The 144,179-nt window shown below is 41.6% G+C and overlaps 1 protein-coding gene and 1 pseudogene across 11 annotated transcripts; both read left to right on the forward strand.

Moving 5' to 3' along the window:
- The first annotated feature begins 8,915 nt into the window (after positions 1 to 8,915).
- Positions 8,916 to 11,111, forward strand: LOC309635782 (oxysterol-binding protein-related protein 9 pseudogene; annotated as a pseudogene). Its single transcript has one exon. The product of its transcript is annotated as an oxysterol-binding protein-related protein 9 pseudogene (transcript).
- Positions 11,112 to 39,352: 28,241 nt separating this feature from the next.
- On the forward strand, positions 39,353 to 109,245 carry RHOBTB1 (Rho related BTB domain containing 1). Of its 10 annotated transcripts, XR_014249008.1 has the most exons (12): positions 39,868 to 40,221; positions 42,299 to 42,349; positions 71,050 to 71,251; positions 71,766 to 71,869; positions 87,933 to 88,118; positions 90,696 to 91,675; positions 93,376 to 93,494; positions 100,358 to 100,508; positions 103,656 to 103,744; positions 106,414 to 106,519; positions 107,060 to 108,417; positions 108,663 to 109,245. XR_014249008.1 is itself a non-coding variant. In XM_082407437.1 (11 exons), the coding sequence occupies exons 3-11, from the start codon at positions 71,060 to 71,062 to the stop codon at positions 107,227 to 107,229; spliced, it is 2,097 nt and encodes a 698-aa protein (XP_082263563.1). In that variant the 5' UTR covers positions 39,353 to 39,493; positions 42,299 to 42,349; positions 71,050 to 71,059; the 3' UTR covers positions 107,230 to 109,245. The 10 variants fall into 10 exon arrangements, 8 of the variants coding, with proteins under 8 accessions (XP_082263563.1, XP_082263567.1, XP_082263568.1 ...); XM_082407437.1 differs by lacking the exon at positions 39,868 to 40,221 and adding an exon at positions 39,353 to 39,493 and having other exon boundaries at positions 107,060 to 109,245; XM_082407441.1 differs by having other exon boundaries at positions 39,859 to 40,221; positions 106,364 to 106,519; positions 107,060 to 109,245.
- Positions 109,246 to 144,179: the final 34,934 nt, after the last annotated feature.

Consider the following 144,179-nt stretch of genomic DNA (forward strand, 5'->3'; position numbering starts at 1 on the left):
AAAATGAATAAAAAGCAAACATCACTGGGGAGCTTCTTTGTAAAGGGGGAAAGACCCAATGATGAGACAGCAGAAGACTCTAAGACTGCCAACAAAAAGACAGCCGCATTTAAAAGAAAATACCAGGAGTCCTACTTAAATTACGGGTTCACTGCAACAGGTGATTCACATTCTCCAAGCCTGCTTTATATAATATGTGATGACCGGCTACCCAAGGAAGCCATGAAACCTTCAAAACTGCTTCTCCATATGGAGACCAAGCACCCTGTGTTAAACGACAAGCCTTTGGAGTTTTTCAAAAGAAAAAAATGGGAACACAAAGAACAGGAGCAATTATTGAAGGCCAACACTTCATCAAATGTGTCTGCACTGAGAGCATCATTCTTAGTGGCTAACCGCATTGCTAAAGCTGAGAAGCCCTTTACTATTTGTGAATAGTTGATCCTGCCTGCTGCTAAGGACATTTGTCATGAACTTTCAGGAGAGGCTGCAGTTCAAAAGGTGGCATGTGTTCATCTTTCGGCTAGCACCGTAACTAGACAAATTGATGCAACAGCAGCAGAGGATATTGAGACACAATTGTTACAGAGGATTAATGAGTCACCGTGGTACGCAATCCAGGTTGATGAGTCTACCGATACTGACAACAAGGCAACAATGCTTCATTTTGTGTGATGTATTTTTCAGAAGGATGTGCACAAGGATATGTTAATGTGCATTTTTGTTGCCAACCAACACCACAGCTGTAGAACTATTCAAGTCTTTGAATGATTACATATCAGGAAAAACGAACTGGTCATTTTGTGTAGGTATATGCACCGAGAGAGCGGCTGCCGTGACTGGAGGGCTTTCTGGTTTCATTACTTGAGTCAAAGAGGTCGCTTCTGAATGTGAGTCTACGCACTGTGTCATCCATAGAGAAATGCTGGCTAGCCGAAAAATGTCGCCTGAACTTAACGTTTTGGAGGATGTGATTAAAATTATCAACCACGTTATAAAGTACACGCCCTTAACTCATGTCTGTTCGTGCAGCTCTGTGAGGAGACGGACGCAGAGCACACACGTCTTCTCTTATACACAAGAGTGAGACGGCTTTCTAAAGGTAGATCACTGGCCAGGGTTTTTGAGTTACGAGAGCCGCTCCAGAGATTTCTTTTAGAAAAACAGTCACCACTGGCAGCACATTTCAGTGACACAGAATGGGTCACAAAACTTGCTTATACTTGTGTGACATATTCAACCTGCTCAGTGAACTCAATCTGTCACTTCAGGGGAGAACGACAACTGTGTTCAAGTCCGCAGATAAAGTCGCTGAATTCAAAGCCGAACTGGAACTATGAGGGTGATGAGTGAATGTTGGGATTTTTGACACGTTTGAAACATTAGCAGAGATTTTGAAAGAGACTGAGCCAGGGCCTTCTTTCTCCCAGCTGGTGCATGATCACCTATCTCAACTTTCAAAAGAGTCTGAGCATTACTTCCCAACCACAAAAGACCCCTGAACTGGGAAGGAATGGATCCGCGACCCATTTGTGAATAAGCCAGGTGAATCGACTTTGTCCGTGCTAGACGAAGATCAACTGCTTGAGATCGCAAATGACGGTGGCCTTAAAAGTTTGTCTGAGACAATTTCAGATCTCTACACGTTCTAGATTAAAGTCAAGGCAGGATTTCCTGAGATGGCCACAAAAGCACTGAAAAGCCTGCTTCCACTTCCAACATCCTATCTCCATGAAGCAGGGTTTTCTGCAGTGACAGCGACCAAAACGAGATTACAGAGTAGACTGGACATAATAAGCAACACACATCGGGTGTCACTGTCTCCTGTCACCGCCAGGCGAGACCATCTAGTTGCAGGAGAACAAGCTCAGGGCTCCCACTGATTCTGCATTAGGGTGAGTTGTATAATTATTTCATTATATATTACAATGTAATAATAACAAAGTGTACAATAAATGCAATTCACTTGAATCATCCAGAAACCATCCCCCCACCCCAGTCCATGGAAAAATTGTCTTCCACACAACCGGTCCCTGGCGCCAAAAAGGTTGGGGACCACTGCTGTAAGTGGTACTCTTATCTCCGTGGACGTTTGGAGAAACCCTGTCTGATCATTCACCTGTATGTATATTTTGGAATCTGATTTTTTTTTTAATTAATTTATTTATTTATTTTTGGCTGCGTTGGGTCTTCATTGGTGTGCGCAGGCTTTCTCTAGTTGCGGCGAGCGGGGGGGCTACTCTTCTTTGCGGTGAGCGGGCTTCTCGTTGCAGTGGCTTCTCTTGTTGCAGAGCACAGGCTCTAGGTGCGCGGGCTTCAGTAGTTGTGACACATGGGCTCAGTAGTTGTGGTGCACGGGCTTAGTTGCTCCGTGGCATGTGGGAAAATCCCAGACCAGGGATCGAACCTGTGTCCCCTGCATTGGCAGGCAGATTCTTAACCACTGTGCCACCAGAGAAGTCCCTGGAATCTGATTTTAAACTGAACACTATGAACACAACGACATGTGTTCGTAGTGAACTTAAGAATTTATTGTACACTCCTTATCAGGGAATTGGAAAAGCAAAGAGAAACAATAGTTATTATACCAAGCAGTTTCATAGCTGTCTTTCACTGTTTATTCATATCTCATTATTTGGTCTGGCTATAGAATTAGTTATGAGTCCAATTCCAGTGATCACATTTTGTTAATTGATCACATTTGTTTGCTTCCAAGTATACATTTATATTATTTACCTAAAACTAATCCAAAAAAAGGTCTTAAATCTGTTTAATTGGAGCTGGTAGGAGTGAGGGTACTACTAACTAATTATAAGCTTAGTGATGCACAGATAAAATATTCTGGATTTTGACCATGCATGTTAGGTATTAGGAGTCTTATAGTCAGCCCTCTGTATCCGCAGGTTCCGAATCCACAGACCCTGCATCCCCAGATGATTCAACCAACCGCATATCAAAAATATTCAGGAAAAAAGAATTCCAGAAAGTTCCAAAAAACAAAACTGGTATTTGCCATGCCAGCAACTATTTTCATAACATCTACATTGTGCTTACAACTATTTACACAGCATTTACACTGTATTACGTATTATAAGTAATCTAGAGATGATTTAAAGTACACAGGAGGATGGGCAGAGGTTATATGCAAGTACTATACCATTTTATATAAAGGACTTGAGCATTCTTGGATTTTGGTATCTGTGGGGTCCTGGAATCAATCCCCTTGCTAATACTGAGGGGCGACTGTATTTCATGTTATGGAGATAGACGTAAAATTTTGGAGATTATTTTTTCATCTTAGAAAATAATAGGTATCAAATGCCATTTATTAAATCATTCTGATTTAATTTAATGAGGTCATCTTTCCATCTTCCAATAATTTTGCCTAAACTAGTTCAAATATTAGAAACTTTTCTTTAAAAAAAAGATCATCACCAAAGACTGAAATTGTATAACCTAAACAGGAACTCATTTCAGTGTTTACCATACCTCCCCACTTTGAATAAATTCTTCCTAATATGTAACTCACTTCTCTCCCAAAATGTCCTCTGCAAGCAATGTAATACTAAATCATCTTCCTTCATCTGGATTTTTCATCCTTTTAATGCTTGGCTTGAATCTGTATTCTTTTCGCATTCTCCCAGGCCTCGGGTTTCCTCCAGGCCAGTATTTCTATTAAGAAATTAGTTTCCTCTGTGTTACTGACAGCATCAATTCAGTTGCCAGGGTTGTTTCTTTTGAATAGAAGACCCAAAGGGTGCTGCCCTCCTCACTGTATTTATAGTTCCAGTGTTTCTATGAAACAACCCCCAAATAATTTTTTCAGTATTCCTTCAGAAATGAGGCACTCATTAAAAACAAAAACAAACAAAGAGGGCTATCTTCAAAAACAGGTCTAAGCTTCAAGAAGAGGGTGAACACTTTTCTTTCCTGGATGCTATTTTGAATGGAGACAGGAAGATGAACCAAATGACCTCTTGATGATCCCCCAGCCCTATGATTTCATGCTAATCTTACCTTCCAGCACCTCATTTTCTCCAAACACTAAAATCTAATCTGCCCTAAAATATGAGAGTGTTTAACTGATGAAAACCTTTTAATGGAGGAAAGATTCTGCCTGTTTTCTTGGAAGTAATTTCCTTAACAATTGCTTACATTTATATTCAAGGCAGCCCATCTCTAATCATTAAATCCAAAGAAAGTCATAAAAGAAAAATTAGCAGACATACTATGTAATGATATGCAATGTATTTCTTGACTTTTCCCTTTGTTGCTCTTCATTAGAAACATTTACTCCTATAGGCGTGGTTAAAGGATTCATGGACTCTACTTTGTTAAACCTAAAAATCGTCCTTGCTTTCTACACCACGGTGATTGTTAAACAGGAGAGCTTTGTGAACACCAGTGGACATTTTACTTCCAAGGCTGCCTTCTGAGCAGGGGTTGCCATAGAGCAGATTACATCTGACAAGGCTGTTTGGGGAAGATGAGCAGCGGTTAGATTAAGCAATCCTTGAGCGTGCCGTTCAATCCACTGGTTTTGCGCACTAAGCCAGTGATGCTACTTGGAAGCACAATTAGGTTACTAGTTCTCATTACTTTGTAATCAGCTATTTGTGAACCAGCAGAAAACTTTAAAAATAATTCCTATAGGGGCTTCCCTGGTGGCGCAGTGGTTGAGAATCTGCCTGCCAATGCAGGGGACACGGGTTCGAGCCCTGGTCTGGGAGGATCCCACATGCCGCGGAGCAGCTGGGCCCGTGAGCCACAACTACTGAGCCTGCGCGTCTGGAGCTTGTGCTCTGCAACAAGAGAGGCCGCGACAGTGAGAGGCCCGCGCACCGCGATGAAGAGTGGCCCCCGCTTGCCGCAACTAGAGAAAGCCCTTGCACAGAAATGAAGACCCAACACAGCCAAAAATTAATTAATTAATTAATCAATTTAAAAAATATAGTAATTCCTACAAATGAAAAGTGAAAAACAGATCTCTTACATATCAGATGGATGACCTGCTTGACTCTAGATTCAGGTGCTACTGGTATTATTTATTACATTATTACTACTAATAATGAGGACGGTAGGACTGCTCCCTAAAAACTCTCTACGCTGAGCTCATCTCTGGCGGGGCTTTACAGATTTTTATTGACTTGTGACAACAGTTCTTTGAAGTTTTGCCAAAATAAAAGTGGTGAGTTACTCATATATTCTGGGATCTTTTTTCAGATATTGACTTTGTGTGTCCATGAATATTTTTACAATGAGTTGTTCAGCATTCGGCTCATTATTTTTTGTTGTTGTTTGGTCCAACTGCAGTTTGGATGATATAGAATGAACAGAGAAAACCGTAGCATTAATCTTGAACTGTAAAAGCCCTATTGGTATTGTGACACAAATATAAATGTAAGGCAAGCAGAAAAAAACACTAAGTAAGCTCTTTTCTGAGCTTAGTATTGTTAGAAAATATTTAACTCTTATGTTGTTTGGCGTGTCCTGTCAGTGCAAAAAAGAATTATGCTAGGGTCAAAAATGATTATGAACTTTTACGGTAAACTATTTTTATGAAAATTTTACCAGTTTCTCAGGTAAATGTGCAGCACTGAATTTAACTACCAAGATCCATGAAATATAAAATTAATATTCAATACAGGTCTGAATTGTATTGATCAGCATATATTTTATATAAGGCAGTAAAAGAAAAAAATATATGTTACCATTAATATTCCTGTCCCTTGAATAAACACACGTCTTGTGGATGGAACAGGGAGTTTATACACCTAAAGAAGGTAGCACTTAGTTGTGTCTACCACTCACATTACCTAAGCCCCACTGTATCTGAAACTGGGAAGCATTTTCTATGCAATAAGCCTGACAGGACCAACAAAACCTATTTTTTTTAATTACAGCACTGAGAGAAAGGTTGATATTAATTATAATAGGCAAAGGATCACTGATCACAATGACATTCTGCTAAATGACAGACCACCATCCATAGCCTTGAATGAGCCCTCTGCCAGACAACACCTGAGACCACACTGAAATGCAGTTTCCAGGTGATGGTTTTACCCAGTTGGCCTTATACGTATCAATCAAGCAGTTGCCTCAGTTTGCCAGTTCTCTCCTTGCTGACATCAGAACTGAGATGGTTAAAAATGTTTGAAGGCCTGTAGCCTGCTCTCTAGGCTTTCACTTTGGGATGGCAGGAGGGATTATAAGGTCTCTATTATTCCATTTCCACAACTCCTAACACTGAAGCTTAAAAGTGACCCAAAAAGCTACATCCGTGTCACTGTGTAATAAATGGTTAGTTGTTTACTAACTAAAGAACTAACGACTCTCAAGGTTGAGGGGGACCTTAAAGGTCATGAATGACTATCCTATACTCTTCTGATGACTGAAGTGACGTTCAAACACCACTGACTATAGGAATCTCTTGGCCTCCCAACTTCAGACTGTTCTAGTTGATAGAAAGTCCTTCAATCAAACTATGATGTGTCTCTCTGTAAATTTCCCTTACTGGTCCTAGATGTAACCTTTAGCACTAATGAAATGTTTACTTCCCCTTTGATATCCTGACAAGCTCCTTTCCAATACTTCCTCATTCTCTTGGGTTTCCTTCCTTCAAAGTCCTCGTCACTTTCCTCTGCACGTGCTCCAATTTTTTGAAACATTTTGCAGACATGGAGTATAATCTGACCTGCACAGGATGAAACACACTTAGCAATAGCTTTATTCTAAGCACTGTCTTTCTGTAAACACGGAACTGCTTTTGTGGCAACTATATCCAAGTGACACTTTAAATTCCTAAGTGCTACTCAAATATCTAAGCCAAGTCACCCCATCCTGTATCTGCGTACTTGGCTTTTTGTCTTTCTGTTCTGGTCCCCTGTAACGGACTTCACATTTATTTCCATTAATGTCACCTCATCAAATTTGTTCCATCCTACCAACTTCAATTTTTTTTTTTCCACTTGGAATGGGGAGTATATTCTAATTCTGTCATCTCACTAAGTGAAATCTTAACATGTGTCATTGGCAAATCTGACTAGCATACTTTCTATTTACTATAATACCTGGTTTTTTAAAGTGTTGACAATACTGAGACCAGGGGCCTCACCATCTGACTGTCCTTCTAGACAGACACTGATCATTTCACTGTTATCCTCTGTGTGGGGCTATTCAACAAGTTACCAACACCCTTGACTTCTCGCTCCTACCTCCTCCTCTTAGCCACAAGGATGCTGTGTGCCGCCTTGGCACACATCCTGTAGAAATCCAGGGGCACTGAATTACCCCCACTGGTTAGTCCAGTCACCCCTTCAGAGAAGGAAAGGATGCTTATCTACATGATCTCTTCCTTGGTGAAGCTTTGGGAGCGCAGCTGGGGGCCTCACCACACTGATTTCAGGCTCAATGACACGTAGGTTTTGAGAAAACTGCCGCTCTCCCCCTTTTGAAAATCAGGTCCCCATGTGCCAGTCCTTCGCTGTGTCTACCTCTCCTGCTTCCCACAGTTCCTCAAGGATGGTCAGCAGTGGTTCAGCAGGTTTCACCTGCAGCAGGGACCTCAGCTCACACAGTCCCTAGAACCTACCACCGTGTCTAGAACTTCAGAGGCGTCCTGCTCTTTTTAAGAATCTAAGCACTCAAGATTCGGTATTTTGACCTAAATGGGAAGGAAATCCAAAAAAGAGGGGATATATGTATATGCATAGCTGATTTATTTTGCTGTACAGCAGAAACTAACACAACATTGTAAAGCGAAAATTAATTTTAAAAAATTCTGGAATTTTGGTTGTTAGATTCATGCTTTAAAACTCTGCAATAACCGTATATATAACTGTCTGAAGATAAAATTCATTTTACACTACATTAGAATTTTGAATTGGACAAAGCAACACTCCCACACCTGACCACGTGCCACACCTACTGAATGCCCTTCTGAGTTCTCTTCTTGTGCTTGTAAATGGCATTTCCCGGGTTTCCAGAAACATTTGGGGCACTAGTTTTCCTGCTGGGGCTAAGATGGAGCCAAATTTGAATTGTTTGCTGGGAGGGAGAGCAAAGGGCGGGGGCATTAAAGGACACAAGAGGAAGGTGAAGTCGGGGTCTGGAGGAGGAGAAAGGGATGGAGGTTTCCAGTTCGGTCCCTTGAAGCCTCACCCTTCTGTGCCCCACACAGCTGGAGTCCCTCTGTTCTCTCTTTTTTTTCCTCTAGGGACAAATTCTCTTAGGACCTGGCCCCTCTTCTACTAGTATAATCTAACCTGCACCTCTCCCTTCATCAACCCCTTAAGGGAAATTTAAGCCAGAAGGAAGAGAGAATTTCAGGAGAAACAGCTTCTAAAAACAAGTAGATGATGATCACCAAACCTCAGATTTCAGTAAAGCCCTGGCCATTGAGATTATGCAAAAGAATTATAGGAATGCTAACATCATCTCTTTGCCCCAAGATTGCAATCATTTCTAAGGGATGGAAAAAAAAAAAATGGGACAAAGTTCCCACCAAGCAGAATCCTTGAAAGCATCTAGAAATAGGCATCCTCTTACATTCTCTTTCTTCATCTTCTCTTCCCTCTTAGCAACAGTAGTCTATCATTTCCATTCCAAAGACACAAAGAAAAGAGAAATCTTACAAAATCTGTTCTCTTTCTCATCTACCCATGTTACCATCCCCTCTAAGCTGCAGGTCCATCTTTTATGGGAACAATGTGTTCCTTGAACTTAACGAGCAGACAAAGAAAAACATGTGTATCCTGAGGGTTTTTTGTGTTTTTTTTTTAAACTGGTCTCAGATCATTTGGGGGTTTTCCTTTATATCTGCTATTCCCTTGTCTGCACAACTCTTCACGTGGCTTTTCCCAAGGCCGATTCATACCATTCAAGCCTCCCATCAAGAGTCGCTCCAGGGGGCGAGGGGCTGGCCCGGGGACCGGCTGAAGCTGACCGGACCGACTGCGCATCAGCCCGGTGATCCGGCGGAGGGAGGAGAAGAGGGGGTGCCCGGAAACAGCCCTCGGCTCCCTCCCCTGGAGGCACAGAGGGCGGGGGCCTTGGCGAATGGCTTTCTTGACGGCTGCTTGCGGAGGTTTAGATTCAGGATGTGTTCCTAGTGTCCAAAGCTTTGATACGAAACTTACAGAGGCTGATGCTTACCTACAAATCTTGATAGAACAGTTAAAGCTTTTTGATGACAAACTTCAAAACTGCAAAGACGATGAACAGAGAAAGAAAACTGCAACTCTCAAAGAGACAACAAATAGCATGGTAGAATCAATTAAACACTGCATTGTGTTGCTGCAGATCGCTAAAAGTACTATTAATCCTGTAGATGCAATATATCAACCTAGTCCCTTGGAACCTGTGATCAACACAATGCCTTCCCAGACTGTCTTACCTCCAGAACCTGCTCAGTTGTGTAAGTCAGAGCAGCGTCCATCTTCTCTACCAGTTGGACCTGTATTAGCTACTACCTTGGGACATCATCAGACTCCAACACCAAATAGTACAGGCAGTGGGCACTCACCACCTAGAAGCAGTCTAACTTCTCCAAGCCATGTCAACTTGTCTCCAAACACAGTCCCAGAATTCTCTTATTCTAGCAGTGAAGATGAATTCTATGATGCGGATGAATTCCATCAGAGTGGCTCATCCCCACAGCCCTTAATAGATTCCTCTGGATCTGCCTCAGTCTTGACACACAGCAGCTCAGGAAATAGTCTAAAGCGCCCAGATACCACGGAATCACTTAATTCTTCCATGTCCAATGGAACAAGTGATGCTGACCTTTTCGATTCACATGATGAGAGAGATGATGAAGGGGAGGCAGGGTCGGTGGAAGAGCACAAGAGTGTTATCATGCATCTGTTGTCACAGGTTAGGCTTGGAATGGATCTCACTAAGGTAGTTCTTCCAACATTTGTTCTTGAAAGAAGATCTCTTTTAGAAATGTATGCAGACTTTTTTGCACATCCGGACCTGTTTGTGAGTATTAGTGACCAGAAGGATGCCAGGGACCAAATGGTTCAGGTTGTAAAATGGTACCTCTCAGCCTTTCATGCAGGAAGGAAAGGATCGGTTGCCAAAAAGCCATACAACCCCATTCTGGGCGAGATCTTTCAGTGTCACTGGACATTACCAATGATACTGAAGAGAATGTGGAGCTAGTTTCAGAAGGACCAGTTCCCTGGGTTTCCAAGAATAGCGTAACATTCGTGGCTGAGCAGGTTTCCCATCATCCACCAGTTTCAGCCTTTTATGCTGAGTGTTTTAACAAGAAGATACAATTCAATGCTCATATCTGGACCAAATCAAAATTCCTTGGGATGTCAATTGGGGTGCACAACATAGGACAGGGCTGTGTCTCGTGTCTAGACCATGATGAACATTACATTCTCACATTCCCCAGTGGTTATGGAAGGTCTATCCTCACAGTGCCCTGGGTGGAACTAGGCGGAGAATGCAATATTAATTGTTCCAAGACTGGCTATAGTGCCAATATCATCTTCCACACTAAACCTTTCTATGGGGGCAAGAAGCACAGAGTTACTGCTGAGATTTTTTCTCCAAATGACAAGAAGTCTTTCTGCTCAATTGAAGGGGAATGGAATGGTGTAATGTATGCAAAATACTCAACAGGGGAAAATGTAGTTTTTATAGATACCAAGAAGTTGCCTATAATCAAGAAGAAGGTGAGGAAGTTGGAAGATCAGAATGAGTACGAATCCCGCTGCCTTTGGAAGGATGTCACTTTCAACTTAAAAATCAGAGACATTGATGCAGCAACTGAAGCCAAGCATAGACTTGAAGAAAGACAAAGAGCAGAAGCCCGAGAAAGGAAGGAAAAGGAAATTCAGTGGGAGACAAGGTTATTTCATGAAGATGGAGAATGCTGGGTTTATGAGGAACCATTACTGAAACGTCTCGGTGCTGCCAAGCATTAGGTTGGGAAATTCAAGGTTTGCTCCTGGTGACCCAGGCAGGAGGCACAATGAAGTAACAGTCTTCCTTTGGGAGAACCTATTCACTCCCTTCTTATTGCAGTGGTTCCTATCTCAGGGATACTGGACTTTCTGATGCAGATGAACAATTAAAGCGAGAAAAGCTTCCCTTTTTCCTGTTCTGTGGCAGTTACAGTGTTGACTTCGGTCTTGAGAAAAACTTCAGGTTTTGAAAACAAGATGTCTGCTCCTTTTCCAAATCCCACGTTATAAATCCCAGTCTCAAGCTCTGCACTCTAGTATTGCTGTTGAGATATACAACATCTGTTTCCTAGTTCATATAATCTTGGGTAATATATATATATATACACACACACACACACACACACACACACACACACACATACATATATACATATATATAATATAGGTGATGCCAGATTTTTCATAAATACGCCATCTACTGTAAATATTGGTTCCTCTTGAGTTGTTTTAGAAAATTTAGCACAACGTATTAAAATCACGTGTTAGGAAATTTCATGGTCTCACCTACAATAACTTTTATTTTGGAATTGAACTATTATTAAATTGTATCCAACTCTGGACTACAGTTTAATTATACTCAGTGCTTCTTAAGGCTTCATAAAGTAATTTTTCCAACAACAACAACAACAAAAAAGAGTCGCTCCCTAAGGAGTTCCCTGGTGGTCTAGCGGCTAAGACTCCACGCTCCTACTGCAGGGGACCCGGGTTCGATCCTGGTCAGGGAACTAAATCCCGCATGCCGCAACTAAGATCCCACATGCCACCACTAAGACCCAGCGCGTTCAAATAAAAAAATAAATATTAAAAAAAAAAAAGAGTCACTCCCTTCTCAGAGGACTGGCTTCCTTAACCAGCACGTCTGAAACTACGACACCACGTTGCTCCCTCTCCTCTTACCTTGCTTCCTTTTTCTTAAAAGCACGATTGCTGCCTAGAATTAAAGACATGCTCTATTGGTTTGCTGTCTTTCTCCCCTACTAGAATGTCAGCCCTCTAAGAACAAGGATGTGACCTTGTTCGTACCAGAGTCCCAGTGCCTGGAACACCACTGCTACATGGAAGTTTCTCAGTAAACATGTGCTTAATGAATGAAGCAATAAATGGATTATTTAAAGCAGAGATGCAGAGACATTGGAAAGAAGGTCATATAAAAACCACCACAGCAGAATGGCAGAAACTGTTTGTTTTAAAGTAACTTTTATTTTTTTAGATGATAATATAATCAGAATTGCTCTGACCATCTGAAAACCACTTCATAGACAAGTTAAAAATGTGAAGAGGTAAAATTTTAAAGAAATTACTCATAATCCTAATACCGAAAAAAATGACGTTAAGAGCTTTAGGGTATGTTTAGAGTTTTTGCAAGCTCCTCAATCTTTTCAAGGCATTTTTCCTTTTGAAATTTATATGCTATAGAATTCTTCTAAGCTGTTCCCTGAACTTTTAAAAATCTGTTCTCATAAATTTACCATACTTCTCTGATATTTTTCAGAACTTCTATCCCCATCACAGTTTTTAAAACTCTATTTTTATCGTTCTTTAAGATTCCTGTTACTTCCACCTGCTCAACCAGCTCTCCCTTATGAGTCAGAATTTGATTTTTTTGAACTATCAGTTCCTCCATTCATTTCCTCTAATTTTTGGACAATGAAATTGCCAAGAAGGTAGGTCAATGACCTATCTGATGTCCTGAGTTTAGCTGAAAATGAATTCCAGGATAGCTGGTTAGAGACCACCATCGATACCATATGTCATAAAATACTTGTCACATTTAGTCTTCAGACTTTATTCTACCATTAAGGATATACCATAAGAATGAAGGCAATGGAAAAATGCTCAAAAGAGACTTCCTAAGAAATCTATATTCATTCATTCAACACTTAATTATTGGGGACCTGTATGAAGCCCTTGAGATACCAAAATGAAAGCAAAGAATATACTACTTGGGAAAAGCACACGAATAATTCTTCTACAAATATTTATTGAACACCTACTATGTGCCAGGCACTATGCTAGGCATATAAGCAGGTAGGAATCATAATATCAATGATCAGACACACCTGGATTTAAATCTCAATTACATTCTAGCTTATAACTTGCTGAATAATTTACTTTATCTAGAAACTAAGAATAACAACACATACTTAAAGGACTACTGTTAGGCTTGAGAAGTCAAATCATCCAAGGTACTGGTGATATAAAGATGAGCAAAATAAATTCCCTTTTCTCAAGATGCTTGAAGTCTAGTAGATAATATACATAAAAACTAAGCATTTCGATAATACTTATTGAATAAAATCAAATCTAATACAGGACAAAATGTGATACTATAATACTAATTATCTTTTCTACTGAATGGTAAGTTTCTTTGCACACCTAAAACCCCTAATATAGTATCTTTTGAGTAATGGAATACTAAACAAATGTTAAACGGATGAACAAGTAGATATTTTATAAGTGACTCTTCCACAATATCACCCTAAAGTCATGAAATTTTCTCTTAAGGCAGAATACTTACTTTCAAAAACCTCACTTTAGTATTAATTATTTAAATTCTCCTTTAAGATTTAGAAATGAAAGCAGATTAATTTCTGCCTCTACAGTAGGATTACGGTAGATACTGTCCCTAATTTTTCAAGTTTTATGTAAAGAAGGGTGAAGGCCCCGAGGGTATTTTAAGTTGTATCTCCCATGTAAAAATCACAAGTTGATTTCTGCTCTTCACTTCAAATTCTTTTGTCTAGAAATAAGTAACAATTTGGCAACTGCGGAAATGTTTGCATATTTTCCTCGGTACAAAATGACTTTATAACGAAAGACTGAAGGAGCCAGGGTTTCTGGTTTTTGGAGCACTGAAAGCTAAAAGTATAAACAGTGACTAACACGTTAGTCATAACAAGCAGCTGTTCCTTAACAGGACAAGAAATAACATGTTTAAAATTCTGCAGGAAAGTCAGGGTAGAATGAAGAACTTTTTATCAGCTGAGAGTGACTCTAAACTAGGCGACCCTAGAAAAGCATGTGATGTAAAGATTTCTTAGGATGATACAGCTATCCTTGAAGTAATTTTAATTAGCTTTTCATTACGCTTTCCTTAATAAAAGTTAGGGAGACAAGATGACTTCCCAAGGTCTTAAATTTCTAGCAGAAGCATGAGAGACTTTGCTTATTTTCCATGTGCCCCCTAGAGGGCAGCGGTGGCCCAAAACACAGGAAAGGATTTTCTGTCAGTCTCATCCTCTGGTGACAACCTCCACTCCAGTCCCTTTAGCATCTCTCACTGGTCTGCCTTCTGCAAGCAAGCTGGCAGTGCTATGTTTATTTCTGAGTACCTAACTAGTAAAATCATTAAATACTAGAAAAGAACGTTGCATGGAGTATATTTTTACAGAGACTGGAAGGAAAGAACATTATATGAAGATCGTTATTTTACGTTTGTGTATATCACTTCACACACACACATACCCTAGTTGGTCCTTTTTATGCATGTTCATGCATTCTGGAGTAGAGAATGGTGTTAAACATTTGGGGGGAAAAATAAGATGGGTCAAGACAAAGAAATCAAAGTTTTTTTCCTTTAGTTGGCTTGAAACAATCCATAGTTATTACTGAATGCCTATTCATTCATTCATTCACTCAGGAGTTACCTACGTGTAAGAACCATCATATTAGATGCTACACTTGGTAACTGTGAAATAAAGCAACTACAGCAGAGAGCTTATAAATAAGAAAGCGATGCTAAATCACATGATACAGAGAAAGATGACACAGGAGTGTACCCGACTAGCAGCAATGTGCCATAAAAATCTCTGCTCCTCTAACACATGGTGCGGATTTCTTTTGGAGGCCCAGGGGTCTGAAATCCTTGCCCAGTCCAACAGAGCACAAAACTTTCTATTTAAAAGGTGATGACGAAACACAGGAAGCTTCCTAAATGGGAAGGGAGAGCCTGAGTGTGCGCTTTTCTAATGCTGAGGTTTTCTTTAGTTAATATTGCTTGTTTAAATATTTTATTCTGCTCATAGATATTTTTATGCAAAGGGTGCAACTTTCAAAAGAGACTTTTTGCAAGGTTGCCCTAAAAGCCTCTTATCATGCTTGTGGAATTTATCTTCCGGGATCTTTTTTATTGTATTCGGATTATTTGCTGATTAAACTTCTTTATTCACTTTCATTTTATGAAACTGGGAGCAAGATGCAAACCTCAAGTCTGTGAAGAAAAAGAAGATTAACGATGTCAGAATTATAATTCAGTCAATATTTGCTGAGCCATTTGGGTTTTCTGTATGAGCAGAGGGTAATGAAAGCGGTCTACCTGTACGCCAATGAGTGGCTCTGAGGACATTCCTGCCATAACTTTGGGTCAAACCAAATGACATGGTTTGTGTGATTGCTTGTTTATGCAGACTGCTTTGGCTGGAAGTTACACATATTTGCAATACTTCCTGGGGGACTTCTGCCATCACATCTGAATCCATGGTGTGCACTACAATCGAAGACTTTGAGACATTAGAAAATGGACTTCCAGTCCTAACGATACGGCAGATGGTCTAACTAACCATTTATGATGGTCCAACTCTAGATTAGGAATGACATATTTGTTTAAGTACATTGAAACCTGTGGATAGCTTAAGTGATATTGCTTTGAAGAGGGCAAGTAGCAGAATCATAGCGTTGTCAGTTATGTACAGGTTATGTTTAGGAATCCAGGACCAAGGACCAACCCAGCAAGGGGACAAAACTGTTACAACTGGACAAGAAACCATAGCATTTTTTAAATTATTTCTATTTGGCCAAAACTGACTAAGCCAAATTTTATTTCCAGGGCTGCAGTAAATAACCTTAAATCTTTATCAAAGGACGGGTGAGTGTCTAAGTACTTGTCAAGTGTAAAACTTCTTTAGAAGAAAACAGAAAATGAGGACTGTGTGAGAAAGACTTAAACATTTACTTTAGACATTTTATGAGGGGGAAAAAAAAACACTATATAATTTGCTTCTTCCTGAAGATGTGGAAATTTCCCCTAAAAGGTAAAAAAAAAATTGTTTGTAGGAAGAGTAGGTATAAGAGCTAACTTGCCCTCCTGACTTTATTTTGCATTTGTAGTTTGAGATGAGCCTATAAAACGGCTACTCTTAGACATTAATCATTTCTCTCTCCACTACCATCTCTGAGTGCTATATTTAAAAGGAAAATAGAACCATTGTGTGTATTTTGATGTATTATCTGTTGTAGAAAAGTGTCTCTTTTCCTGTTCAGAAGGGTTATATTGGAGGTCAGAGATAGCCAGATGATTTTAATGTCGCTTTCAACAAAAACTACAGATCACTAACTGCAAATAATTCATCGGCAGACATTTTCTACCATGTGGCTCATTTTGAAAGTTTCTGCTCATGACAGTCCTACCACTGGATCTCAGGTGCAGAAAAATGACCAGTTCCTTTAAAAATATTATAAACAATCACTACATTTAATAGCACTGCAATAACATATTAATAGAATAACCTATCTTACTTTTATAGCTTTTTTTTTTAAAGCTTAAATTTATAGCTTTATTAAAAGCACTTCCACATATGGCAACTCATGTAAACTTCACGCTGATCCTAGGTGGGTGTAGTTAAATCCATCACAGAAATTTCTAAGAAGTAGAGAACTTAGGGGACTTTCCCAAGGTCGCACAGCTAGGAAATGGCTGAGCTCATTCTCGGGCAAGGTCTCCCCACTTTGAGTCTAGATCTAAGTGACATTCTAGTGAGTCTGTATTTACAATCATTGCATTCATTTTATCATACAAGGCAGCCTACTTATAGCTGACGTAACGTAGTGCTATTATCACGTGGCGGGCAGCAGACTCAAAGCACAGGTCTCCTTTTTAGAGAGGAGGAAGCAGAGCCCCAGCTAGTCTAAACGCATCCAGAATCACACAGCTAGTGAGCCGCGGAGCCAGGGACACCCAGGTAAGTCCAACTCCAAAGCCACACTGTCTGCCAGAAAAGCACTTTCTTTCCAGGGCGGCTATCATTCTAGACCGGGCTTTCACACTCCCCTAGTTGTTCTATTCTAAAACTGTCGGCGGTTCTGTGCTGACTTCTGCCTCGATGTTGTACATTTTCATTGAATCCGAGGTTTTCAACATGTTCCAAATGATGTTGGTGTGGGCCCTCTGTTTAAAGTGTAACTTGCAAGGCATGGCACCTCCCAAACATCAACAGAGGACCAACTGAAGTAATCCCGGAAGCCTAGCCCTCTAAAAGTGACAGCCACCCCTCCCGTTCCTGTGGTTAGCTGACGGGTTAGAAGAAAAGGAGGGTCTGAGTAAAGCACACTTGACTCTGTTCTGAGTACAGAACAGAGTTAGTGACTCTCTCCTACCCACAAACCCAACCCCAAGTCACGAAAGATAAGGAAGAGCTGTAGAAAGAAGTTTGAAAAAGACTCCACAAGCCTGCTCTCACCACTGTGGCCGTGATGGGGACAGCATCTTCCTGAAGCAGTAATAACAAGTTCAAGGGTATTAGAGGTGGTAAGCAAGGCAGCAGGCCAGTGGGGGGACGGGGGGTAGCTAAGCTTCCAGCACTGCCCGGAAGGCCACAGAAAAGGCAGTCCCACTGTAGTCATTACAAGTGCTTCAGGACTTGGGCTGTGATTGCCCGTAAGTGAGAACGTGTCGGATGGATGGTGGGGACATGGTCCAAGAGGAATATCATTTAAAACTCTCTCATGAATATTTCCAGTTTAAATATTTGGTCCAACTGAATAGTTCAAACTCTCAGATACTATGAACATGACTTTCGGAAAAAGCAGTCATTTATTTGATACAACGTGCTATGTTGCCAACACAGATCATTAAATTTCCCGTTCTCTAAGGGGGTACTCTGTTCCTGTGGGCAGCTTATTTACAACTGGCAAAACCACATGCCTGACTGTGGACGTCAGACTCTTGTTGGATTACTTAGATAAACATACTATTTGATTAAATTCACCAGCGTAATCGATAGGGGTTCCGGCTGTCTCATTAATTACATTCTATGGAAATTCTATGGATGTATCATTTAATTAGATTTTTCACTTAGTACTTATCAGAGTATAGGAAATGTCATCATAGTTTCTTTGCACATAGTAATGAAATCACTGGTACATTACCAAGATTAAATCATGAAAGAATATCTACCCTTCTGTTTTCCTTCCTGCTAAAATTATTCAAGCTTCTTACAGCAGCACCACCTGTGATAGGCGGGACATGCAGAATTTCAAAGCTTTCCACAACACTTACCAATCTCCATGTCAGAAAAAATTAGTATTTCCAGTCTACTATTTATCATTATGGCATTTTAGACCCTAACAGCTAATTCTTAAGAACATTAATAACATCTACCTTTATTTAGTGTCCAATATGTGCAGTGAATGTGTTACATGCTCCACTTACATGATCTTACTTAATCTTCAGAGGAACACATTGAGGTTTCTGTCCATTATACAGATGTAGAAACTGAGGCACCAGTCACATAGATGGTAAAGGACAGAGCCAGGACTGAAATCCAGATGTGATTCATACCAAGGCCCATCTAATCCAACCCACTTATTTCACAGATCCAGCAACAAGCCCGTCTTGTAACCTGTCTTTCCAAAGGGCACACAGCTGGAGAGTGGCATACAAAACTAGGATTCAGGCTTCCATCTGTTACCTTTATTGCCATGAGCCATCACTAAAGACCTGAGCTACTCAACTTTTAATTTTGTTTCATTTCTATTTCAGCATAGAGCAGCCAGGCTCAGAGACATGTAAGCAATATCCATTAGCACTGCTGCCTGTGATGTGTAGAGCAATCACATTTTTAATGGACTCTGTCTGAGTCCTTCCTTGCCTGCATAGCTCTTAAAGAGGTCTGGAGTTAATTTACTGCTCACTTGGAGTCAGCACTTGGCATACTTCCTCCAATGGTAGAGTTGGATTTCTGTGGATTTTGCTTTCTCCCATACCCCTGGAAACTTTTCCCAGAGAACGTCACACTGTAGCTCCCTGTTCAAGGACCAAGAACTGTGACTGCTTCATAAAGAGCCTTCTACTCTGAACAGCACAGATGTGGCCATGGCTTTTCCTTGCATTAAATAACTCGGATGGAAATTTTTATCATGAATGAGTGTTGAATTTTATCAATTGTTTTATCTGCATCTATCAAGATCATGTGGTTTTCTATTCTACTAATGTGGTGATTTACATTATTGATTTCCTTAATAGTAAACCAACCTTGCATTCTTGATCACTTGGTCTTGACGTATCATCCTTTGTTCAGTTGCTGGATTTTCTAATATTTTGTTCAGGACATATGGCTCTATGCTCCTGACATCCTTGTCAGGGTTTCTCATATTACGCTGGTCTCACCTTGGTCCGAGTGGTGGTCACATAGGTATTTGCATACATTAAAAGTCACTGAACTTAAGATGTTAGACATTTTACTGTGTGTAAATTGCACTTCATTTAAGTACAATTTAAAAAAATCGTTCACATGGCTTTACCTTGTCCTCAAGCCAAACTGATGGGAATGGCCTTCAAGGCTTCTGTCTGCTTGGACAGCTGGGTAACCACTGTTCCTGTATCTTACACTGTGGCCGCAGAAGACTTTGCTTAGTTACTCTAACCATCACATTATTTCACGCTCTCAGAACTTTGCTACTGCTCTTCTTTTGGCACAGAATGACTCCCCATACCACTCTTTCTCCACCTGGGAGAATTCCTTTCATCTTTCAAGGCTTAACACAAATGCCGTTCCTTCTAGGACATTTCCTGGAAGATGCTGACACCACCCCCCACCCCCCAGCCCAGCCACTGGCAGATGAGTCGATCCCTTCTCCGTGCTGCCATTACACTAGGCACACAGCGTTCTAGCACACAAAACAGATGCCGTGTGTGAATGTTTCTGTCTCCTCTGTTAGGCTAAATGATTTTCTGGGTCTCCTTCTCCTCTTTGGGTATCTGGGGCCCAACAGCACGCAACAGGAGGACTTGGAAACACTGAAAGAATGAATGCTTCCTCCAATACAAAGCTGGGGGAAGGGAAAGAGTATAATATGGTAAAGTTGTTACTACTTTATAAAACCAATAAACAAACAGATGAATGTCTCCTCCAAAACAATTTTGGGAGGAGGGGAAAAGATCTGGTATAATTATGTCTATGTACTGTTGCATTAAAAATTAACTCAAGGGACTTCCCTGGCGGTCCAGTGGTTAAGACTCTGTGCTTTTACTGCAGGGGGCCCGGGCTGAATCCCTGATCAGGGAGCTAAGGTCCCACATGCCGTGCAGCACAGCCAAAAAAAAAAAAAAAAAATTAACTCAAAACTTGGAGGCTTAACACAACAACAATTTCACTTATTTGCTCCCCATTCTGCAGCTTAGGCGGGGCTCTGCAGGGGTACCTGCTCCACATGGCATCGTTTTGGGGTGCCTCAGCTGGGGCTGGAGGAGCCACTTCCAACACAGCTTCATTCAGCTGGCTGGCAAGGTGGTGCTGGTTGTCAGCTGGGAGCTCAGCTGAGGTTGTCTTCTAGGGCCTGCCTATTTATGGATACATGGGGCCTCTCCACGTGGCTAGGCTAGGCTTTTTAAGAACAGCAGTCCCAGCGCGGTCCAACTTCTTACATTGTAAGTAGTTTCCTACGAAGTCTGCAAGCAGAAGCTTCCAGGCCTTCTTAAGGCTTAGGACCAGAAGTTCAACCACACTCTACTGGCTAACGCAGATCCCAGGGCCAGCCTTCCACGAGGGACATCCCCCAGGCAGAAATATTGAGAGGCGGGGTCCACTGGGGACCACCAAAGTAACATGCTACCACAATGAGGACATCACCATACAAACTGTAAAAATGAAGTCATTTTTACTTCAAACTCTTACTCTTTCCTCTCCGTTGATGGTTGATATTCTGTGATATGTTTTTGAAAAACAATTTAGAAGTTCGTATCTACACAATCGTTTAATTCCAAGTTTTGCCTTATAGATCCAGTTATGCTTACTCATCAGGTAAAAAGAAAAAATTTAGCTCCTCCGACCTGTGCAATATCAAGGTCCCAAACCCTTTAAACACTAAAACCTGTTGGGTTTCTTTTGCAAGAGAACAGCTCAGAAATGTTGATTTCTAAAGGAAATGAGAGCTTAGCAATTTTATACTGGACAAATCTTCAGAAAATTTACAATCACATTAGTGTTCTTTACAACACACTGTGCTCAAAATTCAGTGTTTTCAGGCTTCGACTGTATGCTTATAAAAATGGTATCAAGTTCCCTGTGATTTCCTCATTTAGAGGTGCTTGACTTTCCCACCTCCCTAAATTTGGCATTAGCCTTCTTGTGCCCTGTACTCAGTCTTTTAACCACATGTTCTGAGGACCCAATTACTGACTTTGTAATCCAATTAACGGTGGGGTCTGTGTCTGTCCTGGCAGAGAAAATACACTCACAAGTGATGTCTGCTCCCAGTAAGTCCTTCCACTTTGCAGAGGTATTGTATAGTGGTTATGAATTTAGGTTTGATCTAGACTTAGAATTTTAATCCTTGAACTGCCCTTTCTAGGGATATGATCTTGCACAAATGACTTAGCTCTCTATACTTCAGCTTTCCCATCTGTACAGTGGAGAGACTAGTACCTCAGAGGGCTGCCATGAGGATTACATGATTTGATAAAGCTTGCCAAGCACTGAATAGAGTGTGTCAGGCACGGAGAAAACATTCAGTACGTGTTGTTGTTATTATTATTACCAGTGGCCAAACTGTTGAGAATACTCTTTCAGTTTTTCAGAAATAGATTACTAAGTTTGTGGTTATCCTAAAACCTTGGGTTCCACCCCCTTACTTATTCTGTGGCCTTGCTCTTTAGCATTCTCATTATCAACTAGCATTTGATTCAGGTTGGTTTTGAGGATGGGAGAAGGAGGGAAGGTGAACTGACTTCTAAGGCTTAGTGGCGGTTACGCCACGGCACCAAATTGTTTGGGAACAGTTGTAGTCACTCCGAAGAGGATTACCAGCCTATTAACAGATGAGGTCCACATGACAGTATTTCAGTGTGTTCACTGATAAAAATTAATGGCTAAAAATGGTTATGAATTTAATAACATGTTTAAACAAAAAATACCTCATCTACCATGATAGTACATACTAATTTTCAAAGTAGTGACATTCTTTTTTAAAACAACAAACAGGCTTGGTGTACACATGGGTTTTTGTTTCCTTTGCAATCAAACGCTGGACCCTTTTGAGTATCTATCATTAACAGGTTATAGATGACAAATTTAGACTGAGAACGCTTTCCAGTACTGGGTCTGCTGCTACCATGCTACCTTAACTACTTACAGTATTTTATAATCAGCATTGCTGATTATATACTGAACTGGCATTTTAAATGAATATATTTGTGCTGTGTAATGATGGCTGGCAGTTATCTGTGGTTTGGAGTAACCCAGGACAGTTACTCCTTGAATAACTGACCACAATGACCCACACGTCCGCCCAATCAGGGAGGACCCTCCGTGCTGTTTGGAATGACTGATCCGTGCGGTACCCTGCTGTGGTATTATTAACGTTGATGTTCACAAAGTGTGCTTGAGGAACACTGTGGATTGTTGATAGGTATTCTAAGACCACAAAGAAGGGATCCTGGTCAAATAAGCACGGGCAGCTCAACACAGACTATTTCCCACTGAGAAATGCACAATTAACTTTCACCTATAAATGCCCTGAGAAGTCTTGTAGTAAGAAAAATAACTTTGCTTAAGAAGAGGATAAAGTGTAAAGTATTTCTCCAACTGACTTTACCGTTTATAAAGAAGGACTTTTCCCCTTCATTAACAGAGTTTCACCCAGCGCTGGTCCAACAGAATTAACTTTGGGAAATGCTACTTGACTATTTTATCTCCTTCTGTTGTTTATTAGTAAATTCACTACTAGATAATTCCAAAAATTCTTCGGTCTACTTTCCTTCAATTCAGTTTTGCTCCCCTCTCCTCACCCTTTCTGACCCACTAAATTGCCAGATTTAGCAAATGAAAATACAGGATCCCCAGTTAGATCTGAATTTCAGAAAAACAATGAATAACTTTTTTAATGTATGTCCCAAACACTGCATGGGACAGCTGAATGTAATTGGGGGGTCCTGTATTTTATCTAGCAACCCTGACCCCAAGCCGAATGAGAGCCATCAGTAATTAATGAAACTGTCAGCTTAATTTAGTAACAAGTACATGGAAAGAATTCATTCAATGTTTGTTGAATATGTTTTTTGAATCTTTCATAATAACAGAAGTGTGAAGCGCTTTTTGAGATCACTAAGTCTTTGGTCTCTATCATAATTTCAACATGAAAAGTGTATTCACTCTGGACTGCCACGAACTCTGGTACTCCAGTCTGAGCACTTTCATTTTAGAGATGAGGAAACTGGGCCCTGAGAGAAGTGACTTAACTTGCCCAAGGAAATGCTCCCACAAGGAGTTGATAACGGCCAGGCTTGAGTTCTCGTTACCTAACTCTCCAGCCAATGGTCTGAACCCCCAACCGGGCTGTCTTCATTGTTGTACACTGTATTTGGTAGAGCCAGAAAATACCAATTAAAAAAAAAAAGGTGACGAACGGGTAAATAAATGTTCTGAATAATACAGTTAGCTAAGTTTACCATTTTAATTGATAAAATCACAATAAAATTGAATACATTAAAATACATTTAAAGCTTAAATTATACTGAACTTAAATTTTTATCATTCATAAGGCACATGAGTATGTCCCAGTATCCCAGTCCCCCATTTTTGTATAGTATGCAAGAGTACAAATTTAAAGAGAATTCCAGGTATCTTTCGGGTGCCTATGTGTTTCTATTCGTAAACTATTGTTCAGGATATGTACACTTTTTTCCCATCCATTCGCCACCTCAAACGTGTTACTGGGAAGAAACATCAAGGCCAGCAATAATCAAACAGTACAAAAGTCATGCTTATAAGAACAACAGTTGTGATGGGTTCCTTTCCATAGAAAGCGGAAGAACTATTTACACGCACAGATGGTATATCATCTTTACTATTAAAAAGAGGTATTATTTGGACTGAGGTATCGAAAACATGCTGCACCATGCCCAACACATAGTGGGTGCTACCTAAATATTAACTAGTATAATTGCAGATTAAAAAGTCAGGTGGGGGCTTCCCTGGTGGCGCAGTGGTTAAGAATCCTCCTGCCAATGCAGGGGACACGAGTTCGAGCCCTGGTCCAGGAAGATCCCACATGCCGCGGAGCAACTAAGCCCATGCGCCACGACTACTGAGCCTGTGCTCTACAGCCCACAAGCCACAGCTACTGAGCCCACGTGCCACAACTACTGAAGCCTGTGCGCCTAGAGCCCGTGCTCTGCAACAAGAGAAACTACTGCAATGAGAAGCCTGTGCACCGCAACAAAGAGTAGCTCCCGCCCGCTGCAGCTAGAGAAAGCCCGCGTGCAGCAACAAAGATCCAACACAGCCATAAATTAATTAATTAAATTTTTTTAAAAAGTCAGGTGGTCATGGATTCAACTAGAGTTTATCATACTAAGTGAAGTAAGTCAGAAAGAGAAAGACAAATACCATATGATATCACTCATATGTGAAATCTAAAATATGACACAAATGAACCTATCTATGAAACAGAAGTAGAATCAGGGACATAGAGAACAGACATAGACTGGGGGTTGCCAAGGGGGAGAGGGGTGGGGGAGGGATGGATTGGGAGTTTGGGGTTAGCAGATGCTAACTATTATATATAGGATGGATAAACAACAAGGTCCAACTGTATAGCACACGGAACTATATTCATTATCCTGTGATAAACCATAACGGAAAAGAATATGAAAAAGAATATATATATATGTATAACTGATTTACTTTGCTGTACAGCAATAATTAATACAACACTGTAATTTAACTATACTTCAATAAAAATAAATTAAAATAATTATCAATATCTCAAAAAGAAAGTCAGGTAGTGATCATGGTATTTATTACTATTATTCATGCACACTAGTACCTTACCTGTTTATTATACTTTACTCTTTGCAGAATATTTTCATGATCTCAAAGTGCCCTTTCATGGATGATCAATGTAATGTTGGCAGTGGTTACAGTGGAACAAATAAAGCCATAAAGGATAATTTTCCATTAAAACTGCAGCTCTGTCTTAAGTCACATAGGTGGCCTTGTATATATGAGTAACTAGAAGAAATTATAACTAAGGAAACTTGTGAAGGTCTTATCATTCACCTTTATTATAAACCATTTACTTTGGGCTTTCTCGCCCACAGAGACATGACACTTTCACCAAAACTCCAGGCTCCTCTAAAGTTGATCTGTGATGGGAAGTGAGATTTTGTCCCTGGCCCCAGGTGTTATCGGCTTATGTTTACAAGCTAAAGGACTAGACTCCTGCAATGTTGATCACGACGTGTTTAACTGCTTATATCACTCACATGTGATTCAGTTAACTACTTGTTCATAAAGCGGGAAGTTTACCAAGTAGTAAATCAGAGGTCCTGTGAAATATTAAGATAAATATAATATTTACAGAGCTAAGGAGCGATTGCAGTTGTGTGCACGAGACATGGTCTTGAGTCCAGAGCAAGGAGTCAGGTCCTCAGCGCTTTTAGACAAGGAACCATGATGAAAGCAGAAGTGATGACAATTTAGAAAAAGCCTCACAATTCAGCTTTTTTCTGGGGACTGACTGGTAGGTCTCCTTCCAGGTCATTGGTGTTTCTAAAACAATCTGTATTCCTTTTAAGGTGGTATCTATACATAAATTAGTGTACTATGCACTCAATTACTTCAGAATATTTACTTTCATGTGGCCAGAAGATCAGGGTTAGAATTCTGGGTTAGACAGAATTCAGGTTCCTCGTCTGCTAACACACAGCAAGTCACTTACCCTCTAGTAAACTTCATTTCCCCATCTCTCGAATTTTGAGATAATAATGCTCAAGGTTGTCATGAAGATTAAGTGACATGTATATTAGAGATGCTTGGTAAGCAGAAAAATGTGATATGAATATAGGTGGAATTAGTTTTCCGAAATAAGCTGTGTGTGTGTGTGTGTGTGTGTGTGTGTAGTCCATTTATTTTTCTAGTTTCTGCATGTAGTTTAGCTCACTTCTAGGGAAATGCAGCAATTACAAGTCACTGGCAGAGAAAAACCTCAAATCTCAAAAACTAAACCTTCTACCTTATGGATAGAATTTGGCGTAGGCTATTCTGTATAACACTTACAGTCAGCATTTGGGGCTGAGTTGTGGAAATGATATAGTTCCTATAAGACTGATCTTTGCTACTCCCAAATCCAAGGATACCTTGTGCTGTACAAGAGTTTTAAATGGCTTCAGGATGAGTCATTTTACACTTACCAGTGTGTATAAAGCTTCACATTTTACAAGACATTTTCCACAAACATTATTTCATTTAGTCTTAACAACTTTTTAGAAAGTTATTATTCTCATCTTCATCTTACATATGGAAATTTGAAATGCAATGGATGAAGGAACCAGCACAGAATTACATGACTAGTTAGTGGGATGGCCAAAACACAATTCCATTTTCCTACTCTTTCCACTACGCTTTGCTCCCTTTAATGTGTTTCCGTTTGGGGTTTTTCATTTTTTTTGTTGTTTTTTGTTTTTTAACTTACGTCATGAAGAGAAATACAGTTTTATATTTTTTGTATGAAACAGCTGGTCGGGCAAGATAGCCTTAAACATGCTATGACACATAAATCTTGTCATTTATTTGTAATTAGGTAAAGTTGAAGCCTAATATAACACCTTTTGTAATATTAGGAACATAGCTTATTTTGAACAAATGTCCCTTTCAAATGCAGATTTTTTTCCCAGCACAGAACTCCATTTTTACTTTTTTTTAAAAAGCAAAGATAATGTGCATTAGACTACTGTGTTTTTCTTCTTTCTAGAGGTGTGACATACCGAGGTTACGATTAGCAACGCCATACTAAACAAAGCCAGACAGAGGTCCATAAAAGCTGTTTGCTACCTCCTCTTACACATGCTGAACTAGACCAGTGGAACACCAACTTGGTGAGATTCTGACAGGGAGATGAATGTAGTTAGAATTGCCCAGCCCGCAAAACCACATTTTTACCAAACTTGCCCCACCGTAACAGAAAACCTAATGAAGGGATCCATACAGAAAGGACTTTAGGCAAACCTGCACAAATACATTTAACATGCTATAATCAAAGGATACCTTTTTGTCTATTTCCAACACATGGCCTATATCCACTGGTGCCCAGTAATACAGGAACTCGAATGTAAAAAGCATTTTCACCTTCATAGAACTGACAACTAAAAAGCACACTATATTTAACGCTTCTATCTTTAAATGGGTAACCAAGGAAATGCCAAGACTGGATCCACCAGATTACCCTGAGTGTTCTCCTATAAAAATACATATATTTTTTCAATCATACTTTCAAAAAAAAATACCTTCTCCTAGAAGCCGCATCAAGGACTAGTTAATTTACACTTGTAGCTTTTAGGTAAAGGATAATCTCCTTCAGTTGATTCCCACAGCCAAGACTAGCTAGGATTTCCCCAGAAAATAGGAACTTCAGAGACCACAAGGGCTGGTTTGGGTAACACCTGAGATAAATTTCTCAAGTAGTCAAAACCCCACACAGCTGGGCTCCTGGGGCTAAAGGGTCTTCACTCTACCCAAGTGAAAGCGATTTGGGCAAAGCCTGCCTGTGGTATTTGGGACAGAAAGGGTTCCTGATGGTACGTAATTCCATGTGGCTATAATGACACGAGAGCTGGCGAGGGGGCCCCAGACGCAATGCTCGACTGGCCCCAGAGCAGTCCGACATCTGAGCGAAGCACCTACTCCGGCAGAAGTACTAAAGGTCCTGAATACAAGAAAGAGTTTCAGGAGACACAGAGGGCCCCGGCGGATCAGGTCATTTTCTTTTAGATCCCGCAATACTCTGCATTAATCTAGAGCCCCGAACAGGGGCTGTCTTACCTTCCTGCCACCGTTCGCTGGAGCCGCAGACAGCCCCTCCTGCCAGCCAGGTCCAGACAGACGCCACTGCCTGCAGGTGGGAGCCAGAGCCCCGGTCCTCCCGGGCAGCCAGCGTGCAAGACGATTTGTACGCGACGAGGAGGTCGCCCCTCAGGCAATGCTTAAGTCCGGTGCCCACGGGCCTCACTCTGTTCTCTGGTCCAGAAGCATTTCTTCAAAAGCCAGAAAACCCGAAAACATGAGACAGCATGCCACTCACTAGGTCTCCAGCCACCATCTCTTTAGAGTACCGCAAAGTTGTTGGCTGTTCCACATTAACACCAGGAATCTGCTCCAATAGCTGTTTTTCAACATCGTTCTACCAAACACGTCTCTCCTTAAAACAGGGGCATGTCTTCAAACGCCGGTACTGCTTGTCCGTGAAATTTCTCCGTAACACCTGGAACTCGCCACCCAGGATAACATCCTCTCAACAGCCAAGTACAGCATCCTACCGGGCATGCAAGGAGAAGGAGACAGACGAAGCACGGCCGGCCGCACTCAGGCTTCTGCTGCGGGCGTAGCTGCGTCGAGCACGCCCACACGTCGCCGGAAGAGGCGTCTGCGGCTGCGCGGGGACCAGACTTCCGCTACCTGCGCTGCGGCCACGTGCGGGCCGGGCTCTGCGTGTTGGTTACCGACAGCTGAAAACCAAGTTCATTAAATAATCCTGAAAGACCCTCTCTATAGGAGTTTTATGTAAATACTTGAGAATACTTAATGTAAATACCTGAGAATATTCTCTATAAAACGGATGGCAACAGAAGTGTTGAACGATAGTGACTGAACTGAAAACGGAATTATCTTAAGGTAGCATTTAATTTGCAATTTGCAAATTCTGTGATCCCAGAATATTTTTTATGTTTATTTTTTATTTTTTTTCCTATTAGTCATCCATTTTATACACATCAGTGTAGACGTGTCAATCCCAATCTTCCAATTCATCACACCATCACCGCCACCCCCTGCCGCTTTCCCCCATATGTTTTTTCTCTACTTCTGTGTCTCAATTGCTTCTAGGCAAACCAGTTCATCTGTACCATTTTCTAGGTTCCACATATATGTGTTAATCTACAATATTTGTTTTTCTCTTTCTGACTTACTTCACTCTGTATGACAGTCTCTAGATCCAACCACGTCTCTACGAATGACCTAATTTCTTTCCTTTTTATGGCTGAGTAATATTCCATGTATATATGTACCACCTCTTCTTTATCCACGCATCTGTCGATGAGCATTTAGGCTGCTTCCATGACCTGGCTATTGTAAATAGTGCTGCAATGAACATTGGGGTGCATGTGTCTTTTTGAATTATGGTTTTCTCTGGGTATATGCCCAGTAGTGGGATTGCTGGGTCATATGGTAATTCTATTTTTAGTTCTTTAAGGAGCCTCCATACTGTTCTCCATAGTGGCTGTATCAATTTACATCACCACCAACAGTGCAAGAGGGTTCCCTTTTCTCCACACCCTCTCCAGCATTTGTTGTTTGTAGATTTTCTCATGATGCCCATTCTAACTGGTGTGAGGTGATACATCACTGTAGTTCTGATTTGCATTTCTCTAATAATTAGTGATGTTGAGCAGCTTTTCATGTGCTTCTTGGCCATCTGTATGTCTCCTTTGGAGGAATGTCGATTTCGGTCTTCTGCCCATTTTTGGATTGGGTTGTTTGTTTTTTTGATATTGAGCTGCATGAGCTGTTTATATATTTTGGAGATTAATCCTTTGATGATTCATTTGCAAATATTTTCTCCCATTCTGAGGGTTGTCTTTGCGTCTTCTTTATGGTTTCCTTTGCTGTTCAAAAGCTTTGAAGTTTCATTAGGTCCCATTTGTTTATTTTTGTTTTTATTTCCATTACTCTAGAAGGTGGATCAAAAAATATCTTGCCGTGGTTTATGTCAAAGAGAGTTCTTCCTATGTTTTCCTCTAAGAGTTTTATAGTGCCTGGTCTTACATTTAGGTCTCGAATCCATTTTGAGTTTATTTTTGTGTATGGTGTTAGGGAGTGTTCTAATTTCATTCTTTTACATGTAGCTGTCCAGTTTTCCCAGCACCACTTATTGAAGACACTGTCTTTTCTCCATTGTATATCCTTGCATCCTTTGTCATGGATTAGTTGACCATAGGGGCATGGGTTTATCTCTGGGCTTTCTATCCTGTTCCATTGATCTATATTTCTGTTTTGGTGCCAGTACCATATTGTCTTGATTACTGTAGCTTTGTAGTGTAGTCTGAAGTCAGGGAGTCTGATTCCTCCAGCTCCGTTTTTTTCCCTCAAGACTGCTTTGGCTATTCGGGGTCTTTTGTGTCTCCATACAAATTTTAAGACTTTTTGTTCTAGTTCTGTAAAACATGCCATTGGTAATTTGATAGGGATTGAATTGAATCTGTAGATTGCTTTAGGTAGTATCATTTTCACAATATTGATTCTTCCAATCCAAGAACATGGTATATCTCTCCATCTGTTGGTATCATCTTTACCTTCTTTCATCAGTGTCTTATAGTTTTCTGCATACAGGTCTTCTGTCTCCCCAGGTAGGTTTATTCCTACGTATTTTATTCTTTTTGTTGCAATGGTAAATGGGAGTGTTTCCATAATTTCTCTTTCAGATTTTTCATCACTAGTGTAGAGGAATGCAAGGGATTTCAGTACATTAATTTTGTATCCTGCAACATTACCAGATTCATTGGTTAGCTCTAGTAGTTTTCTGGTGGCATCTTTAGGATTCTTTATGTATAGTATCATGTCATCTGCAAACAGTGACAGTTTTACTTCTTCTTTTCCAATTTGTATTCCTTTTATTTCTTTTTCTTCTCTGATTGCCGTGGCTAGGACTTCCAAAACTATACTGAATAATAGTGGTGAGAGTGGACATCCTTGTCTTGTTCCTGATCTTAGAGGAAATGCTTTCAGTTTTTCACCATTGAGAATGATGTTTGCTGTGGGTTTGTTGTATATGGCCTTTATTACGTTGAAGTACGTTCCCTCTATTCCCACTTTCTGGAGAGGTTTAATCATAAATGGGTGTTGGATTTTGTCAAAAGCTTTCTCTGCATCTATTGGGATGATCATATGGTTTTTCTCCTTCAATTTGTTAATATGGTATATCACATTGATTGATTTGTGTATATTGAAGAATCCTGCATCTCTGGGATAAATCCCATTTGATCATGGTGTATGATCCTTTTAATGTGTTGTTGGATTCTCTTTGCTAGTATTTTTTTTTTTAATTTATTTATGGCTGTGTTGGGTCTTCGTTTCTGTGTGAGGGCTTTCTCTAGTTGCGGCAAGTGGGGGCCACTCTTCATCGCGGTGCACAGGCCTTTCACTGTCGCGGCCTCTCTTGTTGCGGAGCACAGGCTCCAGACGCGCAGGCTCAGTAGTTGTGGCTCACGGGCGTAGTTGCTCTGTGGCATGTGGGATCTTCCCAGACCAGGGCTCGAACCCGTGTCCCCTGCATTGGCAGGCAGATTCTCAACCACTGCGCCACCAGGGAAGCCCTCTTTGCTAGTATTTTGTTGAGGATTTTTGCATCTATCTTCATCAGTGATATTGGTCTGTAATTTTCTTTTTTTGTAGTATCTTTGTCTGGTTTTGGTATCAGGGTGATGGTGACCTCATAGAATGAGTTTGGGAGTGTTCCTTCCTCTGCAATTTTTTGGAAGAGTTTGAGAAGGATGGGTGTTAGCTCTTCTCTAAATGTTTGATAGAATTCACCTGTGAAGCTATCTGGTCCTGGACTTTTGTTTGTTGGAAGATTTTTAATCACAGTTTCAATTTCAATCCTTGTGATTGGTCTGTTCATATTTTCTATTTCTTCCTGGTTCAGTCTTGGAAGGTTATACCTTTCTAAGAATTTGTCCATTTCTTCCAGGTTGTCCATTTTATTGGCATAGAGTTGCTTGTAGTAGCCTCTTAGGATGCTTTGTATTTCTGTGGTGTCTGTTGTAACTTCCCCTTTTTCATTTCTAATTTTATTGATTTGAGTCCTCTCCCTCTTTTTCTTGATGAGTCTGGCTAATGGTTTATCAATTTTGTTTATCTTCTCAAAGAACCAGCTTTTAGTTTTATTGATCTTTGCTGTTGTTTTCTTTGTTTCTATTTCATTTAGTTCTGCTCTGATCTTTATGATTTCTTTCCATCTGCTAACTTCGGGTTTTGTTTGTTCTTCTTTCTCTAGTTGTTTTAGGTGTAACGTTAGATTGTTTACTTGAGATTTTTCTTGTTTCTTGAGGTAGGCTTGTATAGCTATAAACCTCCCTCTTAGAACTGCTTTTGCTGCATCCCATAGGTTTTGGATCATCGTGTTTTCATTGTCATTTGTCTCTAGGTGTTTTTTGATTTCCTCTTTGATTTCTTTAGTGATCTCTTAGTTATTTAGTAACATATTGTTTAGCCTCCATGTGTTTGTGTATTTTACGTCTTGTTCCCTGTAATTGATTTCTAATCTCATAGAGTTGTGGTCAGAAAAGATGCTTGATATGATTTCAATTTTCTTAAATTTACTGAGGCTTGATTTGTGACCCAAGATGTGATCTATCCTGGAGAATGTTCCGTGCACACTTGAGAAGAAAGTGTAATCTGCTGTTTTTGGATGGAATGTCCTATAAATATCAATTAAATCTATCTGGTCTATTGTGTCATTTAAAGCTTGTGTTTCCTTATTAATTTTCTGTTTGGATGATCTGTTCATTGGTGTAAGTGAGGTGTTCAAGTCCCCACTATTATTGTGTTACTGTCGATTTCCTCTTTTAGAGCTGTTAGCCGTTGCCTTATGTATTGAGGTGCTCCTATGTTGGGTGCATATATATTTATAATTGTTATAGCTTCTTCTTGGATTGATCCTTTGATCATTACGTAGTGTCCTTCCTTGTCTCTTGTAACATTCTTTATTTTAAAGTCTATTTTATCTGATATGAGTATTGCTACTCCAGCTTTCTTTGGATTTCCATTTGCATGGAATATCTTTTTCCATCCCCTCACTTTCAGTCTGTATGTGTCCCTAGGTCTGAAGTGGGTCTCTTGTAGACAGCATATAGATGGGTCTTGCTTTTGTATCCATTCAGCAAGCCTCTGTCTTTTGGTTGGAGCATTTAATCCATTCATGTTTAAGGTAATTATCGATATGTATGTTCCTATTACCATTTTCTTAATTGTTTTGGGTTTGTTTTTGTAGGTCCTTTTCTTGTGTTTTCCCACTTAGAGAAGTTCCTTTAGCATTTGTTGTAGAGCTGGTTTGGTGGTATTGAATTCTCTTAGCTTTTGCTTGTCTGTATGTAAAACTTTTGATTTCTCCATCAAATCTGAATGAGATCCTTGCTGGGTAGAGTAATCTTCATTGTAGGTTCTTCCCTTTCATCACTTTAAGTATATCATGCCACTCCCTTCTGGCTTGTAGAGTTTCTGCTGAGAAATCAGCTCTTAACCTTATGGGAGTTCCCTTGTATGTTATTTGTCGTTTTTCCCTTGCTGCTTTCCATAATTTTTCTTTGTCTGTAATTTTTGCCAGTTTGATTACTATGTGTCTCAGCATGTTTCTCCTTGGGTTTATCCTGTATGGGACTCTCTGCACGTCCTGGACTTGGGTGGCTATTTCCTTTCCCATGTTAGGGAAGTTTTCGATTATAATCTCTTCAAATATTTTCTTGGGTTCTTTCGCTCTCTCTTCTCCTTCTGGGACCCCTATAATGCGAATGTTGTTGCGTTTAATGTTGTCCCAGAGGTCTCTTAGGCTGTCTTCATTTCTTTTCATTCTTTTTTCTTTATTCTGTTCCTCAGCAGTGAATTCCACCATTCTGTCTTCCAGGTCACTTATCCGTTCTTCTGCCTCAGTTATTCTGCTATTGATTCCTTCTAGCATATTTTCATTTCACTTACTGTATTGTTCATCTCTGTTTGTTTGTTCTTTAATTCTTCTAGATCTTTGTTAAACATTTCTTGCATCTTCTCCATCTTTGCCTCCATTCTTTTTCTGAGGTCCTAGATCATCTTCACTATCATTATTCTGAATTCTTTTTCTGGAAGGTTGCCTATCTCCACTTCATTTAGTTGTTTTTCTGGAGTTTTATCTTGTTCCTTCATCAGGTACATAGCCCTCCACCTTTTCATCTTGTCTGTCTTTCTGTAAATGTGTTTTTTGTTCCACAGGCTGCAGGACTGTAGTTCTTCTTGCTGCTGTCCAGGATATATATTTGAAGGAAAAAAAAAAAATCTCAACACTCAGTAGTTAAAAAAATCCAATTACAAAGTAGGCCAAAGAGATGAACAGATATTTCAGCAAAAAGAGGAGACATGGGAAATGAGATGTTCAACATCATTAGTCATTAGGGAAATCCAGATTAAAACCACAATGACTTGTCCCTACAAAGCTACTGAACAATTGAAAACAAATTTTTTTTTAATACTGATAATACCAAATGCTGGTGAGAACTTGGAGAAACTAGATTTCTCATACATTACTGGTGGGAATGTAAAATGGTACAGCCACTCTGGAACATAGTTTGACAGTTTCTTAGCATATGACCCAGCAATGGCATTCTTGGGCATTCATCCCAAAGAAAGAAAAAACTTAAGTTCACACAAATAACTACAATACAATGTTTACAGAAGTATTATTCTTTTTTTTTCATTTTATTACTGCAATAAATTTATTTAAATATGAAACGTGACATCTCTACTCAGAATAGAAAACCAGAATCACTATAACACATAGACAGTAACTCTTATATTTTATATGTATGTACTTACATGTACATTTTTTTTTCACACACACACACTGTATTTTATTTTTACAAGAGATAAATAGACTGACATCAAGCATTGTAAATGGATGACCACAACAAAAGCAACAATGATTGCATTTACCAAACATGAAACACACTCATACTATGTCATAATATTGACATTCAGTCCAGTAATCCTCCACTGTAACAGCTCCTTTACTTTGCAATGAAAATTGATTTGTATATTCTTTGCCTCTGAGTCCTTGTGGGATTTTTTTTTTAATTCAAACAGAAAGTCACAAAAATTATAATCAACCTCATCAGTTCACTCAGTCCCATGTAATTAATATTTTTTTCATCTTGATCTTTTGTTAGCACTTTTATGAGTTCATCAGTTTTTCATTAGAGTTCTGAAAATGCTTATTCATTCAGTTCAGCAGTACAGTTACCAGAAACCTGTACTTGTCAGTCTTTTCCATGAATTCCTTGAAGATGAAACCCTTTTATAGGAACATATTTGCAAAAGCATCAGAGTACACCCAGAACTGTCTGTAAATGATAAAAGACTTAAAAATGACCACGGTTAAAGATTTGATGAAAGTTCATAATAATGCATTTGACAAGGAAATTTAGTTATTTCTGAGATATACATTTTAAAGTAATAACTAGAATTATGACTTATAACATTATACCAGAACATATAAGATTTTTAGAAATTTCATGTAATGTCTGAAACATTTATATTAACATATTTCCATACAAATAACCCAATGAAAGTTTAGTATTAGTTGTTTTGTTTGTTTTTTTATACTGCAGGTTCTTATTAGTCATCAATTTTATACACATCAGTGTATACATGTCAATCCCAATCGCCCAATTCAGCACACCACCATCCCCACCCCACCGCAGTTTTCCCCCCTTGGTGTCCATATGTCTGTTCTCTACATCTGTGGCTCAACTTCTCCCCTGCAAACCGGCTCATCTGTACCATTTTTCTAGGTTCCACATACATGCATTAATATACGATATTTATTTTTCTCTTTCTGACTTACTTCACTCTATATGACAGTCTCTAGGTCCGTCCACGTCTCAACAAATGACTCAATTTCGTTCCTTTTTATGGCTGAGTAATATTCCATTGTATATATGTACCACAAAAAAGTATTATTCTTAATGGCAAAATACTGGAAGCCACTCAAAAGTCCCTCAATGGGAAAACGGATGAACAAATTCTGGTATATCCATCCAATAGAAATTTACTTATCAATAAAAAGAAATGAACTACTGATATATGCAACACCCTGGATAAACCTCAAGAGCATTCTGACTAGTAAAAAAAATTTTTCATTCAATCTCAAAACGTTACATACTATATGCTCTTATTAACATAAGCCTCAAAATGTCAAAATTCTAGAGATGGAGAAAAGATTAATGGTTGGTGGGGGGATGCAAATACCAAGATTTAGCATGAAGGAGTTCTTTTATGATGATGAAACTGTTCTATATCTTGATTGTGAGAATTTTTTTTTAATCCTGTGACTTCGGTAAATAATTACCATAAAAGGTAGTCAAAAGTTTTCACCCCACTTTTGTGCAGTACAATCCTGAGTGTTTAAATACACAGTGTTGGTTTAATTAAGCTTAAGTACCAAATTTTTCTTTTATTTTTGGCTGCGTTGGGTCTTTGTTGCTGCGCTTGGGCTTTCTCTAGCTGCGGCGAGCGGGGCTACTCTTCATTGCAGTGCGCAGGCTTCTCATTGCGGTGGCTTCTCTTGTTGTGGAGCACGGGCTCTAGACGCATGGCTTCAGTAGTTGCAGCACACGGGCTCAGTAGTTGTGGTGCACGGGCTTCAGTAGTTGCAGCACGTAGGCTCAGTAGTTGTGGCTCTTGGGCTCTAGAGCGCAGGCTCTGTAGTTGTGGCGCACGGGCTTAGTTGCTCCGTGGCATGGGGGATCTTCCTGGACCAGGGATCGAACCCGTGTCCCCTGCAGTGGCAGGCAGATCATTAACGGCTGCACCACCAGGGAAGTCCCACCAATTTTTATATTTATTAAAAGTGAATGGTATTGATTTTATTAGCAAGCCACAATTTTAGTATACACATGTGGATTATTTTGTGGTAATAACAAGAACAGGGCAATAACAAGATTCATGACGGTGCTTCAGAGGATTATTTGCTATTGTTCTTTTCCTTTCCTGTTTGCAAAGTATAGTCTGTACTCATTTTGTCCAACTTTTCTAGAATCCTGAGTTTCATGTGTAAAATTTGGGGGCTACATAGCACCATTGTGGCAACCTCTTTCTCAGATCACTGCCCTGGTTGGGAAGGACTTCCTAAAACCATGACCTTTCCTCTGCCACACCTGAATTATTGTTTACACCAATTTATTTTCCTGGACATTCTTCCGGTCATTTTCCCTCAGATGTAGGCCATCCAACTGGGTGATTCCATAATGATTGTTAATTCTTTGCCCCCTGGAGAAGAAGCATCCTTTGGAAGGCCTATCTGAGCCTTGGTGCCCCCTAGGAGTGGAGGGCAACGTCTGAACAGTTGCCTACCAACTGGGGTCTTTGTATAGGTGTCCTTCTGGTCCTACGACCTACCTGCTGCTTAAACAAGGCATTTAATTCCTTTTAATTTAAAACTGAGGAAATGAAAGAAATTGAGAAGAGGCAGGATGTCAGAAAGCCAATTAGCGATAAAATAAGGCCTTAGCACAGGCTGACCCAGGTGCAAATGCAACTGTCAAACTCTCAGGAAACTGCCTCTGTGTGCCTCAGTTTTCTCATCTATAAAATGGTTATGTGAACAATGGCATCTACCTCATCCGCTGTTGTGAGGCTTAATTGAGACAATGTGTTTGAAATCTCCTAGCCTAACCCATTGCCTGCCACATGTGAAGGCCATAATACACGTTGATTCCTATTTCTTTTGAAGTTTTACACTATTTCTTAGCCCCTCAGGGCAGTTTGAAGAGAAATGGCTTGCAAGAAAGAGAACTGATTGCTAGGAGTGAACAGGGTTAATTAACTTTTCCCAAGAAAGAAATGTGTTCCTGAAAAAAAATGTATAATATATTGATTAAACCTTTCAAAATGGAGTCACTTTTAAATAGACTAAGCAAAGTCTGTTTTGTGCCAAGCAAATGATCACCCCCTCATGTATCTGTGTTGAAGTTCTCAGAGTAGACGCCCGTACTTGACTTTTCATTATCCTCTCCTCTGGGTTTCAAAGATTAGGGACTAATCATTCCATTCCCAACAGACAGTTCAGTGAGGATGGCTTAAACAAAGCAGGTTGCCCTTAATAACTTTCCTTGTAAAAACACTGAATTTCACTATATTCTTGGGTCTCTGGGAAATTCAGAGAGCACCAGGCAAGACTTGGTCTCCAAAGGGAATATAAACTAGTGAGGAAGAGTAGGAATATCCAATGTAGTAAAACTCATCTGGGGAGCCTAGGAAGGGAGAGCATCTGGGAATCTGAAGATGGTTTCTTGGAAGAAACTGAGGGACAGAAGGGTATGTTTCCATGTATAATTTTTTCTAATGTTCTGTTTCTTGAGGGGTAACACAAAGAGACAGCCTTTGCAATAGAATGTGGGTCCCTCTTTCCCAGCCCTGCAAACCTTCAGGAACCCATTAGCTGAGAACTCCTTGAGGACTAAGGACACATTGTTGCCATCTTTGTATCCCCAGCCCTTAGTACACAGCCTCCTCGGTGAAGGTTTATTAAATGAACGAGCCCCTTAAGGTAGCTGAACACGTCAATACCTTTATCTCCTAATTGCCTCTTTATAATAAGCTGGGAATAAGGAGGTTTAAAACAGTAATTTTAATAGGCTGACTGAAAGCACGTTGAGGGCCGGCACCAGGTTGGTTGTGTTCGCTGTCACCTCCTTAGAGCTTGACAGGGTACCTGACACACTGTTTGTAGACACTAAATAAGTACCTTTTACGTGCGTGCATGAAAACTGCCCCTGGTCCTGTCCTCAAAGCTCAAAGTCGGGGCTTCGCTGGTGGCCCAGTGGTTGAGAATCTGCCTGCCAATGCAGGGGACACGGGTTCGAGCCCTGGTCTGGGAAGATCCCACATGCCGCGGAGCAACTAGGCCCGTGAGCCACAACTACTGAGCCTGCGCTCCGCAACGAGAGGCCATGATAGTGAGAGGCCCGCGAACCGCGATGAAGAGTGGCCCCCGCTTGCCGCAACTGGAGAAAGCCCTCGCACAGAAACGAAGACCCAACACAGCCAAAAATAAATAAATAAATAAATAAATAATTAAAAAAAAAAAAAAAAAAAGCTCAAAGTCGGCCTGGAAGAGTAAGAAAGAGTTCACGAGGAAGGGTGGACTGTCGTGGGCGTCCAAGAATTCTGACAACCCACGAGCGGCCAGAAGTCAATTTCACTTCCTCACTCAGCCATTTGTAGGCGGTTGTAAATCGCCTACTTACTCGGGTCGGGGGGATGCGGGGGCAGCCCGTGTGACCTTACCGCCCCCTGCGGGGACCCCCACGAGCCAAGTCACAGAGGAAGGTAACCCAGAGCGGGGAGCCGGCCAACACGTGCAGCGCCCAGGGGAGGAGGAGGCTGGGCTAACGCAGCCCTTAGTCAGCAGCTGGGCTCGGTTTTGAAACAAAAGCCCATGTCCTCCCTCGGAGTCCGCGGCCGGTCAGCTCCTGGGGGGAAGAAAACCATGCTGCCCAGCCGGTTAGTGGCCCAACTTACTTTTCCGGAGCCTGGGACAAAGGGCCAGCAGTTGTAAGGGAATGGGTGGAGTGCTGGGGACAGAGGACGGGGTGGGGTGGAGTGGGGGGGGGGGCCTGGTCGTCCTGCCCCTCCCCGCCCGGCCGCTAGCGAGCGGGGCTGGGGTCCGCCAGGCACTGCGCACGCCAGCCCCCGGGCAGTCTGCCTCCGAGCCCGGGCCCCCCGGGTCCGCGTCAAGCGGAGGCACCTTTGCAACCCGCGCCCCAGCGCACAGACACACCAGGCCCAGGTTTCATGAATGAAATCCAACCGTGTGGCTATAAATAGCCGCGAAGGCTGCTAACGTCACGGAGCGAGCGGCGGCCGCCAAGGCGGCGGAGCTGGGTGCCGAGCGCTCTATTCCGCCCGGCCGGCCAGCCAGCCTGAGAGCCGGGTGGGGGCGGGAGGAAAAGGGGAGGGCTGGGGGGCGGGGGCGGAAAGGGGCGAGCCCCTCCGGCCCGGCACCGGGAAGAGCGGCCGCGGCGCCGGGCGAGCCCGGGAGGCGAGGCAGTGCCATGCTGCCTTTGTGCAAAGTTGGGCGGCGGGCGGCGCGCCGCGCGCAGGGGCCCCGCACACCCGCGACCGCGCGCAGCCGTGGCTGCTGCTGAGTGGCGGGGGCCAGCGCCCCCCTCGCCCCCCCGCTCCCCCAGCCCTTGAAGGCGGAGAGAGCTGGCGTCTCGCTCGGCTTCAGGGTAGGTTCTGTGTCGTGAGTGCGCTATGCTGTGAAACTTCTTCTCCGAGCGGCCGCCGCGGAGCCCCGCTCCACCCGCCCCGGCCCCGGCGGGTGGCCTGTGGGAGCCCCGGGCCGCGCGCCACGCGGCGGGCAGCGTCCCGAGCGAGAGTCGTGGCACCGAGCTGCTCTGGGAGCCGCCCTCGCCTCTCTCGCGAGGCCGGGAGCCCCGCCATCAGAGGCAAGCAGAAGAGATTCCTAGGATCGCCCGTCCAGCCGCACCCCTAACTTGGGGCTGAGAAAATGCACAACAGGCACCCTTAGCAGGCGGGCTGCGCCGGGACGGCGCGGGGGCGGGGGGCCGCGCAGACCAGAGGCTCTTTTCCTTGGAAGGACGGTGGTGGGGAGGGGGATACCCGAGCCCCTTGGGCGCTTGCACGCCCCCCGACCGGTCAGCCCAGAGTTCGGCGCTCCCCACCACCAGCCGGTGTCCACGGAGTCTGTTGTGAGTTGCTGTGACAACAGTAGGAGCTGCCATGAGGGGCTGGCAAAACACCTTACCTTGTCCCTGCGCGCTCAGCTTTCGGGGAGAAAAACGGGGGGTGGGGATGTGCAGACAGGGAATCCAACCCCTACGACAGAAGACGAAGTGGAAGGAAGGCCCAACTGTGTAAAAATGGACCACCCGATCCTACTGTTCGCTCTGCCGTTTCTACCCTCAGCAGTATCAAACATCTCAACTGAGGTGCACTGTCAATATTTAGACTTGGACAAGCCAGAAAGTTAGAGGGGAGCGCCAGGCGCAGGGTTCTGACTTGGTTTTGCACGTCAGCACACGAGCTGTGCCTTTCGAGCTGGCTGCACACGTTTGCTGGGGTTGGGGGCGGGGAAAGGCACGAAGATCGGTATATACACAAAGGCACCCAGACCTAGGAAGACCTAGGAAGTTAAGACCAGAGGAGTCGCCTTAACTTTGAACTTCCCCCAACCCGTGCTGTTCACGCAGCTCTGTTGAACCCCAGCCAGACGCTCAGCTTGAGGTTTCACTAGTTTGGGGCTCCCCACCACCAACCGGGGCAGTGCTGCATGTTCTACACCGTACTGTGGATCCTCTCTAAGCTGCAGAAGTATGTTATCAGTAGTTTTCATCTCTGTATAACTGTGCTCTCACTATCAGCAGATATAAATAGCCAGTAGGCTGTGTGTGTTTGATTTCAGCAAACGCTAGGCTTTTCTAAACATACAGATAAGTTTGTTTAAAAACACTCTTCAGAAATTTGGAATTATATTTCATTTCCGGTAACTTTGTAGATGCCCAAGAGGGTCACTGATTGCTAGAAAAGAAACACAAGCTCTTTTCAATGTAAATAATGTCTACACACCGCTCCGCAGGTGAAGTGGGCAGCAAATTATTATTCAACTGAGTTTCCTCTGAGATGCCTGGATTGTATTTGGACGTATTCGTGGGAAGTGGATTTAACTTGTTCATCCCAGCGTGGAAGACTTGGAAAACTCAGTCGGAAGCAATGAAATCATAGTACCCTTAGCTTGCCCCGTTGATTGTTGTTTTGAGAGGAGCGTAAATTTAAGTACATAGGGGCTATGTGTGATCAAAGAGGTGGAAATAGAAACATAGGTAGCTCGAGGTCACTGGCACAACAGCATAACTTATTAACTATACAAATGTAATCAAATAGTAAAAACCAGAATCATTTGGACTTTCACTTATGATAATAGGGTCAAAAAAATGCTATTTTGGAGGAATAGCATGTCCACTTCGTTGACTTCCGTATTGTTAAATGCCTGTAAGGTTTTCCTTGTTCCTATTCCTGAGTTTGTGGTTAAGTGCTTTTCTCTGTATCATCCCCAAAGGCTCAGAAACAGACTTTCAGAAATGCTGCAAAAAGTTAACCTAGCTATTTCAGGATGTATATGACCCCAAGAAATGCCATTTTAACACTGACACTTGGCAAAAGTAAAGCAGATTCTGCCCTTTGGGGGGGGAAAAAGGAAAACAATGTATGTTAAAAATGTCAGTGGCTCCCCATGTGCTCCTAGCAAGCAGCAGGATTTATAAAGTATTTCTCTCTTTTGTGTAGGTAAGTCCAGCTGTGAGCGGGGTGTTCTGTTCTTCACTTCCAGCAAGCCAGGTCAGTGTTCTTTCTGCAAACCCATGACCATAAATTGCTGACATCCTGTGTCTAATTCTGAGCATGCATTTCAGAACAACTTTCTTAGTCATTTGTCTTAAAACAGTTTGTCTTTGTCATGTTTTTATTGACTCAATTATGAATATCACAATTTCAGTGATTATTAAAATTATTCTAGTTACCCTGTGAGCAAAATGGTACTAAAATGGGCCTTGAATCAGTTTATTCTTTATAAGACTTTTCATTTTCACTTTGGGGGGAATCCAAGTGGTGCCAAAATAGCTGAAGATACTGGGGATTTGGGTGCTTGATAACTAAGATTTTACATCTATGCTAATCTTAGCGCTCTAAAGCTGAAAGAAAATTGATACAATAATACCTGACATTTTTGAGCATGAACCAAAGTTCAGGTAACGTGCCGCATTCTTTATACTATGTTCTCAATCTGCATCAAAAAAATCCCTGTTAGGTGTAACTGCTCCCTTGGTCACCAAAGGACAGGTGAGGAAAGTTCAGAGAGGTTAGGTAATAGGTTCAATTCCTGCTTCGCTAGTAAATGGAAGAAATAATATTTTTTTTCAAGTGCTGTCTTACTCCAAAACCTAAATTCTCTAATTGGAAAAATCTTATCTCCAGTAGAGAAACTGGGACCACGAAAGGTTTAGCGACTTGCCTAAGATAACTTGGTAATTACAGCTTATGTAGTAACATTCAGTGGCACAGCTGTTACAAAAGAATAAATTCCATTCTCTTAAGTATTGTAAAACAGCAAAATATTAAGTATTCATGTGTACTTTCTGGCATGGCCCTGTCAAAAATTTAAGAAAGTTTTTTACCATGGGGTCTCTGGTTTTAAGGATCTCACAAACAGATTTAAAAGACAAGATATTAAACATTCATGTAGTAAAAGTGAGAAAATAAATCAAGATCATACATGCCAGAAGTTTGAACTGAGGGTCAATGGTACATTTACGAGAAGTTCAGCATTTTCCACCCTGTGGGACTACTTTGCAATTCCATGTATGCATGGAAAAAAATTTCCAAGCACATTTTTGTCAGGATAGATAATAAAAGGGTGAGAGATTGAAGAAAGACAGAATGTAGAATTTCAAACCAAGAGGGAGACATGCATTCATTTAGAACTGCTAAATTACAGTATCTCAAACTCAAGGTGTTATTGCTTCAAAAGCATTGAAACAAAATTGTGAGCTGTCTGAATCTTCACAGCATCAACGAGAAAGCATTACAATTTGGCATACTGGATTCCTTCTGAAACCTCAGTTTGTCTGATATGTGCCACGTAGATAGATTTGGATACCTAATAGTTAAATACCAACTAAAGTCCTGAAAATGGCCAGTATTTAAAGATTAAGCAGGACATTTTCAGTTTTTGCCGGGGTTGACAACCGTCTCCTTCCCCCCTTTCATACTCCCCTCCTACTTTCTGTAGAATAATTTGTAACAGTTGTTAATCCTTCTCAGAGAGTATTATATAAAGGGATAATAAAAAATAAAATGGGGAATAAATTACTAGAGAAAGCTTTACTATATCATCTTTTTTAATGTACTGAAAAACCCCAACTCAAGCTAATAACCCTAAAAGCTTAGTTAAGGGATACTTTTAAGCATGTAAGGGGTTGTTATAAGCTGTCCTATTACACCTTTGTCCTGTAAAAGTTGTTATATAGTGTATCATTACAAAATAGATCATAAGAGCACTGTTAGACTGGGAAGATCCCATTACAGGTTAAGGCCTCATTATCAACTGATATTTGCTTAGCTATGACAATGGTATGTCGTAAATTATCCATATAACAACTATAAACCTATAATTACTTAAAGAGTAAAATTATACTCTGAATCATATAATGTTAGCACCAAAAGAAGCTTCAGAATGAGCATGGTATCTCTAGTAGTAAGTTAATTAGCAATCATTTGTTTGCTTTTTTGAACTTCAGAGGCTTTGGTTAATACGCTTGACTTATCTTAAAACATGCCTGGAAATATTTGACACTTTACTATGTTTTTTTGCTCAGGAAATTTACCTGTAGAAAACAGGAATTTTTTCTTTAACCTTTCTATTGGTCTTCCTTTTAGAAAACAGGCAGTTCAACCTCATTATGTGAAGGCTAGGGTTCAAAGAGTACAGGCGATTTGAATCTGGTTCTTGTGTTCATCTTCTTTTGTTCACCCAGTCTTCCCACCAACTTGGCAACACCAAAACAAAATTTGGACAGGGAAGGAAAAATAATTCACAAAAAGTGTGGTGCATGTAGAGAGGGGGAGGGGGTGGGAGAGTGTTTGAGTGCTGGGGGAGGGGATGGGGAAAGGGAGAGCTCTGGCAGGAAGGGCAAGATGCAGTCACTCAAACGGATGGGATGTGTATGGATTGATTATTGATATGTCAGCATCAAAATTGTTTGTTTTTTTTGGTGGGGCTTATAAACAAAGTAAGGTCACCTTCTCCTAGAATCTTTTGTTCTTTGTGCGCATTGGGCAGAAACTGGGAAATAGGCAAAAAAAAAAAAAAGCCACTAAAATGAAATGTGGGTCTGACAGGCACTCTTTCCAGATGTCCCAGGACACTCCTGTCTTCAGACACTCCCTCCAGCTGTCCTGTCAAATACATCAACATTTCTCTTATAAGGTTTTATCCACTAAGGGTGAATTAGAAGGTTTTACGAAGAAAGAAAGAGATAGATGCCAGTAGGTCCAGAAGAAGCATGATTACATTTCTCCACTCTGCACCTGAGTTTGTTATTGCATAGACACAGATTAATGGCAAGTTCCCAGTGCTAATGAGGTACAGTCTCAGGCTCCATCCCTCCGTGGAGAAATTTCCTTTGAATTGTTACCCAGTGGTAGTCCAGACCCCTAATGACCACTGGAATAACAATAACCAGTACTTAGTATGCTCCTACTAGATGCCAGACACTTGACTGCATTACAGCTAATATTCATTATTAATTCCAATTTTACAGAAGCCTAAGGGAAACTCAGATATGTTAAGTCAGAGAACTAATTGGAGGTAGAGCTTGGATTTGTACCCAGATCTGTCTAAGAACTTGAATATATATTTGTTTTAAATATATCCTGGGGGGAAAAAAACACTTTAAAAACATTAAATTCCAGGTTATTCTTGCAGATGGTAGAGTACAGGAGTTAAGTAATTATTCTTGTAGGGTTTTTTGAATTTTGGTTTTTTTGTTGTTTTTTTTTTTTGTTTTATATTTGGTAACTTGAACCACACAGCAGTCTTGTCTGGACAGACTTGTTAACTCTTCAGGTCATTTCTAATATATTTTGATGGAAGTCACAGTTGTTAAGCAGTTGAGTCATGGAGGGTTGAATCATGGACCCGGAAAGGTTCTTAAGGATACTTAATCCAACCTCATGTAGGTGAAAGAAATCTGCCACCCAGAGAAGCAATGTAACTCACCACTCTTACAGTTTATAAGTGGCACAGCTGGAACTGAACCCAGGTTTCCAAGGCCCAGCCCAGGGCTCAATACTATTACATAACACTGCCTGAAACGTGCCAAGTCTTCTGAAGCCTCCAACTTAGCCCAAATTACAGCTATCAAGTTTGAAACACATCTGAAACCTAATATACATCCAGAAATGGGTGATAAGAGGATTCCAGCAATGTAAAGATAAGGTGGGTACTAGGAGAAGCCTCACTTATCTTCACTGACACCAATATAGACCAGTCTTGCCTCGTATTCAAAACATAACAGCTCCATACTCTTGATCCCTTCCAAGCTGTCTTTGTTGAGATACCTGTTTTCACCAAGTATGGAGCTTTTTAATTTTGTCTGTGGAGTTCTGGCTTTTTATTAACTATGTGATGTGGGTGACATACTTCTTTGAACCTTATTTTGCTCGTCTGTAAAATGCTAACAGTATCACCTCTGTCAGAGCATTATGCGGATGCTGTGAAATCACACATGTAAAACAGATAGTAGGTGCTCATTAAGGGTGAGTTCTCGTCCTAGCCTTGCTAAAGTATCTTAAGGGAAGATGTTATAACACATAAGGGCATTCATGTCATTTTGCTGCTAAATGTTCTTCAGTCATTTGAAGTCTGATATTGCAAGGAATGATTATAGTGACCTGTTTTTCTTGGGTGAAAATGGGCCCAGTTGTGTCTCAGTACCAGTGGCGTGGGCACACCTGGGTACAATTACATTTGTCTTCTTCATGCTCTAGGGTTACCAGGGTTTACTTGAATTATTTTATTGCTTCGGTTTCTGCCTCAGACTAATACCAAGCTCCTCTTGAAGATTTGTGGCTCTCATTTCCTTCCAGACACTGTTTAAGTATCTAACGTGTTTTCCACATAGACCTTTGCATCTCAAAGCATCCGCTATGTTTTCAGCCAAATAACTAAGAAATATTTCCAGAGAATAGTCTTGCCAGTAAAATATTTTTGCTTTCAATTTCAAAATATGTGAGAGTTTCCTCCCATCATTTCAATTAACTCTAGTATTGAATCTTTCCTGTGCATTGGCCCTGTCTTTTCTCTTTGCCCTGGGTTGCTGACTGCTTTATTGATTGGGAAAAACATAAGCACTACAATTTCCCCCTTTCACCCGCAGCACTTGATAGCTACCCTGGCCTAAATTACATCTCTGGGAAGTGTTTCATCACACTCCTCTATCCAGCTGCCACGCTTTGTCATGTGGCACTTGCTGCCCTGCTTTGGGTTTTAGGAACCAAGCCTTTGGCAATGTGTCCTATTCATCCTATACATGCAGGAAAGCTACTGATACGATTATTTTCTTACTTGTACTTTTCCCCCCTTTTTGACTTTAATAATCCAAGTGGCCTAGAATAGCCTTTATTTTCCTAGTGGCTCAGTTTTCCTTTTCAGTATTTGACCAATGTGACAAATGGCAAGATGTATGTCCTTTTCTTCAGGCTTAGGTGTAGCAATTAGTTGTTTTCCCCAGTGCTATGGCTCAGCTGGTGCGAGATGCTTACAGATCACCACCTGCTAGACTGTTACTAGTCTCAAATCGGTTATATAAGTTTCAGTTCATACTAAGAAGTTTATTTTTAAAGCAGTGCTTCTCAAACTTTAATGTACATACACATCACCTGGGCATCTCGATAAAAAGCAGATTCTGATTCAGAAGTTCTAGGATGAGACCTGAGATGATGTGTTTCCCAGGGGCTCCTCACTGATGCCGGTGCCACTGGTCTGAGGACCACATTTTGAGTAGTGAAATATACTATACTCTCTAAAGTATAGTCATTACTCTATCTTATGCTGAAACTCATGCCTTGGAGGCTGTAAGGCTCCCATCTTATTTTGTTTGCTTCTTTCTTAAATTATAATAGAGAGTCATGGAATCTTATGAAAGTCATGAAAGGGATAGGCTGGTAAATCAACCAGCACTCTGGGGAATAAAGGAATGCATTTATGTGCATACATAAGTTGATTATAAATTTTACTGACAAAGGATGTGTGTAGCATACAATTTATAAATAAAAATAAAATAAATAATAAATAAAGCATACAATTTATAAATAAAAAAATAAAATAAAGAATACTCTTTGTTGTGAATTCCGTCTAGCTAGCTAATTGGGTCTCACAAAACACTTGTTGGTTTTTGAGAACTGACCTGTGGTACAACTGATGAGTGTAATTCCCATATAAACGTTGGCTGATATTTTCCCTTATGTTAATGAGTAAGATAAAAGTGAAATAACAAAGACATATGTCAGAACTGTATGCATTCATCAAAGATATGAATGACTTCTTTGCTGAACCAGATAATAGCTTTTAAATACTATAAAGATATTTCCTGAAATGTACTATTCATAATGTAACAGCTAAACATATTACCCACTTTTAAGCTTAATCTGCATTATTAACATTTTAAAATCATTTTCTTAAGTCAAGACAATCAACAGAACAATAAAGCAAGCCCTGATGTGAAGCGGTTGCCAATTTCACTGGTATAAATACTCCCATCATGGCCAATTTGAAGCCACCATTGTGACTGAGCTGGAGTTGGAAAGAGAGGGTACAGTAGCACACCGTTATCTAGCATTTCCACCATAGCGATAAAATTTGCATAAATAACCTCAAAATATAGATAACAATAAAATAAATACAAAGGGTGAGTTCTGAGTATTTAGTACCTTTGTTTTTAGTATACTTTATTTAATTGAAACTTTATCTACTTTAATTTTCAATACTGACCCTATTTTTTTTTTTTAATGATTATTCTATGTTTATTTTTATTTATTTTATTTATGGCTGTGTTGGGTCTTCGTTTCTGTGCGAGGGCTTTCTCTAGTTGCGGCAAGCGGGGGCCACTCTTCATCGCGGTGCGCGGGCCTCTCACTGCCGCGGCCTCTCTTGTTGTGGAGCACAGGCTCCAGACGCGCAGGCTCAGTAGTTGTGGCTCACGGGCCCAGTTGCTCCGCGGCATGTGGGATCTTCCCAGACCAGGGCTCGAACCCGTGTCCCCTGCATTGGCAGGCAGACTCCCAACCACTGCGCCACCAGGGAAGCCCAATACTGACCCTATTTTAACAGGCTTGCAAAAGTCCTGAAAACTTAACAGTTGGTTCGTGGGCTAGTAGAGGCTGGCTCTAGCACACCACTGGATATGGACCATCTGGTCCCAGTGATTCTCAACCTTTGCTATACACTGGAATACCCCCAGGAATTTATAACCTACGGTTTTAGTAAATTCATGTTAGGGCCCAGGAATCTGAATTTTTAAAACATTTTTATTGAACTGTATCTTATTTAAAGAAAAATACACAAATCATAAGTATATAACTTAAAGAATTATCACAAACTGACCACACACCTTCACCTAATCTAACCAACACCTAAATATAGAAACAGAACATCACCAGCACCCAGAATCCCTTCTTAAGCCCCTATTCAGTCACTACCCAATCGAGGCAACCACTGCCTTGACTTCTAATACCAGGAATTAGTTTTGCCTGGTTGTGAACTTTTATATAAATGCAATCTCTTTTGTGTCTGGCCTCTTCCCCTCAATATTATGTTTGGAAGATTCATTATAATGTATGCAGCAGTAGTTCATCCATTGTTTTTTAAAGAAACTCTTCAATTTTATCTTTTTTTTAATTTTTATTTTATTTATTTATTTGGCTGAACCAGGTCTTAGTTGCGGCACGTGGGATCTTTGTTGCGGCATGCGGGCTCTTAGTTGCGGCATGCATGTGGGATCTAGTTCCCCGTCCAGGGATCGAGCCCGGGCCCCTGCATTGGAAACGTGGAGTCTTACCCACTGGACCAGCAGGGAAGTCCCAGGTCATCCATTTTTAGTGCTGTATAATATTCCATTGTGTGACCAGGCCTCAATTCATTATTTCTTTATCCATCATACTGTCGATGGTTTGTTTCCAGTTGCTGGCTATTACGAATAGTGCTACCAAGGACATTCTTGTGCAGGCAGCAGTATTTGAAACAAAACAAAGTCCCCCAGTGATTCGAATGAGCAGCTGATTTCTTGACTGCCTTCTCTATAATTTCCCCTCCTCTCTTTTATTTCTCATACGATGTGACCAAAGCTATTGCTTCTTTCGTGTGAATGTACTTTTAACACTTTAAGCCATGAAGCTGTGTGCTTCCATTCATTACAGCATGTTCTCCTGGCTCTTTTCAATTTAGGTTCACCAACACCCCCTTTCATCAGGACATCTGCTCTTGTGCACTCTAAATAGGGATGAGATTTGGCCTCACATCAATAGCATGGAGGAATATTAGACATGGTGGAGATGGAGCCAAGGCTAAATTTGGCAGCCGATCGTTAAGGCTCCTGGAAAGAGGATTCAAGGAAGGGAAATTGTTTCCCTTTGTGTGTATCAAACAAAAATCAACAGCAAACCTTTGGAATATTTCCGATTCTAAATTTTTAAAAAATTGATTTGTTTGAAGTAGACCAGGGACTCTCTTCTGACACGAGAACTGACATCTCTCAAAGTCTCATGACTTGATCTGGAAAGAGTACAGAAGGCGGTGTTCCCGTGGGCTTGTTCTACACCTAGTGTGCAGCCGGTGTAGCCTTGCTGCATTGTTCTAGGCTGAGTGGCTGTGTAATTTGTGTCTTTGGGCCTATTGAGATATTAGTTTCTTTGATAGAAGTCAAGGGAGCTGAATGACCAGGAGCTCCAAGATGATGCTGTTGATGGAGTAGGATGGGTGCTCAGAATGGAAAGAAAGGCGCCAACAGCAGCAAGGCTGTTTCCTGCCATATGAAAGGCACGTCACTTACAGCTTTCATGATATGCAGAGAAAAAGTAAAGAATAGACACTAATTCCACATAATGAAAGAAGAATATATTCCCACACACATAAATATCAGAGTCCCTGGTTTTCCTACCTCCCCACCCTCACTTTTTTGTAAAATGTCTTTGTTATAAAATAACACATGTTCATTATAGAAAAGATGGAACATGTATGTAGATAAGAAAAAAAGAAAAATTAAATCAGTTATCCCAGTTGGTATTAATATTTTAATGTATCTCTATCCCAAATATTTTTGTGTATATTTAGGAACATAATTTTTTTTAGGTACATGATTTTTAAGGAATGGTGTTACTCATGAACCTCTAACGAAAACAATAAATGTACTCCTATAACATATTTTTAACTGCTGTATACTCTCCCATTATATGGACACTTTTTAAAAATCCCTCCCCTGTGGTTGGATTTCTAAAATTGTTTCCAATATTTTGTTTCGACAGTAATATGATGAACACTCCTTTAATGGAATCTTTTTGTAATCCTCAATATTTTTTTAGGAGTAAAGTCTTATAACTGGATGAAAGTTATGGACATTTTAAAGTCTTTTGAGTGCCAGTGGCACTCCAAAATAATGATACCATCTTCCACTCCCACAAACAGTGCCTCATCCTGCTTTTAAATAATGTACAATCTTTCATGTAATAATTCCTACCTAGAGTTGGAGGGTATAAGAACATGGCCTGAAAATACTAGCTAGAATCCACACATTGCTGGCAGCCAATAACCTCGAATAAAATAAGAGATTTTTAAGGTGTTTGTCCACCAGCATTTTTGGGTTTATGGTCTAACATTGCTAAGAAATCCTGGGGGGCAGGTGGTGGTGGGGGAAAAGTTTTCTTCATTTGCCTGAATGAGAGCATAAGCTAATCCTAACCGACATGTTATAGTCTCATAAATGATTAAATGCAATTGTTTGATTGTCATCATATCTGAAGGTTTCGCAGCAGGGGGTCTTTCTGGTGCTACAGACGCTAACCCAAGTGACATCTTTAGAGAATACTTGGAATGAACAATTTATGACAGAGGACTATAGAGACTTCTCTATACAAGGACGGATTTTTAAGGGCATCTAGTCTGCAGACTTGATATGAGCTTTCTCAAACGAGCGCTTTGACATCTCTTTAAAGACTTGGCCAATACTTTAATTATCAGTTCTTGACAAAGCTTCCTGATCCAGCCCTTAGCTAAGGCTCACCCACATGAGGACTACAGGCCCTCCGAAAACAATGTATAGTGTCCTTTGTTGCTTTATATATATTTTTGACTTTAAAAAAGGATGTTGAAGTATAACGTGCATAGAGAAATGTGTCTAGATCACAAGTGTACAGTTTGATGAATTTTTGCAAACGGAACATACGTCTGTAACCAACACCTAGATCAAGAACCCCACTTCTGGTCACCACCCCACTGCATCCTCAGTATGTCTGAACCGCTTCAAATTTTATGTCCTGGGTAAGTCACTCATTTACAGAATTTGATTTTTGACTGAACCCTTCCGTAATATGAGCTAGCGGCAGTCAGCTTTGATCGAACTATCTCCCTTATAACTGAGAATATGTAGAATCTGCCTTTCCAAGTAAAGATTATAACATTAAATTCATGCACTGAGTGTGCAACAATATTTATGTGTTTGTGATTTGCAGGTATACAAATACACAACAGGCATACAAACGAATTTGGAACTTTTTTTCTTACTGAATATAAAGCTGATTGTACTACATTTATCCAACTTAAAAAAATCTTAACTACAGTTGATTGCCACAGAATAGTTCATGGGCTAAGTTCCGAACAATTTCTTAAAATTGCTCATTTTCGTTACCATAAGTATTCCCTTTAAACACTCAAAATTTAAAAGCCAAGAATTTTTCATCTCTTTGAGATAGAATCGTATATTAAGTATCCTGGTTGTCCACAGCTGTCTCTTTTGGCTCAATTGCTATGTCTGATATTCAGCAAGATATCATTTAGGTTCCTATGTTCTTTTTAGTTGAGAGGTTGAGTCAGAAAAAAACAGGTGTAATAGGCTCACTATGCTTTTTAAATACATGGTTTTGAAAAACAATTTATGTATCATCAAAAATCATTTTTTATTATTACTGGAGTGTACCAGTGTACTCTTAGTAGAATTAACAATCAAGGGTTATGCTTATGTACTCATTACTTTTTTTAAAATAGTTTTCCCATTATAGAAGTAATACATCTAAGAATATTATTCAGCCAATAAAAAGGAATGAAGTACTAATACATGCTACAACATGGATGAACTTGAAAACATTATGCTGAGTAGAAGAAGACAGACACAAAAGGCCATTTCTTGTATGGTTCCATGTATAAGAAATGTCCAGAGTAGGAAAATCCATAGCAACAGAAAGTAAATTAATGGTTTCCAGAGCTGGAGGGAGGAGGGAATGAGAATGTCTGCTAATGGGCACAAGGTTTCTTTTAGGGATGATGAAAATGTTCTAGAATTAGATAGTGGGAATAGGTGCACAACTTTGTGAATATAATAAAAAACAAACAAACCCTGAATTGCACACTTTAAAAGGGTGAGTTTTATGGCATGTGAATTTTATCTCAGTTTACCAAAAAGAGGTAATGTATTTTCACTGTAGAAAATTTGGAAACTACAGGAAAGTAGAAAACTGGCAACAAGTTACAGCCCCATGATCCAGCCACAATCACTGGCATCTGTTTAGTGTACTTCCTTCCAATTTATTTGCCATGTATTGTTGCAGGAGGGGGAGACTGGTATTGTTGCCCTTTAGATGGCAAGGGCACAATTTATTAAATTTTATGTATTCACTTATCAAAACCCACCCATCTCTTCTGCTCCAAACAAAGGGCGGGTCCCCAAGGAAGATCCATTCGTTGGCTGAGGGGAATGCACGTGAGAGAGGCAGAGAGCAATGGCCAGCCCTGTGAGAGGGGATGAAGCAACACCTGAAGGGAAAAGCTCTAGGGTCCCGAGAGGCAAAAAGACAGGTTTGAGCAGTTGCCATGGAGGCAGAACTCTTCAGGGAAACATCCCAAAGAGACTTTTTAGAAGTTTTGCTGCAAGATGCCTGATACATTATGTGAACCACATCTCTCTATTCTTCAATACCTGTATTGTTTTCAAGGCTTTCTAAAAGTCACATTTTTGTCCCTTTTAGATGTGTCACAGTGGTAAGGTGGTACTTAGAGGGAGAGAACAAGGAGGCTTGATTTTATTCGAGTTACACGTATTCATTTTATGTAGTTTTTGTCAACTATATTTCAGATGACTCTCCTGCACTTTCCCCTCCGTAGTGATACATTAGCACTTCTCTCAGTTACTGCAAACTCAATGTAAACATAATTTTAAATAATGATAATCTTAACAGATCAGAGTTACTGAATGTTCTCTTGATGGCTGGCATAGTGATTAAAATATTTTACAAGCATTATCTAATTTCATCTTCACAACAACCATTGAGGGAAGTCATTATGCCCAGTTTACAGATAAGCAAATAGAGGCTTAGAAAGATTAAGTAATTTGCCCAAGATCACATACCAAGTACCTTAAATAATTATCCCCCGACTTATCATAGACAGGTGGTTTGCAATTTTTCCTTATTCTTAATAAAGATGTGATAAATATATTTGCTTTTAAAACATTTTCCATTTATAAAGTTATTTCCTTAGATGGGTATTTTTCAAATTTCCAAGTGGTGGAGTTTCTTGGTTGCTGTCATAAAACCTTTCCTCTTAACTTTTTCATTTATTTCTTTGTGGCTAGAGAATTTGGTTGCTATAACTTATGTTCTGAAGGATATTTGTCTTTATGATCAGCCCATATATAGGCAACTTTTAAAATGTGCCAAGAACACTTGAAAAGAAAGCACTCTCTTATAGATTTTTTTTAAAATGTGGGTTATCTATTAACTTAATCCCACTTTTTATGCTATTCAAGTCATCCGTGTGTTGTATTTCATTTTTGCTTTCTTCATCTGATGGCGATTCTGATTATTCATCTCGTGTCAGTTATTTGCATTAACTTCTCTTTTATAAAATTTGTCTTCCTTTTTATTACATGCCTTTTAATCTATGAAGGGTCATTATTACTGCTATGCTTCTACTATGAATTGCCCTTTTTTACCTTCTAATTATCTTTTACAGATAATTTTTCTATATAAATTTGAAACCAAAGGCTAAGTAACTGTAGGCTGGTCTTATATTCTCAACTGGTTTTGGTTTCCACAGTTCTTTGAAACTGAAATGCCCATTTTTCTCATTTTTAATTATCTCTGGGTGTTTTGGCAAGTATCTTTGAGCAGTTTAATTCCTTAAAGACATTTGAGTTTTTGCCCCCGAGTCTTTTTTTTTTTTTTTTTTAAGTAATGCAGATGACTTTTTTTTTTTTGGTCTGCGTTGGGTCTTAGTTGCGGTACGCGGGCTCTTTCGTTGCAGCGTGCAGTCTTCTCTCTAGTTGTGGCGTGTGGGTTTTCTCTCTCTAGTTGAGGCACGCGGGCTCAGTAGTTGTGGCGCGTGGGCTTAGTTGTCCCGCGGCATGTGGCATGTGGGATCTTAGTTCCCCAACCAGGGATCGAACCCACGTCCCCTGCATCAGAAGGCGGATTCTTTACCACTAGACCACCAGGGAAGTCCCACCCCCTGAGTCTTTAATATCCAAAAATAACTTTATGTTGCCTGACAATATTGCCTGACAATATTGGTTGTCACACCAATATTAATTTGACCTGATTCACAAATTTATTATATCCTTTTTCTTTGAAAGCTCTGTGGTTTCTATTGCATTAAAATAATGTATTGGTGAAGTATATGGTCATCTGTATTACTATTTCTTGATAGAAATGTTTTCGCCATTAGTTTTAGAAGATGTTTTGCTAAGATACTTACAGGATTATTATACAACTATTTTTTGCTGAAAAATGTATAGCTTTGGAGTCTTCTTATCTTCTTCTCCTTCTTTTTCTCCCCACTACATCCTCCTTTTAGTACTGGGAAAAATTTGTTCTATTAAATCACATTTTGCAACCTTATTTCTTCAAGAGCCCTACTATCTATGGGATTGCTTTTCAACAGTTAGCCTCTTACCTGATATCTTCCATTACATCATTTTCAGATGGCCTGCCTTCTATATTTAGAGTTTCTCATGTTTGGCCTCTACCTCACGAATTCATTTTACTAAATTTTCAAGGCTGCTATTGACTGTTGCCAGTATGGTTTTGAATTTGGCTGACTCATATTCCATTTATACATGGCCTTTACTTACCATGTTCTGTTGCCTACTTACAGCCTCATCTGCTGTTAGTATACCTGCATTATCTTCTTTTGCGTGATCAAGTACATGGATAGGATTTTTTTTCTTATGTTTCTTAGAGCATATCTACTTCAGTAGAAGAATTTTCTCTATGTCTTTAGCTAATTGCTTGTAGTTTTCTTTTTTTAATTAATTTTAATTGGAGTATAGTTGATTTACAATGTTGTGTTAGTTTCTGCTGAATAGAAAAGTGAATCAGTTATCCACATACATATATCCACTCTTTTTTTTTTTTTTTTGGCTGCATTGGGTCTTCTTTGCTGTGCACAGCCTTTCTCTATTTGCAGTGCCCGGGCTTCTCATTGCAGTGGCTTCTCTTGTTGCGGAGCACAGGTTCTAGGCGCACGGGCTTCAGTAGTTGCAGCATGTGGGCTCAGTAGCTGTGGCTCGCGGGCTCTAGAGAGCAGGCTCAGAAGTTGTGGCACACGGGCTTAGTTGCTCCGCGGCATGTGGGATCTTCCCGGACCAGGGATCGAACCCGTGTCCCCTGCACTGGCAGGCAGATTCTTAACCACTGCGCCACCAGGGAAGTCCATCCACTTTTTTAGATTCTTTTCCCATATAGGTCCTTACAGAGTACTGAGTAGAGTTCCCTGTGCTATACACTAGGTTCTTATTAGTTATCTATTTTGTATATAGTAGTGTGTATATGTCAATCCCAATCCCCCAATTTATCCTTCCCCCCACTTTCCCCTTTGGTAACCATAAGTTTATTTTCTACATCTGTGACTCTATTTCTGTTTTGTAAATAGGTTCATTTGTACCATTTTTTTTAGATTCCACATATAAGCAATATCATATGATATTTGTCTTTCTCTGTTTGACTTACTTCACTCAGCATGAGAATCTCTAGGTCCATCCATGTCACTGGAAATGTCATTATTTCATTCTTTTCTATGGCTGAGTAGTATTCCATTGTGTATATGTACCACATCTTCTTTATCCATTCCTCCATTGATGGACATTTAGATTGCTTCCATGTCCTGGCTATTGTAAATAGTGCTGCAGTGAACATTGGGGTGCATGTATTTTTTTGTGTCTGGGCTTTTAATAGACCATATGTTGAATGGTCACTGTTTAGTCCATCCATATAAAAAAGGATTTATGCTGGCCAAGGATTGAAGTATATTTACATTCCAAATGCTTGGAATCACCTTAGGCTTTCAGGGACCAAGGCAGGGCTCTGTAGAGATCCAGGAACCCACCCGGTCCCCAGCGGACAAGCAAAGCTACTCAGTCTGGTTTGGGTTGAGAGAACTTAGGAGGGTGAGATAAGGACTAACGTGAGGCGTGTCACCACGGAGGATATACCGACGTCCAGCCTCGTACCCCCTCAGCCCACTCCCTCTGGCGTCAACATCACAAGCTCAGTCACTTCTGTTTGCAGTGTCAAAGCTGAAACAGCCTGGTGGCGCCGGCCGAAGGAAGCAAAAACCAGTCTCCCCCACGCGCGGTGCTGTCTGCCCTGCCCAGCCTCAGGAAGGGGCAATGACGGCAGCCTGCCGGTTTCATAATGGCTCTGCAGAGGCTCCACAATCTCCTCTTTCCACCCTGTCCCGGTGGGTCCAGCTCGCATCACTCCAGATCACAGGCATCTGTGGCAAAGAGCCTCCTGCTTCCCTCCAGGCCAACTCTTTTCCCCGTGGAAAAGAGTGACCTTCTCATTTGGCTCCACGGAAGTGAATCGGGCGGAGATCTTTTCAGTTTCTGGTGAATGGATACTCCTTATCCTTAGTTTCTGGTACTGTTTTGGAGTCTGCTATCTGTACAGAATAAGGTTAATTTTAGTGAGACATGGGTAGAGGGGGATCCAAGGCATCTGTGCCTTCATGGCTAACTTGCCTTAAGTCCAGCGAATTGCCTTTTGTGATGTGGCTCTTTTAGGCATAGACTGAACTCTGTCTTCCAGACTCATGTTCATATCAGTTATGAATCTTTCTCCCTATGTAGTGGATACACACGCCTCCCTTTTCCTCTTCTTTTTCAGCCAAGCAGTGAATAGAGTTGGGAATCCCTTGCATTAGGATGTCAAAGTCTAAAAGTGGATGAGAACTTTATACGTCCCTTATACATAAATATTACCAAGATTCATAAATTGGCTATAGGCACTAGAGCACAGTGAAAGACCACAATCCTTTATTTTTCTAAATCAGATCCAGCCCGAAGCCACTCTTATCTGCCTATATCGGGGCTCCTCCCTGCCCCCTGCCTTCCCGTTTGGTGGAGGGGCCTGGACCTTGGTCCGTGGTGGTTCCCATGGTTACTGATGCTCTTCCTGCTGGGGGAGCCAGGGCTGGTGCACTGCCGTCTGTCAGAGACAGCTCTCACGATGGGCCACACAGATGTCCCCCAACGTGTTCCTTGGCAACATGCCGCAGCCTTCGAGGCCATGGGCTTAATGATCAGTCACCAGAGACAGCCAAGTGCCAGGTCTCTGCCAGCCCCAGGTGGAAGGTTTCCTAAGGAAGGTGGAGTGACTGTGCTTGTGTATGCAACTGAACAGATATTTACGGCAAGCCACATCCGGCCAAGGCACCATGAAAAGATCTGAGGATTTAAAGGTGAATAACAGTCTCTGTTGTCAAAAGTGCATAATCTTGATGAGGTGGAAATGAGATACATATAAGCCTAACTGTGAATATTACAAAACAAGAATTTGATAAATACCCTAGGAGACAGGATAAAGGGAGAATGTGCTAAGTGCATCTCGTTCCAAAATGAACTTGAATCTGTCTGCTTTGCTCCATCTCTGCTGATTCCACCCTGGTCCCAGCCGCCACCCTTTCCCTCCTGGAGAACTCAGGAGCTTCCCAGCTGGGCCTCGGCCACCGCTCAGAATCCCCCCCACGTGCTCTCCACACGGCAGTCTCGGTGAAACCAATGATCCTTTAAAAGAAGCAGATCAGAACCTGTTACTTCTCTGCTGAAAATGCCTCAGTGGCTTCTCACTTCATTGAGAATAACATCCAAACTCCTGACCGTGGCCTAAAAGGCCGTGTATGACCCGGCCCCTGCCTGGCTTGCAGCCCTCTCTTGCCCCAGTTCCCTACACTTGAGCTTTTTCCCACCTGCTTCGTTCCCATCTCGTGACGGGGCCCTTCTCGTTCTTCAGAGAGCAGGGAAATGGAACCTCCTCGTGGAGACCTCCCACCCATCATTTCCTCTCATAACCCCTTTCGTTCTTCCTCAGGGAGCTTAGCAAATGTACAGTTATGTCCCCGGGTTTAGTGGTGTCTCCGCACCTGACTGTGAGGGTCCCTGCGGGCCAGCACCACCCCTGGCCTGTCTGCTGCTGTCTACCCGTAGGCCTGGCACTCACTAAGTGCAGCCTCTGTTTCTGTTGACTATGACAGCCCGAGAGTCCTAAGAACTATTTCAGCGGATGGACCAGGGGCACGAGAAAGGGCATTTGAGTAGAAATAATGGCGTAACCAACATCAAAGGCGAGGTTACGTGGCATGTTCGTAGGCATGTAGCACACACTTTACTTATGGTGGTTTTGAAACCTACCCTGGAATTTGTATGCACCTTTTAAGCTGTCTGCGATTTGTTGTTTATTTTTTCACTGAGACAGCATTTATTAAGGGCAGTGGATAGATAGAAGAAGAAGTCTATTTCTAATCCTGGCCCACCTTCCCCACTGACACTGAGTTTTAAAAAATGAAGGAACGTGATGTGGTGTAGGTCTTTACAGGGCTCTGCTGAGAATGAGTGACTGTTTCTAAATGTGTCTCTGTATTATCTATATTCCTGGACTTCTCTGCAGTGCTCTTTCTGTTACTTAATCTCTTTTTTGTTTTGATCACAACTTTCAGTTGAAAAAATATTGTTGCTTTGAATGATGAAAGGCAGTTTTATCCTGGAGATATATTTCGGTGAAGTTTTGATTTAGGAAAGCCCAGCCCAGCCCAGCCCAGCCCAGCCCAGCCCAGCCCAGCCCTGACTGTCTCTTTTCCCAGGTCTGGACCCATTCTCCATTCCAGCTGAGATGTTTATATAATGCATAAGGCAGCTCCTGCCTGACTAGGACTGGTGATTAAGAGCTCAGGATAATGAAATCTGCACAGTTGAAACTTGGCTGTTGGCTATAGTTATTATGCAATTCTTAACATTTCCCTTTTGTTCCTGCCAATAATATAAAATTCTCAGTTTTTCTTTCGAAGTTAACTCTTCAGAGACGCTGAAATTTGTTCCACTAGTACTTTTAATGACCAAGTTAAATTATTTCTTAAAGTTCAGAGTATATGCTTTTCTAAAGGACAAGAAAGTTTAGTGGCTGTGCAATAGCCCTGTTCAAACTGTTAATAACAGCTGAATGGAGCTTAAAGTACAAAGGCCCCTCTATGGACCTTAGATTTCTGTCTTTAAGCAGACTGCTCACCCGGTCTTGACTGCAGTAGCAAATATAACAAAAGATACGGAAAAAGTGACAGTAAGAGGTGGCATATTCCGAGAGTGGTGTGATGCGGAGGAACTAGGAGATGCTTAGTGAGGCATCTTAGACAAGTGATAAATCTTCCCTTGCTCACCCTCTCTAATATCTGAATTTCTAGTGTTAGAAGAGATTTGCACCCTTACCTGAATTCAAATAGTGGCCCTATCCTAATGTGCACCTGCCTGGAACAAGCAGGAACATCTAGAGTTTTATAAACCACGGTGCCTCTGAATTATTCAGTTATGGAGACAAGACTCTGATGGTCACCTAGCTGTCGTGTGATTGAGGAAGCGAACGTGCCTGAGACGTCCTGAGAACCTGTTTCTTAAGAGAAGAACAGGACAGCACAAAGGCCATCATCTCAAGGACGGAAGGTGGGTGTGGGGAACCACCACAGGAAGGAAAATGCTTTGAAAAGGAGCCTAGGGCAGCTGGGGTCATGTTAGGCTCCATCACTGTTTTGCCCATGGTTTGCCCACGAGTATATTAGGGACCCATGACAGAGCTTTATAGAAGAGGGGCATTGTATGCTCATATATTCCAAGCACTTCCGTATATAGTAATACCCCAGAAACAGCTAATGATTCATTCAGTGCGCAAGACGGGCACTTTGAAGTTACAGCCACAGGGAAAAAAATTAAAAGGTCACAGACCACCATTCAGTGATTTGCTAATATAAGAAAAAATGAGTGTGAGAGAGAGGAAGAGAAAGAGAGTATTTATGTTTTCGATTGCTTCTCCTAAAACCGTTTATTGGTACAGAGGAGCAAGTAATTTAGTCTGTGGGGAGGTGGGGCAATTAAGAAAGCTTTTTAGACGAGGTATTATCTGAATAACATTTTAGGGAATGAATAGAATTCACCAGGCGGATGAAGAATTGTGGAGGTACACACAGCGTTTAGAATTTTTTTTTTTTGGGATCTTAGCTCCCCGACCAGGGATGGAACGCACGCCCCCTGCATGGGGACTGCGGAGTCTTAATCCCGGGACCGCCAGGGAAGTCCCCAATGTTTAGAATTTTGAAAGCCATTTTGTGTGGCTAAAGCAAGCTGTGTTAGTTTCCTGCTGCTGCTGTAACAAGTTACCCAAAGTTAAATGTCTTAAACCAACAGATTTATTATCTTATAGTTCTGGAGGTCAGAAGTCTGAAACGGGTCTCACCGGGGTGAAAATCAAGGTGTTGGCAGGCTGTGTTCCTGCTGGAGGCCCCAGGGGAGAATCTGCTTTCCTACCTGTCCCAGCTCCCAGAGGTTACCTGCATTTCTTGGTTTAGGGCCCTTCCCTCTATCTTCAAAGTCGTCCTTTATTTCTCTCCGACTCTGACCTTCTGCCTCCTTCTTCCACATGTAAAGGACTCTTGTGATTACACTGGGCCTACTCAGATAATCCGGGATAATCTCTTTATAGTAAAGTCAGCTGGCTAGCAACCTCAATCCCATTTGCTACCTAATTCCCGCATGCCATGTAACAGAACATATGCACAGGTCCCAGAGATTAGAACATGGACATCTTTGAGGGACCATTATTTTGCCTACTGCACGATGCAGTACAAGAAGTTGAGGGTGACAGTGTAGATAAGAGTTGGCATGATTCATCAACCCTAGGTAGAAAAGATCATCCAAGAGGGGCCTATAATCTGATATGGAAATGTACATATTTTTTAATGGAGGAGTCGAGGTTCTGGAGATTTTCCTAAAGAATAATGTGTATGTTTCAGTTAGCTATCGCTGTGTAACAAACCACCCCGAAACTTGGTGGCTTAAAGCAACAGTTTATTATTTCTTACGATTCTGTAGGTTGGCTAGGTGATTCCTCAGCTGGTTTCAGCTGGTTCACTCATAAAACAACTTTCAGCTGGAGGGTTGACCGGCCTAGAAGATTCAAGATGGCCTCACATTATGTGGCATTTGGTGATGGCCATTGGCCGGACTGCCTCGGTTTTCCTCACTGAATCCTCATCTTCTGCTGGGTGGGCCTCAGATGACAGCCTTGACGTTGCTCCAGTAGCATGAAGGTGGAGCTGCAGGGCCTGTGGAGGCCTTCATTCCGGAACTCACATAGCGTCACATTCACCACATTCTTCTGGGTTGGGCCAGGAAGTCACTCACATTCAAGAGGAAGGGAAATAGATTCCATCTCCTGATGGGAGTTGCTGCCGTGGCCATATTTCACCCAGCACAGGCTGTAAAGATAGGATTTTTTGCTCTTAGAGTAGGATTTTGAAATTGGAGATTTCAGAGGTAAAATGTTTCTGAAGGACAGCAATATCCAGCACACGGCCAAAAGGTACGAATGGCTCCAGGACAGTGTGGTGAATGTCACTGGCACTGAAGAGGCGAAAAATCTCTGAGGCTTGGGTGTGGGGTGCATCATCCTGTGGACGCAGCAAGAAGACTGAGTTGGTGGTGGATGTGGAAGAGTGACGTGAAGTCCAGTAGATGGCAGTAACAATGGCGGGGGCAGATATGGGATAACCAAGCCGATGGGGTAACCTGAGAGCTAGAAGATCAGGACCACGCTGTTCTAAGCCAGCCTTGTGGAGGGCACTGGTACGCACAGTGGTGGCCTCCCTGCACCACCTCACCAAGTCCTTCACTTCCCAACCTCCACAATATCTTGTTCACTTACCAGTTTTTTTTTCTTTAATTGAAGTATAGCTGATTTACACTGCTGTGTTAGTTTCAGGTATACAGCACAGTGATTCAGTTATGCATACATATATGTTCTTTTTCAGATTCTCTTCCATTATAGGTTATTACAAGATACTGAATATAGTCCCCTGTGCTATACACTAGGACCTTGTTGTTTCTTTTATATACAGTAGTGTGTATCTGTTAATCCCAAACTCCTAATTTATCCCTCCCCCTCCCTTTCTCCTTTGGTAACCATAAGTTTGTTTTCTATGTCTGTGAGTCTGTTTCTGTTTCATAAATAAGTTCATTTGTAACATTTTTTTAGATTCTGCATATAAATGATATCATATGAAATTTGTCTTTCTCTGACTTCACTTAGTAAGATAATCTCTAGGTCCATCCATGTTGCTGCAAATGGCATTATTTCATTCATTTTTTATGGCTTAGTAATATTCCATTGTATATATATACCTCATCTTCTTTATCCATTCCTCTGTTAGTAGACACTTAGGTTGCTCCCATGTCTTGGCTACTGTAAATAGTGCTGCTATGAACACTGGGATGCATGTATCTTTTCAAATTACAGTTTTCATCTTTTCGAGATGGTAACTCTCTTTTTAATTTTTTAAGGAACCTCCATACTGCTCTCCCTAGTGGCTGCACCAATTTACATTCCCACCAACAGTGTAGGAGGGTTCCCTTTTCTTCACACCTTCTCCAGCATTTATTGTTTGTAGACTTTTTGATGATGGCCACTCTGACCAGTGTGAGGTGATACCTCATTATAGTTTTGATTTGCATTTTTCTAATAATTAGTGATGTTGAGCATCTTTTCATGTGCCTGTTGGCCATCTGTATGTCTTCTTTAGAGAAATGTCTGTTTAGGTCTTCTGCCCATTTTTTGATTGGGTTGTTTGTTTTTTTTGATATTGAGTTGTATGAGCTGTTTGTATATTTTGGAAATTAGTCCCTTGTCAGTTGCATCGTTTGCAAATATTTTCTCCCATTCCGTAGGTTGTCTTTCTGTTTTGTTTATGGTTTCCATTGCTGTGCAAAAGCTTTTAAGTTAGTTTAGGTCCCTTTTGTTTATTTTTGCTTTTATTTCTTTTGCCTTGGGAAACTGACCTAAGAAAACATTGCTACGATTTATGTCAGAGAATGTTTTGCCTATGTTCTCTTCTAGGAGTTTTATGGTGTCATGTCTTATATTTAAGTCTTTAAGCCGTTTTGAGTTTATTTTTGTGTACCATGTGAGGGAGTGTTCTAACTTCATTGATTTACATGCGGCTCTCCAGCTTTCCCAACACCACTTGTCAAAGAGACTGTCTTTTCTCCATTGTATATTCTTGCCTGCGTTGTCATAGATTAACTGAGCATAAGTGTGTGGGTTTATTTTTGGGCTCTCTATTCTGTTCCATTGATCCATATGTCTGGTTTTGTGCCAATACCATGCTGCTTTGATTCTGAAGTCTGAGAAGGTTATGCCTCCAGCTTCGTTCTTTTTCCTCAGGATTGTTTTGCCAATTCTGGGTCTTTTGTGACTCCATATAAATTTTGGGATTATTTGTTCTATTTCTGTGAAAAATTTGATATGGATTGCATTATATTTGTAGATTGCTTTGGGTAGTATGGCCATTTTAACAATATTAATTCTGCCAACTACCATATGACCCAGCAATCCCACTACTGGGCATATACTCTGAGAAAACCATAATTCAAAAGGACACATGTACCCCAGTGTTCACTGCAGCACTATTTACAAGAGCCAGGACATGGAAACTACCTAAATGTCCAACAACAGTTGAATGGCTAAAGAAGATGTGATACATATACACAATGGAATATTACTCATCTGTAAAAGGGAACGAAATTGGGTCATTTGTAGAGATGTGGATGGACCCAGAGTCTGTCATACAGAATGAAGTAAGCCAGAAAGAGAAAAACAAATATCGTATATTAACACATACATGTGAAATCTAGAAAAATGGTACAGGTGAACCTATTTGCAGGGTAGGAATAGAGACGTAGATGTACAGAACGGACATGTGGACACAAGGAGGGAAGGCGAGGGTGGGATGAGTTGGGAGATTAGGATTGACGTATATACACTACCATGCGTAAAATAGCTAGCGGGAACATGCTATAAAGCACAGGAAGCTCAGCTTGGTGCTCCGTGATGAACTAGATGGGTGGGATGGGAGGTGGGGAAGGAGGTGCAAGAGGGAGGGGATATAGCTATGTATATAGCTGATTCATTTCATTGTACAGAAGAAACTAACATCACATTGTAAAGCAATTATACTCCAATAAAAAAATGAAGCTAAAAAAATATATATATATTAATTCTTCCAATCCAAGAGCATGGAATATCTTTCCATTTCTTTCGGTCATCTTCAATTTCTTTTATCAATGTTTTATAGTTCTCAGTATATAAGTCTTTCACCTCCTCGGTCAGGTTTATTCCTAGGTATCTTTTTTTTGGGCATGATTTTAAAAGGGATTTTTTTTTTTTTTTTTTTTTTACTTTCTCTTTCTGATATTTCATTGTTAGTGTAAAGAAATGCAACAGATTTCTGTATGTTAATCTTGTATCCTGCTGCCTTGCTGAATTCGTTTAGCAGTTCTAATAGTTTTTGGGTGGAGTCTTTAGGGTTTTCATATAGAATACCATGTTATCTGCATGTAAAGACAATTTTACATCTTCCCTTCCAATTTGGACACATTTCTTTTTTTTTTTCTCTGATTGCTGTGGCTTGGACTTCCAATACTATGTTGAATAGAAGACGTGAGAGTGGGCATCCTTGTCTTGTTGCAGAGTTTAGTGGGAAGGCTTTCAGCTTTTCACTGTTGAGTATTATGTGGACTGTGGGTTTGTCATAAATAGCTTTTATTATGTTGAGATATGTTCCCTCTATACACACTTTGCTGAGAGTTTTTATCATGAATGGATGTAGAATTTTATCAGATGCTTTTTCTGCATCTGTTGAGATGGTCATGTGGTTTTTGTCTTTTCTGTTGTTGATATGCCGTATCACGCGGATTTTACGTATGTTGAACCAGCCTTGTGACCCTAGGATGAATCCAACTTGATCATGGTGTATGATCCTTTATATGTGTGGTTGGGTTCAATTTGCTAATATTTTGTTGAAGATTTTTGCATCTATATTCATCAAGGATATTGGCCTATAATTTTTTTGGTAGTGTCTTTGGTTTTGGTATCAGGGCGATGGTGGCTTCATAGAATGACTTTGGGAGTGTTCCCTCCTCTTCAGTTTTTTGGAAGAGTTTGAGAAGGATTGGTATAAATTCTCCTTTATATGTTTGGTAGAATTCTTCAGTGAAGCCATCCCATCCTGGACTTTTGTTTGCAAGGAATTTTTTCTTTTATTACAGACTCTATTTCATTTTTAGTGGTTGGTCTGTTCAGATTATTTATATCTTCTTGATTCAGTTTTGGTGAGCTGTATGTTTCTATAAACTTGTCAGTTTCTTCTAGGTTCTCCAATTTGTTGGCATAGTATTCTCTTATGGTTTTTTTTTAAATTTCTGCAGTATCAGATATTATTTCCCTTCTTTCATTTCTTATTTTTATCACTTACTTGTTTTTAAATAAACTTCTGACTTCCAGAGAGTGTACAAGTAGATTTTTCAGGTAGCATTTTAACTATCAGCATCCGTGTCCTGAAGATTCAGTGAAAGTATGAAATAAAGTTCAAGTCGGTTTTGAGTGAGACGATTACAGAGCTGCCACAGTATCAGGTTACCAGTATCAGTTCTGCCTAGCTATTCTTTCCCTTTTATACCTTCCTTGTCTCCTCAGATATGGATCTAAAGGCAAAAGGGTATCTTCATAGATCAGCAGGATTTATGGTGGTGAAATTTATTAACAGTGTTAAAGGAATATTTATTACTCTCTTTCCGGGTAAATAAAAATCAGAAACCAGAGTCATTATCCAGATGGTCGTAAGCGCTCATTCAACCATAAGAGTGCTAGATATGGATAAATTTGAGCCCATAACAAGCAAAGGAGGATACAATTGCATATCTTTATAATTAGACTATAATATAATGTTTATTTGTTTATGTGTAACAGATGAATAATTGGTTTACAGTACAAGATAGCATGAGTTTACATCCTTGGCTGTGACTTCATACTCTTAAAGTACTTTTTAGTCTACCACTAAGTAAATTTCTACCCAAAAGGAAAGATTTGGAGCCTCGCATTTTGGTAACCCAGCAAACTCTTCCTGGAAGTGCCCCATGAAGAGTGCATGATCCGGGCTATGAGAATTTAATTCTGCCTGCCTTTCACTTCCCTTATATGCTGTCCCCTTTGCACAAAGTTCAGCACCTTTGGCAGTCACTTCCGTTTTGCGCAGATTGCTAGAGATTAGAGGACCAACGGATGTTATTCTCACCTTTGATACAGAAATTCTTTTCAAGACTGTGTATGAGATGTGTCTATAAATAAGTAAAGTGATGATATTTTTGTAATCATGGCCTTAATATAAAACCAGAAGGGCTTTTATCCCCCTCAAAGTCATCTTCTGTAAAAGCTACACAGCTATTCCACCTGAGCTGCCACTATTCAAATTATTTGGGGGACTCCTCTTTGGGGGGATGCTATCAGAGTAAGTTTGCAAGCCAACAAGAAAACCAATGTTACGGTTTTTGTGTCATGTCTGAATTTTTACTAAATCTAAACATTCTCCCAAATTTTATGGATTGGTTCTCTTTGACTTTTATCTATCTAAAAAATAAAATAAAATTCACTCAAAAGTATAAAGTTTGAATGTCACTTAGGACATTCAAAATAATAGACCTCAGGTTCCAGAGTTGTGAGACTCCAAACGGAACCTGTTTTTTCCTGATATAGGCTACCCCGTGGTAATATCACCAGAATCTTGTCAAAGACTGTTGTGAAGTGCTACCACTTTTGTTCTAGAATCTAGACGTGCCCCATAAAAATATTTTTAACCTACCTTTCCAACTCTATTATCCTTCAGTTAACTGTGAGCTCCTCTCTCCCCCTCTCCACCCAGAACTTTCTCTGCCTTCTTTGCATCAGGTCAGCTGTGCTCCATCTTGTATTTATGTGCTTCAATTTTCAATGAATTACCCTTTAATTGCTCTACTAAAATGTATCCTTTTTATAGATCTTTATGATTATTAAGTTTATGATTTTTGCATCTAATCCTGGTCTTCCACCTGACTCAGTTTTGTTGTCTTCTAAAAGTATTCATTTCAGCATGATGATTATAATTTTGAAGCCATCGGTGTGTCAGGTACGGCACTGGGGACTGAAAACATCAGTTCACCTAATCCTGACCACATTAGGAGATGGGTACGAATATTGCCACTTAACAGATGAGGAAGCTAGGGCTCAGACAGTGCAGCTGGCTTGCCTAAAGCCAAATAAATGACTAGAAAGCAGGGAGACCAGGATTCAAACTCTCATCCATCCAAGGCAGGGTTTCCCAACCTCGCGCTATGGTATTTGGGGCCAGATAATTCTTTGTTGTGGGAGCTGCCCTGTACATTGTAGTATGTTTAGCAGCATGTCTGGACTCTGCCTACCTGAAGCCAGTAGCCCTTCCCCACACCCCCTGTGACAACCGAAAATGCCTCCAGACGTTGCCAAATGCCTCCAGACATTGCCAAATGTTCTAGAATTGAAGAACCACCGATCTAATGCCAAAGTAATGCTTTTGCCACACTATACTATTAAATCGAGAACTAATACAATCATAGAATTTTAAGGCTGGATTTTAAAGAGGTTGATTTTTGGAATCACCACACCTGGCTAATCACCAGAATTGGAGATATTTAAAGACTCTTTTCCCACCCAAGACCTTCAAAATCAGCATTTACCAGGTGGGGGACAGGTATCTATTTTAAGCCTCGTCACGGGTGTAGGATCAGATCTTAACCTCACCACACATCTGTTCCTTGAATCACTCCACTCCATTCCTGCCAGATAGTTCTCCAGCCTCGGGTTTAACACCTCCTGTGATGGTGTTATCCATGTTCAGATGGTCCTAACTGTGCAAAAGCATTCATCTTTAACATTCTTCTTCTGTCTCTCCCTCTATACCCTTAATCTCATATTATCTAAATTATCATTTTTCTTAAGTCAATTGAATTAAACATGTATTGAGGGACTTCCCTGGTGGCACAGTGGTTAACAATCCGCCTGCCAATGCAGGGGACACGGGTTCGAGCCCTGGTCCGGGAAGATCCCACATGCCGCGGAGCAACTAAGCCCGTGCGCCACAACTACTGAGCCTGCGCTCTAGAACCCGCGAGCCACAACTACTGAGCCCGCATGCCACAGCTACTGAAGCCCGCGTGCCTAGAGCCCGTGCTCCGCAACAAGAGAAGCCACCGCAATGAGAAGCCTGCGCACCGCAAGAAAGAGTAGCCCCCATTCGCTGCAGCTAGAGAAAGCCTGCGTGCAGCAACAAAGACCCAACGCAGCCAAAAATAAATAAACAAATTTATTAAAAAAAAATTTTTTTTAAACATGTTTTGATTCCCAATTATGTATTAGGCCCTATTCTTAGCTTTTTTTTTTTTTTTTTACCATGTCTGTTAAGACCATTATGGACTCTTTTTAAGAAAATGACCATCCAGCAGTTTTCTCAGTATAACAATAGACTTCCTCAGAAGAGCAATCATAATACATTAAAATCTTAGAATCTTGCATGGTTGGCCACCCATCCAGCTGCTACCGCCCATCCAGCTGCTACCGGGAAGCAGTCCGCTCTGCAACTTGTGGGGTTCCTGTTTTGGGGAAGCAGAGCTGCCAGCAGCTTTCCTCTGCCTCTTCACCCCTCACCCAGTAACCCTCTTTTAACCTTTTTTGATGGTTTCAGGAAGATTCCAAAGTAGCTCCTCATTCTGGTAAAATCATTCTCTACCACATGCTCCAGATTTCTTCTCTGCAAACACAGAGAGGAAGGGAATTTTTTTCAAAATCTTTCTTTATAGTGCTCCTCTTAAGAATATCTTTTAATGAATTTGATTAATAAAAATTAATGAATAAATATAAGTATAAATTAATTTTAATAATATATCAAGGGACTTCCCTGGTGGTGCAGTGGTTAAGAATCCGCCTGCCAATGCAGGGGACACAGGTTCAGTCCCTGGTCCGGGAAGATCCCACATGCCGCGGAGCAGCTAAGCCTGTCCGCCACAACTACTGAGCCTGCGCTCTAGAGCCTGTGAGCCACAACTACTGAGCCTCTGCTCTAGAGCCCGTGCACCACAACTACTGAGCCCACACGCCTAGAGCCTGTGCTCCGCAACAAGAGAAGCCACTGCAATGAGAAGCCTGCGCACCGCAACGAAAAGCAACCCCACTCGCCACAACTAGAGAAAGCCAGCGCACACCAATGAAGACCCAACTCAGCCAAAATAAATAATTAAAATAATAATAATAATAATAATGTATCCAATTTCACACTTACAGTTCACTCTTCTTTAAAGTCAACTAGTCCCTTTCTGCTCACACTTTGGATTTTCCCCTAAGTCACCAGGATGGTTTAGAACCTATAGGAAATTGCTTTTTAGTGAGATCTTGGATCACTGGAAGATTGTAACGGACACTCATATTGCAAAGGCTGCTTATGCCCGAATGTGTAAGGTTAAACCTGCAGGTGCCCAGTCTCTTTAGCGGGTCAACATGAGTAGCTAGTGAGCTAGAAGTGTGTGCCAGCAGCCCCGACTTGCCTGGACGGAGCTCCAGTAGGCAGGTTGTGTTTAGAGAAAACCAAGGAGAAAATAACATGTTAACCGGAATCAACCGTTTGGGGTCAAAATAACAATCCGATGTTTTTGTACTTGTGTGAGATATAAAAAGAAAAGTTGAGTTTCAGTTTGGCTTAGTAGGAACTTCCACACTTCTGGCTTCTGCCTGGGTACCTCCAGAGAAGTGCCTGGACCAAGGGAAAACCGCCTGGCCCCCTCCCATCTGTGACTGCTCTGGAAAGCACCAGTGTCTTGAATGGGGTGTCCGCTCTCTTCTTCTAGAGTGTTATAAATGGACACTGACATGGACTACGAAAGACCCAACGTGGAAACCATCAAGTGCGTGGTCGTGGGAGACAACGCCGTGGGGAAGACGCGCTTGATCTGCGCCAGGGCGTGTAATACGACGCTGACGCAGTACCAGCTGCTGGCCACTCACGTACCCACGGTGTGGGCCATTGACCAGTACCGGGTCTGCCAGGAGGTAAGACAGACGGCGTTTCTTTAGAATCCTAAGGGTACGTCATTGCTGTTGCCAGTCTGATTTTTATTTGTTTATTTTTTTAGATTTCTATTTACTTGATTTCTTTTTTTTATTGAAGTCTAGTTGCTTTACAAGGTTGTTAGTTTCTGCTGTACAGCAGAGTGATTCAGGTATACCTATGTATACATTCTTTTGTATTCTTTTCCATTACGGTTTACCCCAGGCTATTGAATACAGCCAGTCTGATTTTTAAAAAGCGGGGGAAGGGGTTAACTTGGATGTTCGAGACAAAACTCACCTGTTTAGTGTCACAAGAGAAAACAAAAGCAGAAGGCCGACTTGGAGTATGGCTACGGTATCCTGAGGGAGGGCTTTTGAGGCACGTGGTTCCAGGAACAGAATTAGGACTTAGCTAAGTCCTGTTAGATAGAAGGAGAAGACTCAATGCACGTGCGTCTCGGGGGCTCTGAGGGGGACCCTCTGACTGACAGCCTGGGTTCTCTCTCTCCTGCAGGTCTTGGAGCGTTCCCGGGATGTCGTTGATGAAGTGAGCGTTTCTCTCAGGCTTTGGGATACTTTTGGCGATCATCACAAAGACAGGCGTTTTGCCTATGGCAGGTAAACCAAGACTAGTGCAGTTCAGTTCAACTTCAGTACAATTTCCTTTCCTAAACCCATCTCCGCTTCGTAAATCAACAAAAACCACATAATATGGCCTTGAGATGTGTTGGGTTCTGCACTGTGTCTAAGAAAAGACAAGACAAAAAAAACCCAAAAAGAACAAGCCAAAACAGCACTGTTTCCTGATGTCAAGAAAAGCGCTCTGCGTGGCCACTTGGTTCCTCCCAGGAAGTACTTTATTTAAAACAACCAGTGCTAGTTAAACTGGACGTTTGCTGGACGCGGATTCTGTTGTGCTCTCCAACCTTGGGCTGCTTTCATTGTTGTCTTCCTGAATGATACTTAATTTACCTTCTCTTAGAATGTTTTAAGTTTTTTTTAGCACTCGGCCACCCCACTTCTGAAGGTCTCTTTGATCTTTTTGTGACCATACTGCAGTCTGAAGTTACTTGCTTTGGGCTTTGTTGTCTGAAAAGTCTATTATTTTTATTTGAAGGTCATTTTTAAAAAAGAAAGAAAAATATCTCTGAAGTCCTTCACAAAGGCACATTTCCAAAATGAACTGAAGCATTAATGTCTGCTTTTCATTTAAAAAAAAAAAAAGGAGGAGGAGGAAAAATCCAGTAAAGGGAAGATAAATCTAGGACATTAATATGAGTGGGAACAATGTCAAAGTATCGTAAAATATTTAGCAACTTCTCTTTGTCACCATAACTCCAAAGGAGTCTCTGGGACTCCAGCTGTCTTAAAGTCCCTCTCAGTGAATCTGTTATAACTATCAAAATCCAGATAAGGAGGAGATTTCCTTACTCCTTAATAGTAAATGAAGACATTTCCTTTTAAGTTTAGAATTTAGGTCTCTGTTAACATCAAACATCATGCTACCTCACAGGATTGGATTAGATACTCCAAACGAGTTACTCCTTTGTATTGAGATAAGCTTTTCTGAAAGGACCTCTCTTTTCTTCAAGCCAGTAGCCCTCTTAAGCCTCTGAACCTCTATTGGCATTTATCCAAGTGGTCTAAAATACTGAATAAACTGCTGAAAGGGTTTGCCCTAGTCCTGAGAAGTCGTTCACACACTGAAAGAATCTGCAATTTAGGCCAGTTTGTTCAAGGGGGTCTCAGAAAGAGGCATGTAGAAGTAAAACTGTGATTTTAATGTCCCCTTGAACAACGAGAACTGTTGAACTTAATATCCAGCATTACAGATATGTTTCTTCTTGAGTTTCCTGGTTTTTTGGGGGTTTTTTTTCCCCTTTCCATGATGTTCTTGATTCTTATCTTAGCTGCCATTTGGGTTTTTTTCTGTTGTCTCATTACACACGCACAAAAATAATAATCAGTGAACCTGCTTGTAAGTACTATGCAGTCAGATTTTGTAATACCTGTGGTTTTAAGGAAGCATAATAAAATGATGACTGAAAGCAAAGTAAGCACAACACAATAGAATTCAAAGGACTGTTTGTACCCCAACTTCTAAAAAGGTGTGGTGAATAAAGATGAGCTTACTGAGATATTGGGTTTAGCTTCTACATGCTGTCTCAACAGCTCAGTGGTTTATTGCCACTTGAAATTTATGTATTTGGGATGATGAATTTTAACTTGGCTCCACCATGTGAAAATTGTTTTGTGGTAGTAGAAAGGCTACTTCATTGTCATGTGAGGTTCCTGCTTAGGGTTGATTTAATGGCACAATGACCTTCATAGATCTGATACTGACAGGCATCTACACTGGGCCTCATCCAGCTTCTTGATGTATGTCATGCCTGTGCTTGGTCCCTCCCAACAGAAATAAGCTTGTCTCTCATGTGACTCTATCAGTTCAAAGTGCAGTGTTCTGTTCCCTTGTCTGTAGTGTTTGGCTCTGTCAACTGTAGCCATCCCCCACCCCTTCGGTGGAAACAGGACGCGCTTTCCAAGCCAAGTCTGACTCCCTGAGCAACAAAGAGGGGCTCAGGAAGCCCTCCTGTGTTTCTGACCGAGCTCTCTGTGGGCCTCACTTTATGTGCATGTCTGGCCTTGCATTTCCTCTGTCTTTTCTGATTCTCCGCAGCCTCCAGGCTTCCTGCCACAGACCCCACCACTGGTAAAGAACAAAAACCAGGGCTGTTCTGTCTCGGATTCCAGCCTCTGTCTATAAACGCTAAATATGTCAGACCGCATTGCTATAGCACCAGAAAGTTACATTGTATGGAAAAGTCTGGTAGTAGTAGAATTTTCTTTTACTCAGTATAGGGCTCCAACCACTGGATCTCATTGCTATGTGAGAGCTGTTTAATTTCTGTGTAACTTCCATTTTTAGCTCCCTATCATTCGTTACGGAGAAAAATCATAATTACAGTTTCTGACATTCAGTTTGGTTTGCAAACCTGTTTTTTCACTGATGTTTTTACTATACTTGGTATGAATTACAAGTCAGTGAGATGTGATATATTCCTGAGACTTGGAAATGTATTTGGAACCTTTTTAAAATAATTCATTTGATTCTTATGGTGACAGTGAGAGAAACCAGATTCATACCAAGATGCCTTAGACCTCACCTTCAGTTTCCTCGGCTTCTTAGCACCAAGCTAGTTAACAAGTTACCCCCTCAAACCTTCTTTGGCATAGGCACGTTCTAGTTTGCAGAATGGGCCACGGTGGTGTCAGTCTGCTGACTTGAATTTGCAATTTTCCTCATGTGGTATAACTACAACCAGAATGTCAAAGCTCTTGTTATAATTTAAAGGTAATTATTCAACCCATTTTTTTAGCCAACTAGATGAATAGCTCCAATTCATCAAAGCCCTACAGTGTGTCAATCAAAAATATTAGGTGCTTTGCCAACACTAGTTTAGTTAATCCTTCCAGGAACCCTAGGAGGCAGAGATTATCTCCATGCCGCAGTTGAGTAGAGAGTTGAGTTCTTTTACTACCATAACCTGCCCGATAGTGAGTTTCAAAAATAGATTCAAACCCAGCTCTGCCTGACTCCTGGCTCCCACTCCTTCCATTGTGACAAGCTACCTTGACCTCCTATTAAACAGAATGCAACTGAAACCACCACCCCACATTGATGAGCTGGGTATCCATTTGCTCTTCCATATTTGTGTGGTGGCTTAGAATGAGACGAGATCTCAAAGAGTCATCTGGTCAACCCCTTTTCTCCAGGAAGGGAGATCATCCATCCGAGAAAAAGTAGTGATAGGAGTCCTTCTGTTCGATGGACATGAAAGGTAGCAGAGTAGCATTAGCATCCTAACACTTACCTAACACATTTGAAATACTTCAAACCCTCTTTTGTCTGGAGCGAATGACTCCAACTTTTAGTAGCCTTTCTTCTTCCTACCACCTACTTTCTATCCATTTTCGCATGAACTTTTGAAGCTCTTTCCTGGATCTTTTAAAATGTCAAGAACAAAACTGTACATAGTAGCCGTGACTGAGATCAGCTGCTCTTTTCTGGCAAGAAAAACAAAATAGCTTCTTTTTAAAGGGATATCACTCAAGAGTTTTCCCCTAGAACTATTAAAAGAAGGAAGTGTATACACTTAGGTACCTGGCTCTGAACATGTAGGCAAGTAGGATGGGCTCTGCCTTCAACAGAATACCTGGGCCCCTCTGCCGCCATCCTACAGTCACACCACACATAAATAATTACCCATTTTATTGTTCACTTTCCTTGAAAAGCTTCACCATTGCTGTGTCTCGGGGTCACATAACCTTCAAACACATAAAACCTATGGGGCTGGAGGTGGTGATAACAGCAGCTACAATTTAATCAGGGCTCCCCATGAGCCAGGCCTGTGCTCACGGCTCTACGTATCTTGTCGCCACGTCATTCTTGTGGTGACCCTGTAAACTAGGCTCATTTCACAGTTGAGCAAGCATGCACAGAAAGGGGCCAAGGTCAGATGGCTAGGAGAGAGTGGTACTGAACTTTTCCTGGTAGTTCTTTCTGGCTCCAAAGCCTGCTTCTTCCCTTCCCCCCAGGCTTTTGTGGCTGATGATGATGATTGATGGCCAACTTACTTTACATTTATTCTCAGTCCAGTCTAATTCTTACACTATTCTGTGTGGACATGGAAGACCAGCGTTCACCATCTATCACCAGCTCTAACTAATATTCCATTGTTCCTCTTAAGTTCTTTAATACGTAGCAAATGACTTAATTCTCTATATGCATCCGTGAGTGACTAAACATGAGTCCTTTCATTTCCAGTAAAAATGTTACAATCAAGCGAACATCCATGAGTGAGTAAACATGAGTCCTTTCATTTCCAGTAAAAATGTTACAACCAAGCGAACTTTCTGAGAGTGAGTGGGATGCTTGGGTACTCTCTATGGCATGTTTTCTCCCCCCAGTTTTACGTAAGCATGCAGAATCACTGTATTTCCCCTTACACCAAAGAGTTTCTAGGCATATTTTCAGTACAGTTGGAACTCTTATTATATAGATTACTCTTACACACTGATTTTTCTCAAGTGTTTTTACGTCCAATGAGAAGTACACTACATGTTTTAAATGATAACATCAATCAGAGCCATGGTTTCTGTGTATCTGTTTAGATAAGACAGCTCTAGTTTCAGGTTGAAGGCACATGTAATCAGATACAGCATGAATACATCTCATCTTGAATGCTCGGTTGAGGCCCTTTAAAAAATTCAGGACTGTGGGTGACCAGTGTTTATGTCTTTGTCTGGGATTGGCTGAACTTGTGGTTAATGGCATGGGAAAAAAAGCAAGAAACAACTAATGTGCCTCGATAAAGTATTTTGAAGTAGTTCTCGTCCGTGGCACTTTCTAAACGCTTGGCCAGAACTAACATTCTGATGATGATTTCGGGATGGCAAACAGCCTGTCAGACAGAGAAACATATCAGGTGGAAGTGGACCAGGGCCAGGATGAGGGTGAGGCAAGTAAGGCACTCACCTTGGGTGTAAAATGTAAATAATAATAATTTTTAAAAGATAGGATCACTGTTAACTGATCTTTTCTTTCTGTCTCAGGCTCAGCATGGCAAAAGTTACTGGCCCTGACCTTATTTAAAATTTTGGTATTTTGCTCATCATGGATTTTTTTTTTTTTTAACCTTAATTTTGATTTTTGAAAAACTAGTGTTCATCTGGATTACTGAGGTTTTGGGCACCTCTTTAAATTTTGCACCTGAGGCCAGTGCTTCACGCAAGTCCTGGCCCTGAAGGTGGACTTTATAAATGGATAACAAAGCAGCAAAGGGAGGAAAGTTCCCAATGCGGGTACTTTATGGAAAAGTCATCCAAACCACACTTCTAAATGTGTGGTCCAGAGGGATCTAGGAAAATTACTGCAGCTTGTTTCCTAAAGATATTTAGTCCTGCTGTGGCATAAAGGACTAAGACTTGCCCAAGTTATAGAAAACAGTAGAAAGACATTAGAAGAGCAGCTGGTTGGACCAAGGGGCACGAATAGTTGTTCCCTAAGAGGTTCGACTAAAACTGCTAGTTCTCATACTTGATTATGCCGAAGCTGCTGGTTATCTGATGTCAGAGATCTGGGGAGAGGTGAATCAGCATGTTTTAGCCAGTACCTAGATGATCAGAAAGCAGCTAGTCCTCAGGCCACGCTTTGGTAAACACTGTCACGGAAACATCACAATACTCTTTACTGAACCTCAGCCAAACGGGAAGAATCTCATGAAGACTGGAGAGAGCTTCTGAGTAAGGGAAACCAGGGAACAAAGAGCACATATTGTGTGTGAATCCCTTGCTGTAAAATTCTAGAAAATGCAGTGTAATCTATACTGACAGAAAGGAGAACACTCGCTGCCTGGGAAAGAGGATGGGAGGGAAGGAGGAATTACCAAGGGACACAAGGACACTTTCAGGATGATGGAAATATTTGTTTTATCGATTGGGATGACAGTATGGAGAGTGTATACCTATGTCAAAGCTAATCACATTGAGCACTTTAAGTATACAAAGTTTAGTGTATTTCAATTGTAGCTCAATAATTTTTTAAATAAAATATTTTTATGGGCAGTCTAAGTAGTCTATGATATGTGAGGAAATTTTCATGGCTGACAATATATGTTTTGATTATTTATAGAACTTAAACTTAGTTCTCATTGAAAATATCAATAAAAATCATTTGTATGAACTTAGGGGCGAAAAAAATAAGACGAGATCCTTAATAGCTGAACATGGGAAATGAAATGGTTCTGGCATCTCAAAGCTAATGATGGGACACTATCAAATTGTCCCCAAATCATGCTGGATCCCTTTTCCCAGAGACAGAGAGCCCTCAGCTGTGTGGATCATAATTCACCCAAGTGACCTGTGTCTTTGGCTGTGGTTCTGTTTGTATCTTTTTCTGAGAAGATACATCTGAGCAGGTACTTTGGCTGTGGTTCTGTTTGTATCTTTTTCTGAGAAGATACATCTGAGCAGGTACCCGGTGATAACTGAATAAAGGACACCACATTCCTGAAAGTTTTCCATTTCTCCATCAAATAGTAACAATTTTGTCTTTCGTAGTTGGTTCTTTCTGGAACTAGAGAATGGTGCGAGGCCAAGAGAAAAAGGAGGGAGGCATAGTAAGCCACACCACCCCAAACCTCCCCCTTTTTTGCCAAATTTTTGAATTTATAAATTGGGGCGGGGTTGGGGGGGAAATGCCTTGTTTGAATGAGTATTCTTAAACAGAATTACATGTATTAACACTAATATTTTTCCAACTATAGTTTGTTTCTCCTCTGGGTATCATTTCCAAGATCTTTACAAGAATCATTTAAAAAAATAATTATATACTTATGGTAATCCATTTACCCATAGATGAGGGCATTAAGTAAAACAGTTGAAAGTGGATTATTACTGCTTTGTGCTAATCCAAAACAGAAATATGTTAGACTAAATGCATACAAGTAATTAAAAATTTTTAATGTACTGGAAATTTATGGATTCTGTACTAAAGTACTCAAGCATAGGATTGCAGCGATGCCAGATCATCTGGCACAGAGGAAATATGTCTGTGCCATGCTCTGTGTCACCCTCAGACTACTGTCCTCCACTGTCCTTCCTGCTCTGAACTGGTACGTCTTGTATTGTAACCAGAAGACACAATATCAGGAGAGCTGGGAATCCTGTGCCCAGCCCAGCCCTGTTCCCAGGATGAAATTGTCCTTGGGAAGCAGCAGTGCCCAATGAGACGGGAACAGGGCTTGGTTGATGACTGGGGTCAGTCATGTTCCGGGACCCGGAAGGATGCTGGCTGCTGCCCAAACACTGGTCACATGACTGGGAAAGACGGTCCGTTATGGTTGAGCCCAGAAAAGCATTTGTGGACCCAAAAGATGCTGCAGACATATGAATAATGAGGCCACTGAGATGGGTAAGGAGAATAAGGAACATATATACTGTTCAATACATTAACATCGTGTGTTCTGCCTTCTTTTTACCTTTTTGCTGTTCCTACTTAATAACTGCAAGCTTGACAAGTTGGGACAAATACAGCTAAGTTTGTTGACTTTTCATCCTTGGACAAAGAGAAAACATCAGTTTGTGATGTTTCTATACTGGAATCATCTGATGAAGAAATATATATTTCAGCCCGTACAGTTTTCCCTTATAAATTAGGTGGTAAGAAGAAAGAGACGGCTGGGTAATTCTGCAGTGTCCTCAGAGGATAATTCTATTACCATCTTTCAGCAATTGCATATCAATGAGCTAGTCAGCCAAAAGGGAAAGATCTCTTGATGAGAATGTCCTGCCATTCTTATTAGCTGCAATATACAAGATATGTCTTTGGTGACTTTTGAACCCATAATCGTATTTGTCTGACAATAATTGGTACCATATGGTTTACAGACCACTTTCACAGATATTTTCTTAGTGAATCTTAACAATAATCGTATCAATAACTTTTAATTTTGACCATTTATTAGATTTCCAAAATTATTCCACTACTTTGTTCTCTCCCCAGAACTCCTCTGCCTCCCAGCCTAGAAAATATAGTTAGGACAAAGTACTGAATTACCAAAAGATAAAACAAATAAGCAAAAATCTCTTTTAAACTTATCACCTTGGTTATCTTTCTATTTTAGTACTTTTTGGGTGGGGCGGGAGAGTTGGCATGTTTTTTAAAAAACAAGATGGTCTGTGAAATAGAGGGTGTTATCTTAAGCCTTAATTCTGTGAAACTAACCCAGAATTAATCCTGAAAGTAACCTGCCCATTTCTTTATATTTCCTTTGCTTCTGGATACAATCTAATTCCTAGAAGAGATCATTAATCCATTTTTATTCTGGCATTATGAAAGTATCCAATTAGATGGGTAAATAGATTTTTAAGATAAATTCAAATAATTTAAAGATATATATTTAGTGGATAATCTCTGCTATATACCAGAGATATTATATAGCTATCTTTCAGCCATAATTGTCTGAAGAAATGTAATAGCTCACATATCATTTTTTCATTAAAACTTTAAGCATATCCCCTAACTGACTTATTTTAGGCCTAAATTTATTTCTTTTCGATTTTGAGTCTGCAGACATATTTGCATCTACATCCTGCAATATCTATAAGGCCATTTTATTTGATAAACAGTCATTGAGGGGCCTCTTTTGTTACAAACACTGTGTTGTGCACAATGGGAGAGAAACTAGTAGGAACAGAACAAAATCCCTAAAAATGAAACTCAAGAGTAGTGGGGAAAGACAGCAACATAAAGAGTTACAATTCAGTGTTAAAATGCTGAGCTAAAGATGTCAGTGCCAGGAACAGGGAAGAAAGAATTGCTCTGAGCAAAAATTCCAGCATCATTCTTGACTCCTTTTGGTCATATCTGACACCTGCTCCATCAGCAAACCCTGGTGGCTCTAGCTTCCACGTGTATAAAGAATGCAGCCACTTCTCACCAGTCCCAGGCCGAAGTCACCACCATCTCCCTCTGGATTATTGTTTTTTAACTGGCCTCTCCTTCTGTCTTATCCCTCCTGACAACCCACGCGCCACCACCATTTAGTCAGTTCTCATGATGGCAGTGGGGTGATCCTGTTAACACATAAATTAAATCATTCTGCTCATAAACCCCTAATCGTCTACCAGTTGCCTCCTAGTAAGAGCCAGACACCCATTAGGCCCTCCGTACCTCAGCCCAGCATTGCCTCTCCGAGCTCAGCTCCTGCTGTTTTCCCCCTCGCCCTCAGGAAAACACCCCAGGAATGCTCCTGCCTCAGGACCTTTGCACTAGCCGTTCCCTCTTCCACAGTGTTCTCCCTGCCGATATCAACATGTCAGCTCCTTCACCTCCTTCGGGTCTCTCCTGAAATGTCACCTTCTCAGTACAGCCCTCCACGGCCACCTCATTTCAACAGCAGCTTCTGCTCCCCAACATTTCTGTCCCCCTTCCCCACTATATTTCCTCCTTAGCGCTTGTCACCACCTAGCATACTAAATATTTTACCTATTTTTCTTGCTTATTGTCTCTGTTCTCCAGTAGAATATAAGCATGACGAGGGTAAGCACAATGAGGAGGGTGATTTATGTTTTTAACTTGTTAAAGTCACAAATGTCTGGAAGAGCGCCTGGCACATAGTAGGTTATCAGTTAATATTTCTGGGAGAAATGATTGAATGATTGCTTATTGATACCGTATAAGTGACTTGGCAAGTCCTTGGACCTTTATTGATTCACAGAGGATTGGGGAGAGGCCTGGGTAAAAGTGGTGGGATGATCTTGCTGGTTCACACCGTTTCATTTCAGAAGAGTCAGGGAGGTTAATCCCGGAGCCCTCCCAGCTGGCCGTCTAGCTGACACGTAGGCATTGTTACACGTGCAGCTAGTCTTGCTCTTAGGAGAAAACAGTGCAGGAAGGCAGTTCCTCCGTCATGTAGCTTCAGGGCAAGCCGAAGAGAAGTGAGGATGAGGTGGAGTTTAGGCAGAGAATTTATTACCACAGTTTCACTTTCTCCTGTTAAGGAAGCCTTCTCTGTATCAGTGTTTCCTGCTTTCATTGATCAGGAGTTAAATGAGATTGCTTAAGCTATTTCTTCTAATTAATTACTTGTGCTTCATCCAATTTCACATGCACTCAGCTTTTTCTGATGATCGTGTGAGGTTTAAGAATACAGTCTCTGACTTATAATAGTCCTATTTACAATTTTTCTACTTTACGATGGTGCAAAAGTGATACACATTCGGTAGCAAACATACTTTGAGTTTTGATCTTTTCCCGGGCTAGCGATACGTGGTACTATACGCGCTCATGCTGCTGCGCGTTGGCAGGAAGCCATGCTCCCGGTCAGCCACGCAGTCACCAGGGTAAACAACTGATACGTTTACAACCACTCTGTACCCAGACAGCCATTCTGCACATTCAGTACAGTATTCGATACGTTACATGAGATATGTAATACTTTATTACAAAATAGGCTTGTTGTTAGATGTTGCCCAGCTGTATGCTAATGTAAGTGTCCTGAGCACATTTAGGGTAGGCGAGACTAAGCTATGATGTTTGGCAAGTTAAGTATATTAAATGCATTTTTGATTTACGATATTTTCAATGTAGATGGGTTTTTCAGGACATAACCCCACTATAAGTCAGAGAAGATTTGTACACTAAAGGGAGCATAGATAGAAAAATGGGATATCAAGTTAAAAAAACAGCTGGTTTCTATCACGTGATAACCCACAGCCTTCTATATGGTCAGGGCATCGCCTTCTGTGATATTTGCACTATGATGGCAGAACCAACCGTTTTTAAGACTTGAGTATTATCTATTTTAGGATTTGGTGGCATTGGTGGGATGTTGAGATGGCTTCCCTGTACTTGAGAGTGTGCATCGCTTGGTCCCATTTTTGGAGGGTGGGGGAAGACTGGTTTAAAATGTTGCTTCCTACTAAACATGCAGTTATGGGCTTGGAAGAAATAGTTACGCATGCTAATCACTCCCAAATCTGGATATATTTCAGGGTGTTTTCACAGTTTTCCCCACATAACATCTGTACTTAAGAAGCCTCACTGCTATTGGTAAAGTATTGACTTGATTTCTCTGCTCACATCCAGGGCACTGCATGGTACTGCCCTGCTCTCCCTAGACCCCCTGCCAGGCACTCCCCTACAGGCGTCTCCATCTTCCATGAGTATGAGCTTACACAGCCATTCATCTCGAGGTGGTTATGTTCACCATCACTGACAACTCCCTCCGCATCTCATACACACCGGGCTGCTCCCCTACTAAAATTTCCCAAAGCCACGTGTTACACATTCCTTTTCTCTGCCATGCTCCCAGCTGTTTTGTGCTGTTTTGATCTGTCTGTTTGCACAGCGCTGTCAGATTATATGCATGAAAGGTGTATTGCTGACATGAATGGTTTTGAAAACGTTTCTGTAGAGGCTACCTCGGTTATCAGTGGGGAGAAGGAGGTCAGGGACTCCTATTTGAATCTTTGCCAGAAGAGGACTTGTGTACATTGACAAAGAAACCCATTGAAATCTGATTATGATCTCTACCAATATATAAAGGATATGGTAGTCTCTACTAAAGAAATAATAATAGGCAGTAGTGACATAGAAAGGCTTAAAAGTATATGTTAAAAAGGAGATACTTCCAAGCAAGACTCAGGTAAATAGAATTGGTAGCTTACTCTGGGTTACCAAGTATTCATCAGCAAGAGACCCAACCAAAGTTGGCACATTGGAGAAGGGCCCTTGGATGTCCTGCTCACAGCTATCTGGAGGACTGGATGGGATCCACTATCCTTCATATTGCCCACGTTGGCCTGGTCTTACTTAGATAAAGGATAACTTAGCAATTATTTTTTTCACCTAAGCAGATAAGAAAACCCAAGGCCCATGGCTCCTTAGCTGGACAATGATGGCAAAGTAGAAAAGGGAAGACAAACTAAAAAAGATGGAAAGCATTTTTGTGATAGGAAAGAACATAGAAAATTTATTCCTAACAGCAAATTTTTGATATTGATTATCTACCCTTTTCAATCACTTCTTCAAAGGATAAACTTAGCTTCTGTTTGCTTCCCTGATCTTTTCCCACCAAGTTTGCTAATTTGACTGTAGATATTATAAAGACAGGCCATGAAAACATGTGGCATTTAATGTTTAAAGTCTAGCTTGAAAAAGAAAAAAAAAATGTATATATACACATATTATTACCTTAAAAGGAAAATCCGCCATGTATTTAATTTCAATCTATTTTTTAAAGACTTCACATAAAAAAATTTCACTCTATGCCCATGGCCGTATATAATAAAGAGTGTAATGAATAAAGTACACTTTTTAAAAAGTCTATCCCAGGCCAAGATATGTGGGTATGATGCACTATTTTCAGATTTTGTTTTCTTTAATCCTCCAACAAAGATTGGTCCCAACTTTGCATGCACGCCTTATGTTATCCAAATATCTCTGCCAATCTTTCACATGCTATCTTTGGCCAGTGTTCTCCTTGAAAGATAGCTGAAAAAAATATGCTTTTCTGTTTGTTTAATATCTGAAGAAGAACTGCTACAACTGAGGTTGGCTTTATCAGCTCAAGCATTTTGGGGATGACCAGGTCTCTCTCTGGTCCCACCCTCCTCCATGAAACTAGAGATCTGCAGTTGTTTCAACACATAGATTTACTTTGGATTGTTTTTCACTTGTCTAATCAAAACATTATTTCATGGGCATTATTTGATGTGTCAGTACCCTAGTGAAACTTTTATATTGATATTTTCCCCTTAGAAACAATAAATCACATTTTTCTCCAAAAAATAAACATTCATAGGCAAGCAACATTCTAAAATCCTTTGTAATCCTGGCTTTCTTTAATAAAGCCACTTAGCCCAGTCCAAAAAAAAAAAAAAATCCAAACCTTTCCTACCCTTCTCAATATTCAAGTTCTGGTGTTTCGAGTTTTGTCTCCTATGTGCTTTGCCTCTGCATTCTCGAATTCTCGTCCTTTCTACTCCAAATAGCTGTAGGACTCCATTTAAATCCCATCAGATTCTTTTTACAGCTGAAATAGGAGCCCTGAGGTCATTTCTAGGCCAACCCCCCTGCCTAATCTGTGAGAATGTCCTCATCACACCTCCCCCTCCCAATTATTTTTAAACTCAACTCTTCAAAGTAAAAAAGTGTAACAGAGCCCATAGAAGCAGAAATGCTAGAACTTGCCTTTTTCTTTTTATCTTTCACAGGAATGGCATTTTTAAACACCAGCTTGTGTCAGACATTGAGCAGTCTCTCCCCAGGAATGAATGTTTTGATTAAAAGTTATTTAGTATCTCTAGCTCCTTGGAATTCTGCCTAAAGCTGGAGATATTCTTAGCTGCAGGTCTTGTGCCTTCTTTGACCAGATAGAAAAATGGCTCAAAATCTGGAGGGAATAAATAGCATTCTCAAAATAGCTACTTGCTTATATAGGTGTTTATATCGTAGAGGATCCTGAGGTGTTGAGAATTAGGAATTAGAAAAGAACGCTGGGATGAGAAGGAATATGTCAAAGCAGCGTCTTTCTATATAGCTCTATCCCTACAGCCATTGATTCTCAGGCTTTTGCTTAAAACCAGGTTTAGAACACTACACTCGTATGGCAGGCCTCTGTACATAATGTTTCTTAACTTGAATTTGTATTTAAATCAACAAGGGTTAAAGACATTTAAGCAGGTTGGTAGATAAAATATGATCTAATTTTTAAACTACTTTTAATGTAAAATCATGGGGACAGATTCTCATAGCATCTAAACGTGCATTTCAAAAAAGGAAAAAGAATCACTTTATTCCAAGGATGCAAATAGAATTTTGACTCAAGTTATTTTCGCTTCAGAGGTAACGTTGCTCTCAGTACAGCCTCTTCTCTTTTTAACTATCATCCTTTTGAGGCAAAATATTTACAGAGCATTGAATTATTTTTCTAGCTTTCCAACAGCATTTCATGCACTGAGATATTGATGTGACATAGTTAGAAGTTGGGCCCTCGGGACCTGTATTGTGCAATGGCATTGTGCTGCTATCATCAGGAGATGCCATTTTTTCCAGCCCCCAAGGTCCTGTCTGTACTTGTTTACAGGTCATCTGGATAGAAACTAGTATAGGTTCAGTGGCATGAGTGTTATCACGGTAACCTTGGCAACAGAGCTAGCTCTGATTTCAAAACCTCACATGCTGTATCATAAAATTAGATAACAGAATTGACATTTTGCTACATGTCTGTCATATAAATTAAACTCTGAGAATGATTTTCTTTATAGCCATGTGCCTTAATATGGAAATAGAAGGCACCAATTAGAAAAAATTTTATACATATATCAATATGTACTCTTCCACATTTAGGTGGTGGATACATTTTCTCAATTCTTTCCCTATGATTTTGAACCTGAGATACTGCCATATTATTCTCACTGTGCAGAATTCTTGGCAGCTTTATTTTATGATCAGGCTGAAGCTTACAGCAGAGCTGCATCAGACATCCTATATAAATAGGATTATGAATAATAGAAAACTCAGCTCCTAAAAAATGTAAAATTCAAAGCGTTCTTGACTTTACTGGATACCATTATTTATGCTGATTAGAAGTAAGACCGTGCACAGAATATTCTGCTAACAAAATCAGAATCCCAAAGACAAGACATGCTTCCCTTTCATTTATACAGTTATGCATATTTTTACACACATTATATTTTCCAGTACCCAAGAATCTTTTATAAGATCTTTATTTCAAGGGCATTTTAAACATGCAGATTAATACACTCATCTGCTTTGAGTCCTAGGGTCCTCTTTTATAATTTGTAAATATTTTAATGTCAGGATTTTCCCCTCTACTTGTTGTGGTCTGGTGCAGTTTTTCTTGGATATAAATTTAAAGACTCAACTTGTGAATTACATTTAATGTAAGCACCCTGCAGTTTGCTGCGTTGCAAATGATTATTTTTAGAAATTTTATGGTTGCCTGGATATATTTGTTTGTCTTCATTGATATGTAGGGAGAGAAGCTCATTAATGATTTAAAAAGATGGTGTTTTGATTCATCGATTTGATTCTTCTCATTATATAAACAATAAAGGCAATAAATTAACATCTAATAAAGTTGTAAGTTTATTTCTAAATGTAGCTGCAAAACAGTCTTGAATCCTTGGTTATAACTTTTTCTATTCTTTATATTCTTCTGCCTCCATGTTTTCAAAGTCATCATTCTGCATATTTGAACCTAGAAAGATGGTTTATAATTCTTATTAAAGATACCTTTTAGCAGCTATCTGTCAAACACCATAATTGACAACTGTTTTGTAAAACAGTTCTTTGGCTCCTAGAATGATAAGTTATTATATAAAACATGGAAGATCCTTATGTCACAATTGACTATAAAACAATTTTCCTTTTTTCCATATACCTGCTCTGTGTCATATATCACATTTGAGAAATCTGCTTCCAACATTTTCTCATCCATCTTGTTAGCCGTCTGACTAACTCTGGCTCGTTTTATATTAAATACTACCTTCTTGCCTTATACCTAGCAAAAAGTCGAAATTCCTGCAAATTCAGGACTTTTTCTTTTCAGAAAAAGATAAGTGGTTGTGCTCTCTCCATGTGTGCTTAAGGGAGAAGAAGGGCAGAAATCCTTCTGTGTATTTGCCGACCCTGTACAGCAAATACCTGTTACATTTTTTTGTAATGTTTAAACTGTTTGTTTTATCTCATTGAGTCATCGTCACCTTTCTGTTTACAGTGGTAAATGGTATTATTTTCTTTTATCTTGAAACTATTTCTTGTGATGAACGGAAATAGTTCAGCATGTGGTGGTTCCAGACCTGAGTCTAGTTTGGGTAACCATCTGTACTGTAAAATAACATCATTGGAAACCTTTCAATGCATAGGCCTGCAGTGCAACATGGAAATGCACTCAGGCTGTGTGGGTGCTGGAATGTGGAGGCTTACGGGGCTGTTTGCATGACACCAAGATGTATTTTAATATCTGGTTTTTTTTTTTTTAACTGTGACATGATATGGCATTAGATGGATGGGGGAGGGGAGGAACCATAATGATAAACGAGAAAATGAAAGTTAAAAGGCAATACAGCTTCTTTTGTGATTTCCTTTTAGGTCCGATGTTGTGGTCCTCTGTTTTTCGATCGCTAATCCCAATTCCCTAAATCATGTGAAAACCATGTGGTATCAAGAAATCAAGCACTTTTGCCCTCGCACACCTGTTGTTCTAGTTGGCTGCCAGCTAGATCTCCGCTATGCTGATCTTGAGGCTGTTAATAGAGCCAGACGCCCTTTAGCAAGGTAAGCCGAGGGACGCAAGTGTTTCACTGTGCCGGCCAAATTAAAATTTAGAGGTAGCAGATGTCTCTGTAGCCTTGGGTTCTGTTCTTCAGTGGCTCTGGGGCCCCATCAATCAGCCATAGGCTTTAGGTTTGCTTGTTAATCATGAGGAGGGGATGTGTACCCCTGACCCCTCTCATGTTCACCATCACCTCTTAGGCAGGAACCTGTTTTTGTAAAATGGTTGACCAGCGATTGAAGTGAATTCTCTAATTATGCTATGGAGTGTATAAAAGTGCTTTGAACTTTGTAAAGTATTAAACAAAATGTTAGCTACTCATAATGATGTCTTTCTGGAAATTATATTATAGTAAAGTTAACTGACATTCAGAGCCATCAGCCATAATTCTTGCCCCCAGGAACATCAGGTTCATGCACACACATATATATCCAGGTGTTTTTAATCTTCTCATTTTCCTCCATCCAACCTCTGAGAGTATTTCATTCCCAAGTTGGCAGTGTCCAGTTTTTAAAAATGATATAGACCTATGGTTGCAAAACTGCAACACTGCTTTTTAAATGGCTCTAGTGGTGATATGTTTAGAGCGTCACACGTTTAAAATACAACTTGAAGGAGAATTTGTTTCAGTCTGTATAAAATGTGGATACCAATCTTGGTGGCGGGGACGTGGAATAAGAGTTTTTCAAAAAGCTGTGCTCCTTCAACATTCTCTTTTAAAAAATAATTTTATATGTTTTATGCTTAACTCCATTTTTTGCTGGTGAGCATAGCTTTTCCCAAAATGTTGATATTAATACCTTCCTTCCAGGTAGGTACTTGCCTTAATAGGGTTGTTAGAAAATTTTATACAGATACAAGTTTTTATGCTCTCACAGCAAAAGCAAATGGTACTTTGTTGAGATAATTTCTGATGTTCTAGGTATGTCTTGGATGACAGTTCTGAAAACAATTCATGTTCCTTCTATTCTTAAATGCATGGACTTGGAATTGAATATCATAAGCCGCGCAGAGGGAAAGAGGACTCCTGGCAAATGAGAGATTAGCCCCTGGCCTCGGAACTTTCTGTTTCAAAGGTTAGGATAGTCGGCCCTCACACCGTGGATGTGCGGAGGCCTGGAGGAGAGTTACAGAGCTCCAGGGGACCGTCCTTTCCATAGACAGTTCTGAGATCTCATGAAGGAAGTGGTATCTGAGCTAAGCCTTAAAGAGATTCATCAGTTAGTGATGAAGTTAACCCTTCTTCCTTTCTGCACTTCCCTTACGCCTTCACAACAAGCTGCAGTTTTCCCTCTTTTCCATCTAGGTCCTCAAATCCAAATTCTACCCAGTATTCTTATTGCTCTAAGGCCGGTGCCTGTCACACACATCACCCTTGGTCTTGTAAGCCAAATATTTATTTAGGAAGATCCTCTCCTAAGAGTGTGTCTCAGAATCAAGGATGTGTGTGTGAAGAGTATAACGACAGATCCCATCTTGCCTACATTCTGGAATCCATCTGTGTCTTGACCACGGTTATGCCGTAATTACAGCACTATTCTGCCAGGACTGCTTCCAAACATTTGGCTTCCTGGGGTTTGATTAGATTGTAAACGGGCCTTGTGTGCCAGTCTAAAGGGTGTAGACTTTATTCCATGGGCTCTGTGGTACCAGAGGAAATTTTTTTAAAAGAACTGCGCCTAAGTCGTACTTGTATTGTGTAAGGAATTTTCGTGCAGCAGTGAGGACCGAGAGCGAAAATGTGGAGAAGCTGAAGATGGATGAGTTAAGAGGCTTATGTACTAGTCCAGGCAAAAGATGATGAGGGCCTGACTGAAGAGTGTGGAAGGAAAGGGAAGCGGTGAGATGTGAAAGAAGGCTCACAAACCTAATAGAGGAGACTTAATGAGCTATTGGACATGGGCCATTTAGGCCAGAACCAGGGAGTTCTAGACTCTCATTGCTTAGGAAAGGTCTCTCAGCAACTTGCAAACGTGACCTTAGGCAAACCCTTTAAACTCTCTGCCTCAGTTTCTAGAAAATGTAGAACAAATATAACACCCATAGAGTTACTGTGAGGCTCAAGTGAGAAAATGAATATGGATTGATTTTTAAGGTATAAAGCAAAATGTAAGCATAAGGGGATAATGATGAAAATGATGCTGATGATGGTGGCAATGATGATAATAGCTAACATTTATCAGGCACTTACTGTGGAACAGGTACTATACTGGGCAAATATCTCATTTAAACCTTCCAATCGTCCTTTAAGATGCAAGTACTCACTGTTATTCTTCCTATTTTAGAGATGGGAAAACCAAGGCTTAAAGAGGTTAAGTAACTTGCCCAGGATCACATAGCTAGCAAATGGCTGATACTTGAGTTATTGTTGTTACTACCAGAAGCATTTTTTTTTTCCTACCGTCATGAGTCCTTTATATTTGCAAGTCTTAAGGTTGGTAGATTTTTTTCAAGAGTCTGGTTAAAAGCCTGAATAGGATTTTAAATGTTTAATCCATTTAGGTGCTCAGATAGGCCCTGGTTACTATTTTCTTTCCTGAAATAAGACTGATTCTAATTTTTAAAATATTCTACTTCAGGCCCATAAAGAGAGGGGATATTTTGCCCCCAGAAAAAGGCCGAGAGGTTGCAAAGGAACTGGGCATACCCTACTACGAAACAAGCGTATTTGACCAGTTTGGAATCAAGGATGTGTTTGACAATGCAATCCGAGCCGCCCTCATTTCCCGCCGGCACCTGCAGTTCTGGAAATCCCACCTAAAGAAAGTCCAGAAACCTTTACTTCAGGCACCATTCCTACCTCCAAAAGCCCCTCCACCGGTCATCAAAGTTCCAGAATGTCCCTCCACAGGGACGAACGAAGCTGCCTGTTTACTGGACAGTCCTCTGTGTGCCGACGTCCTGTTCATCCTCCAGGACCAGGAGCGGATCTTTGCACACCGAATTTACCTCGCTACCTCCTCTTCCAAATTTTATGATCTCTTTTTAATGGAATGTGAAGAAACCCCCCACTGGAGCGAAGGAGCTTGTGAGCAAGAGAAGCAGAGCAGGGATTTCCAGGGGCGGCCCCTGAGTCTTGACCCGGACGAGGAAAGGGAGGAGGGCACCCCAAGGACATCTCAGGCCGATCAGTGGGCGTCCTCAAGCCAGAACCTGTCCCAACAGGAGACCCCGGGGCTGGAAGCCGAGGGCTCAGCGGCGGAGACACAGACCCTGTCGGGCTGGAGTAAGGGCTTCGTTGGCATGCACAAGGAAATGCAGGTCAACCCCGTTTCAAAGCGGGTGGGCCCCATGACTGTGGTCAGGATGGACCCCTCTGTCCAGCCAGGCCCTTTCCGGACCCTGCTCCAGTTTCTCTATACAGGGCAACTGGATGAAAAGGAAAAGGATCTGGTGGGCCTGGCTCAGATTGCGGAGGTCCTAGAGATGTTTGATTTGCGGATGATGGTGGAAAACATCATGAACAAGGAAGCCTTCATGAACCAGGAGATTACGAAAGCGTTTCACGTCCGGAAAGCCAATCGCATAAAAGAATGTCTCAGCAAGGGGACCTTCTCAGGTGAGTGGGTCCAATGGCAAAGTCATCGATACCTCTGGTTGCCTTTTATCAAACGTTAGCCAAACACGAGGAGGGGAAGGGTAACCGTCGCTAGCATACATGAGTACTCTTCCCCTACGTACCTGAGTTACATGTATTTTACTTATTTCATTCTCACAGACTTGAGGGTTAAATGTGATGAGCTCCGTTTTGCAGATGGGGAAACTGAGGGATAGAGAGGTGAGGTAACTGGCCCATGGTTATACAGGTGGTAAATGATTGAGCCAGGATTTGAATGCAAGCTGCCCCCTAAAGCCCCATGCTGTCACAGTGCTTCTCAAGGGTAGGTCGAGTTACCCCTGAGCCTCAGCCAGTCATTTTGATGCTCACAATTGCCCTTCAGGATTCCTTCCCTGATCAAGTCTGTTTTGACCCTTCAGCACATACCCATGACAAAAATCAGTGACCTTTGTTCCCGAGGCCACTGAAATCCTTGAGGCCATTTCGGTGACCCTCTGCATTCCCATCTGGAAAGCCTCATCTGTCTCTAATCCCTCTCCTTTCACTTCTCACCCTCCTTTACCCTGCTCATCTGTGTCCTTCTTGCCCCTTCGTTGTCTTTGATAACTGTACCGAGGGCTGCCCACAGCGCCCTTATGTAATTGCTTAAGCACCCTGGTGGCCTGTATCCAAGATGGATGACTGGCCCATGCTTGTCCTACCTTACAGGCTTGTGCTATTTTTGTTCTGTAATTGTCCTTTCTGTGTATGTTTCATTGTAAAAATTTGACTTCCTGACTTCTATTTATAGGGATACGTCTATTTTTCTCTTTATCTTTCATAATGCCTGTCATAGTAATACACATGTAATAGGTGGTAGCTGAATCTGTTCATTAATTTTGAAGCTTTGAGTAATATTTACTCCAAACATTGACCATCATGGTACAGAAGCAGTCTTGAAAGTTAATGAAATGTTACAAACCCACAGTAAAGTAAACAATAGACCTTAAGTGAAAGTGATGAAATCTCCCTTTCCTTACTACAGAGGTATATTAACCAAATACAGAGTGGGAGCTTTAATTGGATTCTGTATTAAAAAAAAAAAACTATAAAATACAATTGGGGGTAATTAGAAAAATTTGAATATGAACTAGATAATGGATGATATTAGAGAATTATTCCTAATTTTCTTAAGAATAATAATGGTATGGTTATCTAGGAGAATGTTCTTATTTTTAGAAAATTCTTTATTAATAAAGTAGTTAGGGGTGAAGTATCATGCTGTTAAAAAAATGTCTACATAAATATAAAATATATATATAAATATATGTAGAGCTAAGGCAAACATGACCAAATATTAAGCATGTGAAAAGCAAGTTGTCGTTGTACTATTCTTTCCACTGTTCTCTATGTTTGAAATTTTTCATAATAAGGATGAAAAAATATCCCTCTCCTTTACGTTACTTTATGGTTCAGAGAATTTGTGTTGTGACCCTGTCTGTAATTTTAACTGCTTACCCCTTAATCCTCGGAGGACGCGGTGAGAATTGGGTGCCCAAGGCGGGGGGTCGGGGGGTGCCGGGGAGGATGGGAAGGGGTGGACACAACAGCAGTGATTGAAGGTATGGAGGAGAGAAGACGAGAGGTGTAGGCTGAGGCGCGTGGGTGGAAGTCTCTCGGGGAGGTTGCCTCACGCTTGTGCTTCCTCCATCCTTGGGCAGATGTGACATTTAAGTTGGACGATGGAGCCATCAGTGCCCACAAACCGCTGCTGATCTGCAGCTGCAAGTGGATGGCTGCCATGTTCGGGGGGTCGTTCGTCGAAAGCGCCAACAGTGAGGTAGGTGCCTTCCGAAAAGCCCAAGCGGCATCTTCATGAATGTGCATGTGTATTTATATTAGAAAGTGTTTAACTGGCCAGAGGACTTCGATTCTTTAACTGCTAACTTGGAATAGGTTTGTTTGTTTGTTTTGTAATTTTTCTTTTTTTTTTGGCCACACTGCCGGGCACGCAGAACTTCCCTGACCAGAGATCAAACGTGGTCCCCTGCGGTGGAAGAGTGGAGTCCTAACCACTGGACCGCCAGGGAAATCCGGAATAGTTTTTTAGGCAGTGCTTCAGTGTCAGGTCCCCATCTTCTTAATTCTGCAGTTATGAGGAGCTGTTGTCTGTCGTTCACTTGCTCTGTGTGAGCCTCTATGTGCTCCTGTATCCTTCCATCCTCACGGCTCTCCTTCTGCCTGAAAACATGCTCAGCTATATTTTTTAACAAATGTCACCATGCAAGGTACTCTCAAAATCACATCCAAGCGGGGCAGACTGTCTTCCAGAAGGTGGAGACTGAAAAGTGTCTTTAGTCACTTAGGTCCTGGGCTCAGCTCTGCTAGTAACAGACGGGGGAATCTTAAAAAGCCACCTCCTTGTGCCTCGGTCTCCTTATCCGCAAGACGGGGGATGCACTAGGTCACGCTCGAGGTGCCTAGAGCTGCAACTCTCCCTGAGGCTCTGCCCTGATCTGTCTCAACTCTAGGGTTTGTCAACTCTAGGGGAACAGTAATGGAGCAAAGAGTGACTCCTCTGAAAGGCCTCTTGGAGTGCTTGTTACATCTAGTAGAAGCCACTGGGTAACCTGTCAAACGCTGGCCCTGTCTCCAAAAGAGGGATATGCTTACAGCAGAGCACGCAGTATCTTGGAGACCCTGTATCTCTACCTTTTTACAAACTGTTGGAAAAGACAGAAAAATTCCCTTCAGGCATTTCTAACTTTAGTCTAAAGGTAGGCATTTTTTTTGTCGAGTTTTACAGGTATTTCTTAACCATCTTTTTTAAGAAAAAAAAAACATGGGGACACAAGCTTATTGTCCTAAGAGGCTTGTTATGCTTATCTCAGCATCTCTCCAAACTTTTAACAGAAATAACAGAAAACAATAGCTAACTTTTCCAAGGGGGGGCCCTCACACCAGAAATCCGAGCCCTCCCTTTGTGACCCAGATGCCTGCATTTGCATCCCCAAGTAGGGAAACAGAACCCTAGAATCACAAGCCAGGATAGCCAGCTGTCACTAGGCCACCCTCCTGCTTCCAGAAAAAACTACAGCTGCTCCTAAACCGACCCCCAGCCAAAGACTGTCTGCTGTTGGGGGAAAAGATGTTAGAATTATCCTGATGACCTCTTCTGGCGTCTGCCAGCCTTTGTAAACCAGGAGGGCCTTACCTGTAGCTAAAAGAAGTCTTTCCTGGGCCATCAAAGGTGTTTGGGAGCATCGTTACTGAGACGACAACAGCTGGTAGAGGCCGCCCAGCGAAGAAAGGGCTGTGAGGCTCAGATCCCCAACTCCTCTACGTAAAAAGCTGAGTGGCCTCGGGCAAGTGACCACCTTGCTGAGCTCCAGCCTCCCCATCTGGAAAACACGATCGTAACCCGTAACGTGGTTGTGAGGTGTGAGAGTTGGTACTTGCAGAGTATCTCGTAAGCGCTAAATGCAAAATGACCTCAGTCCTATTTGGATGCCGGTAGCATTGATGATATTCCTTCCCTCTCACTTCCAAGAAAATTGGGGGAAGCCACCAATTCATAAAACCTCATCCAGGGTCTTCCCTGGTGGCGCAGTGGTTGAGAATCCGCCTGCCAACGCAGGGGACACGGGTTCGAGCCCTGGTCTGGGAGGATCCCACATGCCACGGAGCAACTGGGCCCATGAGCCACAACTACTGAGCCTGCGCGTCTGGAGCCTGTGCTCCGCAACAAGAGAGGCCGCGATAGTGAGAGGCCCGCGCACCGCGATGAAGACTGGCCCCCACTTGCCGCAACTAGAGAAAGCCCCCGCACAGAAACGAAGACCCAACACAGCCATAAATAAATAAATAAATAAATTAAAAAAAAAAAAAAAAAACCTCATCCAACTGGCACGTCGCCGACTTAGTAATCTCCTGAGATAGAGTCCAGAGGCTCGCTTCCCTTCTCTCTCCAGCTCGCTGAAGTGTGTGCCGAGGGTGCCGCAGACAGCCTGCTTTCACCCAGCGGAGAGAAGTTGATCGAGGTCAGGAGCCCACTGTCCCACAAAGGGACACTGTCGGAGCTGACCTCACAAATGCTAATCCCCTTTATCCCTTCCCAGAATGGACTGTAATTGTTTCCAGATTAAAATGTGCGGGAGAGGTGACCAAAACAAAAACTTGGCAGCCGACGTGAACCGCACGTGTATGCGGCGTCACAGCCTCTCCCGCACCTGTTTAGCTTCACCCAGGGACCGCACCTGGTTAGCTTCACCCTGCCCCCCACCCCCTAAGGACTAGGTCACTCACCATTGAGAACTGCAGCTGAGCCTGATAGGGATGTAGAGATTCAACCCAGCTCAAGACACAAAGGCCATGGAACCAAGCAACCGAAGGTCTGTGCCGGGGCACCTCGTATACAAAGAATGGCATGAGCTGTGGATATGTCCAGCCTTTCCTGCCCTTTCTCCTGATTTCCAGGGTAGACTGTAATTTACATAGTTATGAACTCTAGTCTCAGCTTGACCTTGGGCAAGAGGCTGACCCTCTTTAGACCTGTGTCCTCACCTCTAAAATGGGGACCACAAGAGAACCTTTTTCAAAGGGCAGGTAAGGCATGAGGATACGCGTGTAAAGCATCAGATTTGGTGCCTAGAACATGCAAAGGCTCAAGGAGTGTCAGTGACTATTATCCTGGAGGATTCTTGTCAAATTGTTGCCATGAGGAGCTCAAGATCTTTGCCCCCCAAAAGCCTTCAGGTAACGAGCCCCCAGTTCCCTTCCTAAACTAGCAAAGTGTAGTAGAGATGGTTATGGGGGTAAGAATAGGCTTTTGGTTAAAGGCTCAATAAATGCTTAATGGTTAATGTAGGTGCGTATTCACATGGGCCTTTTCTTTCTAGGCCACATTTTAACTCTTTGTCTTCTGAAAATCTGACATCCTCCACAAAATCCAGCCTCTTTTTTTTTTTTTTTTTGCATTAATGGAATTCACATGCATATCCAGAAAGGAATAAAATATGCCCACTGATGTTCCTTTAACTTTTTTTGTCATTTAATATTTAAGAAGACACTGTATTTTACTTCTGTTTTTCTCATTACTTTTAATGTAGCAGTAAGCATAATTTTCTCCCCAGAGGTACTCAGCAAGTGGTTCATTAAAAATGCATGCCCGGCTTGTAGGAAGCAATGCTCTGGATCTAGAATACTTTCTCATTCTCTATGAGACCATCTCTAATTATAAGCCTGATAGTCTGAGCTGATCTTCGCAATTAAAATTTTAAACCAACTAAACTGGAATATGGGTCGTTGTTTAGGGTAGCATTATATTCTTATATTTTTTAAAGCTACATTCAGCAGGTAGGGCACAACATTTTTAATTCCATTTCTTTTATTTGTATTATTTTTTAAAGTTCTATAAAAATGGTCGCTCTGTTGCTATTCAGTTCATTATAAATGTTGAAATCACAGAAACAGCCTTTTAAAGAGAATCAGCAGTGAGGGGAAAAAAATGCGTGTTCTGAAAGTGTTTTAGTTTTTTCTCATTTGCTGGTTACTTATGAGGGTCCCTAACATTATTTGCCAAAAAGAGCCATTGCTTTAAATAAAAAATGTTAGTGTTATATTAAGCAAGAAGGAAACAGTAGGTCATGGCTGATTACAAATGTCAGAATGCTCCGAAGACAGTGGAAGCGTTGGGCCAGGGCTGCTTGCTGGAATCCACTGTCATCTCCAGCTGCCAGAAACAATTTCTTTTCATTTAGGATGTCCATTTTGCCATTACTTAGAACACACTCTTAGCAAAAATTGCTCAAGTCATCTGGGTATCTTCAAAGTCCATAATCTCAGTGAAGAAAAGCTTTAGATGTCATCTATTCCAAACCTCTCCCATGTCACGGATGAGGAGACTGAGGCTTAGAGAGGGTGAATGATTTGTCAAAGGTCACACAGCATTTTAGCAACACATCTCTGGGCCTGCCCCAGCCTCTTGCCCTGTCCTCCAAGCCATTATTTTCAGAAACAGCAGACATCCCCATCCCTGAGAGAACAGGTGCTCGTAGGAAGCTCTGGGACTTTTTTATATTTATAATCACTAACACTTTAGAGCACTTAGCACTTTGTAAAATGTATATAGTTTTACTATCACGATGGCCCAAATTTTAAAGTTTCACAAGTTAATTAACCTTCAGTTATCTAAAAAGTGTACTAATCCAAGCACCATTCTAGAGAAGTGAAATTTTGCCATATGTCATTTGCCATATTTGCCATAAATAAATTCATGTCTGTATAAGATAAACGCATGTGTACATAAACATATATACACACAAATATAACCAGTGTTAGATTCACTGGAATAGCAATTACAATACAATAGCTTCTTTATTTTAAAATGATATCAGTAATGGTTTCTACTTGCCAGGTTTTATTTATTGTAGAGGTTGTGCTAGAAACTTGAAATGATCACACTTGTCAAGTCATTGATGGTAGTAACCCATGCAGCTTATTAATAGAATCATAATTGTTTTCGCTCTGTCTCAGAGGGGAGGGGGTAATTTTCTTAATATTTCTAGGAATTTTTCTGGGCCCTCCCTTTGATACACTTAGGGAAACTCTAACTGTCTGAAAGGATATTCCCTCTCTGAAGTGGCTGGTGTCTATGCAGGAAAATTATATAGATGGTTGCTATAACTTAAACAGTTCTGCAGCCACACCACTAGAAGACTGCAATGGCCCCAAGGCCTTTGTAGATTGTGGAGGCATTTTATGTGTGTGTGTGTGTGTGTGTGTGTGTGTGTGTGTGTGTGTGTACATATATATACACACACACACACATACAAATATATGGAGAGAGATTAGATATATAGTATAGATGTAATCATATATAATATACAGATATAATCATATGTAATTCATAAATATAATCATATATAGATATATATTTTTCTATGCTGTATAGAGAGGTTTATTAAGTACCAGAATTAAGAAGTCTATGACTCGGGGCTTCCCTGGTGGCGCAGTGGTTGAGAATCTGCCTGCCAATGCAGGGGACACGGGTTCGAGCCCTGGTCTGGGAAGATCCCACATGCCGCGGAGCAACTAGGCCCGTGAGCCACAACTACTGAGCCGGCGCGTCTGGAGCCTGTGCTCCGCAACAAGAGAGGCCGCGATAGTGAGAGGCCTGCGCACCGCGATGAAGAGTGGCCCCCGCTTGCCGCAACTAGAGAAAGCCCTCGCACAGAAACGAAGACCCAACACAGCCAAAAATAAATAGAAAAAAAATAAATAAATAAATAAATAGCACAATACAACGGATAGTCAGCCCTTTGTATCCACGTGTTTCATATCCATCGATTTAACCAACTGCAGGTGGCTGACTGTATAAGGTAGAAAAAGAAAAAAAAAAAGTCTATGACTGTTCATCCTTTTGAACTTAGAAACCTAATTCTAAAAAACTGTTAGTGAAATAAGGTGCTGTCATGTACTTTTCTTCCTTACCATGAAGGGTTTCCAGTCCTGCCCAGCAGTTCTGAACATAGACTTTAGAATCATATTTCCTGGGCTCAAATATCAGCCCCATCCTCCTAGCTCTGTGACCCTGGACACCGGACTTAACCTCCCTGAACCTCCATTCCTTTATCTGTAAGATGGCAAAAATAGTAGTCTCTTCCTCCTAGGGAGGATATAAGGATCAAAATAGATAGTGCATGTGGGAAGCTTATTAGCACAGTACTTTGTGCATAGGAGGCCTTCTCTTAGGTTAATTCTTATCATCATTCCAAACAGCAAGCCCTAGTGGCACCATTCCGTGTTATGCCAGGGTACATCTCGTGGAGTTCGAAACCTAAAGTGAAGAATACCTGCTATAACGTGTATATATCCCTGTTGATCCAGGCCCAGCCATTCAGAACTCTACTTCCCAGGCAGTCCCTGGTTCCCCAGCAAAGTCTAGCATGTAGGAATATGGGCAACAGCTACGGGTACTCAGGAGGGAGATTCGGGGGATCCTCCAGGGAACAATTCCCCACACCCAGCCATTCCCCTAGATGTCCCAAGCACAGGTTTCTCTGGATTCCCTGCATCTGCTGATACCTGATACTGTTCCAGTAGTTCTGTATCTATGCCATAGGAAAAATACAGTGTGTGTGTCATGCTAACATATACTTTTTAATTTTTTTTTTTATTGACGTATAGTTGATTCCATGCTAGCATTTAGTGAAAGAAGGCTGGAATCAAGCCAGTCACTGTGGCAACTAGGGGGGCTGCCCGTCCTCCGTTTTGACGTCGTAGAGGGCTGGGCTCTGTCACATGTCAGCAACAGTGCAATCTGCAGCTACCCCCACCCCACGCCTGTCATGTTGCTAGGAGATCTCTTTCCCCACAACAGAGTATTATAAGGTACTTGCCAAGGAGGGCCTATAATGTCATCATACATTTACAGCCCATTTGTCTGATTTATAAGCCCAAACAGCCATTTAAAACTTCCAAATCAGGCTTTGTCAGGCAGCCCCACTCTTTTGTCATCTACAAATCAAACGGTTATGTTTAAAGCCATAAATAGTAAATGACTTCTCTGCACAGCCTCAAAGCAAGGTGTCCCAGACTCACTAACAGTGAATCACACAGTGGGGAATATTTACAAGCAGTAGAGCCTGAAAATGTGCCCACTGCTTTCTTCAGCAGAACTTACCTTTTCAAATAACATTTCAGGTATATCTCCCGAACATAAACAAGATGTCAATGCAGGCGGTACTGGATTATCTTTATACCAAGCAGTTGTCACCTAACTTGGACCTGGACCCACTGGAACTAATTGCCTTGGCAAACAGATTTTGCCTGCCACACTTGGTTGCACTTGCAGGTAAGGCTGATGACTCAGGGCCATGTGGTGTCTGACTGTCATATTTATCAAAATCGCATTTAAGCAAAAATAAGATTTCCAGGGAATAAAAATTAATTTTTTATCACCCAATATAGGACTGTCTGGTACAGGGTGATATGAACTGATCAAATGTATCAGACAGCCCAATTCAATTCAGCAACTATTTTTTAAGCACCTACTTTGTAGTAGGTCCTGCTGATGCACATTTAAAGCTGAGTAATGCATGGCCCCTGCCCCCAAGGCCCATGCTCTATGCCCTCTGCCTCATTTGTGGGTGGACCACAGAATTGGCAATAAAGCTGTTGTGTCCATTTATCCCCATAATGTGTGTTCAGACACAGTGTCTAAGAACGAGGCAGGGGGCTTCCCCGGTGGCACAGTGGTTAAGAATCCGCCTGCCAATGCAGGGGACACGGGTTCGATCCCTGGTCCGGGAAGATCCCACATGCCGCGGAGCAACTAAGCCTGAGTGCCGCAACTACTGAGCCTGCGTGCTGCAACTACTGAAGCCCACACGCCTAGAGCCCGTGCTCCACAACAAGAGAAGCCACCACAGTGAGAAACCCGCGCACTGCAACGAAGAGTAGCCCCTGCTCGCCACAACTAGAGAAAGCCCGCACGCAGCAACGAAGACCCAACACAGCCACGAAAAAAAAGAAAAGAAAGAAAGAGGCAGTAGGAGGCAGTGGTTAAGAACATGGGCTACAGATCCAGGTTGCCTGGGTTCAAATCCTGGCTCCACTATTTACTGGCTAGATGATTTCCTACTTGATTTAACTGCTCTGTGTCTCAGCTTTCTCTCTCTTTAAAATGGGGATCATAATATTCTACTACAGAATTATGAAGATTAAATGAGTTAAGAGATTATATATATATAAAGAGAGAGGGAGTCCTTAGGAACAGTGTCTGGCACCTAGTAAGCGTTATGTAAGTGGTTTTCTTAAAGCTATTTTAGAAAATGTTCTGACATTGTCAAGATCATTTTGGGAAAAAGAGAAAAAGGGAGACTTGGTTTAACTTCACAGAATCTTATGTATCATTTCTAGATTTGCTCAGTTGGTAAGCCAAAGCAGGTCAAAATAAGATATACGCTTTCGAATAATTTTTTTCTTGAATTTAAACCTTGTGCTTCATTCACCAAAGGTGTCAATTAGCAATAAGGGTGTTTATGGCTACATTTAGTTGACTCCTATTAACCATGAAAGCAGAATAGTGCCTGCTTTGCTCACTGGCTTATCCACTGCACGCAGAAAAGTGCCTGAGCATATGTGGTTCTCAGTAAAGATCTGTTGCATCATTAAATGAAAATGAATGTATGAACAAACCAACCAGTCATATCTGCCCTTGACTTTCTGCCAGTGTCTTTAGAGAAAAGATTTATTTCTCTGTATTCCAGGTTTCTACTACACTCAACCAACTGGAGATCAAAGTTTTCTCCTTACCTCCCTTCTTCACCAGTTGGATAACAAGAGATGGTTGAAGTATTGCTATTCATTTTTTTAAACGGTTTTTAACCAATATACCTGAAGTCATAGATTCAAATGAGTATTGCTGCTTTTTAAATACTAACTCTAGGAGGCTGCAATGGGCAATTCTTTTTTTCAGAAGTAAGAGTCCCAAGCCATTTGACTCTACAGTTTTTATAAGTATTTGTCCTTTGAAAATAAATTGAATTTTTTTAAATAGTCAAAAGTAATTCGGAGGCAAATCTGTTGAACAAGGTTTGCGATCAATCTTGAAGTAGTGCCATTTTTGCTTAAATATTAAGTGTAGTGATGCAAACATGGGACTGATTTCTCCATGAAAGAAACTGACCCAAAGAAACCTTCTTGTGTGAACTATAGACTTCTATGTATGTTTACTTTTCTTATTAAATGCTGTTATTAACCGTTATGATTATTTAGTAAATAGCTTCCTAAGGTGATTCCTTTAATCCTTTATATAGTGTTTGGTGTGTAGTATAGAGCGTTTAGACCAGAGTGTTTAAAAATCAGTTTCTGGGGTGAAAATGCCTTGCAAGACAAAGTGTTAAACGAATATCAAGAAATATTGCAGTTCCCTAAAATTTATAACCCAGTGACTCCTCTGCGAGATTTAGTTCCAAATAGTTCTTTGTTTGTCAATCGAGCTGAGGAAGCTTGTGTCAAGAAACCATCCCAATCTTGATACCCTGTGGACCAGATGGGGGCGTATTGACTAACAAGTAAGTATGTATGGATAGAACCAGAGCAGAAAGTAAGCATGATTTGGACCACATACTAGAAGAACAGATGCAGTGCTAGAGATGAAAAAAGAATACATCAGCATCAAGGAGCCAGAAATGCCGGGCCAAGACTGTACCCACACGTCAGTGCCAGAGGCGGGCAACAGCCTAACAGAGGCAAGAGACAGCTCAGTCTCAGAACCACAGTTTGAATTCATCTTAGAAGCCTGGAACACAGCTTCGAAGCAGAAATGGCTCTCCCATCTAGACTTGTCTGACTTCTGGCTGAAGTCCCCCCACCAGCCTTTGGAATCTGAGAGGTTGAACATGTCCCTTGTCTGCTGCTGATGAGACACACGTACACATTCACAATTTTAATTCCCCATTTGGACTCATTCCGGTTACTCAGTCTCTCCACGGTCAGAGAGTACTGAGAATTGGAGGGATGTGAATGGGGAAACTGTCAAGCAGGACGATATGACGGAGTCTAGAGGATTCTAGGCAGGTACCGGCCTGTCCAGAGCAGCACGCTCCAATAGAACTGTCTGCAGTGATGGAAACTTTCTGTGTCCGCATTGGCCGATAACACGTGAAATGCGGCTTGCGTGGCTGAGGACCTGAGTTTTTTACTTTGTTTACTTTTAATTATTAATTGAAGTTTAATAGTCTCAGGTGGCCAGTAGTTACCATATTGGACAGAGAAGGTCTGGAGGACTCTGGCTAGTTCAGAAGGCTAACAAGTATCCCCGGAGCCGCTGGTGCCCTGGCTGGAGACCAGGACTCCCCGTACCGAAAGGCCACGCGTCAGAGCGGGCTCGAGATTCAGTTCACGTGGAGCTGTGAGCCAGACTTCCTCCCCTCTTGGCTGGTCCCGGACCACAGCTTCCAGGCACTAACTTTCTCCTGCCCCCTCTCCTCCCCAGAGCAGCACGCTGTTCAGGAGCTGACCAAGGCCGCCACGCGTGGCGTGGGCATTGATGCGGAAGTGCTCTCTTATTTGGAACTGGCCCAGGTTTGTAGCAATTTGCCTTTCACCTTTTCAGTGTGTTCAACCAGTTCGTGTAGCGCTGATGAAACATTCCACTGTTGCATCTGTCTAAATAAAGATGTCACCACCGAGTCACAGAGGCCCCCCACCGTGTGCAACGAGAAGATCTGAGAGTTTTACGTTTCATGCACCGTTCACCCTGCTGGGCTTTGTTTGAAAAAAAACAACAAGGACCCCACCCACACGCCAGCCCCCTTGTGCCCCCCCCCACTCCCCCTGCCCCGAGGCACCAGCTTCACATGTGGGAGAACAACTCGGGGCATGGGAGGAGAAGGCATTCTCTCTCCTTTTTTGAATTCTCAAACACGGATTGGCCGAGATCAGACAGTTTCTAGAATTTCGTGAAGCCCAGTGATGGATGCCTCACGTCTCACTGCAGCTCTCCTGGGTTTTTTTTTTTACATCAGTACTTGTTACTATTGACGTTGTGATTCCATAATCCCCATACACACTTGTCCTCTTCCTCTACAGAGGGTCTGAGATCCAGCCTCGGCTTTGTCACTACATAACTTACTTAAGGCACAAAGCTAAACTCTGCCTCAGTTTCCTCATCTGTAGGAAATAAGGATGGTAATTCACACCCTGTCAACCTTACAGATTATTTTGAGAATCAGGTGGGAGAGAATGTTCCAGAAAGAGCACCAAAGAGAGGAAGCCCTCTCATAATACAAGGCACGTATACAGAGTTATCTAGTCCCTGGCCTAGACTTACGGGCAATGAGTTTACACTCTGAAGGAACTAAGAATAAACTCTTTCATTTTTTTCTGTGGCCTATTAGGTTTGGCTTTCTCCATTCCCTTTCTCAGGGCAGTGGTTTACTAAGTCTTAGGTCAGGCAGCTTCAATCGAGATTTCTCAAAAGGGAAAATGGTGGATCAGGACTTCACAGCAACCTGGTCATTCTGACTTAACATGCAGCAAGGATTTGTTATTTTCTCCCCCTGCACCAGGCACCACCCTAGACAAGAGGGCATGGAGATACAAACACGGTAGATTCTCTCTGCCCTTGGGGCCATCCTAGGCCACTGAGGGAAACAGACACAAGCACAAATTACTAGAATCCAATGTGAAAACCAACCTCATAGAGGTTACAGTTAAAACTGAGAACAGACATCAATCACAAGTAAAGTCAGCAAGCCCCCATCAACACTGACTGTCCAAATTTGGAATTTGGGGGTGTTTTGAAACAGGCCTGGAGGACAGCTTATGACTTGTGCCCTCTCCAGTAAGTATTCCTCCTCGAGAACAATCAAATGACCCAGAACTTCATATAGGGCCAGCCCACTTGAGGTAATGATTTACAGTTGTGTCTGTCTGTTTGCTTTGTGTTCCCACCCCGTGCCCTCCCCCGACCCCGCCCACACATACACCCTGCAAAGAAATGATTCCTGCTAAGCTCTGACAAGCCTTGGCAAGAAGAGTTTAGGACAGAGTCTCCCACATCTTAGCTCATTTGTTAGACCCTAACCCGAGGGGTAAGTATTTAACAGTCAGCTTGGGGACAGGAGGGACCCTGATCGGTTGCATTTTCCAGTTTCCGGGGTGTAAATACCCCTACCTGGCCAACGTTAACGACTTGAAGTCACCGAGCTCAGAGTACAGAAGGGGCGCCCCCAGGGACACTCCTGAGCAGGTACAAGCCAAGCCCAGTACAGCACTGCTCTGCTCTGACTTTCAGAAGGAAATCCATTATCAAGAGATGTGGGAAGCACCTGCTAAAATTGTGTGTCATGTTGGGATTGTGATCTGCAGAGAGGTTCTTGAGTTAGTTTCCGAGGACGTTGGCTTTTCTCTTGGCCTCTGTTCAGGGCATTGACGGGGGCCCTGGAGGAAGTGCACTGTAGGTTTCAGGGGTTCACCTGCTGGGAGAAACTTCAAGAGCAACAGACAACAGAATGGATGTCTGAAAGGGGCCTGGACAGAAAGAGTGAGGGATGGGGGCACCTGCCAAACTTGGGGAGGGAACGGGGAGTAGACTGTGGATTTTTGAGCATCGGGTGTTTTGCAGTCACAGCTTCCTCAGCTGCCACTGTCCTGAGCATCTGCTCAGAAAGGAGAGGGTGGATCGAGTGTCTGCATCCCTCCCTCCCCGCCCGCACTGCCTGCTCTTCTTATGTAACCAAAGGACAGGTACAGGACAGTCACCCACGCTGCAGTGCTCCTGCACTGGCCTTTCATGCTCCTCTTTCAGATCTCTGGCCCCAGCCAGCTGAGCTTTGACATGCAACACGGAGGATTCTGTTGCCGAGGCTTCCTTGAACAGAGATGACATCGCTGCTTTCTGCTGTGGGCTGGTGCCTTCCAGAGGCCACGGCCACTTATCATTAGAGGGCAGGTGGAAGGGGAGAGGAGGAGGGCAAGGCGTACTTTAGACTCCTGACCTGATACAGTGATCATTTTTAGCGCACATATCCCAGTGTGGGGGGGGGAGGGAGGGTAGGAGTGTGCCAAACGCTTACACGTGGCTGGCGTCGGAACCATGGCCAAAGTCAAAACCCTGTAGTCAAAACAAGAGGTTTCCGAATTAGTCCTCTGGGCCCTTTATTTCTTTGACCCGTACCATGGCTTTTTATTTCTTTGTAGCCCCACTTTAGAAAACAGAGTCTGACCCCCTTTTGGTCACTTCCTTGCAGTTTCACAATGCCCACCAGCTGGCCGCCTGGTGTTTGCACCACATCTGCACCAACTACAACAGCGTTTGTTCCAAGTTCCGCAAGGAAATCAAATCGAAATCTGCAGGTGAGGCCGTGCGGTCCCCATCTGTCCATTTCTCATCACCTGTGACTGAAGGGTTCACCTTCACTGCCCTCGAGAAGGAACACGGGCAGCCCCCAGCTCACGGAAAATTCCTTGTACGGTGGTCACAGATTCATGTGACGTGACCCAAGGAATTGGAGGTTGGAAATTGTCTCTGGAGAACTTCCCAGCCGGGGGGGATCTGGGCGGAGGGGGGCATCAGGATGCCCTGCTGTGGAGCGGGCAGAGATTGTTGGCTCGCCCTTGTCCGGGGAGGCAGGCTTGGGAGCGAGCTTACGCTCTGCAATGAAGGGATCCTGGGTTCAGGCTCTCTGTGTCCAGCTGTGTCATTTTAGGCAAGTGATTCTACCTCTCAAAACTTTGGTGTCACTGCCTGCCACTGGCCCTACTCATAGTCTCTGCCCATTGGGTTGTTAAGATGAGCACACGATAGTCCTATATGAGAAGCCTAAGCACAGAACCTAGCACAAAGAAGCCATGAATGAAGAGCAGGTATCATCATGTGCATCTTTCCTTCCCCAGACAACCAGGAATACTTTGAGCGGCACCGCTGGCCCCCTGTGTGGTACCTGAAGGAAGAAGACCACTACCAGCGAGTGAAAAGGGAAAGAGAGAAGGAAGATATTGCACTAAATAAACATCACTCGAGACGAAAGTGGTGCTTCTGGAATTCATCTCCAGCGGTCGCCTGAGGCAGAAGAGAAAAAAAAATCAGAAATCTGACACACCACTTTTAAAAGCACTACTGTAAAATTGGTCTTACTATTAGAGATGAGGTGTAGTTCAGGTGTCAGGCACTCATCTTCCTCCACTTTCATGCATTTATCTTTGTTGGGATCAAAGCACAAGCTCACCATCCATGAGCCTGGACAAAAAGGGAAGTTGACGCTCACTGCATTCCTTAAACTTGTATATTTTTTGTTAGAAGGCTTAATAAACTTTAGTCCGTTATCTCATTTCTTTTTATACAAAGGAAAACAAATCCAGCTTTCAGGTTTCGAATTCCAGATTGGAAAATATTTTTATATGGTCTCTTGTAAATGAAAATACTGTGTATTACTTTATTTTACAGGCCACACATTAACCATGAAGTCGCCCTGTGACTCTCTTTGCCCATGTGACCACCAAGCATTATTACTTAGAGGGTTATCCTTTTGTCGTGAAGTAAAGGGTTGGAATGAAATTCCTCAAAGTGCAAGTTAGGGAGTGTCTCATCTTTGTTCTGCCGAATAGCATCGGTATAATTACAAAGTCAACTCCAAGAACGTGTAATATTTACAGTATTTGCCATGTAAGTGCTAGTAATTATATGGTTATATGTGCCATGTAAAATATAGTGATATCACATCTTCTGTTGTGTAAAACATCTAGATTTAAGAGGATAATCTTTATAATCATTAGAAGGGCTTAATAAATCCCAGCATTATCCAGGGCAAACTCTCTGGTGGACCTGAATACAGAAGATACCGTAAGAGCATTGGTGTTCGGATTGCTGTATTAGGACGTACATCTCTCAGTGTTCCTTGATCTTGCCATGTTTCTGCATGCAGATTCTCCGCTGACTTGAATCGAGATGGGCAAGGGAAAGGGTCCCCAGACTCTGTCCCAACGTCTGCAGGCTTGTCACACCTCCCCACCGGAAACAGGCTTCCTCAGGTCTCTCACCTGCGGCCAACTTCACTTTGTAAGACCCATATTTTTAACTCTTCCCAGGGAAAATTCACGTTGCTGCAGAAGTAGACCAAGGCAGACCACCCACCCCTGCTGAAATTCAGCGGGGCCTGTGAAGGCACGAAGCTGGAGGCTGGGTCGTCTAGGGTCACTGCATTCTCCAACGCAGACGGGAATTCTACTCCAAGAGTCTAGGAAATGGTGCTATTGTGAGTTAGTGCTGACCCTTTGTCATTCTGAGTTTTCAGTGTTAAAACAGAAAGTATTGAGCAAGGGAGTTTTGAGAGGCCGTCAATCACTGCTTCTCTGTAAATTAAAATGTTACAGCACTCACGCAGAGCATTTTAAGGCCACACTTCCATACCTGTCATGGGATGTTGTATGGTGGAGGCTGGGACTTTTTCTATCAGGAAGTCAATTTACTGATGCTAAAAGCTGTTGATTTTTTTTCTAGCTTTCTGAAGTTGGAAAAGAGACAGTTGAATCCAAACTCCAATGTTGACAGCCAAATATATTTGAAAATCTATCCAGATTACAGATGGACATTTATTACTGGCAGTGGATACACACCACATTTGAAAGCTGGGAGAGGCCCAGCAATAAAGAGGCTCCTTTACCACCCTCTCATGACAAAGGAGGGGGCAGTAGAGTAGGGAAGGATGGGATGATTGTAAATGCATCTACTTTAGTTTTGGGTCAATAGGTTGTAAGTCATGAATGGAAGGAGAAAGGAGACAGAATGAGAGGAAGAATCGGCATATATCCCATCATAAAATGGTAGAAGTTGAGTTTTCGATGAGTAGTCAGAATTGAATTTATACAACCAAAGCTCCCATGTGATTGTAATCTTGCCAAAATGTAATGGACATATAAATGAACCTGGGTATAAGCAATAATATCCACTAGTGTTTGTTATCAGCTGCTGTAACCAAGTGGCTGGTTCATTTGGTTGACGCTGATTATGGCCTTTTAACCATGGTGGTTTGTTTTGTGTTTTTTATTTCACGAAAAGCCAGTAAAATCGTTTAGCTATAAAATGCTTCCAGTTTTTCTTTAAGGACTACTGTCATTATCATGTGTGTAATTTTCATTGCTTTTTAAAAAAACTATCAAAACTTTAAAGGTGCTGGGTCATGGGGGCTGTGTGTCCTCTAGGAACCAGGCAGCTTAAATGACCGTCATCTTTGTCTTCAGTATTGCCAGCAGAGTGCAATGCCATGATGTAAATGAGGGGTCTGGATCTTTGCTCTTGGCTAATATGGTTATGTCATTAGACGTGGTACAGTTCTGGAAAAAACAAAACTGATGTCTTCACCCTAGTGGACTTCTTATAATCGGATTTTGGGGGATTCTACCAGCAATTAAGTCAAAGTTTGCATTGGTGGACTCATGAAGATCAGTTTTTTCTTCAGAAGCAGATCTGAGAAAAGCCTTTGGAAAAATCTGTAAAAAATTTCTGGACTTCTAGGTAGTGTAATATTTGCCCAAGCTCAGAAGGAAGAATGGTCTCCAATGAGGTCACAGAGGGGGATTTTCTGAGTGGCAAATTCCCTATGACTCCATGGAAAGGAGTTGACAACTGTAAAAAATAACCGCAGGAAAAAGACAGTGAGTTTCCAATACAGTTACACACCTTTTGAAGGTGGGTGGTCCAGATCAGACACCTTTTACATAACGCATACCAGTGGGGTCTTACATATAGAAAGTCTTGGTCTAAATTTCTCCTATGGCAATGCCTGGCAAACCATCAAGGATTTCAGCAACCCTATATCAGCATTATAGGAACCACAAATTCTACTGGTTTAGAGGTAACTCAAGTATTTTCATTATAGACATTCAAAAGCAGGAATTCTGTGCTTCTCAGATTTTTTTTTCACACTTGCTTCCATTGTATGGTATATCAGTTGTCAAAATTCAGTTTTTCATCACTGTGACATTGGCTAAGTAGAATAAATTCTACTAGTGAGAGGAAAAAACAAAGTGAATTCTGAATTTGGAAACTTAACGAGTGCAGCATTTCTGAAATGAATGCTTTTCTGCAAGCTAAAGATTTACCAGACTTTTTCTTATGGAAATATATGTGGTGTTTCTTTAATTGAATGCCCTAATTGGATGCCAGTGGGCAAATAGCAATAATTCCTCTTTTCTAGAAGAATGTGACTATTGCATAAAAGATGTAGTGTTCAAAGTTAGCCAGGGAGAATGTGTTTGTGTTCTGTGTGTGTGTGTATGTGTGTAAGTAATCAAGAAACAACACAAGGAAGAAAAAAAAAAAAAGGCTAAACACAATTTTAAAAAATAAAGAGGGAGAAGGGGCACTGACGAGAGCCACCGAAGTTGAATTAAGCACTGTGAGCCTTGGATGCACCTCTTTCTTCCAAAGTGCTCATTTATGAGATTATTCCATATCTCATGACTTAATTTTCAGATGAAGACTCTGCTCTCTTAAATTTCCAATCAGGAGGCAGGTGATGGATGCACCATTGAAAGGCACTGGCGTGGCAACACTGCTGACCTCCTGTCAAAGGAGAAGCCATGCTCTTCCCTTTGGCTGCATTTGAAAATCTCACCCTGTGCTGCTAGTGCCTTTAAGTTGGGTATTTTTACTTAAGCCATTTAGATGCGGGATTTTTCACTGGTTCAGGTGCCTCATCAGTTAGACATTTACAGACTATAGTCTACAAAATATGGAAATAATTTGGGAGCAGATAACTCTTGGGTGGAAACAAGTCAATCACACAGTTGCACATCCACAGACGTGAAAGTGTTAGAAACAACAGTAGGAGACATGAGGTGACTTGCCAGCAACTCCCTGTTGCTCACCAGTTCTCCAGGAACAGAACATGTTAGTGACATGCATTTCCAGAATGTAGATGAACTGGGTGATTCCCAAATGTGGCCCCATGGAAGGAGTATTTAAATTCTTTGAGTCTGAATATATTCTCAATCCCAAAGACAAGAATGGTTAGATGTAGCAGGCAATCAATAAGAAAAGAACTTGATTCATATCTCTCTGCTTGGATGCCAACCAAAGTTTGGGCATTTTTTTTTTGTTTCCTCCCAATCTGATAAAAAATAAACATCCTTTTGATTTGATGATTCATGGTAGTCCCAACTGGAGGGATAATACCCATGGAATGTTAAGTTTAACTGGTGTACGAAAAGATACACAACCTCTCCAAGCTTTAGTCGTCTAAAAAAAAATGGAAACAACTTTCACTGAGTTTTTAGTGCAGATTAAGTGAGATGATTTACGTAAAGCACTTGGAATAGTGCCTGACACATAGTTATCACTCAGTAAATAAACCTGTGTACTCAGCATGTGAAATACCCAGGCAAGAAATCCAGGAGAGAGGACAACTCTGAACATTACAAAATGGAACAGTATTGTCTTTTCCTGCATTTCTCTGAAGCCGTGTGCCAGCCTTGCTGCTTAGTGCTTCATGACAGTGATTAAAGAGTTAGAAAATAAGAGCTATGGAAAGAGAAAAGGCAAGTGGTAGGAGGATGGAGGAGAGTACGGCTCTTTCCAAGAAGACACTGCCCCTCACTGTTCCTCCCTTCTTTCCATGGAATAAGGGCTGGACCACCCTAAAGTGAAACTTGGCTGAGCCAAGTTTGAGATGACATCTCAAAAGCCCCTTGAATACTAAGATTTCTGATTTTCTGCCTTTAAAAAACTCCCTAGAGATAAAAAACCTTTCCCCCCCAAACCATCAAACAGCTCGGGGTTTTTAAGCACAAACCACCTGTTCTCCTTGCTTGCCCCTGCAATAAACCTTTCCAAAAAAATAAATAAATCCCTAGAGAGCTTGTGCATATGCATTGAAGGTTGCCTTCTAATTTTATTTCACATATGAAGTCTAAAGAAAAAGTAACCTACCAGTACAAATTCTACAGATTTTTCAAAGAGTCTCTTGAATTCTGTGAATCATATCAACATGAATATAAAACTTAGTTTTCCATTCTGGGTGGTGAACCACAGAGCAACACTACCTAATTCATGAGATGGAGGGTGTTCAGACCACTGTGATTTCTTCCCCAGCCTCATGCCCATTGGGATGCTGGGACCTCATGACCACCACCAATGTATCTTTCAATTAATGTATTGGAGAGAATTCTTTAAAAGTAAGTAGTCATAGTAAATGGCCAAACATTTGAAATTTCCAACTCTTAGAGAAATGGGCTTACCAATCTTTTAAAAAATAATAATAAGGTGGACTCTCTCCCCAGCAAATTCTGTACTGCTGGTACCCTTGCACCCATTTTGCTGACATTTGCATAGGTAGCCAGGGTGGTGAGGCCTTGGGAGGCTAAGATGTCCTTTCACATGCTCTTCCAGTCTTATTCCAGTATTTCCTCACAGTGCCCAACCCGATGGATTGATGTTCCAAGTTTGGCACCAATCTATCAGAGTCCAAGACACAGATATGAGAACCATGATAATAATATTTAACATTTTTTAGTACATATTGTGGCCAAACAATAACTGCTTTACATGCACTTACCTCATTTAATTCTCATAACACTGTCTTATGGGAAAGGTAATGGGTTCCCCAGAAGCCAACCCTGAGTCAGAGAGTCACAGGCGAGTGATTTATTTAGGAAGTGCCCTTAGGTGAGACCAACATGGGAGGGGGAAGGAAGCAGGAAGGTAAGAAGCCAAGCAGGGGCACAGTTTCAGACAATTCCACTCTCAGCCTGGTCTTCAGGTGTGCCCTGCAGTATAAACTACACCTCGGAGTTGGCTTTCCTATTCCTGCACAGATAGTCAAAGGCTAAGTGCTCTGGGCAGGGGAGGGGGTTAGTGTAAACTTCTGAGCATTTTAGGCCTGTGTTGGCGAGTTGAAAAAAGTGGCTCCAACCATACAGAAGAATAAATTCAAAATGGCTTAAAGACTTAAACATAATATATGACATCACGGGCTTCCCTGGTGGCACAGTGGTTGAGAATCTGCCTGCTAATGCAGGGGACACGGGTTCGAGCCCTGGTCTGGGAAGATGCCACATGCCGCGGAGCAACTAGGCCCGTGAGCCACAACTACTGAGCCTGCGTGTCTGGAGCCTGTGCTCCGCAACGAGAGAGGCCGCGATAGTGAGAGGCCCGCACACCACGATGAAGAGTGGCCCCCGCTTGCCACAACTAGAGAAAGCCCTCGCACAGAAAGACCCAACACAGCCAAAAATAAATAAATAAATAAAAATAAACAAACGTGGGGTTAAAAAAACATAAATAAATAAATAAAATACAACTTCTAAAAAAAAAAAAAGATATGACATCATAAAACTCCTAGAAGAGAACATAGGCAAAATATTCTCTGACATAAGTCATACCAAGGTTTTCTTAGATCAGTCTCCCAAGGCAATAGAAATAAAAACAAAAATAAACAAATGTGACCTAATCAAACTTACAAGCTTTTGCACAGCAAAGGAAACCATAAACAAAACGAAAAGACAACCCACAGAATGGGAGAAAATATTTGCAAATGATGCAAACAACAAGGGCTTAATTTCCAAGTATACAAACAGCTCATACAACTGAGCAACAAAAAACAAACAACCCTATCCAAAAATGGGCAGAAGACCTAAATAGACATTACGCCAAAGAAGACATACAGATGGCCAACAGGCACATGAAAAGATGCTCAACATCACTAATTATTAGAGAAATGCAAATCAAAACTACAATGAGGTATCACCTCGCACCAGCCAGAATGGCCATCATTTAAAAGTCTACAAAAAACAAATGCTGGGGTGAGTGTGGAGAAAAGGGAACCCTCCTACACTGTTGGTGGGAATGTAAGTTGGTGCAGCCACTGTGGAGAACAGTATGGAGGTTCCTCAGAAAACAAAAAGTAGAATTACATATGATCCAGCAATCCCACTCCTGGGTATATATCTGGACAAAACTATAATTCAAAAAGATACATGCACCCCAAAGACGCAGACCTACTACAGAATGGACTTGAGGACACGGGGAGAGGGAAGGATAAGCTGGGACGAAGTGAGAGAGTAGCATGGACATATATACACTACCAAATGTAAAATAGATAGCTGGTGGGAAGCAGCCGCACAGCACAGGGAGATCAGCTCGGTGCTTTGTGACCACCTAGAGGGTGGGATAGGGAGAGTGGGAGGGAGACGCAAGAGGGAGGAGATATGGGGATATATGTATATGTATAGCTGATTCACTTTGTTATACAGCAGAAACTAACACACCATTGTAAAGCAATTATACTCCAATAAAAATGTTAAAAAAAAAATAACTACATAAAAAAAAAAATTAGTGGGCAAGTAGCATGCTTGCACCACATACAGTGAGACTGGTATTCAGTTACCTCTGTTGCGCCAGTTTGTGTTGCAGTTTACCAACTCAATATAGCCGTGCATTTAAAATTCCTTTTTAAGATTTGTGGATTTTATTTTTATTAAGAATATAGATATAAAGTACTGTAGCTTACAGCTAGGCCCTGAAATATCTCTTTAGGATCTGTTAGGAATAAGATTGATATTGTATTGTGTGTAACCTGCACAGTGTGGAAAGCTGATATACCTGTGCAAAATCTTTGCCTCTGTGCTGTCAGTGTGATGTGCTTTCTGCATGGTTATATACTACTAGTGATTTTATCAAAACTTCTAAAACTTAAATTACATGGTAAAAGATCTGTAAGAGGCTGCATAAATGTTAGTTGGCATGTAAAGACAATCGTAGAAGTTGAAGACATGATTGCTATATTTCAATGTTTATTCCCACTCAACACATTGCCTTCTAAGCTTTCTTTTTTGTTCAAAGCATGATCTTAAAGATATGTTTAAGTTCATGGATGTAATGCAGGGTTCCTACACTGTACTGGCGCATGTTGGTGGCCCTCTGTGCCCTAGATGTATGCACACAGCGTGCAAGTAAAAAGCTACAGAGTGAAAAAAAAAAAAAAGATACATGCACCCCAATGTTCATAGCAGCACTATTCACAATAAGCAAGGTATGGAAGCAACTTAAAGTGTCCATCAGCAGAGGAATGGATAAAGATGTGGTACATATATACAACGGAATATTCCTCAGCCAACAGAAAGAATGAAATAATGCCATTTGCAGCAACATGGACGCAACTAGAGATTATCATAAGTGAAGTAAGTCAGGAAGAGAAAGACAAATATCATATGATATCACTTATATGTGGAATCTAAAATATGACACAAATGAACTTATCTATGAAACAGAAACAGAATCACGGACATAGAGAACAGACTGGTGGTTGCCAAGGGGGAGGAGGTTGGGGGAGGGATGAAGTGGGAGATTGGGGTGAGCGGATGCAAGCTATTATGTATATATAAACAACAAGGTCCTACTGTCTAGCCGATGGAACTATATTCAACATATATAACTGAATCACTTTGCTGTACAGCAGAAATTAACACAACATTGGAAATCAACTATACTTCAATTTTTTAAAATGAGTTATAAAACAGAAAAAGAAAAAGAAAATGGCTCCAGTAGCATGTAGGAAATCCTCTGAGGTGAATCATGGGTGTAGGCTGTTAAAGGTAAGCAGAAGAACACAAAAGCCAGGGAGGGACACCCAGAAATGTGAAAAGGACTTAACGGTGTCAGGTGACTCTGGCCACTAACCTCTATCTTGAAATTCTGAAAAACAACCTGGACTATTTGATGGGGCACACTGGTGGAAGTCTTGTGTGCTGACAAAACATTGCATCCTCTTTTGCTTACTGTCAAAAAGCTTCAGAAATCAACTTGAAGAGCATCAGAAGAGAAATTCATCTTGGATTAACTTTTCAAAATTACCGAATCTCAAACATAATCATCATTCCCCAAAATGTACCCAAGACCTTATTGGAAAGGGCATGATTGAATTTCCCCTAGATCGTGCACAACAAACTTAATAACGATTTAGTTGAACCTCAACAAATTTCTGCCACACAGCATTTTCTAGATTTACAGCAATTTCGGAAAAAAGCCCAGGATGGCAATTCTGATTCTCCCTCAACACACCCACCATCTCCCTACACACACCAGAATCAGTCCAGAGGAAATGATCAAAGTCTTTTAAAATTTTTATTTCAATACCAACTGCTTGATTTCCACAGCATTCACTGCCTGATTTTTACTGAGCTAACCATAGGACCTAAAGTCAAGTCGCTGCTCAGAGCCTACACAGTGGAATCTAGACCTAACTCCTCATTTTAGGAAGTTAACAGAGTATTCCTCCAACTGCCCAAACACTAAGCAATGCTGCCAGCTGCAGCCATAGGGCAATGCCTCCCCTTGGATCATTTTTCTGTTTATTCAGACAATTCTGTGGGAAGAGAACAGTTTTATCGGTCCATATATCTTCTTGCAACTTGCTGAGGGAGGCTGGGAGGAGTAAATATCTGTACTCTTCCCAATGGGGTACCTTTTTGTTTTCTTTTCAGAGTTTGGGTTGTTTCTGATTGATGGATATATTGGTAATAAGGGTGAATGATGTCTCTGTGTGTGATGATCATCTTTGTTGAAACTAACTCTTTCCAAAAATGGTGTTCACAAACGTATGTATGGATACAAGGGGGAAAGAGATTTGTGGGATGAATTGGGAGATTGGGATTGACACATATACACTATTGATGCTATGTATAAAATAGATAACTAATGAGAACCTACTGTAGAGCACAGGGAACTCTACTCAATGCTCTGTGGTGACCTAAATGTTTAAGGAAATCCAAAAAAGAGGGGATATATGTATATGAGGATGTATCCCAAAAAGAGGGCATATATGTATAAGAGGGAATATATTCCTGATTCACTTTGCTGTACAGTAGAAACTAACACAACATTGTGAAGAAACTATACTCCAATAAAAACTATAAAAAACAAGAAAACAAAAAACAAAAAATGAACAAAACGAAAATGGCATTCATCTGTCATTTTCAACAGGGACGTTCTTCTCGACGTATGTATGCCCTAAAACAGAAATGATTGCCTTCATAACCAGTTAGGATATATCTCCCTTATCTTAAAAACACTTGGTATGAGTGAGGCCCTCAGATGACAGCCATGAAAACATGCTTCTATTGAGAGCATATTGGACCCAAAATCCACCCAGCAAGTTAGGGCCTTCCAGGTTCAAGATCATTCCATATCTCATTTCTCCTAAGACAAACCCCACCCATTCCCAGCAAAGTCTGTTAACAGGGTCCCTTGGATCCTCAAGTCTGAAGCCATGCATTATACCTATCACGTTCCCATCCCACCCTCTCCCTTGCCCCAAGCCTGACCCTGCTTCTAGGCCTGGCCCTGTAGAAATCCCATTTGACCAACATCATACCACATCCAAGTAGATGACGCAAATAAAGGTCTGGATGCCTTGTGGCAGGATAGGTAAAAAAGGTCCACTTTCCAAATCCTACAGAGGTTCATACGGAACACCTTTATAACCCAAAATCTCTGGCATCAGAACTGACTTTCTCATCTACCATATTTTGCCAGGAGGTAGCTTCATTTCATTCAGTCTTAGAAATGTCTTCTACTGGTGTGGTGCAAATCATCCACGCCTTATCTTGGGAAGCCTCATGATTATATGTTGATTTAGTCCTCCTTCTACTTTGCCAAAGGGTTGATCTAAAGCTTATCACAAATCAATTCAATTCACCTAGGACTTTCTGAACTTCTACTATGTACCAAAAATAGTATAAGACTCAGTCTATGACCCAGGTGAGCACATAAAATCTGGTTGGACACACCCAAATAATAACAACAATAAGAATAAACATGCCAAAATTATACTCAGTATTGCATGATTATGTTGTGAGTTCCTCTGAAGCATGATCTAGGCTCCAGGGCAAAGAGTGCTGGGATAGCTTAACATTATCATGTGTTTGACATGACTGGGAGAATGAGCTGGTAGTATAATTGTCAAGTTTTATTCATTCCACAAATATTTATTGCACAGATACCTGCCTAATACGTGCAGCCACTTTTCTAAGTACCAATGCCCCTATCATTATGGAGTTTACATTCCATTGTGGGAGGCATGCAATGAAAGCAAACCAATATGTATTTTTATCAGATAATTGCTATGCAGGAAAAAGGAAGAGGATAGAAAATAATCAAGAAGACCATTTCAGACAAAGGTGGTGAGGGCAGTCCTCTCCAAGGAGGTATTACTGGAGAAGAGACCCAAATTAAATGAGTCAGAAATTCAGAGATGCCATAGCAGGGCTAGCTTGTCTCTAATTCCCAATGTTTGGGCCTTAGCCAAGAATTGGAGCTCAAGGGTTACTAAATGGCTAGGGGTTGGAATCATCTAGAAGTGCCTACACTCACATATATGGTGGTTGATGCTGGTTCTTGGAGGAGACCTTAGTGGGGCTGTTGACTACAACACCTCTATAGGGTCTCTCCATCTGGTCTCTCTGCACGGGCTTGTTTGGACTTTCTTATAGAATGGCAGCTGGGTTCTAAGAATGAGTGTACCCAGAGAAAGAAGTAGAAGTACATGGTATATTTTTGATCCAGTGTCAGGACTCACATGGTGTCACTTCTATGATACTCTATTGTTTGAGGCAGTCAAAAAGGTCCACCAAGTTCAAGGGGAAAGGACACAGACTTTACCACTCAATGGGAGGAGTGGTAACTTGTAAGAAGAACATGTGGAATGGGAGATATTGTTACTGTCTTCTGCCCCGATAACTTAGAGTTCACTGGTTTTCCAGAGCTGGCTTTTGATTGGAGGAGAGAGAAAAAGGAGATGGAGAGACATGAAGAATACTCTATGCCCAAAGGGAGAAAAGGAGAGCCCGAGGTGGAGTCAGGGCTCAGAGCAAGGAAGAAAAGCTCTGCCACTGCTTGCTTTAATATGTGACATCTTCTTTTGCTTGAAAAGCTACTGCCTGGACCACTCTCTGTACTTCCTTGCCCGATTCCTGCATTAACCCACGTTCACTTAACTGACAGGAACTCCACCCACTTCACCCAAGCTTCTGGTCATCAAGATGGTTACCTCCTCCAAAACAGAGTTGCCATATGATTCAGCAATCCCACTCCTGGGCATATACCCAGAGAAAACTAGAAAAGATACATGCACCCCTGTGTTCACAGCAACACTATTTACAACAGCCAAGACATGGAAACAACCAAAATATCCATCAACAGAGGAGTGGATAAAGAAGATGTGGTATATATATATATATACATAATGGAATATTACTCAGCCATCAAAAAGAATGAAATAATGCCATGTGCAGCAACATGGATGGACCTAGAGATTATCATACTAAGTGAAGTAAGTCAGAAAGAGAAAGACAAATACCATATGATATCACTTATATGTGGAATCTAAAATACGATACAAATCAATGTATCTATGAAACAAAAACAGACTCAGACATAGAGAACAGACTTGTGGTTGCCAAGGGGGAGGAGAGGTGGGGGAGGGAAGGATTGGGAGTTTGGGATTAGCAGAGGCAAACTATTATATATAGGATGGATAAACAACAAGGTCACACTGTATAGCACATGGAATTATATTCAATACTCTGTGGCAAACCATAATGGAAAAGAATATAAAAAAGAATATATATATATACATCTGTGTATAACTAAGTCACTTTGCTGTGCAGAAGAAATGAACACAACATTGTAAATCAACTATACTTCAATAAAATTAAAAAAAAAAAAAAAAAAGATGGTTACCTCCCCAAGAGGGGCAGCTACTGTATTTCAGCAGCTTCAACTGTCTGAAAATTATTCACCTGGAGGCCCAGCTATTTTCCTACTGGATCTCCCACGAAAGACACAACCTCTTTAAAGGCTATGTCCTCTCATTATCCTCACACAAACTCTTCAGAGAGGGTCTGACCTTCTTGAGCTAACGGCCTTTTGTTCACTCAAAGTTCAAAGAACAAATATTTCTTCACAAACAACAATAGCAGCAACAATATTCTTTTCAGTGGAGGAACCAGACAGCCCAAAAGTCAATTCAGACTACTGAGGGGACGGTGCCAGGATATCTGTGTTTTGAAAGCATTCCGGGGACTCTAATGTACATGGAGGTTGAGTAGCTCTGTCCATCTGATGTGTCCTGGCTCCCTTCCCGACCCTGCTCCCCCTGCCTACCGTGCTTCAGCCAAACAGGGCTGCTGCTGCTTTTTTTTTTAATTAAATTTTATTGGAGTGTAGTTGATTTACAATGTTGGGCTAGCTATACATGTATATATATCCACTCTTTTTAAAATTCTTTTCCCATGTAGGTCATTACAGAATATTGAGTAGAGTTCCCTGTGCTATACAGCAGGTTCTTATTAGTTGCCTATTTTATCTATAGTCAAACACATTTTTTTTTCTTTTTTTGGGGGGTGGGGGGGCGGGCCATCCTGATCTTACCCTGACCAGGGATCGAACCCGGGTCCCCTGCAGTTGAAGCGTGGAGTCTTAACCACTGGACCACCAGGAAAGTCCAACACAGGTCTTCTTGACGAGCTTTTACTAGGCTGTGTCCTTGTCCTGTGATTTTTTTTTTTAATTTTATTTATTTATTTATTTTTATTTATTTATGGCTGTGTTGGGTCTTCGTTTCTGTGCTAGGGCTTTCTCTAGTTGCGGCAAGCGGGGACCACTCTTCATCGCGGTGCGCGGGCCTCTCACTATCGCGGCCTCTCTTGTTGCGGAGCACGGGCTCCAGACGCGCAGGCGCAGTAGTTGCGGCTCACGAGCCTAGTCGCTCCGCGGCATGTGGGATCTTCCCAGACCAGGGCTCGAACCCGTGTCCCCTGCATTGGCAGGCAGATTCTCAACCACTGCGCCACCAGGGAAGCCCCTGTCCTGTGATCTTTGTACATGCTGTTCCCTCAGCCATCAGATGCTCTTTCCCCGGTTATCTGCTCGACTCACTCCTCAATTCAAGGACCTGTGCCAGAACCATAAAGCTTCAAGAAGCACCCCCTCTTGCTCCTTGGATGTCCCACCATATAAACCTCACTGAGTTTCTATCTATTTGTATAACCATCTTCAAGGAGACCCAAGAGGCTCATGTGATAACTAGAAGAAACCATCTCAGCTTAGGGTTGAACAGAATTCAGCCTGGAAGTTCTGTAATTACACACATCACGGCTCGCTTGTCTATTTTACCATCAGTGCAACGAAGCAGCAACCCCGTCTCCCACACGCCTGAGAAGAGCGCTGATGATTTCTAGGTAAACTCATGGTTCTACCTTCAAACCAGCCCTCTGGCCTGTCTGCAACCCCAGCTGCTCTCCGGCTTCCCCCTCCCTCCGGGTCTAAGGAGGCTGAAAGCAGGTGCAGAAGGAGAAGAGGGCGAAGAAATGACCAGCAGGGAGACCAGCTAGGAAGCCCTGGTATAGCAGTGAGGGCCAGAGGACGGGCATGTTGGGGAGGAAAAAGTCCCCCTTCCCCCAGGGTACCCTTTCCAACAACAGACATCCTGTTTCTTTCTGTCAAAATCACCAACTCATTATGTATTCCTGGGCATCTGGCACTCTAAAGCTCCAGCTGTTCTGCCCTTGGCTTTCACAAAGTTCAACAGGAACTGATATTCAGACCATGCAAGGTGGATGGACACATGGCAGATTATGTCTAAGACAGGTGTCGGAAAGGGTATTCATCCAATAGGTTTCCTGGCGCCACCCAACTGCCAGACTTGCAAATACCTCGAGCCCAAGCTCTTCGTAAGAGTCTAATTGTTATTTTCATCACCACAGGCACAACCATCTTAGGCGGGAACCCTCAGCCTCCTGTCCGTGGTTCGGCAGAGTTTTCACAGCCCTCTCCACGGTGGAGGATTCCTGGAGCAAAAGTCCTGCCCGGAGCATCTCTGTAGACCTGTGGCTCCTCCCCAAAGAGCGCAGAGGATGGGATGTCTCAGTCTGTCTCCCTTGCCTCCAGGAAGTGCAGAAAGGGAAAGGACTCTTTCTATTCCCTGCCCCAACGGAGAGAACACCTGGGTCCTCAGGACTTCAAGAGGCTGCCTGGGGACCGCCATTCTCTCAAGGACCCTCCTTTCTCTGCCAGCAACGGATGCTGTGAGCAGACTCCCGCCCTGCTGAAGCCCACTGGGTAAGAGTGCCCGGAGCCCCCTGTGCCACCCAGCGCTCCCCACAGACAGGGACGAAGGCTTGGGCTTGAGAAGCAGCAGGAAGCCCTCGCTTGGTCTCCAGTCCAGCTTCACCAGGAAACCCTGAAATTCAGGATTATTGCATACTTGACACCATGTAGCTAACAATGATCGCCTTCCGGGTGCTTACATCTTTCCTCTAGTGGTTACAACCTGCAGACAGGAAGAGATGACTAAATGTCTCCCCAGGCACACAACTACCTTTTCTTCTTTCCACTCACTAAGAGCCCACACTGTCCTCACAACAATTTATAGTGCTCTGCAATACGTCTTCCTATTTGTTTTACAGATGGGAAACCAGACCCAGAGAGGCGGGATAAATCACCAAGTTTCCGCACTTAGTACCAGAGCAGGGATTTTAACTCGCTTCAGTACCTCATTTGCACCCTTCGTTTGTTTGTTTACTTATTTACTTTTTTTTTATCAGAGTTAGACAAATTTATTCTAAAGTTCTTAGAGACAGATAACAATAGCCACCTGCTATAGGCTGAATATTTTTGTCCCACCCCCAAATTCATATGTTGAAACCTGCCCTCCAGTGTGATGGTACTAGGAAGTAGGGCATTTGGGAGGCGATTAGGTCATGAGGGTAGAGCACTCGTGAGTGAGATTAGTGCCCTTGTAAAAGGGACCTCAGAGAGTTCCCTCCCTCCTTCTGCCATGCGAGGACACAGAGAAAAGACAGCCATCTATGAACCAGGTAGTGGGCTCTCACCAGACACAGAATCTGCTGGTGCCTTATTCTTGGACTTCCCAGCCTGCAGAACTGTGAGAAATAAATTTCTGTTGTTTATAAGTCACCCAGTCTATGATTTTTGTTCTAGCAGCCCAAATGCCTAAAACACCACGAAAGCTCTAAAAACAAGGAGAAAAAAATAGGAGACGGATAGCCCTATTTGATGTGAAAATGTCTAAGGAGGCTTTACCATGAACACAGTTAATGCCAGCACAAGAACAGACATAAAAATAGAATACAATAGAAAGTCTAGAAATAAACACCTGCAGAGTATATTTAGCCTATGATTAAAGTTGTACTTCACAGGACTGGGGAAGATATGGAATTTTTAATACATGGTGTTGGGACACCTGGATAGCCATTTGCAAAGAAAAAATGAAACACATCCATACTTCCACATCATTTTTAACTTTAGAGATCTCAATGTAAAAATAAAACAAATATAACTAGAGCGAACTAATACAAAACTGTGGGTGAATTTCCTGAGAGTGGGATGACATTTATGAGTCTGATTCAAATCTTTAGGAAATAAAAGAAACAACTGATAGTGTCAACTATATAAAATCAAAATCCTATCCTGAGAGCCAGAGAATGTAAGTGATGTCGCCCAGGCCACAGGGTGTTAGTGTAAGCTCCTGAGGGTAAGGCCAGGTTCTCTGACCTCACTCTTGGGTACTTCCATATGCTGTCCCTCGTGACTTTCTCCTACTGCCCATAACCCTCCTGTTCTCTTCTTGAGGCCACGTCTGCAAACTGTCTGTCACACCTACAAAGCCCTCTTATCACTATGTGCACAGAACCCAGCGTTAGGTTCCAGGATCCTTTGAATGAAATGTGCATCTCCTTTCCACCTCACTAGTTGGCTAAAGCTTTAACCTCTGATGGGATTCTGAAGTCATCCAAAGTTCACCAGAGTTGTAATCTGCAGCTATAGGTAACAGATGAGCCCCGAGTCTGGCAGATGTGGGCTCTGCAGTTGCATCTTTGTTCTCTGGAGAGGTAGGAGGCCAGCTGGACACAGTATTTCTCCGGTAACCCCTGTTTAGGAGACACTTCATTGGGAGAGGTAACAGTGACACAGAAAACCTATTCCCTTCCCTCAAGTGTCTTGGCAGTAATTTTGGAAATTAGGAGGATGGAAGGGACCGGTGAGGTCATGTAAACCAAATGCTAGCTAGTCTTTAAGGAGGCCATCAGTGTGAACCCAGTAGGCAATCCTAGTAATCAATGCTGGTGTGTACAGCACAGAATGCGCCAGAGTTCAGAGAAGGACTAGATCAGAGGCAGAGGGAATGAGGTTCCACATGCAGAGACAGAAGGCTAGTGAGAGTCTTACACAGGTTTCATTCATGATTTATCCCCAGCCCTAGCCATAAGCTCTCAGCCTTCTTCCTGTAAACAGCCTTGCTGTTCTAACCCATCTTGCTCATAGCAGGCTCTGTAGCCTGGGTTGTCACTTTGGGTGAGGACTCTGAAACGTTTCAGACCTCCCCTCACCCCGGTCTCTTCCCACTACAGCCCCCTTAGTTCTTTTGCCCTTTCCATCTTCTTTGCCTGTGTCTGATATCATTCTCTCTTAGGCCAGGCTGAGAAGAAAGCTCCTCTGCCCTCTGGAGAAACGCAGTATCCAACCTTGGCAGCAGGCATGCAAGGTGCCGAGGAACTTAAGGAGAAAGGATGAGGGAGGAGGGCAGGGTTAGCAGAGGCCGAGGGAAAGTCCAGCCACAGCCCAGTGGCACTGGGTGATGGTCACTGGGAACACATGGTTCATACAGATGACCAAGAAGCACATGAAAAGATGCTCAACATCTCTAATTATTAGAGAAATGCAAATCAAAACTACAATGAGGTATCACCTTACACTGGTCAGAATGGCCATCATCAAAAAGTCTACAAATAATAAATGCTGGAGAGGGTGTGGAGAAAAGGGAACCCTCCCACACTGTTGGTAGGAATGTAAATTGGTGCAGTCACTATGGAAAACAGCATGGAGGTTCAGTTAAAAAACTAAAAATAGAGTTGCCATATGATCCTGCAATCCCACTCCTGGGCATATATCCAGAAAACTATAATTTGAAAAGATACATGTACCCCTATGTTCACAGCAGCAGTATTTACAATAGCCAAGACATGGAAGCAACCTAAAGTGTCCATCAATAGAGGAACGGATAATGAAGATGTGGCACGTATACACAATGGAATATTACTCAGCCATCAAAAAGAAGGAAATAATGCCATTTGTGGCAACATGGATGGACCTAGAGATTATCATACTAAGTGAAGTAAGCCAGACAGAGAAAGACAAATATCATATGATATCACTTATATGTGAAATATAGAAAAATAATACAAATGAACGGACTTAAAACAGAAACAGACTCACAGATATAGAAGATAAACATGATTACTAAAGGGGAAAGGGTCAGGGAGGGATAAACTAGGAGTTTGGGATTAGCAGATACAAACTACTATATATAAAACAGATAAACAACAAAGTCCTACTGTATAGAACAGGGAACTACTATATTCAATACCTGTAATAAACCATAACAGAAAAGAATATGAAAAACTCTCTCTATATATATATTATATATATGCATATATAATATATATAATATATATAACACTGAATCAATTTGCTGTACAGCAGAAACTAACACAACATTGTAAAGCAACTATACTCCAATTAAACAAATATAACACATGGTTCAGAGCTACTTAGGCACCTCACTCTGCTACTTAGTTGCTGTCTTGGATTGTGGTGTGGCTTTCTGAACCTGCTCTGCTACAGGCAGAAGGAAGATACAGTCTTATCCCTTGGATTCACTGCTTCACTTCTTAGGACATCATTCCCGTTGAGAAGCAGATTTGATGGCTCTGACTCTTCTGGAAGGGCTATTAAAGGCTATGCTCCCTAACTAAACTCCTTCCCAAAGCAAAGATGCATGGTGACTTCCAAACCTGTCTCATCAAGAGAATCACCCAGGGAACTTTAGATAACTGCATTTTTCCAGGCTCCATACCTTATCTACCAAATCAGAATCTCTGGAGAAAGGAGCAGCACAGGAGTCTACTATTTTTAAGGCCTGCCATTAAATTCTGATGATCGGCCATTTTGCAGAAGCAGCTAAATTTAAACTGAGATTGAAGGGTGATGATCTAGAGACCCCATGAGGGAACTATTAGCACACGTGGGAAGGTCTCTCCTGAAATGGTGAGTGTGTGTTCCGATTGTGCCCAGAGCCAGGAAAACACTGTGCCGTGCGGATGAGAAAGAAGTAAAGAGGGCATGCCACCCCCCCACCTGCCCCAGAACTTCAGACTGGTCCCCTGTGGAAAAGGGTGCCACTTGCAGAAACCCAGTGGCTGCTCTCACAATGCATTCTGTTCACCAGAAGCAGGGGCTCTGAATGACAAAGAGAAACAGTGAAAACTTCTTTCCAAGGGTGTGCTGGGGCTGACCTGCACCTGTTAATGTCTCAGGAATTCCGCAAGCCAGCTGACAACAAGTTGGTAGCTTGCAATCAGCCATGGTGGAAGTAGTTATACCACAGAAAGTGAAAAATACTATAAATCAGAAACTTTCTTCTTTTTTTCTGGAGAACCCGTGACTAAACATTTACTAGCACCCTCCTGCCTTCTTCCCGTTCTTTGGGACTACAGCGCATTTGGTACATAAAGCATTTGGCAATCAGCTGCATAGACGGAGTCGTGATGGGCATGAGAGGCCCTCCTCTAGCAACTCACAGGCAGATGACATCAACAAGCAGGATGATTCAAAAGAGCACAGGAAAGGCATATACCCAGAGAAAGCCATAATTCGAAAGGATGCATGCACCCCAGTGTTCATTGTAGCACTATATACAACAGCCAGGACATGGAAGCAACCTAAATGTTCACTGACACAGGAATGGATAAAGAAGATGTGGTACATCAGAAAGAGAAAAACAAATACCATATGCTAACACGTATATATGGAAGAACTTAGGGGCAGGACAGGAATAAAGATGCAGATGTAGAGAATGGACTTGAGGACACGGGGAGGGGGAAGGGTAAGCTGGGACGAAGTGAGAGAGTGGCATGGACATATACACACTACCAAATGTAAAATAGGTAGCTAGTGGGAAGCAGCTGCATCGCACAGGGAGATCAGCTCGGTGCTTTGTGACCACCTAGATGGGTGGGGTAGGGAGGGTGGGAGGGAGATGCAAGAGGGAGGGGATATGGGGATATATGTATACGTATAGCTGACTCACTTTGTTATACAGCAGCTACTAACACGACAATGTAAAGCAATTATACGCCAATAAAGATGTTAAAAAAAAAAGATGTGTTACATATACACAATGGAATATTACTCAGCCATCAAAAGGAACAAAATAGCGCCATTTGCAGAGATGTGGATGGACCTAGAGACTGTCATACAGAGTGAAGTCAGAAAGAGAAAAACAAATATCACTTATAGTATACAGTATAGTATCACTTATATGCGGAATCTAGAAAAATGGTACAGATGAACTTATTGGCAAAGCAGAAACAGAGTCACAGATGCAGAGAACAACCTTATGTTTACCAAGGGGGGAAGGGGGATGTAGGACAAATTGGGAGATTGGGATTGACATATATACAATAGTATGTATAAAATAGATAACTAATGAGAACCTATTGTTTAGCACAGGGAACTCTACTCAATGCTCTGTGGTGACCTAAATGGAAAGGAAATCTAAAAAAAGAGGAGATATATATATATACATATAGCTGATTCACTTTTTTGTACAGCAGAAACTAACACAACATAGGAAAGCAACTATACTCCAATAAAAAATTTTTAAATATTTTAAAATAAAAAGGAAAAAATAAATTAAAATAAATAAAAATTGTCTTGGAAAGTTAAAAAAAAAAAAAATAGGAGAACTGATTTGAGCATATACAAAACACCTGGGGACTCCAGCAATTACCCGGAAGGCTTCTGCAGGTGGAACACACTTTTCAAGTGTGGACTTAGAGGCTATTGTCGCCTTCTTTAAACCCACAAGTGAGGGACTTGGAGGTTACAGTAGAAACTCCTTCTCCAGACTTCCTAACAGACCTGTGTGTGGCCTCTCCTTAAATAACTCTGAACACAGACCCCACTGCTCTCTGTATTGGTCCATTCCATCTATGGGCAGCTCTAGTTGCTAGAAAGCTCTTTCCCACACGAAGCCGAAGTTTGCTCCTCTGTCATTTCCCCCATGAACCCATTTGGTCACTGGCATCTCCCAGAGCTGCTTCCAGGAGAAGCCATACAGAGAGGCTCCCCAGTTTCTACGGAGGAAGCAGGCCCCCTGCCCGTACAAGAGCGCCTTCGTCACACTCACTCCTGGGGCTCCTCCCCTTGCCCATCATCCCATCGGGGAGGGGCTTTGCCCAAGTTTGTTTGCACTCTTGAATGTTCTGTCTCCAACAAAACAGCACTCTCGCCAAACCATGTTTCTCTCTCCTGCCGTTTAGTGTGAGTTCCATTATTCATGAACTCTTCCAGTAGTCTTAATGCCAAAAGCTTTGCTGCCAGAGGGGCCGAATTGCTTTTGTGGAGTGGTTTGCACACGATATATAAGATCTTCTCATTTATTTATGTGCAAGGAGCCTACCCTGGGCTGAGCATCAAGCTGGGTCAGGCAGTGCAGGGCACTGGGTTTCTGGGCCACATTGCCTTGGAAACCACGGGGCTTTGAGATGAAGCCCGAGGCGGGGGGGGGGGGGGGGGGCACCCATAGCAAATGGAGACCTCTTCCCTAAGGGGCTCCCCCAGCCCTCCCCCGCACCGGGTAATGAGACTCCAAAGGCTACTGCCAGATTCCACTCTGGCCAGCTCCCAGCTGCAGAAATAGTCAAGCGGTATTAGTAAACACGGATTCCAGGGAGGGCGTTTAGCCTTCTGAATGAGCGTGCCTCGCTGGGCTCTATTTACTCTGGAAGAAATCATGGCGCGATGGGAAGAGGATGGGCTTTGCAATCAGACACACTGGAGTTCAAACACCAGCCCTGCCGCCAGAGAACGGACCCATCTCTCCCGGCCTCTGTTTCCTCATTTGTAAACCGGGTCAGTATGCAAATTAAATGCTAAAAACCACAGGAGCACCTATAGCAGGGCTTGGCCTATAGAAATGCCCAACAATGGTAGTGCCCTCTGATTACCAAGAGCTTCTTACCAACCTCATCTGAGCATTGACATGGGATTTCTTCATTTACTTAGCAAAGTAAACTGCTGCTGAATCTTTTCAGCCCTTGTGGTAGGTAAAATAATGTTTCTCTCCCCAAAATATCCATGTTCCAGTCCCTGGAACCTATGAATGCTACCTAACACGGCAAAGGAGATTTTACAGACGTGATTAAGGATTGTGAGATGAAGAGGACGTTATCCTGGATGATCCAGGTGAGCCCAGTGTAATCACCAGGGTCCTTATAGGGGAAAGTCGAAGGTAGGGAAGTGAGAGAGAAGGACAGGTTAAAACCGAAGCAAAGGGAGAGATGCAAGGGAGGTTTGCAGATGCTAGGCTGCTGGCTTTGAGGCTTGAAGAAGGGGGTCATGAACCAAGGAAGCCTCCAGAAAATGGAAAAGGCAAAGAAATGAATTCTCTCCTAGAGCCTGCTGAAGGCACTTTGCTGTGTGGATACCTTGATTTGGGCCTGGTGAAACTCATTTCAGACTTCTGACCTCCAGAATTGTAACATAGTAAATTCGTGTTGTCTTAAACCACTAAATCGTGGTAATCCGTTAGTTACCGCAGCAATGGGAAAGGAATACAGCCCCTAATCCCTCTCCACCCTGGAAGACCCGTCAATCCCCTCCTCACATCGTGGAGCAGCCCTGGAATCCTACAGCTTGGTTCTGGCCCTACCCCAGCCGTGCCTGGATGAAGGAGAGAAGAAGTCAAGTCTGACGTGCGACAGAACGACCCCAACAAGAGGTAACATTAATTGGTTGCTTCTAAGTACGTGACAAGTATTAATTCACTTAACCCTCACCACACATCTATAAGGCAGGTACTTTATATCCCCCTCTTACAGACGGGAAGCTGAGGCACAGAGACGTTAAGTGAGATATCCAACGCCCAGACCACTGGTAAGGGACAGGATGCAGATTTGAACTCAAGAAGTCTTTCTTCAGAGTCCAAGCTCTAAACCACTTCTCTGCGCAGCCAAAGTCCCCACCCTCGAGAGGGACGAGCTGGAAGCACCATCTCAGGTTCTCCCCTTCCAGAGCTTCACCCCATCCGCATGACCTGAGATTGAAAACAGCATTTTTTCCCCTCCCTCTAGAGGTTGAAGAGTGGTTGGAGAGAGGATGGAAGGCAGTCTACCAACCCCATTTCTGAAATGCAATCACAGGCAGAATCCAGAAAGCTTTCCACGGTGCTTAGAAAAGACTGGTCCAGATAGAGTGCCCCCTCTCACACAAATCTCCCCCCTCCCACACCAGGCTCTGCCTTATGCTGAGCCCCAGAAAAAGGCTCCAGTCACCCCCCAGCTGGCCTGGCCAGTATGGGGGCTCCATGGGACAGGGCACCCGTTGCCCTCCGGGTGGCCCTGACACGGGCATCAGGTGAGAGAAGAGTGCAACGGCGTGACTGATGGGTCCTCAGAGAGTTAATATCTGAAGTGTGTTCAGAACGTTGCCTAGCCCACAGTACGGCTATGCGAGCATTTGTTTACTGTACTGAGTTTCTTTTCCTGGACAGAAGGGTGCCAAGGGGCATGTCATGTAAGGCAGTGCTTCTCAAGCTTTCATGTGCACCCACATCACCTGGGGAGCTTCTTAACAATGCAGACTCTGATTTAGAAGGTCTGAGATGGAGTCAAAGATTCTGTGTTTCTAACAAGGTAATGCAGATCCAGCTGGGCCGTGGATCGGACTTTGAGTATGGACGGTGGAAAGCACAGATAACATTACCAAGAAGCCAACCTCATTATGAGAAGAGGCCCTGAGGGTCCAGTGTGTACCCTGACCGCAGCTCTAAGTCTGGCCTTTCAAACCTTTCTCCCTGTCTGGGCAAGTGGCTCTGGGAGGGAGGCGTCCCTCAGTCTGGCCAGGATGGTGGCAGCGGGCCATTTCCACTGAAGACCTGGCCATGTCTCAAGCACAAAGGAGGCACTTAGCCAGGAGGTCAAGGAAGGAATTGACCAGTAAAAGCTTAAACCCTCAAAGCTTCCCCATCCCCGACAAGGCAAACACTAAGCTCCCTAAGATTCACACCCGTGTCAACAAGCCTCAAAACCCTGACCTCCTTTTCACCACATAGCTTCCCAAATATGACTGGCTGTGACCAGATGGCCTCCCACTTGATGAAACAATGTCTCCTGTCACTCGGAAGTCCCAACAGCTTGCAAGCTCAGACAATGAGGTGAACTGCACCCCTCTGGGCCGCTCAGAGCTCGTGGTTTGCCCCCTCTGCCTTCCAAGCCCTCACTTCTCAAAGTGTGGTCCGTGGACCGACAGCATAGGTACCACCTGGGAGCTTGTTAGATATGCAGACCCTCGGACCCCACCCAGAGTGACTGGATCAGAAGTCATGTTTTAACCAGATCCCTGGGGGGGGATTTGTGTGCCTGTGAAAGTCAGAGCAGCACTGGCCTAAGCCACTTCCATTTCTGCCTCTGCCTCACGGTTCACGCTCAGCCCCAATCTCAACTTCCCTCTCCCGAGCAGGTCAGCCTGACCCGCGAGCCGCGTATAAATTTAGCCTCGTCTCCCGCTCTCCTCGGTTACCTCTCCTTTCAGAAGTTCCCAGTCCCCTCCTCATCTTCCTCTATCAGGGCCAATTCTGAAACCCTGCCGTCTTCTTTAGTCCCAGAATGTGTCAATAGCCCTCATTTGAGAACCCTTGCAATGATTTTTCTTCTTTCTAAATAAGAAATTATTTGCCTGCAGGTTTTAAGCTGTGGCCAGTCAAGCCGCTCTGCACAGGCACATGGCTGTGCTATGTTTGCCACTCTGGCCTCTGAGGCCGTCTGTGCGCCTGCAGAAGGAGTCAGCCCCGGCGGGACGGAGGGAAGGCCACCACTTGGGGCCAGTTCTGTGTAGACTTCTCGTCCTAATGGCACCTTGGACTGCAACAGGGAAAACGGCAAAACTGCAAGCAGCTGCCGTGCCTCACGTGGCACCAGCCAGGCTGACCCCGGTCGTCCCGGGGCAGGTGGGGTTGTTCCAGGGAGTCGCTTTTAGAAATGCAACAGCAGAGGGTTCTTTGAAGGCGCTCAAGGCCTGAGGATAAATTTCGAATTTACCCTTGGAGTAATGAATGATCCTGTTCCCCTTTTTATTCGCCGTGAAAACAGCCTTCACAACTCTTCATGAAGGCTTCTTAGATTGTGTTTTATTTTTTTAACCCAGGCCATCAATTTCTCGTAGAACATAAAAATACATGTAGAAAATTTGTAATATAAATGCAGACACTTTTATCAAAGAAAATAAAAACTAGTTCACCAAGCAGAGATGATCACAGATCATATGTGGGTCTGTTTCCTTCCTACCTCAGTCCTGTATGTCTAATATATACACACAATTATGTTTTATGCCCTTACATACGTATGCACCAAGATATAGAACATCCTTTATAAAATGGAAATGATGCCATAGAGTTTTATACACTGCTCTTTAACTGAACATAAGTATGTACTATCTCATGTCATTAAACTTTCTTTGAAAACATAATTGTTCACATCGTGAAGTTCTGTCGTGTGGTTCTGGTCATAATGTATCTATCCACGCCTCTAATGTTGACTATTTCTTTTGTTTTGATTTTTTGGCTATTTTTAATTTTTGATACCTTTACCACATGGTTTAATAAAAAGTGACTTAAATCTTTCATTTATTTACCAAACGTTTATTGAGCACCTACTCAATGCCAAGTGCCCTGCCAAATGGTAAGGATGTAAAAATGAAGTACTGAGGGACTCACAGTCTTGCAAAGAGACAGGCAGATAAGCAAATGCACAGACTGTAGTAATACCTGTAATAAAGGGAAGTACAGGGTAGGAAATGAAACTCCTAGTCACAGACAGCAGGATTCCCCAGAGAGTCCTTAGTGTGGAGGATAATTTCAGAGAGTACTGAGTAGTGCATCCTCTCCAAGATAAAAATCACTGTCACTTACGTATATGTCCTGTCTTCTGCCACCTCTGTGTTTATGGTGGCAGTATATTTTCATGACCTTTTCCATTTCTCTCTCATTTTCAACATCAGCACAAAGCTTCTCAAATCTCTAGAGGCACCAAGAGTCCTCTGCAGTTCTCCGTCCCACGTAACCACATTTTTTCCAATAGAAACCAGTGCCAGGATGACAAGGATAGGATCCATCACCCTGGAGAGCAAGATCCACAAAGGCTAGGTGGGTGGCCCGAGTTCCCGCCACAAGGGCAGGTTCAGAGTAGGACTCCAGATCCAGCTGCCAGCACATTCTAACCATCCGTTATGGGGTTGAATTGTGTCCCTCCCAAAAGATGTTGACGTCCTAACCCCAGTACCAGTGAATGTGATCTGATTTGGCAATGGGGTGTTTGCAGATGATCGAGTTAAGATGAGGTCATTAGAGTGAGACAATCCAATATAACTGGTGTCCTTCTAGAAGGAGGAAATTTGGACACAGAGACAGACACATACAGAAAGAATGCCATGTGAAGATGAGAACAGAGACGGGGAGCATGCATCTACAAGTCAAGGAACACCAAAGATTGCCAGCAAACCACCAGAAGCTAGGAGAGAGGGATGGTACGTATTCTCTCTCAGAGCCTTCAGAACAAACCAAACCTGCCAACACCCCGATTTCAGACTTCTAGCCTCCAGAAAATAAATTTTTTTAAGCCACTCCATTTGCAGCGCTTTGTTACATACAGCAGCCTTAGCAAACTGATGTCATCACATGACCCCAAGTTGATATCAATCAACTGGACAATTCATATAACGCTGAACCTCTTAGCTAGACTAATTCTAAAGTGCACTCAGTTTTGCGAATCACGGATTTTAGAATCAAGCATACTGTACATCATATCTTTAATAAGGAAACACATAGCAAGAAAGAAGGCGAGGTAATAGCAGTCCCAAATTCTTAATGAGAATCACAGTTTGCCATCACAGTTTGAAGATGGACATGTGCAGAAAGGAAACTCTAGGTAAAACTTTGCTCCAAATCCCAAAGTTCTTGTCTAATGAGCCACATTCATTACATGTGAGGTACTAGAACTTTTGTCCCTCCAGCCTGAGTCCTAAAAGCTCTGTGAAGGTAGGGACCCTTGCTTCTTATAATATCCTCGGTGCCTAGTAGGTTTGACCCTCAACATTTGCTCAAGAAGTATAATTTTGAATAAATGAATGAACAGCCTCTTTATTTCTTTTTAAACTCACAAGCTAGTCTTAGCCATTTTAGATCACTAGTATCCAGATTCGGTTGTGTACCCCTAATACATGTGTATTCATTATAAACATATGCAACACTATATGATCAAATACACAGAAACAGAAACATCCAAAAGATAAAATGAAAAAAATAAACATAATTAGAGGTTCTATTAAACTCTCCTAAAGCTCTAGTGGACGTTCTTATGCACCCCAAAGCATACTCAACCACCACCAGCGCTGCAGATTTTACCACTTAATGACAAGAAGAGCAAGAAAACGGAGATCCAAGGCAAGTGAAGGCTTCTCCCTCAGACCCAGATAAGCAACCCCTGCTCCTACACCCCCTTCCTACTCATTTGGCTTTGGTAGGAAGGGGCAGAGTCAAAGGAGGGAAATGCCTCTGGTTGAAGAGTAGAAGGTCATAGGTACCTCTCCAGATCACACCCACGAAAAACGTAAATAGTATGATCAAGTGATTTGTTAAAAAGATTTAGCATAGGACCTCCCAGAGCTGTTAATATGCTAACACGCTTCGGAAAGCCCCAGGAGGCCGGAGCCTGGTTCCCCTGGAAGAGATTGAGAACCCCACAAACTGGGAATATGGGATTATATGATTCAATTTGTCTAAACTATTCAGAAAAAGCGTTTTTCTTTTTGCCTACCATCCCTCTGAGTGCTTTCTCCCAAAATTTTTGATCACGGAACTCTTTTCTTCAGTGAATCCTTATTAACGTTTTGAGAGAAATTAGTTTGAGACTGAGGTAACCAGAGAAATCAGTTATCTAAAAGTATTAAACCTCATTAGAAACATTCAATTTTTAATTCAAATATAACTAAGCTTTTTTTCACTTAAGTTGGGAGTAAATTACTGTCTTCTAACAAATTCTCAGAAACTTAATAAATTTGTCATCAATTGAATTTAGGTTCACATCTTTAAGCCCTAAATACATAATGGACATAAATAAATAAATAAATGCAAGCAAAAACATTTAGCTCTGCTCACAATGAAAGAAACACACATTAAAAGATGGCTATTATTAAATTAGAAAGAAGAAAGAGAAAGACAAAATGCTAGTGAGTATAATGAATGTGCTGGTTTGATACACTGTAGCGTTTTATTTCAATGGAACAACCCTTTTGAAAAGTAATTTAACAATAAATATTCAGAGCCAAGAAAATGTCCTATACCATTTTACCCATTAATCCCTTTTCTTAGAGATAATTGAAAGTCTGGAACCAGGACAAGAGATGAAGGAGGGGCACTTTATACATTCACTGCATTTTTTTAATGGAAAAAAAATCTAAATGTTTCATCCTACAGAAAACAGTGAATTTTGGCATATCTCCTAGAAGGAATATCATGTAACCACTGAAATTTTAAATTAAAATGTGGAATATGTAGCAACATAAGAAAAAACTTATTTTATTATAAGGAAAAAACGAACAGGATACAAAATTGCATAACAATACGAAAACCATATGTCCACAAAAGATTATAAAAAGATGAGTTCTTGTAGCAGGCTGGTAAGATCACAAGCGAATTTTTTTGTTGTTATTTTTCTAAAACTTTGTAATGTTATTGTATTACTTTTACCTTTTAAAAATATTTTTAAGAACATAAAATCAATTTGCTGCTATATACATTTTTAAACCCAAATGAATTTCTCATACAGTACAAAGCACATTTTTCAAACATTCTCCCACTCATCTGTAGACGCATTAAAATTCTACTAAATTTTCAATGATACAAATTATCTTTCAACTTGAAAGGTGTGTGAAGGCCCTTAGATAAATAGAACCATTTCTGGTGCCCAACATGATTATTTTAAGTAATTTTACAAAATCTATTCCGTTCTTGCTGCACCTGGTAATTAAGTTCAAACATCCTGAAGAAGGCAGCCTCATCTCCCCGAGGCCCAGAAAGAATTTCAATTGCCATTTAAAGCTTCCAATTAGTTCACAACATAAAATTACAATTCACTTTTGATATTTTTTCCCCCTGGGTTTTTTCTTTTACCGTTTTTGTAACCCATATTGTAATTATGCCTGCTCAATCTGACGCAAAACACTCTCTCTTTTCATGCTAGGCTTATAAAAGACAACCTGGCTAGTTCGTCACTGTCCTGGTTAAACATACCTTTTCCTGGGAATTCCCTGGCGGTCCAGTGGTTAGGACTCCGAGCTTTCACTGCCGAAGGCGCGGCTTCGATCCCTGGTCCGGGGACTAAGATCCCGCAAGCCACTGCCAAAAAAACAAAAACAAAAACACCCGTTCCTGTAGACAAAGGTTCACTCCAAGCTTCTGGGAAAGGCTCTCCCAGAGACTGAAGACCTCCAGACTGAGGCCTCACCCACGCCCCTTGTCAGCTGACCTTTGAAACGCCATCACTCTCAGGTGCTGGGATTTGCAGGTGTTATCTCTAATACCCTGTTCCATTTCTCTAACCTGGTTTCCAGAATGGCCCCCATTGTAATTCAGGGGCTGAAGATAACAATTGAATGTTACCTTCCCACCAATCAACTGGGAAGTAAGTAGCCATGCCAGTTACTGGCAGGATAATTTACTGAGATACTTAATTTCTGTTTGGTTTTCCTGTGACCTTCCCTCTTCCTATTTTAAGCAGACATCCGGACCCTTCACAACTCCTTGCCTCAGGATTGTCACCTCCCTCCCCCCCGCCCCTCCCCGCTCCACCTCCACCCAGAGATCTGAGGTTAGCTGAAGTCAGTTTTTTTGAAATACTTAACTCATTAGAGAGATTATACAAATAGTCCTTGAGAGAGACAGGAGAAAATAGATTTTGAGAGCAGTGAGAGTGAGGGGAAAGATGGCCTGTTGTCACTCACAGCTCTCCTCACCTCCATCTCCCACCCACCCCTCTCAACCCTGGAGAGGAGAAGTGTATCTGGGAGACTAAGCCCGGGGAATACTGCGAAGCAATAGAATGGTGGGCAGTTCTTCCCAGAGGCAAGAAGCGCCCCTGTCCTGGGCCCCATGGTTTAGAGGATTCCATTTAATCACAAACACGCACACACATAACTATGTTTATATTCATGAAAGAACGTGCTAAAAATCCGCTCTTGTGCATAACAACTTTTAGGTCCCAGGGAAATACTTCTCCCCATCTCTTGTTCTATTTCCTCAAACTAACTGCATTTGAATGCCATGAAATTCTGTACGTTGTCCCACTGACAATGTCAGAGATGGGGACTGCTTGGAAATGTAGGGGGGATTTGAAAGAAGGAATACTTTAGGTAAGAGAAAAGACAAATGAATTCATTTGTCAAATCCTTTCAATTGGCATGAATGCAGTAAGTCTAGCAAATGAAATATTAATTCCCAGGAGTGCCAAGGATTCTTTTTTCTTCCGCTTCTTCATGTCCCAATTTATTGTTACAGAGCAAGTCAACAATTAGAGCGGTGTTTGCAATATCTGCACATGGTAGCTGAGAAACATTTCACAGTATTAAAGAAATCATATTAAAGTATTTTACACATGGGTCTAGATTATTACACACACAAATGGATCCTGATTTAATTCAGTGGCAACTAGAAGAACAATGAACACTAGAATCGTGAGTGGTGTTTTTTAAATTTAATAAGATTAAATTAAAATTTCAAAATTAATTTAAAACTTAAGCTATATTATATATCTTTGATTTATCATTTTTAATATTAATTAACTATAATATGTATTTTTATTTTATTTTAATAGATAATGTTAAAATATTAAAAGCTAAATAACTTTGAAAACATACAAATATTGTTATTTTTTAAAAATTTACATTTACCTTAATTCTATATTTTTTGATGAAAATATGTTCAAATTTCATTTTTTAATTTATTCAATCATTACTGTCAGCAGAATATAAGTTATGTGAAAACCTTGATAATAAAATAGTGATTTTTGCTGATATAAATAAAAGGAAAATAAAGCTATGGAATAAGTACATAATTTGTGGTGTATGTGTGTGTGTGTGTGTGTGTGTGTGTTTATTTTATTACTTATCTAATCATCACCAGCCCACTAACAGAATGCCCCATTACGCTCAGTAAAAATTTAATTCCTTTGTCATTGGGTATTTGACAGTGTTCAATCATATAAAACCCACTGTTTTACGCATTTTGATTCTGTCATAATGAAAGTGTATTTGTCATGGTAGAAGGACAGAATATCTCATTAACCACCTTGGTACCTTGATTTATAACTTCATCATTTTTAGATGTATGGCATGACCTTGATCTGTGCCCTTGCCACAGCAGCTCTGCTGTCAGCGGAGGCTCTGCTTCCCAACCCACTGGCTTCCAACACAAGCCAGAGCTGAGTCTCTTTGGCTCTGACTGGGTCATGTGACCCTGAACCCCTGAACCATTCTCTCCAACCAATTAAATGCACTGTAGCATAGGCCAGCCTTGAAAGACCTGCCCTTGTAGAGTCTGGAATGGACCCAGCTCCCTTGAATGTCATAAAGTGAGTGTGATAAAGAAGGATGGTTCCCAGAGGCAGATCAAGTTTTGTGAGTTATAACATTTTTTCAACTGGGGGGCAGGGGGAGCTTTCTAAGAAAAAGACAGAAATTACAAACTCAAAACTTCAAAATTAGATATTGAAAGAAAATATTTCAAAGAAGAAAAAGCAAACCCCAAATCCCCCAAAACAAAAGAATGTCACCATTATCACAAAATCCTCCCTAGAATATCTCTATTATTGTTGGTTTTTTTCCTATAGTTTTTGGCTGAATACTCTTCAGTCACTTCTTCATACAACAATCACTTCAAAATATCATTTTTTAAAGGAGAATAGAAAGATAATTCAGTCCTTCTTCTACTGTGGTTGAATAACATTTTTTTAAATCACCGATAACTTTAAAATGTACTTTCAACTTCATATTGTATTGGTAATTTTCTGTGTATTTTATGCCAAATTATTATTACATTATTATCATTGCCAAATTTGGGACTTTTTTCACATTTCTCCTATGAATGAGCTGGATGATTTCAAGATATTTCAATTTTTCTTCACAAAATTTGACTCATCTTAAATACTCTTCAAATTGACGACACTCATTAACCAGTTTGCTGACCCCTTGTCATATCAGATCAGTCACCGCAGTGGGCAGTAGTGAGTAATCCTGGAAGTCAGGAGTCACATTAGGATGCCAGCAAACACTGAACTATAATCGAGTGACTATGAACCACATAAATTTATCCATTGAGACACAAACTCAACTTCCCCTTAACTGGACTCAAAAATATGCCTTCAGCCCTTCTAATACTTTAAACACAAGGGGAAGTGTGAATGAGGAAGGTCAGGATGGAAAGATATAGTCGTGCCAATGAGAAGCTCGGAGGCTTAGCCTTTGGTAGCTTCACAGTATACCCACCTCTGGTGGTTCCCCAAGGAAAATTCTGAAGCTATTTCCTGAAGAAGGGGGAATGGATTCTGGCAGGCCAAAATAGTAGCTGTTCATTACAATCATGTTGGCTTTTATTCCTTCCACCACTAAGTCCATTTTTTTTCCCATGAATAAATATACCTTCTACAAAAGATTTTTGCTGTCCTCAATTAAAATGACACTTTGTTTTTTGCTTTTGCTTTTCTCTCCCTAGAATATCCTGTACCCCGTCTTTATTTGACCTAGTCATTCCCATCTTACAAGGCCCAGCCCAAGGGCTGTCTTTTTTACCTCTGATCTCCCTATCCCAGAAGTGTTCTATGGTCAAACAGATTTGGGAGAAGTTGCATGACTTCTCTCTTTCTCTCTCTCTCTTGTTTTTTGTATTTCTCACAATTGAATTTTATTATTTTCTTTTTCTAAAAACTTGAAGTATAGGTGATTTACAATGTTATGTTAGTTTCAGGTATACAGCAAAGTGATTCAGATATGTATATATATATATATACTTTTTCAGATTCTTTTCCCTTATAGCTTATTACAAAGTATTGAGTATAGTTCCCTGTGCTGTACAGTAGGTCCTTGTTGGTTATCTATTTTATATATAGTAGTATGTATATGTTAATCCCAAAATCCTAATTTATCTCTCCTCCCTCCCATCCCCTTTGGTAACCAAGGGGGGATTGGTTACCAAGGGGACATTGTTTTCTATGTCCCTGAGTCTATTTCTGTTTTGTAAATAAGTTCATTTGTATCATTTTTTTCAGATTCCACATATAAGTGATATCATATGATATTTGGCTTTGTCTGACTTACTTCACTTAGTATGATAATCTCCAGGTCCATCCATGTTGCTGCAAATGGCATTTTCTTCTTTTTTGTGGCTGAATAATATTCCATTGTATGTATATACCACATCTTCTTTATTCCTCTTTCAATATGCCTGTGAGCACTTTGGGGCTTGAGAAGTTCTGCTCTACAAGAATAATCATTACTGAGAGCTTACTCTATACCAGGCTGTTCTAATTGCCATACATGTCTTATCTTATTTAACCCTCACTACTTACTCTACAGAATACATTGATTTTACTGATGAGGAAACTCTAGGGTTAAATAATTTGACCAAAATTGCACTATAGATAAGAGAAAGATCCTGGTTTTCAGTTCAAACACTCTTAGCCATTTTACTATACTGCTCATTTACTTTTGTTTAAGCCAGGGCTTCCTAACAAATTTAATCAACAGGCCCCCTTTCTGCACAACCCTTATTAATTCACCCATAAAAATAGGCTACACCCCATGCACTTCAGTTGCACCACTCCTGGGCCCTATCCCCTCTGCCTCCTAGCAGAGACATTTGTGTATCTTTATCTCCTCCAGTAGGTCGTGAACACCTCTAAAGGGACCTTCATTTTAGTTATTTTATCCCCCAAGTCTCTCACAGTATCTGACACACAGTAGGTATTCAATAAATATTTGTGGACTTAATACATATTGATAGCATTTAAAATTTTCCCAACCTGTATTTAATTTCAAAAAGAAGAAAGTAAATCCAATAAATTAAATGCTAGAAAACGGAAACTGAAGGTTTTATACAACTTTTCCAAATCCTTTCATATTGCTCCACTTCTGCTGTTTACCAAGTGAATAAGGAAATTAAAAAGCAGCGGCAGGCTGTTTAAATAGTCAGACAAATTCAATTTGGAATCAACACAAAGATATATTATTTTTGAAGGCCCTTAACTGAAAAGGAATGGAAAATATATTAAATAAAACTCAGAATCAATCGTAGCCTGATATCTGCAGCTTTGAAAGAGGAAATGCACAACAGCATTCTTAATAATGTCTAATAATTCTCATAGCATAGGGACACAAAAAATATTCATTCTGAATGACAACATCTCAATTCAGGTTCTTGTCCTTCAACCTGGAATAAACAAGGAGTACCCTCTGAATGTCCTATTTTTAAGAGCGACAAATGCAGAAAGGATTTTAATTTCAGAAGATTCAAGTTCCATTCATGAGTCATCTTCTCCATTTCAATCACAATTCTGGTATACTTTTTATTGGCTAAAATGAATATTTCTTACTGCAGGGGAAAAAGAATAGAATCTAAGCAAATTGGCACACTCACTGTCAAAAACTTAATCCAAACATGTTTTGCTACCAACATAAATAAGCCTCACCCAATTTTGCAGTGTCTTTCAAGACAACAAAATGGCTTATCTTAAAACTCCCTTAACCATATTATGAATATATCGCATATCACAAACCCATATTACATTATTTTGATTCCAATAAGCCAGTCCAAACATTTAATGTGGACAGTTCTGAAGAGCGAAATTCTCTGCAGGTAGCAACATGTTGACCAGAGCTGCCTGCCAGGTACGATCCTAGCTGTGAAACCAAATCCGAACCTCCACGTGACCTCCAGAATGTTCTTGCCCCTGCCTTGCTTTTAGCCATTCAGTGGCTCTCCAGTACCTTCAGAAGAAAGGGTAGACCAGCAAGACCCTCCAAGACCTGAATTCTTCTTTGCTCTTTAGCCTTATTTATCACCACTGTCCCCATACAGAACCACTTCAAGTTTCCTGCACCTGCCTTTTTATTCCATACCTCCGTGGGTTTGCTCAAAATGCAAAATACCTCCCAATTCTCACCCTCCTTCTTCCCTCCTCTGACCCTTCCTGCCTCTTCAACCTAAAACCCTACCTTTCAAAACAATACGTAGCCATGCAATTCCACTCCCAGGTATGCACACATGAATGTTCATAGCAGCTTTATTCATAATAGCGAAAAAGTGAAAACAACCCAATTGTCCATCAACTGATAAATAGATAAACGAAATGGGGTATATCCATACAATGGAATATTATTTGGTACTAAAAAGGAATGAAGTAGTAACACATGCTGTGACATGGATGAATCTTGAAAACATTATGCTAAGTGAAAGAAACCAGATACAAAGGACCACATATTGTATGATTCCATTTACGCTAAATGTCCAGAATAGGCAAATCTATAGAGACAGAAAGTATATTAGTGGCTGCCTAGGGATGGAGGGGTTGGGGGAAATGGGAAGTGATTGCTAATGCACACAGAGTTACTGTGGTGGGGGGGTAACGAAAATGTTCTAAAATTGATGGTGGTGATGGTTGCACAGCTCTATGAACATACTAAAAGCCACTGAATTGTGTACTTCAAATGAGTGAATTATATGGTATATGAATTATCTATCAATAGCTGTTATTAAAACAATGCTCAGGGGCTTCCCTGCTGGTGCAGTGGTTGGGAATCCACCCGCCAATGCAGGGGACACGGGTTCAATCCCTGGTCCGGGAAGATCCCACATGTCGTGGAGCAACTAAGCCCGTGCGCCACAACTACTGAGCCCGCATGCTGCAACTACTGAAGCCCGCGTGCCTAGAGCCCGTGCTCCACAACAAGAGAAGCCACCACAATGAGAAACCTGTGCACCGCAATGAAGAGTAGCCCCTGCTCGTCGCAACTAGAGAAAGCCCGTGCACAGCAATGAAGACCCAACACAGCCAAAAGAAAAAAAAAAAGGGTACATACATATGAACACTAAGACCTTACTAATTTTGATTATCCAATGAAGACTGGAATGGTCCAGTCTGAAACTGACCTATGAATTTTCTCTGAGGGTATATCTTGCCAAGCAAAATAACAGCATAAACAAAACTTGTAGGAGTTTGTTTAACCTACTTAGTAGGAAAGAAAAAAAATTAAGGGCTTTATTTCTTATAGGCAAACTATACTGATTAAAAGGAATCTCCAGTTATTTAAAACACTTCCAATAAGACCCCCTGAAGCATTTTATCGGTACCTGGTGCTGACTTCAGTGACAATGTACTGAACTCTGAGTCAACCTTTCACTAGTTCACTGGTGGTGCAGAAAATTAACCCACTTTTATATACAGAGTTATATTAATCACACACATATACCGAAGTACAATTAATCATGTACATACTGTACATACATATAAGCTAAATCTTTAATCTGCTAATAATATAATAATGCTTTTGATAAGCATATCTCTCTAATTTTAAAATATTCATACTCAGAAAATTAGAAAAAAGAAAAAATATTAAATTTTTCATAATCCCAACCACCCAAAGGCTAACATTTAACATTTTAGTATTTTTCCTTATTGTCTTCTTTCTATGCATATTTTTGCATAATTTTAATCATAAAGTAAATCACGTTTGCACATTGCTTCCCACTTAAAATTATAACTTAAATTTTTTAATGGCTGCTTAATACTGCATTTTGCGTATGCACCCTAATTTATATAACTTGTTCCCTATTATTGG

Source organism: Balaenoptera borealis (genome assembly GCF_965194805.1).
Source record: "Balaenoptera borealis genome assembly, chromosome: 10".
Taxonomy (NCBI): Eukaryota; Metazoa; Chordata; class Mammalia; order Artiodactyla; family Balaenopteridae; genus Balaenoptera; species Balaenoptera borealis.

Bases quoted from the DNA above. Each gene is read 5' to 3' on its own strand.
- RHOBTB1 (XM_082407437.1), top strand. From the start codon at position 71,060: ATGGACACTGACATGGACTACGAAAGACCCAACGTGGAAACCATCAAG. The intron at 88,119-90,695 runs GTAAGCCGAGGG...ATTCTACTTCAG, and splicing joins GCCAGACGCCCTTTAGCAAG to GCCCATAAAGAGAGGGGATA. The intron at 100,509-103,655 runs GTAAGGCTGATG...TCTCCTCCCCAG, and splicing joins ACACTTGGTTGCACTTGCAG to AGCAGCACGCTGTTCAGGAG.